Here is a 113,190-nt window from a genome sequence, read left to right as displayed (position 1 = left end):
TGCAATTCAACATTTTTAAGACACAATTTTCAAAGACACACATGTTTTTCCACGATGACCTTTTGATTTTGTTTTTTCACAATGATTTTTTGATTTTGAATTCTGGATTTTGAATTCTGGATTTTGAATTCTGGATTTTGAATTTTGGATTTTTAATTTTGGATTTGTTTGCACTATTGAACATTTCTGGACATTAGTTTTCTGGATTTATATGGTTTAACACCCATTACCCATTCCCGTGCAATCTCAGTCTAGCACCTGTGATTATCTGTTGCTGATTATCTGTTGTCGATAATTTTGCACATTGTTTATATATCTTGATTTACTGTTTTACCTGTCATTTTTTCTCATGGATCCATGATATGTATTGTATGTTTTTAAACTGTTATTAAATTTTAATTTTAGTACACTTGTAGTGCTATCCCCTTTTGCCTCCGGTTTGGTAGGCGCTTGGGGGGTCCCCTTTCTTACCCCCCTTTCTTTCTTACTTGAAATGGCAGAAGAGACAGACATCACTACCCAGCAGGGGATGTCTAACCCAAGTAGGCAGCACCTTTCACTAAACCCCACATGCGATCCTAAGCCTAGCTTGGTAACAGAGGAGCAAGTAACCCTGTGGGTGGCCCTCTCTACACGAGAACACACAGAACATCAGGACGGAGCCAGTCCTTTCCTTCTTACCCCAGCTAACAGCGATCCGCAGAGTAATAGTGTTTGGGAGAGACCGGAGAGCACCCGACCTGCAAGCAACACCGTGACCATCTATAATACCAGAGCCGCCCCCTGCACCCATGTCTCTCAGACGGAACATGCCACTGAACCCCCCTTAACCATCTCCCAGAAAGGTGCGGCCGACCTATGGAGTAGTGATAGAGCCTCAGGGAAGAAGCTGGTTCCTGTGAATAAGCAGCAGAGTAGTAGACGACGATCCAAACAGAGAGGGTTTATCGAATCCCTGGTCATCAAGTGCAGTAGCTGACCCTTTCATATGTCACTGGCTCGACACGGTCAGGCCACCTAGGAGAGGCATGGGTTAATCAATCATATGGACTTACTTCCTTAAAGGTGTGGACATCCCGGTTTTATTATAAGGTCCACTTTTTCTTTTTTCTTCTTCTCTGTTTTGTTCCTATATGTTTTTGGGCCCTTCCTGCCTTTGTGGATTCACATATCTATATGGCTTAGCACTACTGAGCCTGATGTATTCAGTTTGTTACCCACGTGGACGCTCTCCATCTCTGTTTTCCCATAATTATTCACACAGTCACAGTTCTGATCTTACATGGACTCTCCTGTTTAGTTTATTTTGGGGGCATATGCTGTTTTACAGTAGGGATGTGATGTCATGTTATACTTAAAGGCTGACCATTAGTCTATAAGGTTGGATAAATCATATTAGATATTGCTGCTAGATGCCTATGTATATGTTTTCCTCTCCTTTTTAATGATTTTATTTGTTAGATACTGTTGATGCTCCACGAGAGATATAGGAGGCAGCTTCAATATAGAGCAGGTTTCTTGAAATACTAATAGGCATATCATTCAACCTGACCTTTTTATTTGCTTGGTGTGAATGTACATTAGGACCAGGACCCTTACTTTACCTGTTCCTGGTTCACAGTTATTTTAAGTCTTAAGCTCTTATACTTGTTATTTAGGTCCTTATCCAATACCAGTTCTATTTTAGCATTCTGTCTTATGTCTACATTTGAACCTGTATTATATCTACAACCTGTTCTGCTCAAAGCTAAATGTATATGTATTTTAGTCCACATACCTACCGGATGTATCTATACCTACCCCATCCTCTCTTGTGAATGCTCACTACCGACATTCCTTTTTCTACCACCCATCCCTCCACAATTCCATGTCAATATTCTAATAGCCCTATACTACTCCCCCTAGACAAATATGCTTAGTACCCTCTCCATATCATAGTATATTCACTAGCCAAACTAGAAACCATATCACTTTACCTACCCCCCCTCTCTTCTATACGAGTGGCTTTGGCCCACTGACCCCCTTCCCCAATACCCCCTAAAAGAAAAAGAGGTTCCATTTACAAACACGAGGTTAACCACTAATTGTTTAAGTTTCTATTCTGACACATATTTGTGCATAGGTATGTAGAATATGGTGATCGTCTTAGTATAATATTATAACTGAGGTCCTCAGTTATCCAACCTCTAAATCAATGTGCTTTATGTGGATCCAAATGACAGATATTACTGACTATACTGTTTATATGTTGACAACTGTTTGTGTCCATAACTAAATTGTAATCTTGTTGTTTTTCTTTTTTTTCTTATCACTTTTGAAACCTCAATAAAAACACAATTTAAAAAAAAAAAAAAAAAAAAAGTTCTGTGAACTAAATAAAAAACAAATATCAAACTATATTCACACCTGCAACCATTAATTTAAGAAGCAGTTGCTGTTGATTAGGGGGAGTGAACTTAGGTGAAAGCTACGGAACATGAATGCCTTTATTTTTAAACAAAAAATATCTTCCACAGGAATCTCATAAGGATCTCTATAGAGCTGACACAGCTTTGGACTTTGGTGTTCCTTGATAACACATCCCCTGCCCCTTACACAAAGCTCAGAGCCAAGCAAGACAACTTCATTCTGACATGGGAGAAGACTGAGTAGGAGACAAGTAAAAAACACAAGTGAGTGCTTGACCCTCTGACTAGAAAACTTGCCTTATCTAGCTTTTATAGTTCCCTTTAATCATGCCGAGCTAACAGTTCCCCTAAGCCATTGGATCAGGTACCTTTTCTTGCTGAAGAAGGTTTATTATAGAGAAGATTGCTCGAGCCTGGTTTTCAATCTCTGTTTTCTCTTGTGAATGTTGCCTGGCATAGAAAGTCTTTATCAGTATATGAGGTATGTGGTGACAAATAAGACTTGTGCATTACTTGATTTGAAAATTAGATCAAATGTTCCCTATCTTTTAATTAATGATTATGAGTTGTTGTTTTTTAATTAATGTAGTTTATCTGAGACCTACAGGATGGCAGTCCAGGAAGTTAACAACATTTGGTGATTGTAATAACTAAATATCAGAAGACGTTTTGAACTTAGCTTTAAACCTTTGTATGAATAACAGCATGTTAATTTATAATACGACTTCTTATAGTTATATTGTACCTTTAAAGGGACATAATACTCATATGCTAAATCACTTGAAACTGATGCAATATAACTGTAAAAAGCTGACAGGAAAATATCACCTGAGCATCTCTATGTAAAAAATTAAGATATTTTACCTCACTATTTCCTCAGCTCAGCAGAGTAAAGGCTGTGACACACTGCGGAGCGGCGTGCAGCGTGTAGATACGGCTGTGCGCGCTCAGTGTGTCCTGCCTTTTCATCTCTGAGCACTCTGCTGCGTCAGGTCGTGTAGCTGAGCGCTCAGAAATGAAATATTTAAACTTCAGAAGCGATGCGGAGTGAAGCAGCTGCTTCTCATCGTGCCGCATCGCTTGCAGTGTGTCACAGCCTTAAAGGGACACTAAACCCAAAAAATGTATTTCATGATTCAGAAAGAGAATGCAAATTTAAACAGCAATCCAATTTACTTCAATTATTTATTTTGCTTCATTTTTTAGATATCCTTAGTTGAAGAAAAAGCAATGCACATGGGTGAGCCAATCACACAAGGCTTCTAAGTGCAGCAACCAATCAGCAGCTACTGAGCCTATCTAGATATGCTTTTCAGCAAAGAATATCAAGAGAATAAAACAAATTAGATAATAGGAGTAAATTAGAAAGTTGTTTAAAATTGCATGCTCTTTCTAAATCATGAAAGAAAAATAAAGGGTTTCATGTCCCTTTAAAGGGACATAATACTCATATGCTAAATCACTTGAAACTGATGCTGTATAACTGTAAAAAACTGACAGGAAAATATCACCTGAGCATCTCTATGTAAAAAAGGAAGATATTTTACCTCACAATTTCCTCAGCTCAGCAGAGTAAGTTCTGTGTAAAAAGTTATACTCAGCTGCTCCCAGCTGCAGGTAAAAATTAAAAAAAAAAAATGAAGAAATGAACAGCAGCCAATCAGCATCAGCAGTGCTGAGGTCATGAACTGTTACTGTGATCTCATGAGATTTGACTTAACTCTCATGAGATTTCATAGTAAGCTTCCTTTACCTGATTGGTGAAATAATATGAGAGTGCATGATGCTCATCCTTTCAGCTGTCCCAGGACAGACATACTAAAATGCTGCTTAGAAATCCTTTACAATGGGAGGTGGCTATTGAGAAACTTTTGAGGTAAAATATCTTTCTTTTTTACATAGAGATGTTCAGGAGATATTTTCTAGTCAGCTTTTTACAGCTATGCTGCATCACTTTCAAGTGTTTAAACATTTGGGTATTATGGCCCTTTAAGTTTTGTGTAAAAAGTTATACTTCAGCTGCTCCCAGCTGCAGGTAAAAAAAAATAAAAAATGAAGAAATGAACTGCAACCAATCAGCATCAGCAGTGCTGAGGTCATGAACTCTTTTACTGTGATCTCATGAGATTTAACTTAACTCTCATGAGTTTTCATAGTAAACTTCCTTAAACTGAATAGGGAAATAAGATGAGTGTGCACGTAAGCGCACTCCCTTAGCTGTCCCGGGACAGGCATACTGATTTGGGATGTGGCTACTGAGGAACTTTTGAGGTAAAATATCTTTCTTTTTTACATAGGGATGTTCAGGTGATATTTTCTAGTCAGCTTTTTACAGCTATGCTGCATCACTTTCAAGTGTTTCAACATTTGGGTATCATCTTTAAAAAATCTGATATTTTGTGTAAATAAGAATGGTTTCAATGTGTTTACTTATCAGCCTGTAAGAACAGTCCATAGGAATTGCTTGCAATCAGTTGTGTGAATTTCAGTTTTTATGGATGATGTGAGACAGTCGATCAGTGTTAGACATGACCTGGAACAAATGAAATGTGCAGTCATGTGCATTGTGTAAAAATGCTTTAGTATTTTAAAGTTTAGAAACTGTTATCTAAAATTGCTTGTGCAGCCCATGACAGGCTCTTAGATATCACATAATGTTTAGATAAATTATTCATTGAGTAGGACATGTATGCATTTTTTTCTTGCCTGCCACACAGTGAGCACAGTTCACTATGGATTTGCCACAGTTTCTGCAGTTTCACAATCCTGATAATTCTCTTCACCTTTATTCGTTCCAGTGCTATCCTATGTAGCTGATTATTTAAAGAACCCCCATTTCTACATTTAGGGCTAGATGGTGGAGTGCAATTGTTTACGCCCGAGCGATAAGGGGTATATCATGAGGGTTTGTGTTTATCAGGCTTACTGCTCGTATTACAAGTTGAGCGCAATCGCAATAGAATCCCTACAGCGACTTCAGAGCTGTGGTTAACTGCTTTGCAAAAATAAAAAGTTGCACAAAAACACGCTACAGAAAAAAAAATGTTGACAAAAGCTGTGATGACCAGTGCTGGGAGGGTTAGGAGGGAGGCGGGTGGGTGGCACCTTGCTGGAGGGGAGCGGGAGGGGGCGGGACCGCTACGCTAAAGAAAAAAAATGTTGACAACGGCAGGGACACGGGATGAGGGAGAGGGGATCCGAGTCGATGGGGGGATCAGAGGGTAGGCAGGGGGGAGGCAGTTGGGCAGCTACAAACATACTTGGCCTTACACATTTTGACCCGTGTACACGTGCTTTAAGACTAGTATTTAAAAAAGTTTTTAACTATGTATTTAAAGTAAATATTTCACATTCCAATGTTCTGCACATAACTTAATATGTTCTAAGTATTTCTAAATAGATATTCTGTATATATCTATACCTATATATAACAATCTATATATATTGGTATAAATATATATTTGTGCATAAAACATCAGATATATGTAAAAAAAAATTTTTATTAATAAATATAACATATTCTGTTATGTAAAGAATATTTTAATATGAGATTTTCATATTTAGCACAACTGAGAATATGCGATTGTGTTTGCACGAGAGTGGGGCGTTTTTTCCACTTTTTTTTCTCCATTGACTTCTATGGGGTAATGCGTGAATGTGCACATGATATTCTAATTTGGAATTTTTGCGCTAGAGCAAACAAACGCAGTTTACTTTCAACTTGTAATATGAGCACAACCTGACTAGCACAAAATTGTAATTCTTGCAGAGTTAGCGCTCTATCGGAAGCCCAAAATACTGCTCCACTTCTAATCTGGTCCTTAATCAGCAACACAGAAGAATCTGATAAGGGTGGTGAAGTGGGAGAGACCTGTTAGTAAATATTTCCAAGAGGTCGATTTATCAACACTTATGCGCCCCTTTCCGCCGCAGCTCGCCTCTGGCGGGCTGAATTCCCCTGACGGAATTCAGCATTGCACATGAGTACTATTTTGCGCTAGCGTGCAATCCCGCCCCCTACCCTCGCACAGCCAATTACGCGTGGGCAGGAGCTAGACCGCAGAGATTGAATTTTGCCACTTTAGAGGTGGCAAAAGATTAGGGAAGCAGCGCTGCTTGTTAAATAGGACGTGCAGGTTCTCTTGTGAGAACCTGCAGCAGTGGTGGGTCGAAAGGCTTGCGAAGCCATTGATAAATTGACCCTCAAGTGTTTAATTTAAATTAGGATCTCAGTAGATATGCATACACTATTCACAGATTATTTTTTTACTTTGGTTTCTGGCTATGCCCTTGTGGTAGAAGTACCTAAACCAGTTAAGATTAGTAAAAATTGAGAAAAACTCCCTCCTCTGTATGCTTATATAATATTTTAATACTCGTGCTTCTCTTTTCTCAACTCAAACATTTATTTTATGCTGATGCACATCTATACTATAATTGCGTTTGTAATGTCCGTCGCCGTCGGCAGTTGCGCACGCATCCTCAATGGAATGTTGGCAGCGCGAGGCAGCCAACAGAATGTTGGCTGTGCGCGCAGCCAAAATAATTCACCTGGATTTATTTCACCACCCTGGCATTTTTTGGAATCCACCGGGATGCAGCGAAGGCAAACTGAGCATTACAAAGTATAACAAAAAAAAAACGAATCTCCCACACGAAGTATTAACACATACACCGCAAACCCACACATCACAAAATAATAAAGTAATTAACCCCTTAATCCCTTAACCATCAACCACCCACCCACATCGCAATAAACCTAATTACCCTATTAACCCCTAAACTGCAAAACCCCCACATCGCAATAAACATAATTAACTTATTAACCCCTAAACTGCAAAATCCCCACATCGCAACAAACCTATTTACCCTATTAACCCCTAAACCGCAAAACCCCCACATCGCAATAAACCTAATTAAAATATTAACCCCTTAAACCGCCAACACCCACAATGCAAATAACTAATTCAATTACAGGTGACCCTCGTTTTACAACGGTTCAATTTACACCGTTTCAGAATAACAACCTTTTTTTCCAGTCATGTGACTGCTATTGAAAAGCATTGAGAAGCAGTGCATTTATTAAAATAGCCAGTAGGTAGAGCTGTCCGCTTGTGTTGCTGCAAAGCCAAGCAAGCTGAAATTAATCATTTTAACCAGACCTGAGCTATCGAGCAGATTTCAAAGGAACAAGATCTTCCTGTCTATAAATCAGTCCAGATTGGGATGCATAGAAATAACTGCAGAAAAATGCAAGTGAAGTCTGTGTTGTGTGATTATTTTATTAGGTTTATAATGCTGTTTAGCAAATGTTTTTGTTCATTTAACTTAGTTTAATTATATATTCTGTGTTGTGTGATTATTTTATTAGGTTTATAATGCTGTTTAGAATTTAAAGTCTTCATTTCAAAGCTTTAAAAATAATGTATTAGGTGTTACTTATGACAATTTTGAGAGGGGCCTGGAACCTATCTCCCTCACTTCCCATTGACTTACATTATAAACTGGGTTTCAATTTACAACGGCTTCGATTTACAACCATTCCATCTGGAACCTAACCCCGGCGTAAACTGAGGGCTACCTGTACTAAGCCCCCTAACCTAACACCCCCTAAATTAACACAAATTACCTAAACTAAAAAATACTAAAGTTACAAAAAATAAAAAAAGCTAAGATTACAAAAAATAAAAAAGGCTAACATTACAGAAAATAAAAAAAACAAATTACCAAAGTTTACAAAATTAAACCTAATCCCTATGAAAATAAAAAGCCCCCCCAAAATTAAAACACCCCCTAATCTAAGAATAAACTGCCAGTAGCCCTTAAAAGGGCTTTTTGCAGGGCATTGTCCCAAGATAAACAGCTCTTTTACATTAAAAATAAACAAAGTCCCCCCTAACAGTAAAACCCCCCACCCACCAAACCCCCCAAAATAAAAAACCTAACACTAAAAAAACTAAACTACCCATTGCCCTGAAAAGGGCATTTGTTGGGCATTGCCCTTAAAAGGACATTTAGCTCTTTCACAAAATACCCACCCTAATTTAAATAAAAAAAAAAAAAAAAATTAAAAAAAAAACTAAGTCTAACCCCAGGTTGGTACTCACCGTTCCTGAAGTCCGGCGGAGAAGGTCCTGTCCCATGCGGTGAAGTCTTCTTCCAAGCGGCGACCTCTTCTTTCTTCTTACAGGAACAATCTGGCGCGGAGCGGAGCTGAAGACCGATGACCTTGGAGCCGAAGACCGGCGACCCTGGAACTAAAGACCGGCGACCCTGGAACTGAAGACCGGCGACTGCGGAGCCATGAAGAGTGGAGGATCCTCTTTGTACGATCACTGCCGTACACTGGATAGTGAATTCAAGGTACGCAATTAAAGATGGCGTCCCTTTAATTCCCGCTGCTTCTTAACTTCCGCTTCAGTCGGAACTGTAGCGGAGAGGGTCGGAAGCAGCATCCGCTGCTTTATAAATAGACAATTTGTGAATTATGTTATATATTAATAAGAATAAACAAACATTTACAATAATGAAAAATGAATGCATAGTAATATAACATAACATAAAAAGAATGAAATATGACTGTCCTCTTTTTCTTCTCCGGCAATTTCTACAACTTCACCATATATGCAAGTGAGTGCACTCTATGAAATATTTTTCAAACTTGCGAAACCTATACTATTTATTTATTTGTGATAGTATGTTTTCAGCCAAGTGATGTGGACTACTCATTTCCCCAAATAATTAACCAGTATAGTAAAGCTTTAAGTGATAAATTCCATTTGCATTTCTAAGGGAAATTCCTTTGAAAATTATTTGTGTTCATGAAAACACACAATATTGTTCGTCCATTTATTGTTGTTGTCCTAAGTACAAAGAGATATGGTTAAACACCATTTCAAATGATTGTAAACATTTTACCACAAGGCTAAATGAATGTTTTAATTGTAACAGTAAAAGATTAACAATCTGCATGCATTACACTATATTTGGGTGTACATCTATCTATCTATCTATCTATCTATCTATCTATCATCTCTCTTTCTATCATCTATCTATCTATATCTACAGTATCTCACAAAAGTGAGTACACCCCTCACATTTTTGTAAATATTTTATTATATCTTTTCATGTGACAACACTGAAGAAATGACACTTTGCTACAATGTAAAGTAGTGAGTGTACAGCCTGTATAACAGTGTAAATTTGCTGTGCCCTCAAAATCACTCAACACACAGCCATTAATGTCTAAACCATTGGCAAAAAAAGTGAGTAAACCCCTAAGTGGAAATGTCCAAATTGTGCCCAAAGTGTCAATATTTTGTGTGGCCACCATTATTTTCCAGCACTGTCTTAACCCTCTTGGGCATGGAGTTCACCAGAGCTTCACAGGTTGCCAATGGAGTCCTCTTCTACTCCTCCATGACGATATCACGGAGCTGGTGGATGTTAGAAACCTTGTGCTCCCTCACCTTCCATTTGAGGATGCCCCACAGATGCTCAATAGGGTTTAGATCTGGAGACATGCTTGGCCAGTCCATCACCTTTACCCTCAGCTTCTTTAGCAAGGCAGTGGTCATCTTGGAGGTGTGTTTGGGGTCGTTATCATGTTGGAATACTGCCCTGCGGCCCAGTCTCCGAAGGGAGGGGATCATGCTCTGCTTCAGTATGTCACAGTACATGTTGGCATTCATGGTTCCCTCAATGAACTGTAGCTCCCCAGTGCCGGCAGCACTCATGCAGGCCCAGACTATAACACTCCCACCACCATGCTTGACTGTAGGCAAGACACACTTGTCTTTGTACTCCTCACCTGGTTGCCACCACACATGCTTGACACCATCTGAACCAAATAAGTTTATCTTGGTCTCATCGGACCACAGGACATGGTTCCAGTAATCCATGTCCTTAATCTGCTTGTCTTCAGCAAACTGTTTGCAGGCTTTCTTGTGCATCATCTTTACAAAAAGCTTTCTTCTGGGATGACAGCCATGCAGACCAATTTGATGCAGTGTGCGGCGTATGGTCTGAGCATTGACATGCTAACCACCACCGCTTCAACCTCTGCAGCAATGCTGGCAGCAATCATACGTATATTTCCCAAAGACAACCTCTGGATATGATGCTGAGCACATGCACTCAACCCGAGGCCTGTTCTGAGTGGAACATTTAATTTCTCCCCACCGAAAGGGACATGCTGGGCACTACTACAATCAATAGTGTGTGTATCTGCATGTGTAAGTATAAGCTATGTAGTGTGTGTATCTGCATGTATAAGTGTATGCTGTGTAGTGTGTGCATGTGTATCTGCATGTGTAAGTGTATGCCATGTAGTGTGTATCTGCATGTGTAAGTGTAGGCTATGTAATGTGTGTGTGTATCTGCATGTGTAAGTGTATGCTATGTAGTGTGTTACTGTGCATTTTTGCTTACTTTAAAAATATTTAGCGCTGTCTCTGCAAAGGTTAATTAACCCCTTAACGACCAAGGACGTACGCCACACGTCCTCAAAAAAAATACAGTTAATGACCGAGGACGTGTGGCGTACGTCCTTGGTCTGGAAAGCAGATGGAAGCGATCCTGCTCGCTTCCAGCTGCTTTCCGGTTATTGCAGTGATGCTTCGATATCGAGGCATCCTGAAATAACCCCCCTTGGCCATCCAATGCAGAGAGAGCCACTCTGTGGCCCTCTCTGTACCGGACATCGGTGGCCGGTATCGTTGGTGGGTGGGAGCAAGTCTGGGAGGCGGGTGGGCGGCCATCGATGTGCCGAGTGGAGTGGAGGGGGGCGGGATCGGGGGCGGGACAGACGGGGGGGCGGCGGGCGGGCGTGTGCACGGGGTGGGAGCGGGAGGGAACCGCTACACTGCAGAAAAAAAAGTTAAGAAAAGTTTTGAAATAAACAAATATAAAAAAAAATAATGCTCATCTAAGGGTTCCTGAAGGGGTGGGGGTTGGTCTTGGGGGGGGGGGAGCTACACTACAGAAAAGGGCAAAAAAACCCCAAAAAACATACTTTTTGTTACTAAACTGGGTACTGGCAGACAGCTGCCAGTACCCAAGATGGCACCCATTAAGGCAGAGGGGGAGGGTTAGAAAGCTGTTTGGTGGGGGATCAGTGAGGTTGGGGGCTAAGGGGGGATCCTACACAGCAGCATATGTAAATATTCCACAAAAAAAAAAGCACAAATATAGCTTTTATTTAGAGTTTCTGCCAGTACTTAAGATGTCGGGGATAATTGTGGGGTGGGGGAGGGAAGAGAGCTGTTTGGGAGGGATCAGGGGGTCTGATGTTTTAGGTGGGAGGCTGAGCTCTACACTAAAGCTAAAATTTACCTGCAAGCTCCCTACAAGCTGCATAATTAACCCCATCACTGCTAGCCATAATACACGTGTGATGTGCAGCAGCATTTGGCGGCCTTCTTATTACCACAAAGCAACGCCAAAGCCATATATGTCTGCTATTTCTGAATAAAGGGGATCCCAGAGAAGCATTTACAACCATTTGTGCCATAATTGCACAAGCTGTTTGTAAATGATTTCAGTGAGAAACCTAAAATTGTGAAAAATTTAACGTTTTTTTTAATTTGATCGCATTTGGCGGTGAAATGGTAGCATGAAATATACCAAAATTGGCCTAGATCAATACTTTGGGTTGTCTACTACACTACACTAAAGCTAAAATTACCACTAAAAGCTCCCTACATGCTCCCTAATTAACCCCTTCACTGCTGGGCATAATACACGTGTAGTGCGCAGTGGCATTTAGCAGCCTTCTAATTACCAAAAAGCAACGCCAAAGCCATATATGTCTGCTATTTCTGAACAAAAGGGATCCCAGAGAATAATTTACAATAATTTAAGCCATAATTGCACAAGCTGTTTGTAAATAATTTCAGTGAGAAACCAAAAGATTGTGAAAAAATTAGTGAAAAAGTGAAAAAAAATTTGTATTTAATCGCATTTGGCGGTGAAATAGTGGCATGAAATATACCAAAATGGGCCTAGATCAATACTTTGGGATGTCTACTAAAAAAAAATATATACATGTCAATGGATATTCAGAGATTCCTGAAAGATATTAGTGTTCTAATGTAACTAGCGCTAATTTTGAAAAATAATGGTTTGGAAATAGCAAAGTGCTATTTGTATTTATGGCCCTATAACTTACAAAAAAAGCAAAGAAGATGTAAACATTGGGTATTTCTAAACTCAGGACAAAATTTAGAAACTATTTATGGGTTTTTTTTGGTGGTTGTAGATGTGTAACAGATTTTGGGGGTCAAAGTTAGAAAAAGTGTGTTTTTTCCATTTTTTCCTCATATTTTATAATTTTTTTTATAGTAAATTATAAGATATGATGAAAATAATGGTATTTTTAGAAAGTCCATTTAATGGCGAGAAAAACTGTATATAATATGTGTGGGTACAGTAAATGAGTAAGAGGAAAATTACAGCTAAACACAAACACCGCAGAAATGTAAAAATAGCCTTGGTCCCAAACGGACAGAAAATGGAAAAGTGCTGTGGTCATTAAGGGGTAAAATACAGAGCTCACACAGCTATACCAGTGATTGAGCTTGTGTTTGATTTGCTGCCTAAGAGTATTAAAAGATATGACTTTATTTAGAATTTTATTTATATTACTTTGGTCTTATGATTTTTTAACCCCGTCCCTGCTCCTGCCCACCCCATTTCAATTTTTTTGCCCGGGGGGGGGGGGGGCTGTCCCTCTTTTGAATTTTGAAATGTTTGGAGGTATGTACAATTAATACACATTGCAATCAGCATGTAACTCATGCTGCTGCTGGAAGCTTGCATGTGAAGTTATCTCGCGGCAGTACAGTAACTGTCAAAAATTACAGTTACAGTGTTTACAATCACTGTCAGTCAGTCACAGTGATTGTATACTTAAACAGTTTACCCAAAAATCTTCTCCCATTTAATGATCCATTTTTCCTGCTGGATTGTATTAACTTGTTTACAAGTAGCTTTTTTACCCTTACTAAAATGGAGCTTAGATACTAGCATGCTGCAATGCATGCTGGTATCAGGATCAAGGGCCAATCACTGGATGCCACAGGAGTGAGGTTGTCCAGTAACGCACAAAAAAGCCAGTGACAGTAATCACATGAAAAAATTGTAAGCCATTGTTTGTTAACAATGGCTTCTCTTGGCCCCTCCCCTTCTGTCTCAGTCAAAACAGTGAATAAAGTGTAAAAAAATAATTTTTTTACACATTTTATTTTAATAAGTTTTTTTTTATAATTTATTTTTTTACCCCTAAATTGTATTTATATGTCAAAATACCTCTAGATCAATACCATGGGTTGTGTACATTCTACAGATATATCGTTTTGTGTAGCAGTTATGAATTGGGTGAGCTTACAGTCCAAAAATAGCAAATGTTAGCGTTACAACAATAATTCCATCTTTGTAGTATTTGTTCTATATTTGCTGTAAATTATTTGGAAACATAGACATATAGGGGCCGATTTATGAAAATGTGGGCAGACATGATCCACTGTAGCGGATCATGTCCGCCCGACATCAATAAATGCCGACAGCATAAGCTGTCTGCATTTATCATTGCACAAGTATTTTGTGTGAAATGCTTGTGCAATGCTGATCGGGCATTGATCGTGATGATTGCTGTCCACCACCTCAGAGGTGGCGGACGAGTTAAGGAGCAGCAGTCTTAAGACCACTGCTTCTTAACTTATGTTTCTGGCGAGCCTGAAGGCTTACGCATAAACAGCTGCATTCGCAGCTACATAAATTGGCCCCATGGGGTATTTATAAAATCAGGACAACATACTGGGGTAGATTTGTCTAATAGCGAGCGGACATGTCCACTGCACATTGATAAATGCCGACAGCATAAGCTGTTGGCATTTATCATTGTAGCAGCAGTTCTTGTGAACCGCTGGTGCAATGCCGCCCCATGGAGATATTCCGTAAAAATAGGCCACTAGCAGGGGGTGTCAATCAACCAGATCGGATTCGATCGGGTTGATTTCTGTTCGCGGCCTCAGAGCAGGCGGACAAGTTATGGAGCAGCGGTCTTTAGATCGCCGCTTCATGCCTTCTGTTTCCGGCGAGTCTGAAGGCTCGAGCGGAAACAGGGGCATCAAGCTCCATACAGAGCTTGATAAATCGGCCCCAATGAATCTATTTGGTGGTGTTTTTCTCTAGCTACACTCGTTTTGTAGAGATGATTATAAAGAAAACTGCAAAAAAAGCTTCCCCCCTGCATTTTTAGTATTACATTTCTATTTATTGTTATTTTATATACTAATATATAGTACCACTAAAGAGGCCTGTTTCTGTGTTAAAAAATGGTGCATAATATGTATGGGTGCGCTTAACAAAAGAGGGGACAATTAAGGTGAAACCAATAGAGAGCAAAAATGCCAAAACTGCTTGTGTAATTTAAAGGGCCATAATACCCAAATGTTTAAACACTTGAAAGTGATGCAGCATAGCTGTAAAAAGCTGATTAGAAAATATCACCTGAACATCTCTATGTAAAAAAGAAAGATATTTTACCTCAAAAGTTCCTCAGTAGCCACCTCCCATTGTAAAGGATTTCTAAGCAGCATTTTAGTGTGTTTGTCCTGGGACATCTGAAGGGACTAGCATCGTGCACTCTCATATTATTTCACCAATCAGGTAAAGGAAGCTTACTATGAAATCTCATGAGAGTTAAGTCAAATCTCATGAGATCACAGTAAGAGTTCATGACCTCAGCACTGCTGATGCTGATTGGCTGCTGTTCATTTCTTCATTTTTTTATTTTTTTTACCTGCAGCTAGGAGCAGCTGAGTATAACTTTTTACACAGAACTTACTCTGCTGAGCTGAGGAAATTGTGAGGTAAAATATCTTCCTTTTTTACATAGAGATGCTCAGGTGATATTTTCCTGTCAGTTTTTTACAGTTATACTGCATCAGTTTCAAGTGATTTAGCATATGAGTATTATGTCCCTTTAAGCTATGAAACCTCAGAGGTTAATATTAGTATTAAAATTTGACGAGGCCCGCCCCACATCTATCTATCTATGTATCTATCTATATATCTATCTATCCAGACATCATTGTTATTATACTTTTTTACACATACAGGAGGAGTTGAGGGCCCTATTCCAGTGGGAACTTACAATCTAGAAGTGTAGGAGGGTGAGGAACAGGAGGTGAGGACTGCTAGGGTGAGAATGATGTTAGTACAGAGTTAGATGAGGGCAATTATTAGGTAAGTGGAATTCATTTTTTACTTAGTTTGGTGGACCGCTTCCCTGAACAAAAATGTCTTAAGGGAGTGTTTAAAAGTGAGAAGTCCTGCAGTCAAGCATTGGAAGAGGTGATAATCGAAGATGCAAGGAGCAGGTCATTGTTGTATTTTAGTGGGTTGGCTGGAGTATACTTGTTGATTAGTGAGGAGCGGCATTGGTAAGGGCTTTGTAGGTTAGGGTGAGAATTTTGAATTCATCTATCTAAAAAAAAAACACCCAGATTACGAGTTTTGCGTTAGAGGCTGTGCGGTGCTAATGAGCAGTTTTCCCTCACCGCTCACTTACCTACAGCGCTGGTATTACGAGTTTTCAGAAACCCGTCGTTAAAAGACAAGAAGTGAGCGTTGAGCAAAATTTTGCTCATTACCGCACTCCAATACCAGCGCTGCTTAAGTCAGCGGTGAGCTGGTGTAACGTGCTCGTGCACGATTTCCCCATAAGGATCAACTGGGAGAGCTGAAAAAGAGTCTAACATCTGCAAAAAAGCAGCGTAAAACTCCTTAACACAGCCCCATTGATTCCTATGGGGAAATAAAAGTTTTGTCTACACCTAACACCTTAACACCCTAGCATGAACCCTGAGTCTAAACACCCCTAATCTTACACTTATTAACCCCTAATCTGCCGCTGACACCTGCATTATATTATTAACCCCTAATCTGCCGCTCCAGACACCGTCGCCACCTACATTATATGTATTAACCCCTAATCTGCTGCCCCCAACATCGCCAACGCCTACATACTATTTATTAGCCCCTAATCTGCCTTCCCCAATGTCACGACACCTACATTATATTATTAACCCCTAATCTGCCGCCACCAACGTCACCGCTACTATATTAAAGTTATTAACCCCTAAAACTAAGTCTAACCCTAAACCTAACACCCCTAACTTAAATATAATTTAAATAAATCTAAATAAATATTCCTATCATTAACTAAATAATTCCTATTTAAAACTAAATACTTACCTATAAAATAAACCCTAAGATAGCTACAATATAACTAATAGTTACATTATAGCTAGTTTAGGGTTTATTTTTATTTTACAGGCAAGTTTGTATTAATTTTAACTAGGTAAAATAGTTATTAAATAGTTATTAACTATTTAATAACTACCTAGCTAAAATAAATTCAAAAGTACCTGTAAAATAAAACCTAACCTAAGTTACACGAACACCTAACACTACACTATAATTAAATAAATTACATACAACTAGCTAAATTAAATTAAATTAGCTAAAGTACAAAAAAACCACAAAATTACAGAAAATAATAAACAAATTACAGATATTTAAACTAATTACACCTAATCTAATAGCCCTATTAAAATAAAAAAGCCCCCTCAAAATAAAAAAAAAAACCCTAGCCTAAACTAAACTACCAATAGCCCTTGAAAGGGCCTTTTGCGGGGCATTGCCCCAAAATAATCATCTCTTTTACCTGTAAAAAAAAATACAAACAACCCTCCCAACAGTAAAACCCACCACCCACACAACCAACCCCCCAAATAAAATACTATCTAAAAAAAACCTAAGCTCCCCATTGCCCTGAAAAGGACATTTGGATGGGCATTGCCCTTAAAAGGGCAGTTAGCTCTTTTGCCGCCCAAAGTCCCTAACCTAAAAATAAAACCCACCCAATACACCCTTAAAAAACCTAACACTAACCCCCTGAAGATCAACTTACCGGGAGACGTCTTCATCCAAGCCGGGCCGAAGTCCTCAACGAAGCCGGGAGAAGTCTTCATCCAAGCTGGGTGAAGTGGTCCTCCAGACGGGCAGAAGTCTTCATCCAGACGGCATCTTCTATCTTCATCCATCCGGCGCGGCGCGGGCCCATCTTCAAGACATCCGACGCGGAGCATCCTCTTCTGCCGATGGACTAACGACGAATGAAGGTACCTTTAAGTAACGTCATCCAAGATTACGTCCCTTAGATTCCGATTGGCTGATAGAATTCTATCAGCCAATCGGAATTAAGGTAGAAAAAATCCTATTGGCTGATGCAATCAGCCAATAAGATTGAAGTTCAATCCTATTGGCTGATGCAATCAGCCAATAGGATTGAGCTCACATTCTATTGGCTGATTGGAACAGCCAATAGAATGCCAGCTCAATCCTATTGGCTGATAGGTAAGTCGATCTTCAGGGGGTTAGTGTTAAGTTTTTTTAAGGGTGTATTATGTGGGTTTTATTTTTAGGTTAGGGACTTTGGGCGGCAAAAGAGCTAACTGCCCTTTTAAGGGCAATACCCATCCAAATGCCCTTTTCAGGGCAATGGGGAGCTTAGTTTTTTATTTAGATAGTATTTTATTTGGGGGGGTTGGTTGTGTGGGTGGTGGGTTTTACTGTTGGGGTGTTGTTTGTATTTTTTTTTTACAGGTAAAAGAGCTGATTACTTTGGGGCAATGCCCCGCAAAAGGCCCTTTTAAGGGCTATTGGTAGTTTAGTTTAGGCTAGGTTTTTTTTTTATTTTGGGGGGGGGGGGGGGGTTTAATAGGGCTATTAGATTAGGTGTAATTAGTTTAAATATCTGTAATTTGTTTATTATTTTCTGTAATTGAGTGTCTTTTTTTTGTACTTTAGCTAATTTAATTTAGCTAATTGTATGTAATTTATTTAATTGTATTTAATTTAGGTAATTTATTTAATTATAGTGTAGTGTTATGTGTTAGTGTAACTTAGGTTAGGTTTTATTTTACAGGTACTTTTGTATTTATTTTAGCTAGGTAGTTATTAAATAGTTAATAACTATTTAATAACTATTGTTCCTAGTTAAAATAAATACAAACTTGCCTGTAAAATAAAAATAAACCCTAAGCTAGCTACAATGTAACTATTAGTTTTATTGTAGCTAGCTTAGGGTTTATTTTATAGGTAAGTATTTAGCTTTAAATAGGAATAATTTAGTTAATGATACGAATATTTATTTAGATTTATTTAAATCATATTTACGTTAGTGGGTGTTAGGTTTAGGGTTAGACTTAGGTTTAGGGGTTAATAACTTTAATATAGTGGCAGCGACATTGGGGACGGCAAATTAGGGGTTAATAAATATAATGTAGGTGTTGGCGACATTGGGGAAGGCAGATTAGGGGTTAATAAATAGTATGTAGGTGTCGGCGATGTTGGGGGCAGCAGATTAGCGGTTCATAAATATAATGTAGGTGGCGGCGGTGTCCGGAGTGGCAGATTAGGGGTTAATTTTTTTTTATAGTGTTTGCGATGCGGGAGGGCCTCGGTTTAGGGGTTAATAGGTAGTTTATGGGTGTTAGTGTACTTTTTAGCACTTTAGTTATGGGTTTTATGCTACAGTGCTGTACCATAAAACTCATAACTACTGACTTTTAAATGCGTTAGGACTCTTGACGGGGTAGGGTGTACCGCTCATTTTTTGGCCTCCAAGGACAGACTCGTAATTCCGGCGCTATGGAAGTCCAATAGAAAAAAGGGTTTACAAAGTTTACGTAAGTCTTTTTGCGGTAAGGCCAAACAAGTGTGTGGTGACCCTAAACCTGCAAGACTCGTAATACCAGCGGGCATAAAAAAGCAGCGTTAGGACCTCTTAACGCTGCTTTTTTACCCTAACACACAACTCTTAATCTAGCCGAGTATGTCTATTGATCTATCGTCTATCTATCTACAGTATCTATCTATCTCTCTATCTATCTTTCTATCTATCATCTATCTATCTATCTATCTATCTATCCATCTATCTATCTATCTATCTATCTATCTATCTATCTGTGATTGAATAATTGTGAAGGTGTTCCTCTCTGCTATGTATGCTTTAATTATTTTATTTGTTATCATTTTTTTCCTAAATGTTTAAATTAAATAATATGTTTCTGTCCTCTTACAGCTAAAATGAACATGGAATTGAACGAACTTGGGTCAACTAATGGGGGAATACCAAATAAAGCATTTTCATCACTGGTAAATATGCTTATATATTTTACATAACTGTTTCATTTACAATGTTCTTTAAAATTGCTGCTCTTGTTAAAGTGCTCAATTTGTAAAAAGAAAAAGAAATATTAAAGAACACAAAATATAGGTCACAATTTTTTTTAACCCTTTGGGCTCTATTTATCAAGGTCTGTCGGACCTGATCCGACAGTGCGGATCAGATCCGACAGACCTCGCTGAATACGGCGAGCAATATGCTTGCCGTATTTAGCATTGCACCAGCAGCTCACAAGAGCTGCTGGTGCAACGCCGCCCCCTGCAGACTCGCGGCCAATAGGGGGGTGTCAATCAACCCGATCACCAGCAGGGGGGTGTCAATAAACCCGATCGTACTCGATCGGGTTGATTTCCAGCGATGTCAGTCCGCCTGCTCAGAGCAGGCGGACAGGTTATGGAGCAGCGGTCTTTGTGACCGCTGCTTCATAACTGCTGTTAGGCTCGCCAGAAACACGGGGCATCAAGCTCCTTTCGGAGCTTGATAAATATGCCCCATTGAGTGCTAAGCACTTTCCCATCTGGGTGCTAAGCTGGATTTGAGGGTTTTTTATTTTTTTAAATATATATTTTTTTAACTTTTTAAAAAAAATAAAATTCAGATCCCCAATACTTATACCGTTGGAAAGCTTAGGCGATTACGTTTCCAACCAGTGGATCTTGAGGACTCTAGCTGCTTAGATGCCTGAGATACAGGTTTCTAAGCAGCATGCCCCATTTCCCTATACTGTCTATTGTATTTTTTAAATAAAGTTGCGCAGTGACGTCATCACGTCATTGCGCGTGATGTCACCAGGTGAAACGTGAAGCCACAGCGATGCCTGTCACTATGCAGGCCAGATCGCCGGGGTATGAGCGGGATATCCCTCAAGGTGCGAGAGTGCTAGCACCTGGCTGAGACAATTTGCGACGGCTCAAAACTGTCGTTAGCACTCAAGGGAAGGAGTTCGGGGCCTGAGCTTTTCTGGGTTGCACAAGTGGGCCTGAAACGCTAGTTAAGTGGCTGTGTTCTTAAGACCACAGCTACTTAGCCTCTCCGCCACCTTGAGGCTGTGGAGTTAAATCATCCGAATCACATCGGTATGATTGGCAAGCCCTGCTCTTGCAATTGGTTGCGCTAGAGCAGGGGTTTGGACTGCAAAAGCAATTGATGCTGACTTCTCACCACAATGTCAGGGCAATGCCCATCCAAATTCCCTTTTCAGGGCAATGGGGAGCTTAGGATTTTTTAGTTAGTATTTTATTTGGGGGGTTTGGTTGTGTGGGTGGTTGGTTTTACTGTTGGGGGCATTGTTTGTATTTTTTTTTATAGGAAAAAGAGCTGATTTCTTTGGGGCAATGCCCTTTTAAGGGCTATTGGTAGTTTAGTTTATAGGTAAGTATTTAGTTTTAAATAGGAATAATGTAGTTAATGATTGTAATTTTATTTAAATTATATTTAAATTAGGGGGTGTTAGTACATTTAATATAGTGGCGGCGACGTTGGGGGGCGGCAGATTAGGGGTAAATAAGTGTAGGTAGGTGGCGGCGACGTTGGGGGGCGGCAGATTAGCGGTTAATAAATATAATGTAGGTGTCAGCGATGTTGGGGGCAGCAGATTAGGGGTTAATAAAGAGATTTTAGACTTGAAAGGCTTGTGTGAACAAGTTAGTCTTGATGAATGTCCAGGGCAGGGACTTCTTTCATGGTACTGGGAGAGTATTCCATAGAGATGGAGCATCATGGCTAAACGCTCAAACAACATTTTTTTGGTGAAATCCTGGCACATTTCAAAACTGAAATCCATCCATGTGGATTTCATTTTGTCTGGAATGTCCCATAAAATGTTCTTAATTCAGATAGAGCAATTTAAAAAAAATAATGATTCTATTATCAATTTTTGCTTAGTTTCCTTGGTTTAATTTGTTAAAAGTAATCCTAAATGAGCTCAGGAGCATGCACCATGCATCTGTGTTTGCAGCAACGTTTATAGCAATGTTATGCATAGTTGCAATATCTGCTGCAGTAGAGTGTTTCTAACATTATATGGCAGCAGTTTGTAACAATGTATAACAGTTCTATAAACATTATTGCAGATACTGCTGCATTCACCTAGGATTACTGTTTAACAAAGGATACCAAGAGAACAAAGAAAACATGAATGTAGAAGTAAATTGGAAAGTTGTTTAAAATGTTACACTCTATCCAATCCATTTAAGTTTAATTTTGACTTTACTGCACATTTACTTGTCTCATGTATAAACAATAATTTATAATATTAAATTGGAGAAAAAGTGGGCAAAATAAACAAAGAAAGTCTTTATATTTGCACACTAAAATATATAAATGTTTTAAAGGGACAGTCTACTCCAGAAGTGTTACTGTTTAATAAGATAGATAATACCTTTATAACCCATTCCCCAGTTTTGCATAACCAACATGGTTATATTAATACACATTTTACCTCTTTGATTAACTTGAATCTAAGCCCCCTTATTTTAGTTCTTTTTACATACTTGCTTTGTAGCCAATCAGTGCTGACTCCTAGGTAAATCCACAGGAGTGAGCACAATGTTATATATATGGGACACATGAACAAGCGCTGTCTAGCTGTGAAAAACTGTCCAAATGCACTGAAAAAAAGAGGTGGGCCTTTAACTTCTTAGAAACTAGCATATGAGCCTACCTCGATTTTGCTTTTAACAAAGATTACCAAAAGAACAAAGCAAATTTGATGATAAAGGTAAATTGGAGAGTTGTTTAAAATTACATGCCCTATCTGAATCATAAAAGTTTAATTTTGAGTAGACTGTCCCTTTAACATTTTACATGGCTAGGGTGAAAATAACATTAAAAAAAAAAAGATCACCCTTGTAAGGTAATGTGATTTACTCAGTTTAAAAGACTTCCATCAATGATTTATTGGAACTATAGAAAATAACAGAAATAGATTAGCCTAATCTACAATCGTCAGTTTTTATTTTGTTCACAATGTTTTTGTTGCTGGCATGATGATGTATTATAACATCATAGTTAGTGATGTCGCAAACGCGAACTTCCGCAAATGTTCGCGAACCGGCGAACCGAGCGAACCGCCATTGACTTCAATGGACAGGCGAATTTTAAAACCCACAGGGACTCTTTCTGGCCACAATAGTGATCGGAAAAGTTGTTTCAAGGGGACTAACACCTGGACTGTGCATGGCCGGAGGGGGATCCATGGCAAAACTCCCATGGAAAATTACATAGTTGATGCAGAGTCTGGTTTTAAGCCATAAAGGGCATAAATCACCTAACATTCCTAAATTGTTTGGAATAACGTGCTTTAAAACATCAGGTATGATGTTGTATCGATCAGGTAGTGTAAGGGTTATGCCCGCTTCACAGTGACAGACCAAACTCCCCGTTTAACGCACCGCAAACAACCGCAAACAGTCCATTTGCACAACCACGAGATCGATAGATTTGATAGATAGATACATAGATTACATAGATCAATAGATGCAATATACATTTGATAGATACCAATTACATAGATCAAAAGATGCAATATACATTTGATAGATACGAATTACATAGATCAAAAGTTGCAATTTACATTGATAGATACGAATTACATAGATCAAAAGATACAATATACATTTGATAGATACGAATTACATGGATCAAAAGATGCAATATACATTTGATAGATACGAATTACATCAATAGATGCAATATACATTTGATAGATACGAATTACATACATCAAAAGATGCAATATACATTTGATAGATATGAATTATATAGATCAATAGATGCAATATACATTTGATAGATACGAATTCCAAAGATCAATAGATGCAATATACATTTGATAGATACGAATTGCATAGATCAATAGATGCAATATACATTTGATAGATACGAATTCCATAGATCAATAGATGCAATATACATTTGATAGATACGAATTGCATAGATCAATAGATGCAATATACATTTGATAGATATGATTGATAGTTAGATAGATAGGCAGCAACTTCAATTAGATTACACTAGCAGACTGATGTTTCACAGTCCAAAAAGTTTTTTTTAAATATTTACACTACTGTTATAACAAATATGATTGGTGGCACTAGTTGGCAAGTGGGCTTGGCACACAAGCTGGCAGCAGGCAACTGCAATTCGATTGCACTAGCAGACTGATGTTTCACAGTCAAAAAAGTTTTTTTTTTAATATTTATACTACTGTTACAACAAATATGAGTGGTGCCACTACTTGGCAAGTGGGCCTGGCACACACGCCTGGCAGGCAGGCAACTTCAATTAGATTACACTAGCAGACTGATGTATCACAGTCCAAACATTTTTTTTTAAAAAATATTTACACTACTGTTATAACAAATATGATTGGTGGCACTAGTTTGCAAGTGGGCCTGGCACACACGCTGGCAGGCAGGCAACTTCAATTAGATTACACTAGCAGACTGATGTATCACAGTCGAAAATTTTTTTTTCAAATATTTACACTACTGTTATAACAAATATGATTGGTGGCACTAGTTGTCAAGTGGGCCTGGCACACACGCTGGCAGGCAGGCAACTTCAATTAGATTACACTAGCAGACTGATGTATCACAGTCAAAAAATGTTTTTTAAAATATTTACACTACTGTTATAACAAATATGATTGGTGGCACTAGTTGGCAAGTGGGCCTGGCACACACGCTGGCAGGCAGGCAGGCAGGCAACTGCAATTAGATTACACTAGCTGACTGATGTTTCACAGTCAAAAAAGTTTTATTTTTAAATATTGACAATACTGTTATAACAAATATGATTGGTGGCACTAGTTGGCAAGTGGGCCTGGCACACACACTGGCTGGCAGGCAGGCAACTGCAATTAAATAACACTAGCAGACTGAAGTAAAAAACATTTTTTAAAAAAATTACACTAATGTTACAACAGATAGAAGTGGTGGCACTGAGGATGGAAGTAGGCACAGTATATGCTGGGAGCCTGACACACAGGCTGGCACTAGTGGCAGGCTGGCCTGGCAACTGCAATTAAATAACACTAGCAGACTGATGTAAAAGTTTTTTTTTACAAAATTTACACTAATGTTACAACAGATAGGAGTGGTGGCACTGAGGATGGAAGTAGGCACTGTATATGCTGGGAGCCTGACACACAGGCTGGCACTAGTGGCAGGCTGGCCTGGCAAATAAAATTAAATAACACTAGCAGACTGATGTAAAAATTCTTTTTTTTACAACATTTACACTAATGTTACAACAGATAGGAGTGGTGGCACTGAGGATGGAAGTAGGCACAGTATATGCTGGAGCCTGACACACAGGCTGGCACTAGTGGCAGGCTGGCCTGGCAAATAAAATTAAATAACACTAGCAGACTGATGTAAAAGTTTTGTTTTTTTTAAAAATTACACTAATGTTACAACAGATAGGAGTGGTGGCACTGAGGATGGAAGTAGGCACAGTATATGCTGGAGCCTGACACACAGGCTGGCACTAGTGGCAGGCTGGCCTGGCAAATAAAATTAAATAACACTAGCAGACTGATGTAAAAGTTTTTTTTTTTACAAAAGTTACACTAATGTTACAACAGATAGGAGTGGTGGCACTGAGGGTGGAAGTAGGCACAGTATATGCTGGGAGCCTGACACACAGGCTGGCACTAGTGGCAGGCTGGCCTGGCAACTACAATTAAATAACACTAGCAGACTGATGTAAAAAAAAAAAATTCAAAAAATTTACACTAATGTTACACCAGATATGAGTGGTGGCACTGAGGCTGGCAGTGGCAGGCTGGCCTGGCAACTGCAATTAGATTACACTAGCAGACTGATGTAAAAGTTTTTTTATAAAAAAAATTACACTAATGTTACACCAGATATGAGTGGTGGAAAACAGAGCAATTAGGCACAGTATATGCTGTGGGCCTGATACACAGGCCTGATGGAAAATGAAATTAGATTACACTAGCAAACTGATGTAAAAAATTTTTTTTTTTAAATTTACACTAATGTTACACCAGATATGAGTGGTGGCACAGAGCAATTAATCACAGTATATGCTGTGGCCTGGCACACAGGACTGATGGAAAATGAAATTAGATTACACTAGCAAACTGATGTAAAAGTTTTTTTTTTTTAATTTACACTAATGTTACACCAGATATCAGTGGTGGCACAGAGCAATTAATCACAGTATATGCTGTGGGCCTGACACACAGGCCTAATGGAAAATGAAATTAGATTACAATAGCAAACTGATGTAAAAGTTTTTTTTTTTTAATTTACACTAATGTTACAACCAGATATCAGTGGTGGCACAGAGCAATTAATCACAGTATATGCTGTGGGCCTGACACACAGGCCTGATGGAAAATGAAATTAGATTACACTAGCAAACTGATGTAAAAGTTTTTTTTTTTTAAATTTACACTAATGTTACACCAGAAATGAGTGGTGGCACAGAGCAATTAATCAAGTATATGCTGTGGGCCTGGCACACAGGACTGATGGAAAATGAAATTAGATTACACTAGCAAACTGATGTAAAAGATTTTTTTTTAAATTTACACTAATGTTACACCAGATATCAGTGGTGGCACAGAGCAATTAATCACAGTATATGCTGTGGGCCTGACACACAGGCCTAATGGAAAATGAAATTAGATTACAATAGCAAACTGATGTAAAAGTTTTTTTTTTTTTAAATTTACACTAATGTTACACCAGATATCAGTGGTGGCACAGAGCAATTAATCACAGTATATGCTGTGGGCCTGACACACAGGCTGATGGAAAATGAAATTAGATTACACTAGCAAACTGATGTAAAAGTTTTTTTTTTTAAATTTACACTAATGTTACACCAGATATCAGTGGTGGCACAGAGCAATTAATCACAGTATATGCTGTGGGCCTGACACACAGGCCTGATAGAAAATGAAATTAGATTACACTAGCAAACTGATGTAAAAGTTTTTTTTTTTTTAATTTACACTAATGTTACACCAGATATCAGTGGTGGCACAGAGCAATTAATCACAGTATATGCTGTGGGCCTGACACACAGGCCTGATGGAAAATGAAATTAGATTACACTAGCAAACTGATGTAAAAGGTTTTTTTTTTAAATTTACACTAATGTTACACCAAATATGAGTGGTGGCACAGAGCAATTAATCAGGGTATATGCTGTGAGCCTCACACACAAGCTGACAGGCAGGCAAATGCAATTAGATTACAAAAAAAAAAAAAGACTGAAGTTTTAGCCCTAAAAAGGGCTTTTTGGGCTGAAGTTCTAGCCCTAAAAAGGGCTTTTTGGGGTGCTGTCCTTACAGCAGAGATTAGATGAGTCCTTCAGGACTGTAGTGGACACTGAATACACTAGCCTAGCTATCAATTTCCCTATATAATCACCAGCAGCAGCACTAACCCTCCTCTCACTAAGAATGCAGGATCGTAATGAATCTAAAATGGCTGCTGCCCAGGAGCTGGGAGGGTCTGGGTGGGAGTGTCTGCTGCTGATTGGCTCAAATGTGTCTGCAGACTGTGAGATACAGGGTCAAAGTTTCCTCAATGATGATGAATAGGGGGCGGATCGAACATCGCATATGTTCGCCCGCCGCAGCAAACGCGAACAAGCTAAGATCGCCTGGAACTGTTCTCCGGCGAACTGTTCGCGACATCACTAATCATAGTTAGTCTGATATATGCAAAAAAAGCATGTATTAATTAATTCCAATTGTTAATATGATGTTCCATTCCAGAATATAATTGTGATTTATCAGTCCAGCCAAGTTCGTAAAAATTAAACTAATAGTTATGTAATTTCAGCCACAATGCAGAAGAATACTCAGTTGCTTACTGTTACCTAGAGACATTTAGTAACTGAGGCAATACATCGTTATCAATTTACTCTTTAATTGCATTACAGTTATATTCAGTTTTTTTAGTAAAATGGTTATTTTAGAAATGCTACAAATTTGTTCATTTCAAGCACAGGTCCCATATTAAAACAAATTAAATGAGGGACTTTTTTTTTTCTTGGCTACAGTTCTTCCAAGCTCCATGTCTATGTGAAGCAAAACTTATGGTGGCTTCCAATTAAAATGCACATATTGCTCACAAGAAAGCAAGCGATCATGTACTGTCCTGAGCATTGGACTGTGTTTTTACAAATTCTTACCTTTCTCTTGTGCTAAGCTGGATCGCCGATCCCCCACCCGCAGTTCCTCTGTACATTCGTCACCAATGACGAAACCTGGCTTCCTCCAGTCACGGCGTGGCCTCACAAGAATAGACGCTCTGGGGGGGGAAGCCATGATTGGAGGAAGCCTGTTTTGTTATTGGTGACGTATGTACAGAGGAACTGTGGGCGGGGGATCGGTGATCCGGCTTTGCACAAGAGAAAGGTAAGAATTTGTAAAAATACGGTGCAATGTAAACTTTCATGAATGAAAGTGCCCCTGTCTTTAATAGTATTTTAAAAAACTGGGCACTAATTCATGAAAGTTTAAATTCACTTTAAACCAACCATGTAAATAATACTATTGAACATTTCCTGTTATGCCTTTACGTATAAAGAGGGACACGTATCTGAATGAAATATTTTCTGCTAATTCATTTAGTGTAGTTGATTTGTTGCAAGTATGCTAGGCAGATTTGGCTCTGTAACAACGTCATTGCTGGTAATTTACTCAGTGACAACAAAGTATCAAAAGATAACCTGAAATCCAAGCTTACCTGAGAACAAAGTATTTTATTTATTTCCTCTTGTAATTTAACAGGAAGAAAACATCCATGAAAAAGACTTGGACTATGAACCAGTGCTCAACCTTGAAAATGAAAATATGTCACCATTTTGGAGGTAAGTTACTGTTGTAACTACTAAAATGTATTTCTCTTGTTAAGTGTATCCAGTCCATGGATCATCCATTACTTGTGGGATATTCTCCTTCCCAACAGGAAGTTGCAAGAGGATCACCCACAGCAGAGCTGCTATATAGCTCCTCCCCTAACTGTCATATCCAGTCATTCTCTTGCAAGCCTCAACCAAGATTGAGGTCGTAAGAGGAGTGTGGTGTTTTATACTTAGTTTATTCTTCAATCAAAAGTTGTTATTTTTAAATGGTGCCGGAGTGTACTGTTTATCTCAGGCAGTATTTAGAAGAAGAATCTGCCTGCGTTTTCTATGATCTTAGCAGAAGTAACTAAGATCCATGGCTGTTCTCACATATTCTGAGGAGTGAGGTAACTTCAGAGAGGGAATGGCGTGCAGGTTTTCTTGCAATAAGGTATGTGCAGTTAATATTTTTCTAGGAAATGGAAATTGCTAGAAAATGCTGCTGATACCGAACTAATGTAAGTAAAAGCCTTAAATGCAGTTATAGCGACTGTATCAGGCTTATTAATAGAGATACATACTCTTATAAAAGTGTATTTTAAAACGTTTGCTGGCATGTTTAATCGTTTTTTATATAATGTTTGGTGATAAAACTTATTGGGGCCTAGTTTTTTTCCACATGGCTGGTTTGATTTTTGCCTAGTAACAGTTTCCTTAGGCTTTCCACTGTTGCAATATGAGTGGGAAGGGCCTATTTTAGGTGTTTTTTCTGTGCAGCTAAAATACTGACAGAGATATTCAGCTTCTTCCTGCATGATCCAGGACATCTCTGGAGGGCTCAAAAGGCTTCAAAGTCGTTTTGAGGGAGGTAAAAAAGCCACAGTAGAGCTGTGGCAGTTGTTTTTGACTGTTTGAAAAAAAAAAAAAAGTTTTTGTCTTTTATTATTCAGTTTTGGTTATTAAGGGGGTTAATCATCCATTTGCAAGTGGGTGAAATGCTCTGCTAACTTGTTACATACACTGTAAAAATTTTGTTAGTGTAACTGCCTTTTTTCACTGTTATTTCAAATTTTGACAAAATTTGTGTTTCTTAAAGTGGCAGTAACGTTTTTTATATTGCTTGTAAACTTGTTTAAAGTGTTTCCAAGCTTGCTAGTCTCATTGCTTAGTCTGTTTAAACTTGTCTGGACACAGAGGAAACTACTTGTTCATTATGTTTGAAAGCCATGGTGGAGCCCCATAGGAGAATGTGTACTAAATGTATTGATTTCACCTTAAACAGTAAAGATCAGTCTTTAACTATAAAAGAAATATCACCAGAAATTCTGACGATGGGGAAGTTATGCCGACTAACTCTCCCCCACGTGTCAGACCCTTCGCCTCCCGCTCAGGGGATGCACGCTAATAGGCGCCAATTACATCAGGGACGCCCATAGCGATTACCTTGCAGGACATGGCTGCAATCATGAATAATACCCTGTCAGAGGTATTATCCAGGTTGCCTGAATTAAGAGGCAAGCACGATTGCTCTGGGGTTAGGAGAAATACAGAGCGCGCAGATGCTGTAAGGGCCATGTCTGATACTGCGTCACAATATGCAGATCATGAGGACGGAGAGCTTCAGTCTGTGGTGACATCTCTGATTCGAGGAAACCTGATTCAGAGATTTCTAATTTTAAATTTAAGCTTGAGAACCTCCGTGTGTTTGCCTTGGGGAGGTATTAGCTGCTCTGAATGACTGTAACACAGTTTCAGTACCAGAGAAATTGTGCAGGCTGGATAAATACTATGCGGTACCGGTGTGTACTGATGTTTTTCCTATACCTAAAAGGCTTACAGAAATTATTAGCAAGGAGTGGGATTGACCGGGGGTGCCTTTTTCCCCACCTCCTATATTTAGAAAAATGATTCCAATAGACGCCACTACACGGGACTATATGGCAGACGGTCCCTAAGGTGGAGGGAGCAGTTTCTACTTTAGCAAAGCGTACTACTATCCCGGGTTGAGGACAGTTGTGCTTTTTCAATTCCAATGGATAAAAAATTTGAGGGTTACCTTAAGAAAATGTTTATTCAACAAGGTTTTATTTTACAGCCCCTTGCATGCATTGCACCTGTCACGGCCCGCGGCGGCATTCTGTTTGAGGCCCTGGAAGAGGCCATCCATACAGCTCCATTGACTGAAATTATTGACAAGCTTAGAACACTTAAGCTAGCTAACTCATTTGTTTCTGATGCCATTGTTCATTTGACTAAACTAACGGCTAAGAATTCCGGATTCGCCATCCAAGCGCTTAGGGTGCTATGGCTTAAATCCTGTCAGCTGACCGTGACTTCGAAGTCTAAATTACTCAACATTCCTTTCAAGGGGCAGACCTTATTCGGGCCTGGTTTTGAAGGAAATTATTGCTGACATTACTGAGGTAAGGGGTCACACCCTTCCTCAGGACAGGGCCAAAGCAAAGGCCAAACAGTCTAATTTTCCGTGCCTTTCGAAATTTCAAGGCAGGTGGCAGCATCAACTTGTCCGCTTCAAAACAAGAGGGAACTTTTGCTCAATCTAAGCAGGCCTGGAAACCTAACCAGTCCCTGGAACAAAGGCAAGCAGGCCAGAAAGCTTGCTGCTGCCTCTAAGACAGCATGAAGGAACGGCCCCCTATCCGTGGACAGATCTAGTAGGGGGCAGACTTTCTCTCTTCGCCCAGGCGTGGGCAAGAGATGTTCAGGATCCCTGGACTTCAAAGCTTCCCCTCCACAAGGGAGATTTCATCTTCAAGGCTATCTGCAAATCAGGATAAAGAAAGAGGCATTCCTACGCTGTGTGCAAGACCTCCTAGTTATGGGGAGTGATCCATCCAGTTCCGCGGACGGAACAAGGACAGGGGTTTTTATTCAAATCTGTTTTGGGTTCCCAAAAAAGATGGAACCTTCAGACCAATTTTGGATCTAAAGATCTTAAACAAATTCCTCAGAGTTCCATCTTCAAATGGAAACTATTCGGGACCATCCTACCCATGATCCAAGAAGGTCAGTACATGACCACAGTGGACTTAAAGGATGCCTACCTTCACATACCGATTCACAAAGATCATCATCGGTTTCTGAGGTTTTCCTTTCTAGACAGGCATTACCAATTTGTAGCTCTTCCCTTCAGGTTGGCTACAGCCCCGAGAATCTTTACAAAGGTTCTGGGGCTCACTTCTGGCGGTTCTAAGACCGCGAGCATAGCGGTGGCTCCGTATCTAGACGACAATCCTGATACAGGCGTCAAGCTTTCAAGTTGCCAAGTCTCATACAGAGATAGTTTCTGGCATTTCTGAGGTCGCAACGGGTGGAAAGTGAACGAGGAAAAGAGTTCTCTATCCCCACTCACAAGAGTCTCCTTCTTAGGGACTCTTATAGATTCTGTAGAAATTAAAATTTACCTGACGGAGTCCAGGTTATCAAAACTTCTAAATGCTTGCCTTCATCTCAGACCGCTGCAATTATGCATGCTGAGTCAGTGGAATGGGGATTACACAGATTTGTCCCCTCTGCTAAATCTGGATCAAGAGACCAGAGATTCTCTTCTCTGGTGGTTGTTTCGGGGTACACCTGTCAAGGGTATGACCTTCGCAGGCCAGATTGGAACAATTGTAACAACAGATGCCAGCCTTCTAGGTTGGGGTGCAGTCTGGAATTCCCTGAAGGCACAGGGATAGTGGACTCAGGAGGAGAAACTCCTTCCAATAAATATTCTGGAGTTAAGAGCGATATTCAATGCTCTTCTGGCTTGGCCTCAGTTAGCAACACTGAGGTTCATCAGATTTCAGTCGGACAACATCACGACTGTGGGCTTACATCAACCATCAAGGGGAACCAGGAGTTCCTAGCGATGTTTAGAAGTCTCAAAAATAATTCGCTGGGCAGAGTACCACTCTTGCCACCTGTCAGCAATCCATATCCCAGGCGTGGAGAACTGGGAGGCGGATTTTCTAAGTCATCAGACTTTCCATCCAGGGGAGTGGGAACTCCATCCGGAGGTGTTTGCTCAGTTGATTCATCGTTGGGGCAAACCAGAGTTGGATCTCATGGCATCTCGCCAGAACGCCAAGCTTCCTTGTTACGGATCCAGGTCCAGGGACCCAGAAGCGACGCTGATAGATGCGCTAGCAGCGCCTTGGTTCTTCAACCTGGCTTATGTGTTTCCAACCGTTTCCTCTGCTCCCTCGACTGATTGCCAAAATCAAACAGGAGAGAGCATCGTGATTCTGATAGCACCTGCGTGGCCACGCAGGACTTGGTATGCAGACCTAGTGGACATGTCATCCTTTCCACCATGGACTCTGCCTCTAAGACAGGACCTTCTGATACAAGGTCCTTTCAATCATCCAAATCTAATTTCTCTGAGACTGACTGCATGGAGATTGAACGCTTGATTCTATCAAAGCGTGGCTTCTCCGAGTCAGTCATTGATACTTTAATACAGGCAGTGAAAGCCTGTTACCAGGAAAATCTACCACAAGATATGAGTAAATATCTTTATTGGTGTGAATCCAAGACTTACTCATGGAGTAAAGTTAGGATTCCTAGAATATTGTCTTTTCTCCAAGAGGGCTTGGACAAAGGATTATCAGCTAGTTCCTTAAAGGGACAGATTTCTGCTCTGTCTATTCTTTTGCACAAGCGTCTGGCAGAGGTTCCAGACGTCAGGGCATTTTGCCAGGCTTTGGTTAGATTTAAGCCTGTGTTTAAACCTGTTGCTCCCCCGTGGAGCTTAAAACTTGGTTCTTAAGGTTCTTCAAGGAGTTCCGTTTGAACCCCTTCATTCCATTGATATTAAACTTTTATCTTGGAAAGTTCTGTTTTTGATGGCTATTTCCTCGGCTCGGAGAGTCTCTAAATATCTGCCTTACAATGTGATTCTCTCTATCTGATTTTTCATGCAGATAAGGTAGTTCTGCGTACCAAACCTGGGTTTTTACCTAAGGTTTCTAACAAGAATATCAATCAAGAGATTGTTGTTCCATCGTTGTGCCCTAATCCTTCTTCAAAGAAGGAACGTCTTTTACATATCTGGACGTAGTCCGTGCCTTGAAGTTTTACTTACAAGCTACTAAGGATTTTCGTCAAACATCTTTCCTGTTTGTCGTTTACTCTGGACAGAGGAGAGGTCAAAAAGCTTCGGCAACCTCTCTTTTCCTTTTGGCTTCGGAGCGTATAAGCCTAGCCTATGAGACTGCTGGACAGCAGCCCCCTGAAAGGATTACAGCTCATTCTACTAGAGCTGTGGCTTCCACCTGGGCCTTCAAAAATGAGGCCTCTGTTGAATAGAATTGCAAGGCTGCGACTTGGTCTTTTGCTTCACACTTTTAAAAATTTTACAAATTTGATACTTTTGCTTCTTCGGAGGCTGTGTTTGGGAGAGAAGGTTCTTCAGGCTGTGGTTTCCTTCCGCTTAATCCTGCCTTGTCCCTCCCATCATCCGGTACTTTAAGCTTTGGTATTGGGTATCCACAAGTAATGGATGATCCTGGGACTGGATACACTTAACAAGAGAAAACATAATTTATGCTTACCTGATAAATTTATTTCTCTTGTAGTGTATCCAGTCCACGGCCCGCTCCCTGTCCTTTTAAGGCAGGTCTAAAATTTTTAATTAAAACTACAGTCACCACTGCATCCCTATGGTTTTCCTCCTTTCTCTGTTTGTTTCGTCGAAATGACTGGAATATGAAAGTTAGGGGAGGAGCTATATAGCAGCTCTGCTGTGGGTGATCCTCTTGCAACTTCCAGGTTGGGAAGGAGAATATCCCACAAGTAATGGATGATCCGTGGACCTGGATACACTACAAGAGAAATAAATTTATCAGGTAAGCATAAATTATGTTTTCACAATGTGTGCCACTTACAAGCTTTAAACCTTTGAGAACTTACACACAGAGGAACATACAATTAAAAAATTGGTATATTTTCTCCCTTAGACCTACTACAGTGTGACATCCTCAGGTGATAACCATAGGATAATCTGTATACTCTGGTTCAGAATCTCTTTAGTAAAAAGAAGCATACACACATTAAAAAGTAAAATGTTTTTTAGAGTATTTTTTCTTTTTGAATATCTCTTTTTCATTGTATTTTTAGCTTGTGCTTTTCCTAAGCAGGATACAGATGTTGATTGGTGAATACATACCTATATCCTGTCCTGGGAGCAACACTTTAACTCTGTATTTAACCCATTTTTAGGGGCTAAACACATTTAAAAAAATTTTTTGTTTAACAATAAAATTATCTAACAAAAAGAGCATTTTATTTCACACCTTTCTGTCCCTTTAAAAATAATGAAAGACTGTATCTTGCAAAGATAGTGTACCATGGAAATACATTTAAAAGGGTCACTGAACCCATATTTTTTAATTTGTGATTCAGATAGAGCATTCAATTTTAAGCAACTTTCTAATTTACTCCTATTATCAAATTTTCTTCATTCTCTTTGTATCTTTACTTGAAATGCAAGACTGTAAGTTTAGATGCCGGCCCATTTTTGGTGAACAACCTGCGTTGCTCTTGCTGATTGGTGGATAAATTCATCCACCAATAAAAAAGTGCTGTCAACAGTTCTGAATAAAAAAAAAGCTTAGATGCCTTCTTTTTCAAATAAACATAGCAAGAGAATGAAGAAAAATTGATAATAGGAGTAAATTAGAAAGTTGCTTAAAATTGCATGCTCTACCTGAATCACAAAAGAAAAAAATTGGGTTCAGTGTCCCTTTAAATGAAGAAGAGAAGTAGATCCTAATGTACTAAGATCTGACAGCCGTAGTCAAATCAAAGTAAATATTTAACAGAAATGGAAAACATTAACCACAGAACACAGTGGAAATAGGATTTAACTTTTTGTATACTGGAGCATGGGTATTTGGTGTGTACACTTTGTTCACTTGCTTGCTAGTGCATGATGGGTACACAGCAATCAAAAGCTGCCTATACTATGAGATCTGCATTGGTAAAGTGCACAAGGTACAGATCTCATGAAACAAAAAAATCCTAAAGCTTTCTACATTTGCATATAAATGTTTATTGAAACACATTCCACACTGATGTTATTCACTTTTTTTTTTATTCTGAATAAAAAGTTTCCTCTACGTATATCCCAGTCTATTAGATGAATATTACAAAATATTTTGCACTCGTTTTGTAGGGGTTCAAAAGTAAAGCAAAACCAATTTAACTTATGACTTTTTTTAACGTTCATCATGAAAAATCATCAGACACTTTGGGCAAGATTACAAGTGGTGTTGCTATTGTTTAGCGCGGAACACAATAAGCAATATTGCGACAATGCTAATTTACACGCATATTACAAGTTTAATGTAATTAGCCGCGCCTTGAAGGACCTAGCATCAAAATGTAAGTAACATAAGTAAATCAAATAAACTATTGCACTCATATATATCCACATATATCCATATGTGTGTATATATATACTGTATACATATATATATATTATATAATATATATACATACGCTTCACTTTATAGCCTTTACCAATCAAATATATTATTAACATGAAAAATCATTTTTTACAATTTTAATATTTTTAAATATGTTTTACTGTGTTTTTAATTAATATATTTTACATTCGAATGTTCTTTTCTTCCCGTTGACGAAAACGTTCTCTGTATTTCTAAAGTATATATTTCTATATATATCTGTACATATAGCTATACCACATAGTAACATAGCAACAGTAGTAGAAGGTAGATATATATTTTACAAAAATAATCATATATAAAGAGAGAAATAAATATTTTAAAGATATAAATAATTGTTTTCTTCAATGGGGAAGACATTGGAATGTAAAATATTTATAACTAATCTTTGGATCTTAGCGCTGTAGTTCTAATGCATGTCGGGGTTATGCACAAGCGATAATTATTTTTTTTAGTTATTCAGCGCACTGCATTGAAATCTATAGGGAGAAGAAGTAAAAGGATAGTCTAGTTCAAAATTAAACTTTCATGATTCAGACAGAGCATGCAATTTACTCCTATTTAACCTCTTAAGGGACATATGACGGAATTTTTCCGTCATAAAACAATTGATCAAACTGAAAGCTGTGTCCTTAAAGGGTTAATTTACTTTAATTTACTTCTATTAGCAATGTTCCTTTGTTCTCTTGGTATCTTTATTTGAAAAAGCAAGAATGTAAGCTTAGGAGCCAGCTCATTTTTGGTTCAACGCCTGGGTAGCGATGGCTCATTGGTGGCTACATTTAGACACCAATCAGCAAGCATTACCCAGGTGCTGAACCAAAAATGGGCTGGCTTCTAAGCTTACATTCTTGCTTTTTAAAATAAAGATACTAAGAGAATGAAGAAAAATTGATAAATAGTAAATTAGAAAGTTGCTTAAAATTGCATGCTATATCTGAACCATGAAAGTTTAATTTTGACTAGATTAGCCCTTTAACACGGTCACGATATCCGAACTCCTAACGTTAGTGCGCATTGGGTTTCACTTGAGCGCAAACTTTCTACTTTCAATTTGTATTACATGCGTTAACCTGCCTGTGTTAAAAGTTTGCATGCAAATTAAAAAAAATTGCGTTTCACTTGTAATCTATCCCAATGAGGCCTATCTATCAAGCTCCGAACGGAGCTTGAAGGGCCGTGTTTCTGGTGAGTCTTCAGACTTACCAGAAACAGCAGTTATGAAGCAGCGGGCAAAAGACCGCTGCTCCATAACCCTGTCAGCCTGCTCTGATGAGGCGGACAGGAATCGCCGGAATTCAACCCGATCGAATACGATCGGGTTGATTGACACCCCCTGCTGGCGGCCGATTGGCCGCGAGTCTGCAGGGGGGGGGGGCGTTTGCACCAGCAGCTCACAAGAGCTGCTGGTGCAATGCTCAATACGGAGAGCGTATTGCTCTCCGCATTCAGCGACGTCTTGCAGACCTGATCCGCACTGTCGGATCAGGTCCGCAAGACCTTTAATAAATTGGCCTCTTTGTGTTTAGAAACTTCATCAACAATACCAGGTGAAAATAATTAATATTAATCACTTTTACACTAATAAAATATAGCCACATCAACAACTGAATGACCACACATGCCCACTATACTGATAATGTTCCTGTTCAAATTTCCTAAAAAGACATACACACATATCAATATGGATTTAGAGCATAACAGGATAAGTGCACACATGTCACCTATTATCATCACTGGAAAAATCACTTTAACAAAATTGCCACACTTTTAAAAATCATTATCTACTGAAAAAAAATAAAAAAATAAAATATATTAAAAATTATTAAACATACTGTAAAATATTCTACATATAATATATTTATATATTCCATAGTATGTTTAAGCATTTTAAATAATTTGTATTGTTTTTTTATATTTTTTATGTAATATATCAATAACACACCTTATGATTACTCCATTTTTATGAGCGCTAACACGACCTCTTTAAAATCTAAATCGAGAAAACCCTATGTGCAGAAACGCAAATTTATATTCCTATGTACATAGAAAATAACGTATTTTTTATTATTAAATATATATTTCTCTATATATGTCTAATACTGATCATGTAAATACATATCTATACCTATATATCTATAGCAATAGATACAATGGGGTATTGAAAAGAAATCTATATATGTATATATGTGTGGACATATGTATTTAAGTATTTATGTGTTTCACTGTATATTTACTGTACATATTTAACATTCCAATGTTCTTTACTTACAAGATAATGTACTTTTATTGTAAATACATATTTCAATATATATCTGTATATACCTATACCTGTATACAGTGGGTATTGAAAATAATCACCCCTTGCAAATATTTACATTTTGTTGCTTTGCAGCCTGAGATAAAGACAGGACACAGTTTTTGTTTACCAGGTTGTAATTACTCATTGCAACTTATAACATCCAAGTGAAAGATATAACACCAACATGTCAGGCAAAAATAAAAGACAATTCAAAAACAGAAACACTGAGTTGCAAAAAGGAGTCCCCCCCCTTTGTGTCAGTATTTTTGTTGAACCACCTTTTGCTTTAATTACAGCCTTTATTCTGTTGGAAAATGTCTCTACTAACTTTGCACATCTAGACTGTGCAATATTTGCCCACTCTTCTTTGCAGAACTGCTCCCAGTTCCATTACATTTGATGGTGACTGTTGGTGGAGTGCAGTCTTCAAGTCATGCCACAGGTATTCAACGGGGTTTAAGTCTGGGCTCTGACTAGGGCCATGCAAGGATATTCACCTTTTTCTCCGTCAACCACTGTGTGGATCATTTTGTGTGTTTTGAGTCATTGTCATGTTGGGAAGGTAAACCTTCCCTTTGTCAACTCCTGGCAGAGGGCAGCAGATTTTTCCTCAATAATTTGATGATATTTGCCCCATCCATTATTCCTTCTACTCCCGACACAGTGCTCCAGTGCCTGCTGCAGAGAAACAACCCCCATAACAGGATATTACCACCTCCATGCTTTAGTATAGGTATTATGTTATTTGGATGGTGAGCTGTATTGGATTATCCTGTAGACATATCTTTTGGTGTTGAGGCCAAATAATTCAATTTTAGTCTCACCTGACCATAAACATCTTTTTCCATGTGGCCTCAGAATCTTCTAGGTGTGTTATGGCAAAGCTCAGCTTGACTGCATGTGACCTTTATTGAGGAGTGGCTTTTTACTTGCAATCCTCCCATACAAGCCACATTTGTGAAAAATTTGTGATATTGTTGTCACATGCACACAATGACCACTCTTTGTCATAAATTCCTGCAACTGCTTCAAAGTTGCTGTGGGCCTCTTGGTAGTCTGTCTGACCAGTTTACTCCTGGCTCTTTCATCCAGTTTGGAGCAATGTCCTGATCCAGAGAGGGTCTGTGTTTGTACCAAATACCTTCCACTTCATAATAGTAGTAAATGAGTACAGCACCAGTTGGTTCCTTAAAGCAGGTTTTAGTTTCTGTATGATGCCCGTGGGAGAAAGGGTTACTGCCACCCTTACAGGCAACATAGACAAATGGAATCCACAGCAACCAATTAGGTAAAAGAAAATACCTTTATTTTCACATTACATGCGACGTTTCGGCCTTCACAGCCTTAATCATGCATACCAAGGCTGTGATTAAGGCTGTGAAGGCCGAAACGTCGCATGTAATGTGAAAATAAAGGTATTTTCTTTTACCTAATTGGTGCTGTGGATTCCATTTGTCTATGTTCCACTTCATAATAATAGACTTTACTGCAGTGGCGGCTCGTGGGTTATTCAAATGGGGGTTCTACACACACACACACACATGCAATATATATATATATATATATATATATATATATATATATATATATATATCACAAAATGGTATCACAACCAAAATGTATTAAGTACCTATGTGGTAAAAAATACTTCTTTATCATATTTATATATCTATTAAAGGGGCAGTCAATACAAACTGTAAATTACAAATTACATGAAACTGTAGGTTCAGATCCGTGAAGCATTTTGCAAAGCATAATGTAGCTGTATTTTGTCCAGTTAGTATATTTTGTATGTTATTTTATTAAGATGTCCCTGTTATACATGGTATAGATAAATGATGAACTGCAAAGCTCTCCTTTTTTCTTATGGTGGTACTGATTCTCCTACCTTAATTGTAATTTATTACATAGGTTTACATTTATACACACAGTTTTTTTTTTTGTTTTTTTTTTTTAAACAGTCTGGGTTTGCCTTTTTTGGGGTTTAGTAATTAAATATAATTTTTACAATAGGGGGGCTATTGGAAAAATTATATTTTATTCAGCAAACATTTTTTTTCTTCTTCTTTTGGCTGGGGGGTTCATGTGCGGCTGTGCGCATATGGAGGAGCCTCCACTGCTTCACTGTACTTCTAGGCATTTATAAAGCCTTTGATATTTTCTTGTATCCATCTCCTGACTTGCACCTGTCCACAACATTATCCCAAAAATCTTTTGACAGTGCCTTGCCACCCATAGTTGACTGTTTGATCTTCAGTTGCACTACCCAGGGATTAAGATGGTCCAGGAAAGCTCTTTTCATGCTGAGCTAATCAATATGCCACAGCTGATCATAGTTGAAAGGTCAAATGACTTTGTTGTGTGCCATTGAAAAAGGTGATTAGCCTACACCTGATTGAGTTGCAATGAATTTTAGTAGGGGGTGATCCTTTTTGCAACTCAGTGATTCTGTTTTTGAATTGTGTTTATTTTTGCCTGACATGTTGGTGTTATATCTTTCACTTGGATGTTATAAGTTGCACTGAGTAATTACAACTGGATAAACAAAAACTGTGTCTGTCTTTATTTCAGGCTGCAAAGCAACAAAATGTAAATATTTGCAAGGGGGTGATTATTTTCAATACCCACTGTATACAGGTATAGGTATATACAGATATATATTGAAATATGTATTTACAATAAAAGTACATTATCTTGTAAGTAAAGAACATTGGAATGTTAAATATGTACATTAAATATACAGTGAAACACATAAATACTTAAATACATATGTCCACACATATATACATATATATATATATATATATATATATACACACACACACAAATTTAGACATGCATATGTATGTATCTCTATGTTAAAGCCCTTTGCCTGCCTTTTTTTTTCTTACCGCTGAGACCTCATATTTTTGAGCCCTTATAATTTTTTAATGCAATTTTTTTTTTACCAGATAGTGTTATTATGAGTGCAACTGCACTTTTTTTTTTATATATATATATTTTTATTGAGGATAAAAAGTTTACAACATTTTTATACAGTGTACAAGATAATATCTTCCAAGTATAACAAGAGTAAATATTTGTTTTAAAATCCTCATTTTCCTTCCCCGTATTTAATATATTAGGTCACTCTTGGACCTTTCAAGCGATTTTGTTAAAGTCCAGGGGATGTTATAACACAAAAAACAAGAACAGAAAAGAAACCATTTGAAAGCACATATAAGGAAAAGTGGACTCCATCTCCAATATTATGTACTGAGTTTATATTAACCGTATTAATTCTATGTAAGACTACTTGTATGTTCCGCATGCAGATTATGTGTATAAAGATTATTTCTGCCGCCTGAAAGTTCCCTTTTTCCATTGAATTAGAAGATTATCTCTATATCCTCATTCTCAAACAGAGTAAGTTTCTTTCATCATATTAAACAAGAGCGGTGGGTATGAGACCCCTTTACGGCATCTCATATGTGTTTATGATTATAAAGTAAATGAGAATGGGAATATTTTGTAAAGGATCCTATACTCCATACTATATGCTTTTAAAGACTGATAGAATCCATCTATACAGTGCAGGTGTCATAATTGCAGTATAGCTGTAGACACCAGAGGAACATACACTCAATAACCTGAGAGGTATAACTGCCAAAGTAAACTGCCTGAAGGTATATCTTAGATGCGGCTTATCTTAACAGGTATCATGCAGATTTGTACTAGATGTTAGCGAACCATTATCATCAGAGATTCCCCACAATACACACACAAGAAAAAAGAAAAAAAAACTTTTGGTACTTTAAAGTGTCTATTGTCAAAATTATGTTAGAAACACTCTTATGCTTTATGAGAAATAACTGTGAGAGTCCATGGGAACCCGCAGAGCGACTTAGCCACAAGGGTGTCAAAATAACTATAAACATGTTGAACATTCTAGAACTGATCAGTGTAGCTATAGGTATTGAACTGAAACATATATTGCTAACAAGTTAAAGCCCAAACAAATGTTTCTTCATCTCTAATAGCTTTCTTCTATAGCTCCACTCCATAAACGCTTATTTGTGAATGGTATAATAGGCAGTACTTTAAAGTGGAAAGTTTCGTAGTGATATCAGCTAGTAGAGCTTCCTTATGTTTTGTCCCAAGTATGAGCATAGTGTTCAGCAAAATCAGGGCCTTCTTTTAGATGCCATATGGGAATTGGGGCATGTATGTAGATAGGCTTTATATCATAGGACCTTTGAAGGAAAGTACCGCTGAAGGAAAGTCGAGGCATGTCCTCTAGCACACGGTTTTTCTTACTGGCTTTTGTGGGTGTCAATATATTTATCACAGTCTCACAAGGTGCTGATTGTAATTGGGCAATGTGGGCACTCAGTTCTAGGACTGCTATGATGTTCTCTGGGTCAGATCCTTTCCCCTCGCCAAGCATAACCCTAGCTGGCTAACCAGTAACGGAAGAAATAAAAGCGCTCCTGTCCGGCAGCCAGGAAGTGTGTGATTTTCTGTCAGCCATGCCGGGGCCCTTCGGCGCAGCCTGCGGATTAGCCCAAGGCAGACCCAACTCTCTGTAGGGATAACAGTTGTCGTCTAGAGGAGCCTTGGTTGACGCTCGTTCTCCCGGCTGAGTCGGGGGGATTTGTGCAAGTGAAAGCTTTTCCTCTGTTACTGTCCTCTTCTGATCGCCATCTTTATTTTCAAGTTTTGTAAGGTACTGTTCTGATGTGTCTACATTTGCGTACTCAGTGGTTCAGGGTTCTTTATGAGGTCGTGTGGTAGAGATCTTTGATATATTTTGAGGAGCAAGATATCCAGTCTAGCGAAACGCTTATCCAGGTCCTGCGCTAGTTCTGTCTCCCATGCGGTCGCCATTTTAGGTCGGCCTTCTGGCTGGTAGGTCAGAGATTGGAGATTAGTTATGTTGTGAGATTGATATCAATATGCTATCCTGTCGCAGTGGTGTTAGGAAGAGCAGTAAGGCAGGAAACTTGCTGCCCAGCACTGTTAACCCGGGAGTCCGCGGGCGGGGGGGTCGCTACCTATGAATGGGCCGCCGCCCTAGGTTCAATCTTTCCGAACTGTGGCCCAGAATTCATCAAAACAGCAGTCAAAAACTGGATTATAGCCACCTTTGTTAGGGTAACTGTCATATGTTGAGTGGTGCAGTTTGCGTTGCTGTTAAAGGCTCTAAAATTGGCAGATTAAAGAGGGATCTTTCAGAGCTTACAGTGAGTGCGACTTATCAGGTAAGTGGTACGGACACGCCCCTCGTGCAACTGCACTTTTAAATGTATTTTTGATGAGTGTTGTGCAACTTTTTTGTCTTGCGAAATAGTTAACCAGAGCTCTGAAGTCCATGCTAACCCAACGCCTTTAAATTAGATTGCGCTCATGATAAAAAGAGCAGTGAAACACCACTTACCACTCGCGAGCTACACTTAGTGCTCCACTCGTAATCTAGCCCTTTGTTAGTAGTTTCATTAATTATATTAGGTTTGTAGGTATCAAATGGTAATAGGGGTAATAGATAACAGTGGTATTGCACGTTTAAGTGGGGTTAATTTATGATCTGTGCAGTGTGGCAGGCCGTCTTTAACATGGTGCAAAAGGGGCAGCTGCCCCAGGCCCAGGCCCAGTCTTTGTTGTGGGGGCCCAAAGCAGCTGCCCATTGAGCCCTGTGCTGCCCCCAAATAGTTTTCCAGGTGTTCTAAAATTTTCCTGGACCCATAGGATTGCAGGACCCCACGTCACTTCCGGTGACACAGCATCAGCTGTTGGATGTGTGCACTGCCACTGTCACAGGGTGCACAGTTTCCCTCCTCTGGTGAAGTTCAGTAGTCCAGGCCAGGAGCTGGAGCCACAGTCATAACTTGCACTGGCCGGCTCAGGCCAAGGGGCAGCTTTTATTTCCCAGAGGCGCTGCTGTTTGTCCTACTCACAGCTCCTTGGGCCCTCTCTGTGGGTGACCGGTGTATTCTACCAAACTAGGCCTGATATGGGTGAGACATTTTCCGTGTGCTGCACTAAGCTCCGTGCCTCGCTCAGTAATTTCTCACTTCAGTGTTCATGTTCAGTGCTGATGATTATTACTGACAATGCCATTTCAGTTGTAATAGTTTACTTTATAACAATATGTTTTGCCATTATAAGTACCCAAAAAGAAACGCCAATGAGTACAAGAAATATTTAAGTATCACAATGCACTGATTAGGAGCACTTGTTAAAACACCAAACAAGCTGTCAGAACACCCACGGAAAACATCTAGCATTATAAGCCATGTTTTCCTATATAAATTATTTAGGTAAATATCCAGTATTATAATTATGCATACAAACAAATAAAAAACAAACAAAACAAAAAAAATGCTTTGTTTGAAGGAGCATAAACCTTTCTGTGTTCTGTATTATTTTGTTATGGAATGCACACTACTACAGAATAGGATTTTTTAAGTAAGGACAATTTGCATTGAATTTACATATTATAAATTCATTATTTAATATTATATATATGTAAGGCTACATTTTAAAATTGTAGTTACTTTTATGAGGGGGGGGGGCAAAAAATATGTTTGCCCAGGGTCCAATTAGTATTAAAGACGTCCCTGGATTGGTGTAAGTAGGAGTTTGCCAGGAATTCTAACTTTCACTAAGTAGATTGATTTGGCATTACAGATTTTCCCCTCCACTCCAATTCTTTTAATTGTTTATTAAATTAATTACACATCTAAATAATGCTGATAAAACTTTCATTTAAGTGGTGGTTGATGGGGATAGAAGACTTCACATCAACTTATCTCTCTGCAAAAATGTTTTGTATTGTGGTACAATAAATGATTAGGCCAAAAAAAATGTATATTTGTAAGTTTTTTTTATTTTAATTCCACAAATAAAAATTATGGTTCTCCTACAATTAATAAATATATATTTGTTTTTGTTTTGTCTTTATTTTAACACTAAAGTGACTATGCTTTATATTTCAGAAAAGTGTCAAAACCATATGATAAATTTGCAAAATTTTGCAAAGCCCATTCAACAATCCTTAAATACATTATTATTGGGAGTCCTCTGTGCAGGTAAGAGGGGTATTTGACCAATACAATTTTATAGAAAATATTCAGAGACACAATACAATTTGTACAGTCTACAAAACACTAAAGCTTTGCATGGTATAAAACTCTATCATATTCTTTAAATCTGTATTTCATGTTTCAGATAGAGCATCGCGATTTTATACAAGTTTCTAATTTACTTCTACTATTAATATTTCTTCGTTCTCTTGGTATCTGATGAAAAGCAAGGACGTATGCTTAGGAGCCGGCACATTTCTGGGGAACTATATTGCAGCAGTTTTGCAAGAATGTAATTATTTACAAGACCACTAGATGGCAGCACTATATCCTGCTAATAGTGACTCCAGATCCCTACCTAGGTATCTCTTCAACACAGAATATTATGGGAACAAAGCAAATTTGATAAAAGTAAATTGGAGACTTTTAAAAAAAAAAAATGGTATGCTCTGTCTAAATCACAAAAGGAAAAGTTTTAGGTTAAATATCCCTTTAATAAATGTAGCCACGCAAGGATGCACCATTGTGGGACAAGGAAATTATTATAGTAAAAACCAAACTAGTTATTAGTGTATTTAAATCAAGATACATTTTTTTTTCAATATGCATATAATAACAAAAAAATATTCTAGTAAAAAGCAACAACTTTTAGCTTTTAGTGCATATATTAATTTCCACTACAGTGTAACGGCTAGATTTAGAGTTTTGTCGGTAACGACCCCACGTAGCTAATGCTGGCTTTTTTCTGGCCGCACCTTTAATATAACTCTGGTATTGAGAGTCCACAGAAGGCTGCGTTAGGCTCCAAAAAAGGAGCGTATAGCATATTTAACGCAACTTCAACTCTCGATACCAGAGTTGCTTACGGACGCGGCCCAGCCTCAAAAACGTTGCTCGTGCACGATTCCCCCATAGGAAACAATGGGGCTGTTTGAGCTGAAAAAAACCTAACACCTGCAAAAAAGCCGCGTTCAGCTCCCTAACGCAGCCCCATTGTTTGCTATGGGGAAACACTTCCTACGTCTGCACCTAACACTCTAACATGTACCCCGAGTCTAAACACCCCTAACCTTACACTTATTAACCCCTATTCTGCCACCCCCGCTATCGCTGACCCTGCATATTATTATTAACCCCTAATCTGCCGCTCCGTACACCGCCGCTACTTACATTATCCCTATGTACCCCTAATCTGCTGTCCCTAACACCGCCGACCCTATATTATATTTATTAACCCCTAATCTGCCGCCCACAACGTCGCCTCCACATGCTACACTTATTAACCCGTAATCTGCCGACCGGACACGCACACCGCTATTATAATAAAGTTATTAAACCCCTAATCCGCCTCACTAACCCTATAATAAATAGTATTAACCCCTAATCTGCCCTCCCTAACATCGCCTACACCTAACTTCAAACATAACCCCTAATCTGCCGACTGGAGCTCACCGCTATTCTAATAAATGTATTAACCCCTAAAACTAAGTCTAACCCTAACACTAACACCCCTAAGTTAAATATAATTTAAATCTAACGAAATTAATTAACTCTTATTAAATAAATTATTCCTATTTTAAGCTAAATACTTAACCTGTAAAATAAATCCTAATATAGCTACAATATAAATTATAATTATATTATAGCTATTTTAGGATTAATATTTATTTTTACAGTAACTTTGTATTTATTTTAACCAGGTGCAATAGCTATTAAATAGTTAAGAACTATTTTAATAGCTAAAATAGTAAAATAATTACAAAATTACCTGTAAAAATAAATCCTAACCTAAGTTACAATTAAACCTAACACTACACTATCAATAAATTAATTAAATACAATACCTACAATTACCTACAATTAAAACCTAACACTACACTATCAATAATTAATTAAATACAATACCTACAAATAACTACAATGAAATAAACTAACTAAAGTACAAAAAAATAAAAAAGAACTAAGTTACAAAAAATAAAAAAATATTTACAAACATAAGAAAAATATTACAACAATTTTAAACTAATTACACCTACTCTAAGCCCCCTAATAAAATAACAAAGCCCCCCAAAATTAAAAATGCCCTACCCTATTCTAAATTACTAAAGTTCAAAGCTCTTTTACCTTACCAGCCCTGAACAGGGCCCTTTGCGGGGCATGCCCCAAAGAATTCAGCTCTTTTGGCCTGTAAAAAAAAACATACACTACCCCCCCCAACATTACAACCCACCACCCACATACCCCTAATCTAACCCAACCCCCCTTAAATAAACCTAACACTAAGCCCCTGAAGATCTTCCTACCTTATCTTCACCTCACCGGGTATCACCGATCGGTCCTGGCTCCAAAATTTTCATCTAAGCCCAAGCGGGGGCTAGACATCCATCATCCGACGGCTGAAGGAAGTCCAGAAGAGGCTCCAAAGTCTTCATCCTATCCGGGAAGAAGAGTAGATCCGACCGGCAACCATCATCTTCCAAGCGGCATCTTCTATCTTCATCCGATGAGGACTGCTCCATCTTGAAGACCTCCACCGCGGACCCATCTTCTTCCGACGACGACTTCCCCCCGACGAATGACGGTTCCTTTAAGGGACGTCATCCAAGATGGCGTCCCTCGAATTCCGATTGGCTGATAGGATTCTATCAGCCAATCAGAATTAAGGTAGGAAAATTCTGATTGGCTGATGGAATCAGCCAATCAGAATCAAGTTCAATCCGATTGGCTGATTCAATCAGCCAATCAGATTGAGCTTGCATTCTATTGGCTGTTCGATCAGCCAATAGAATGCGAGCTCAATCTGATTGGCTGATTCCATCAGCCAATCAGAATTTTCCTACCCTTAATTCGATTGGCTGATAGAATCCTATCAGCCAATCGGAATTCGGAGGGACGCCATCTTGGATGACGTCCCTTAAAGGAACCGTCATTCGTCGGGAAGTCGTCGTCGGAAGAAGATGGGTCCGTGGTGGAGGTCTTCAAGATGGAGCTGGTCCTCATCGGATGAAGATAGAAGATGCCGCTTGGAAGATGATGGTTGCCGGTCCGGATCTACTCTTCTTCCCGGATAGGATGAAGACTTTGGAGCCTCTTCTGGACTTCTTCAGCCGGGTCGGATGATGGATGTCTAGCCCCCGCTTGGGCTTAGATGAAGATTTTGGGAGCCAGGAGCCGATCGGTGATACCCGGTGAGGTGAAGATAAGGTTAGGAAGATCTTCAGGGGCTTAGTGTTAGGTTTATTTAAGGGGGGTTTGGGTTAGATTAGGGGTATGTGGGTGGTGGGTTGTAATGTTGGGGGGGGTAGTGTATGTTTTTTTTTATAGGCAAAAGAAGCTGAATTCTTTGGGCATGCCCCGCAAAGGGCCCTGTTCAGGGGCTGATAAGGTAAAAGAGCTTTGAACTTTTGTAATTAGAATAGGGTAGGGCATTTTTTATTTTGGGGGGCTTTGTTATTTTATTAGGGGTCTTAGAGTAGGTGTAATTAGTTTAAAATTGTTGTAATATTTTTCTTATGTTTGTAAATATGTTTTTATTTTTTGTAACTTAGTTCTTTTTTATTTTTTGTACTTTAGTTAGTTTATTTCATTGTAGTTATTTGTAGGTATTGTATTTAATTATTTATTGATAGTGTAGTGTTAGGTTTAATTGTAGGTAATTGTAGGTAATTGTATTTAATTAATTATTGATAGTGTAGTGTTAGGTTTAATTGTAACTTAGGTTAGGATTTATTTTACAGGTAATTTTGTAATTATTTAACTATTTTAGCTATTAAATAGTTCTTAACTATTTTAATAGCTATTGTACCTGGTTAAAATAAATACAAAGTTACCCTGTAAAATAAATATTAATCCTAAAATAGCTACAATATAATTATAATTTATATTGTAGCTATATTAGGATTTATTTTACAGGTAAGTATTTAGCTTTAAATAGGAATCATTTATTTAATAAGAGTTAATTAATTTCGTTAGATTTAAATTATATTTAACTTAGGGGGGTGTTAGTGTTAGGGTTAGACTTAGCTTTAGGGGTTAATACATTTATTAGAATAGCGGCGAGATTCGGTCGGCAGATTAGGGGTTAATAATTGAAGTTAGGTTGTCGGCGATGTTAGGGAGGGCAGATTAGGGGTAATAAATATAATATAGGGTCGGCGATGTTAGGGCAGCAGATTAGGGGTACATAGCTATAATGTAGCTGGCGGCGGCGTGCGGACGGCAGATTAGGGGTTAATAAGTGTAGGTAGCTGGCGGCGACATTGTGTGGGGGCAGATTAGGGGTTAATAAATATAATATAGGGGTCGGCGGTGTTAGGGGCAGCAGATTAGGGGTACATAAGGATAAACGTAGGTGGCGGTCGGCAGATTAGGGGTTAAAAAAATTTAATCGAGTGTCGGCGATGTGGGGGGGGCCTCGGTTTAGGGGTACATAGGTAGTTTATGGGTGTTAGTGTACTTTAGGGCACAGTAGTTAAGAGCCTTATGAACCGGCGTTAGCCCAGAAAGTCTCTTAACTACTGACTTCTAACGCTCACTTCAGCAACGACTCTAAATACCGGGAGTTAGAAAGATCCCATTGAAAAGATAGGATACGCAAATGACGTAAGGGGATCTGCGGTATGGAAAAGTCGCGGCTGAAAAGTGAGCGTTAGACCCTTTTTTGACTGACTCCAAATACCGGCGGTAGCCTAAAACCAGCGTTAGGAGCCTCTAACGCTGGTTTTCACGGCTACCGCCAAACTCCAAATCTAGGCCTAAATTTGGAATTATTTCTTACATTGACATCTCCTTTATCTGTACTACCCATTCTTCTGAGGAAATAAAGAATTTTCTTGGAGAGAATGTTAGGACCAGGTTATTTGTATGTACATGGGATACTAACTGTGCATTTGATTTAATTGATTTTGACACTTCAGTTCAATCCTCCATAGTGTAATGCCCTTAGTGAAGCACTTACTGTAATAAGGCAATGCAACACCTTGGTAGAACGTATTGTTAGGAATAGAACGTCACTGCTTTGTAGCCCTTTCTGGTAGCCAATCACTTAAGATGGAAAAAAAGAACCTTCCTACAGGTAATAAATGTCATGCAACCCCAATCCATCGCAACTCCTTTTCTCTTATTTTTGGTGTCAGCTTTTTATTTTAAACACCATCTTTTATCCCCTTATTCCAGTGCTATTGGACTGTGTGCATCAAGCTAAAGTGTTTATTGTATTGGACATCCATGGGGGCCTATGACTTAGGGCCCTGATGATCAAAAAATGATGGGATATTTTAGACCTTATATTGTATTTTTAGGAGTCTCTCCTTCATGCCCAGAGTCCTGCATAGCGAGAGAAACATCTCTCAATCCAACATTTTGATTTTTATTTTTTTTTAAGGAACTCGCTGTACTGTTGAGATTTATAGATCCTCAGTGGAGAACTTTAGATCATCAGTCTCTTATGGCCGATAATCAAAAGCTCTCTGCAGTGATGTGCGGTGACTTCAGAGGCTGGTGAGGCAGTGTCTAGGAATCGGATACGCCTTCATTCTTTAGATATCCTTTGTTGAAGAAATAGCAATTGCACATGGGCGAGCCAATATCTATATGCAGCCACCATTCAGTATCTAATGAGCATATTTAGATATGATTTTCAACAAAGGATATCTGATTTCCTTCATTCTTTTGATATCCTTTGTTGAAAAGCATATCTAAATATGCTTAGAAGCTACTGAGCATATTTAGATATGAATTTCAACAAAGGATATCTGATTTCCTTCATTCTTTTGATATCTTTTGTTGAAAAGCATATCTAAATATGCTTAGAAGCTACTGAGCATATTTAGATATGAATTTCAACAAAGGATATCTGGTTTCCTTCATTCTTTTGATATCCTTTGTTGAAAAGCATATCTAAATATGCTCAGTAGCTAATGAGCATATTTAGATATGATTTTCAACAAAGGATATCTGGTTTTTCTTCATTCTTTTGATAGTCCTTTGTTGAAAAGCATATATAAATATGCTTAGTAGCTACTGTTACAGAATTGCTACCTGCAATTGTTTTTAGCCTGGCCCAATGGTGTTTTTGGCACAGAAATTGATGCCAACACTGCCATAGGTGACATATTTTCTCGTTTTGAATAAGTAACAGATATTTTCAAAGGGTTAATAACCATTGGGCCACTGATTTCACTATGAATATATACAGGTTAGATCTCCCTCCATGACATGCAATTGTTTTTAGCCTGGCCCAATGGTGTTTTGGGCACAGAAATTGATGCCAACACTGGCATAGATAACATAATTCTCATTTTTGAATAAGTAACAGATATTTTTCAAAGGGTTAATAACCATTGGGACACTGATTTCACTATGAATATATACAGGGTAGATCCATCTCCATGACATGCAATTGTTTTTAGCCTTGCCCAATAGTGTTTTTGGCACAGAAATTGATGGCAACCATGCCATAGATAACAGAATTCTCATTTTTTAATAAGTAACAGATACTTTCAAAGGGTTAATAACCATTGGGCCACTGATTTCAATATAAATATATACAGGTTAGATCTCCCTCCATGACATGCAATTGTTTTTAAGCCTGGCCCAATGGTGTTTTGGGCACAGGAAATTGATGCCAACCCTGGCATAGGTGACATAATTCTCAATTTTGAATAAGTAACAGATATTTTCAAAGGGGTTAATAACCATTGGGGCCACTGATTTCACTTTGAATATATACAGGGAAGATCCTCTTCCATGCCATGCAATTGTTTTTAGCCTGGCACAATGGTGTTTTGGCACAGAAATTGATGCCAACCCTGGCATAGGTGTCATAATTCTCATTTTTGAATAAGTAACAGATATTTTCAAAGGGTTAATAACCATTGGGCCAGGCTAAAAACAATAGCATGGCATGGAGGGGGATCTACCCTGTAGATATTCATAGTGAAATAAGTGGCCCAATGGTTATTAACCCTTTGAAAATATCTGTTACTTATTCAAAATTGAGAATTATGTCACCTATGCCAGGGTTGGCATCAATTCTGTGCCCAAAACACCATTGGGCCAGGCTAAAAACAATTGCATGGCATGGAGGGGGATCTACCCTGTATATATTCATAGTGAAATCAGTGGCCCAATGGTTATTAACCCTTTGAAAATATATGTTACTTATTCAAAAATGAGACTTAGAGCACCTTATGCCAGGGTTGGCATCAATTTCTGTGTCAAAACACCATTGGGCCAGGCTAAAAACAATTGCATGGCATGGAGGGGGATCTACCCTGTATATATTCATAGTGGAAATCCAGTGGCCCAATGGTTATTAACCCTTTGAAAATATATGTTATTTATCAAAATAGTAATATTTGTAGTGGTGCCAACGTATGCCCTTTTTTCAAGTTTGTATATCTAATTGTTATATAAATAAGATTCCACCTCTGTGTAACTACATTATATGAATCATATTATTATTTTAATAAAACCTATGTTTTTATTTTAAAGTAAATTTAAAGCAGTCTGACAAAAAAATTGAATAAGAAACCAACTTCCATGCATAATAAACAGAATTTCACAATAAGAAACAGCTTGAATAAGAAACCAACTTCCTTGTCGTGTGACTGAGCCTGCTGGGGCCCTGGGCCAATTTTTTTCTTTTATTTTAGGCGGCACTAAGTTGAAGTTAGATAACTTGAGTTGAACTTGATATACATTTATTACAACGAACTTGCAGCCTCGCTGCCTCTATAGTCAAGGGAAGTGACTTGGACTATTTTGGCAGCGAGGCTGCAAGTTCGTTGTAATAAATGTATATCAAGTTCAACTTCAACTCAAGTTATCTAACTTCAACTTAGTGCCGCCTAAATAAAAGATTGGCCCAGGGCCCCAGCAGGCTCAGTCACTATAAAAGCTGTGTTAACATCAATCACAATTATCACTATCGATCGAAACACAACGGACTGCCGCCAGGCTGAGGCCCGCCACCCGCCACTGACAACTACCTAAAAAGATGCGCCGCCACCAAATATAGATAACATATTGAACAAGTAGTCTTCTACGCTCCGGTTGCTGACTGACTGTTAACGGTCGTTCAGTAGTACTGTAGTTAGTAATACTAGTAAGAGAGAGCAGAGTGCAGCACTTCGATGCGATCGACTGACACCCACCACGTCTGACTCTAGTCTGCGCCGTTGAGCTGCTCTGACACGTGACCGCACGCGGAAGGATCTATTTCCATTCCCCGCCCGGCACTCAGAGACAGCCAGCCCCAGTCAGATTCAGACGAGTTCTGAATTCTGAATCTGATTGGCTGAGAGTCTGAGACTAGTAGTGAGACTGAGAGGCGGCCAGGACGGAGGCTAGCCTCCTGTGGAAGCGTATGGGGCGCATTGGAGAGCACTGCATTAGCACCTTTTCTCCTCTTGGTGGCAGTCTCTCAGCGTTCCCATACACTTCCACAGTAGTCAATACATTCATATTGCGCAATGCAAGGACAGCCGGCTGTCCTTGTTTTGCGCAATATGAATGTATTGATGTATAAGTACTATATGTACGGTCGGTTTTAATAAAATTTACAGTGAGTGTTGACAAAAACCAGAATCCTGATTTTGGTGGAGGGGTGGGGGGGTCACCTTATTTTATAAAAAAAAAAAAAATATGAAAAAAAAAAAAAAATCTAATTTTTTTTATTTTAAATAAATGCTGTAATTACATAGATTGGCCAGGGGAGGCACTGCCTCACCTGCCTCCTGTGACTGCACGTCACTGGCCTCTCTGGTCCAAAGAGATGATCTAAGGAGTCTCTACAGCACCGCAAAGGTCCATTTAATTACTTACAAGTGTAAATTTGATCTTATGAACTGTTTATCTCACTATGCAGGGCTCTGGGTGTGAATGATAAACCCCTACACTACAATATAAAGTTAAAAAATCTCAAAGATTTTATGTAATTTCTCCCCCTGCTAGCGAGTTTTTGATCATCGGGCCCTTAGTGAGGATTCCATAAAGGCGATGAATGGAAGATGGAGTTCAATACTCAGTCAGGCCACAACAGTAGTTATATTCCTGTATACTCCTAAAACCATGTTAAACAAGTCTTATGCCTACTGAGTAATTATAAAAATAAAATAACTTAAGTTCCTTGAATGTGTCATCTCCAAAGACTGCTTTGCCAGATGACCCTTAAAAAATAGTTTTCTTGGGTTTGTTAAATATTATGGGAAATGTATCCAGAACTTCCTGCTCCTCTCACGTCACTCATGAAAAAGTGCCACCACTTGTAAAATGTTGCCTACTTCAGCAGTAGTTGCTTTCTAAACCTTAAAAACAGCCTTCTGTTCATCTCCAATACTGAAGCATCAAGATCCAAAATCTTTGCTCAAAACAATAACGCACAAGGAAAGAATAAGGGTGCTAAGTAATATTGATGCAGAAATCCAGCAAAGCATAAACAGGTTGACGTCAGAGGTACATGAAGCACTAAAGCTGAAATGAAGATAAACCTGTTGCACAAGTCCCAACACCCAAAGCGCAGAGAAAAACACATCACGCTGAATATAATTTTACTATAGATATTATTAAAGGGGCATAAGTAAATCAGAATTGAAAAGCTTTAGTGCATTTCTGAGTTGAATAGAAGCATTTTTGGATAATACTTTTATTAGCAAAAATGCATCTAGTAAATATTATTACTCTTTCAAGGGCATATGTGCATATGCCTGAAACAATAATAACTTTTACTAGAAACACCAGTGCTAATACAAGTATAGTGCAAAAATGCTTCTATTCAGAGCTAAAATGCATCAGTACAAATTTGAAGTTTGAATAGTATGTCCCTTTATTAAACAGCATTAGAGCTGCAACACTAACTTCCCAGATAGAAAATCTAGTTTTATTCCTTAGTCATATTGTAATACCGAAGGTAAACTGAAATGTACCTTACACTAGTGGGATAAACATGTCAGTTTTTTTCTTAGTATGAACAATCAGTTTTTTCAGTAGAAGGAAACAAATATAAAAAATGACACTACACTTACAGGAACGTGCTTGCATATAATATACAAATTAGAATAACAGTAATTTTCTGTACATTTTATGTGACCTGAAGTATTTGAAATTGGTTGATTATCATATGTTTGCTGTTGCTTTGATTGCACTCACTTGAGAGACTATGGCCCTATCATTTACTAACAAACCACTTGCCATCTTTATTTTTTAGGCTATGCGGCCTATTTTATTGCAGCTTGCGTGCTGAATTTTCAGAGGGCTGTGGCACTGGTAGTTATAACTTGTGTGGTGCTTTTCTTCCTGAGCTATGACCTAGTGAAAAAGTACTTTGGAAAGAAGATTATAAGATTTTTCAAACCAGTCAGCAAATTCTTTAAGAAGAACAAGAGATGGATGAAGTGGTAAGTTTTAGAATATCATTTGCTATTCTCTTCTGCTTATCTTAATCTGAGGAAAGGGAAATTAGCATTGGCACACAAGTGGTTTATAAGAGTCTGTTCAATCTTGGGCCCAAATTCTAAATATAATTAAATATATTAGAATATTAGAAAATATGTTTTAGCAGTGACAAACCTGCTCATTTAGTACAGGATTGATTAGGAGTGTTAAATCTGTCTTACTTAGTTCTGAAGTGAAGCTTTGCTGTGTTTGTGGAGGAGAGGATTTAGTAAGAGATCCTTAGATGCTTTCAAAACCTCGCCGGCATGGAGAAAAATCACACAAAATCTTTGAGATTTTTTTAGACCTTGTATTGCAAAGTAGGTGTCTGTTTCACATAAAGAATACTACGTAGCAACATTAATATTTCTCAAGATAATTTTTTTTTAAGGGCCTCGCCATACCGACGAGACTTCTAAGAGTATCTCGCCTTTAGATCATTGGACTCTTAGAGAGAGAGAGAGGTTTTTTTTATGAGCAGACACATAGTTTTCTGATTATTTGGAATTTAAGGGACAGTTTACCCAAAAATGTTCTCCTCTTTAAATTCCTCCCAATGATCCATTTTACCTGCTGGAGTGTATTAAATTGTTTACAAGTAGCTCCTTTACCCCTTTCTCTGCATATGAAATAGCTGATTCAGCCTGTGGTATCCCAACCTATACTGAAACTTTCTATACTGGAGTCTAAGCTATTGACAAACCTATTTAAACACAGCTAGTGCAATAAATCACACTCCCAGTGGGGTGCAGGATAGTTAGGTAACAAAATGTTAATTTTCCATTAATCTCTCTATATATTGAGCGTTGGTTTTCAGAAAAATATAAGATAAGGTAGCAAGTGTGTGTACTCAAAGTAATAACATAATGAGATCTAATATTACCTGCAAGCTCAACCCATTTTAATAGGCTGTGGTTTAAAAGCACAAAACCAGCGAATTCATATAATACACAAATAAAGCTGAAAATGCAATTTCTCATGCATTTTATACTATGCAGCTAATGGGGCCCATTTATCAAGCTCCGGATGGAGCGCGAGGGCCTGTGTTTCTGGCAAGCCTGCAGGCTCACCAGAAACAGCAGTTATGAAGCAGCGGTCTAAAGACCGCTGCTCCATAACCTATCCACCTGCTCTGAGCAGGCGGACAGACATCGCTGCAATTCAACCCGATCAAGTACGATCGGGTTGATTGACACCCCCTGCTCTCCGCATTCAGCGAGGTCTGGCGGACCTGATCCGCACCTATAATAAATTTATTAACCCCTATCCTGCCCCCCCTACACCGCCGCCACTGTAATAAAATTATTAATTACATTGTAGCTATTGTAGGATTTATATTTATTTTACAGGTAGCTTTGTATTTATTTTAGCTAGTTAGAATAGTTATTAAATAGTTATTAACTATTTAATAACTACCTAGCTAAAAGAAATACAAAATTACCAGTAAAATAAATCCTAACCTAAGTTACAATTAAACCCTAACACTACACTATCATTAAATTAATTAAATAAATTAGCTACAAATAACTACAATTAAATTAAATAAACTAACTAAAGTACAAAAAATAAAAAAAGCTAAGTTACAAAAAATAAAAAAAATAAGTTACAAACATTTAAAAAATATTACAACAATTTTAAGATACTTACACCTAATCTAAGCCCCCTAATAAAATAACAAAGCCCCCCCCAAAATAAAAAAATGCCCTACCCTATTCTACATTAAAAAGTTACCAGCTCTTTTACCTTACCAGCCCTTAAAAGGGCCTTTTGCGGGCATGCCCCAAAGAATTCAGCTCTTTTGCCTGTAAAAATAAAATACAACCCCCCCCAACATTAAAACCCACCACCCACATACCCCTAATCTAACCCAAACCCCCCTTAAATAAACCTAACACTACCCCCTGAAGATCATCCTACATTGAGTCGTCTTCAGCCAGCCGACCACCGATGGAACCGAAGAGGAGATCCGGAGCGGCAGAAGTCATCATCCAAGGGGCGCTGAAGAAGTCTTCCATCCGATTGAAGTCTTCATCCAGGCGGCGTCTTCAATCTTCATCCATCCGGAGCGGAGTAGAGCCATCTTCAGACGAGCCGACGCAGATCCATCCTCTTCTTCCCGACGACTAACGACGAATGAAGGTTCGTTTAAGGGACGTCATCCAAGATGGCGTCCCTTCAATTCCGATTGGCTGATAGGATTCTATCAGCCAATCGGAATTAAGGGTAGGAAAAATCTGATTGGCTGATTGAATCAGCCAATCAGATTGAAGTTCAATCCGATTGGCTGATCCAATTCAGCCAATCAGATTGAGCTCGCATTCTATTGGCTGTTCCGATCAGCCAATAGAATGCAAGCTCAATCTGATTGGCTGATTGGATCAGCCAATCGGATTGAACTTAAATCTGATTGGCTGATAGCATCAGCCAATCAGATTTTTCCTGCCTTAATTCCGATTGGCTGATAGAATCCTATCAGCCAATCGGAATTGAAGGGATGCCATCATCCACGTCGGCTCGTCTGAAGATGGCTCCGCTCCGCTCCGGATGGATGAAGATTGAAGACGCCGCCTGGATGAAGACTTCTATCGGATGGAAGACTTCTTCAGCGCCCCTTGGATGATGACTTCTGCCGCTCCGGATCTCCTCTTCGGTTCCATCGGTGGTCAGCTGGCTGAAGACGACTCAAGGTAGGATGATCTTCAGGGGGGGTAGTGTTAGGTTTATTTAAGGGGGATTTGGGTTAGATTAGGGGTATGTGGGTGGTGGGTTTTAATGTTGGGGGGGGTTGTATTTTTATTTTACAGGCAAAAGAGCTGAATTCTTTGGGGCATGCCCGCAAAAGGCCCCTTTTAAGGGCTGGTAAGGTAAAAGAGCTGGTAACTTTTTAATTGAGAATAGGGTAGGGCATTTTTTTATTTTGGGGGGCTTTGTTATTTTATTAGGGGGCTTAGATTAGGTGTAAGTAGCTTAAAAATGTTGTAATATTTTTTAAATGTTTGTAACTTATTTTTTTTTTTTTTGTAACAGCTTTTTTTATTTTTTGTACTTTAGTTAGTTTATTTAATTTAATTTAATTGTAGTTATTTGTAGCTAATTTATTTAATTAATTTAATGATAGTGTAGTGTTAGGTTTAATTGTAACTTAGGTTAGGATTTATTTTACTGGTAATTTTGTATTTCTTTTAGCTAGGTAGTTATTAAATAGTTAATAACTATTAATAACTATTCTAACTAGCTAAAATAAATACAAAGTTACCTGCAAAATAAATATAAATCCTACAATAGCTACAATGTAATTATTAATTGCATTGTAGCTATCTTAGGGTTTATTTTACAGGTAAGTATTTAGTTTTAAATAGGAATAATTTATTAAAGTATAGTGTAGTGTTAGGTGTAATTGTAACTTAGGTTAGTTTTTATTTTACAGGTAAATTTCTCTTTATTTTAACTAGGTAGCTATTAAATAGTTAATAACTATTTAATATCTATTGTACCTAGTTAAAATAAATTGAAAGCTGCCTGTAAAATAAAAATAAATCCTAAGATAGCTACAATATAATTATTATTTACATTGTAGCTATATTAGGGTTTATTTTAAAGGTAAGTATTTAGTTTTAAATAGGATTCATTTAGTTAATAAGAGTTAATTTATTTAGATGTATTTAATTAATATTTAAGTTAGGGGGGGTGTTAGGGTTAGGGTTAGACTTAGGTTTAGGGGTTAATAATTTATTACAGTGGCGGCGGTGGTAGGGGGGGCAGGATAGGGGTTAATACATTTATTATAGGTGGCGACGGTGTAGGGGGGGGCAGATTAGGGGTTAATAAGTTTAATATAGGTTGCGGCGGGGTCCGGGAGCGGCGGTTTTACGGTTAAACTATTTATTTTAGTTGCGGCGGGGTCCGGGATCGGCAGGATAGGGGTTAATAACTTTATTATAGGTGGCGGCGGTATAGGGGGGGGCAGGATAGGGGTTACTAGGTATAATGTAGGTGGCGGCGGGGTCCGGGAGCGGCGGTTTAGAGGTTAATACATTTATAAGAGTTGCGGCGGGGTCTAGGAGCGGCGGTTTAGGGGTTACTAACTTTATTTAGTTGCGGGGGGCTCCGGTGCGCCGGTATAGGGGGTAGAACAGTGTAGTTAGTGTGGGTGCTTAGTGACAGCTTGTCAATAAAGCTGTAAAAAAGCCGAAGAGCAGCGAGATCGGATGAGTGATAACTATCACAATCCGCTGCTCATCGCCCTGTACTTGGTGCACGGCTTTTTGACAGCTTTTTTGATAACTTAGGCGAATGTATTCAGGTCCGCCGGCGGCGATGGTAGGTGAGCTTAGGCGGGCGTATTGGACCGGGCGAAGGCAGGTAAAGTAGACGGCTTGATAACTACCCCTCTATCTATTTAATTATTTATTTAGTTCATTTATTTTTTCTTTAAACACAGCAGTTCTCACCTCCTTATACCTGGAATCCTGGAGATAATTTCCAATGAATTGCTCTAATTTACTACACTATTCCAAAAATATGTATTACCTATATTCATTTACCTACAAAATTAACTTTGGATATCATAATTTGTACCGTACTTATTTTCACTAATATGTCATGATTATATCTCCATAGTATGATATAATAAAAAACAGCTGGTTCAATTTTGTATCACTATTTAAATAACAATGATTAATAAATACTTCAGCTATATGAAAATACAAGTACCTACCCTATGATTCTTGCTCTTCCAGTTGAAAAGGTTCAGTTTTGCACACAATTCTAGCTGTTGCTTGAATATTTTCTTTTGACAGCTGTAATCTCTTTTGATTTTGTTTATAAAATATGAGAATATTTTATTTTGGTGCCTTGAAATATGGTTTTTGTAAAGGTCTGTCTGTCTGTCCTATACCTGTGTTTTTTGTATTGTTGAACCCTTTTTTGTCTCTCTCAGGGTGTTTGCTTTGTTGGTCCTTGGTGGCCTCATTGCCTGGCTTGTAGTTGACACGGCCAAGAGGCCGCAGCAGCTCATATCATTTGGAGGCGTCTGCATGTTCATCATCATCCTCTTTATCCTATCAAAGCATCATCGTTCGGTAAATGAACATATCTGAAGTTATCTTTAAACATAAGTATTCAGTGGTACAATACCCAGTAAATTGCCAGATCACATAAGGAATAAAATTACCCACTTGTTCTTTTTGTAAGGAGAACCCACAAAACTCACAAACACCAGATTGGAGGAAGACAGGTCACGGTTGTATTTGTTTATAGATAACTTATTTAGCACTTTTTAGCCAACATACGGCTAGATTAAGAGTTTTGCGTTATGAGCTGTCCGGTGCTAACATGCAGTTTATTCTCACTTGCTCACTTACATACAGCGCTGGTATTACAGGTTTTTACAAACCTGGCGTTAACAGGCAACAAGTGAGCGTAGAGCAAAATTGTGCTCCACACTGCACTCCAATACCAGCGCTGCTTAAGTCAGCGGTGAGCTTGTTGTACGTGCTTGTGGATGATTTCCCCACAGACATCAATGGGGAGAGCCGGCTAAGAAAAAGTCTAAAACCTGCAAAAAAGCCAGCGTTTAGCTCAGTAACAGCAGCCCCATTGATCCTATGGGGAAACTAAAGTTATGTTTACACCTAACACCCTAACATGAACCCCGAGTCTAAACACCCCTAATCTTACACTTATTAACCCCTAATCTGCCGCCCCCGACATCGCCGACACCTACATTATATTTATTAACCCCTAATCTGCTGCTCCAGACATCACCGCCACCTACATTATACTTATGAACCCCTAATCTGCTGCCCCCAACATCGCCGACACCTACATTATATTTATTAACCCCTAATCTCCCTCCCCCCAATGTAGCTGCAACCTACCTACATTTATTAACCCCTAAACCTAAATCTAACCCTAACCCTAACACCCCCCTAACTTAAATATAATTTAAATAAATCTAAATAAAATACCTAACAATAAACTAAATTATTCCTATTTAAAACTAAATACTTACCTGTAAAATAAACCCTAAGCTAGCTACAATGTAATTATTAGTTATATGGTAGCTAGCTTAGGGTTTATTTTTATTTTACAGGCAAGTTTGTATTTATTTTAACTAGGTAGAATAGTTACTAAATAGTTATTAACTATTTAATAACTACCTAGCTAAAATAAATACAAATTGACCTGTAAAATAAAACCTTACCTAAGTTACACTAACACCTAACACTACACTACAATTAAATAACTTACCTAAATTAAATACAATTAAATAAATTAAATAAAATTAGCTAAATTACCAAAAAAACAAACACCAAATTACAAGATATTTAAACTAATTACACCTAATCTAAGAGCCCTATCAAAATAAAAATAGCCCACCCAAAATAAAAAAACCCTAGCCTACAATAAACTACAAATAGCCCTTAAAAGGGCCTTTTGCTGGGCATTGCCCCAAAGAAATCTGCTCTTTTTACCTGTAAAAAAAAAAAATACAAACAACCCCCCCAACAGTAAAACCCACCACCCACACAACCAACCCCCCCAAATAAAAGCCTAACTAAAAAACCTAAGCTGCCCATTGCCCCTGAAAAGGGCATTCTGATGGGCATTGCCCTTAAAAGAGAATTTAACTCTATTGCAGCCCAAAGCCCTAACCTAAAAAATAAACGCACCCAATACACCCTTAAAAAATCCTAACACTAACCCCCGAAGATTCACTTACCGGGAGAAGTCTTCATCCAAGCGGCAAGATGTCCTCAACGAAGCCGGCAGAAGTGGTCCTCCAGGCGGGCAGATGTCTTCATCCAGATGGCATCTTCTATCTTCATCCTTCCGACGCGGAGCGGCTCCATCTTCAAGACATCCGGTGCGGAGGATCCTCTTCAATCGATGGCTTCTTCGGAATGAATGTTTCTTTAAGTGACGGCTTCTTCGGAATGAATGTTTCTTTAAGTGACATCAGCCAATAGAATTTTTTCTACCTTAATTCCGATTGGCTGATAAAATTCTATCAACCAATCAGAATCTAAGGGACGCCATCTTGGATGATGTCACTTAAAGGTACATTCATTCCGAAGAAGCCGTCGATTGAAGAGAATGCTCCCCGCCAGATGTCTTGAAGATGGAGCCGCTCCGCGTCGGAAGGATGAAGATAGAAGATGCCGTCTGGATGAAGACTTCTGCCCATCTGGAGGATCACTTCTTCCCATCTGGAGGACCACTTCTGCCGGCTTTGTTGAGGACATCTTGCCGCTTGGATGAAGACTTCTCCCGGTAAGTGAATCTCCGGGGGTTAGTGTTAGGATTTTTTAAGGGTGTATTGGGTGGGTTTATTTTTTAGGTTAGGGCTTTTGGCTGCAATAGAGGCTAAATGCCCTTTTAAGGGCAATGCCCATCCAAATGCCCTTTTCAGGGCAATGGGGAGCTTAGGTTTTTTTTTTTAGTTAGGCTTTTATTTGGGGGGTTTGGTTGTGTGGGTAGTGGGTTTTACTGTTGGGGGGGTTGTTTGTATTTTTTTTTTACAGGTAAAAGAGCTGATTTCTTTGGGGCAGATTAGGGGTTAATAAATGTAGGTAGGTTGCGGCGACATTGGGGGAGGGAGATTAGGGGTTAATAAATATAATGTAGGTGTCGGTGATGTTAAGGGCAGCAGATTAGGGGTTAATAAATATAATGTAGGTGGCGGCGATGTCCGGAGCGAAAGATTATGGGTTAATAAGTATAATGTAGGTGGCGGCGATGTTGGGGGCAGCAGATTAGGGGTTAATAATATTTAACTAGTGTTTGCGAGGCGGGAGTGTGGCGGTTTAAGGGTTAATATGTTTATTATAGTGGCGGCGATGTCCGGAGCGGCAGATTAGGGGTTAAAAATTTTATTATAGTGTTTGCAATGCGGGAGGGCCTCGGTTTAGGGGTTAATAGGTAGTTTATGGGTGTTAGTGTATTTTTTAGCACTTTAGTTATGAGTTTTATGCTACAGCGTTGTAACATAAAACTCATAACTACTGACTTTAAAATGCGGTACGAATCTTGACGGGGTAGGGTGTACCGCTCACTTTTTGGCCTCCCAGGACAAACTCGTAATACCGGTGCTATGGAAGTCCCATAGAAAAAAGGCTTTACGAAATTTACGTAAGTTGGTTTGCGTTATGGCCAAAAAAGTGTGCGGTGCCCCTAAACCTGCAAGTATCGGAATACCAGCGGTAGTGAAAAAGCAGCGCTAGGACCTGTTAACGCTGCTTTTTCAGCTTACCGCAAAACTCATAATCTAGCTATTATTTACCAGATGGCAGCAACTGAATTTCCAAATTAACCCTTACTACAACTGGTCATGGCCCCAGATCAGGTACCTGTAATTTAGCATACCACTCCCTTTACCACAGAGTAAGGGACTTGGTTGAGCTTTCTGGGCTACCTACCCGCTATACTCACACCTAGTGGGCTTCACCCCCCCCAATTCAACCTGTCTGTCACACAGTACCTCCTCCAAACACACAGCTATTTCAACTAAACCTATTCTTGCTTAAAATGCTAGCAACTATAAGGGAGCCGAGTGTTCAGTGCCATCATCACCACCGATGCTCAAGCAACTCAAAGAAAGGGGAGGGAGAGTGGGAAACAGTTATTGGCTGCAGCACAGCTGAAAGAGGGCTGCTTACTTCCTGCATGGCCTTAAATCAGGATGTTGAACCCCCCTCTCGTCACTTACAACAATGGTCCTGCACAGCACAAACTTGCACACTCACATGAAGCTTTTTTTAACCCTTAAGTGTGATTCCGACCCACAAGTGATCCATCACTGTAATTGTTATTGCATTTCTACAAGTGCAAGCAATATTTCCCTTTTTATGTTATCTCTTTCAATACACCAAAGGCAGATCATGACTGTTCCTTGTTTTCTTTGAAAGGTCTCAAAAGTAAAAGTGGAAAGCTAAACTAAACCTCATATAACCCTGTGTTTTAGTCTACTTTTAGTTATTCAGGGCTGTCTCCTCTAGTAATTCTTGTATCTCAGAATTCAAACTGGGGCCCAAAAGAAAGGCAAAATAGAAATGCAAAGTAACACAATCCATGCAAAATATCATATTTTTAAAACATAAAACTTAAAGAGCTATAAAAACCCAAAATCTTATTTTGTTATTCAGACAGAGTATAAATTTTTTTTAAAGTTTCCTATTTACTTCTATTATGAAATTTGCTTCATTACCATGATATCCTGTGTTGAAGAGATACCTAGGTAGGCATCTGGATCACTACATGGCAGGAAATAATGCTGCCATCTAGTGCTCTTGCAAATGGATAACATTCTTGCAAAACTGCTGCCATATAGTGCTACAGAAATGAACCGACTCCTGAGGTAACACCCTGCTTTTCAAGAAAAGATACAGAAAAAAACAAAGATAAATTGATATTAGATAGTAAATTAGAAAGGTGTTTAAAATCAAATGTTCTATCTGAATCATGAAAGAAAACAATTGGGTTTCATATACCTTTAACTTTTAATCAAAATGCCAATAAAACAACCTGAACCAGCAGATACAAAATGGGGAACTCTTTTGATAAGAATTAAAAACACTACACTACGCTTCTCTGGTATTAATGCAAAATACTATAATTGTATCACTATTTGTTGAAAAGATTAAAAAAAAGTCAAAATAAGGGAGGACAAAAGAACAATTATTGGTAGTGTACTCACCTAAATAGGGGCTCCCCAGAAATAAAAAAAAGTAGTCCTAAGCCGACACCCACCTCCCACTTATCCCATTCCCTGATTGACCAGGTTTCCCACAAAAGAACTATGAAAACAAATATAGTCAAGTATATTTTCCTCCAAATCAATAATGAGCAAGTTAAAAATGTATTTTCATATATAACTAAATGTATAACAAAGCCTTTTATTGTTGCTCTACTGAGAGGGGACCCTATAAGTGGTTATTATGACCTGTGTGGAAGCATAAACCTTAGTACATACTAAAACCCCACAAACATGGTACATTTAGGATATTTTAGGTAAAGTGACTAGGTATTAATGGATAGTTTGTAGATTTTTTATAGCAACTTTCTTCTGTAAAAGGATTGTTATGATTTTTTGTCTCCTTCTTGTTTACCAGGTTTCTTGGCGTGCAGTATTTTGGGGCCTTGGAATTGAGTTTGTTCTTGGAATTTTCATCATTCGCACTGAACCTGGATTTCAAGCATTCAAGTTTATTGGGGAACAAATACAGGTTGTAAAGTTAAATATAACAATTGTAAAATGAAGCACCCAATATTTGAGGGGTTTACAGTCATACATATTGCACAAAAAAGCTATAAGGGCTCAAAATTATGAGATCTCAGGTGTTAGAGGAAAAAAAACTTTAACATGGTGATACATACAGATACATTGCAAAATATGTATTTGTATATGTATATATATATATATATATATATATATAGTATATGTCTATATATGTGTACATATACATTAATGTATTTATATGTTTATATATGTATTTACAGAAATATATACACATATAAAAATATTAATATATATGTACACACATATATACAAATATATTACTGAATTAGAGCCCTTTGCCATTAAGTAGATGAAAACCATATACAGGCAGTCCCCGGGTTACAGACATCCGACTTAAGTACAACTCGTACTTACAAACAGAGAAAATAGAGCTTTATCGACAATCCTTCTTTCCAGGATAATCCAAATTACTGAAAATCGAATTGTCACAAGGACAGAAAGTGATGTGAAATTTTCTGAACAGGGGCACAGATAGCAAACAAACTTTATCCTATGCTATCCAAAACTAAAAAAATGTTTGGCTAGAGTTTCACCTAAAAAAAGTGCCTGTTCCAACTTACATACAAATTCAACTTAAGAACAAACCTACAGAACCTATCTTGTTCGTAACCTGGGGACTGCCTGTATATGCAATATTCATATTTAATAAAGATTTTAACTATGTATTTACTGTAAATATTTCACATTTGCTAATGCGAATATGGTATGTCGTTTGCTCGATAGGTGTTAGATTTTTTTCAGCTTTTTATTCTCCATTGATTTCTATGGGGGAATACATGCACGAAAAATGTGTTAGGATTTTTGCGCTGTTCGGGTTACCGCTTGTGCAAAATACGTTTTTTTGGAACTTGTAATACAAACACAACACGGCTAGCCTAAAAAACTTAACTCTAGCGGAGTTTTCGGAATTGCGAGAAAAAAAATATTGTGCCACTTGTAATCTAGCCCATAATGTATTAAAAATGTTGCCGCTAAAGTTGTTAGAACTGAGTGTGAACTTGTCAGTGTTGTCATCTCCTGTTATGAACTGTATGATACTTTAGTATTGTTTCTTCCTCACACAACTCAATTTTTTTTCATACGCTCCCTAACCATCTGTATTACACCTACTCAGCTACCAGGCACTGCTGGCTGTAATAGTACTAGCTCTGCAGAGTATATTGTACATATCAACTAAGGAAACAGTATTCTGATTACATAAGCAGAAATAAAGTGTAGAGTTACAAAAAATAAGAGTCATCGAATTGTGGAACTCATTACCTAAGGAGGTAGTAAATGCCAATGCCTTAGATACATTTAAAAATGGTTTAGATACATTTCTGGCTAGAAACAAATTTCAGGGATTTGATTGCTTGTGTATGTAATGGATTTGTCCTTTTCAGTCTATGATCAATATATCCTTGGGGATCAGTTGTATACAAACATGTATGTTGTTTGTTTTAAATTCATAACAGTTTGCCCCATATTTTAAACACTGCATGTTATATATTTTTTTAGTTAAATATCCCGTTATCTAAATGATGGAATTGCTACTTCTTACATTCAATCTTTGTCTTTTGTCAGATTTTCCTAAATTACACAATAGCTGGTTCAAAATTTGTGTTTGGAGAAAACCTTATCAAGGACGTTTTTGCCTTCCAGGTTAGTAATTACACTTTTAGATGCACACATTTTTGTTTGTTTATTTATTTAAACATATTGCATTTATTAAACTGCACATTGTGTTGCAGTGCCACTTTTTTGACTGTGATGTGTTCACAATAAGTTAGTACAGAGTATATTATAGGATCAGTACACAATACCACGTTCAGACCTTTGTGGATTCCCCATTTATAATTTTTAGTATAAACATGCAAGAACATGTGAAAATAACTTAAGTGAATATGAAAAATAATTCAACAGAGTTTATATTTTTAACAAATCAATGTAATACATAATTCATCAAAAGGAATGATACTTTTAACTAATAAATATGTAGACTAAGCTACTAATTAGTTAGGGGAAAATCAGAATATAAAAATTAAATATATCCATGTATTGAGCTGGTTAAGGGAGATGGTTGAGTTTTAGGGGCATATTTATCCAGCTCCGTATGGAGCTTAATGCCCCGTGTTTCCGGCTCAGCGGAAAGAGAAGTTATGAAGCAGCAGTCTAAAGACCGCTGCTCCATAACCTGTTCACCTGCTCTGAGGGTTGATTGACACCCCCTGCCGCGAATCTGCCGGGGGCGGCATTGCACCGGCAGTTCACAAGAACTGCTGGTGCAATGAAAAAAGCCGACAGAGTATGCGGTCGGCATTTATAGATGTGCAGCGGACATGATCCGCAATATCTGATCATATCCGCTCCCACATTAATAAATAGGCCCCTTATAGTGACAATATACCTATCACCCATCACCCCACCAGACACAAAAGCGATTTAGAATAATGGGGATTTGGAATGAACTACAAAGTATTTCTATAAATTATGTTTTGTCCTGTCAGAACTGAAGAATATTTTATACGAATCAATCCATCTGCCTAACTCCCATGAAACAACCATTTATTTATTTATATTGCAATATGGGGAAAAAAGCTTTAAGTGTGCCTTGTAGTGTTATATTTTCATTTGACATTTTCAGAAAATGCTGGCATTATATTGATCTCAAAACTGCATTGATTGTTACATTTCATAAAAATAACAATGTTTGGAGAAAGTATGGAGTTCTTCAAAATTCTTGGGACACAGAAAATGAAAATGTAGAAAACAATGATAGAATATAACATTTTAATTTCTTTTGTAGGCTCTTCCCATTGTTGTCTTCTTCAGTTGTGTGATGTCTGTACTGTACTATGTAGGCCTCATGCAGTATGTCATTGTTAAGGTATGTTTTCAACTTCTGAAACAGTGAAGCTTCATACACAATAATCGATTCCAGTATCAAATGAAAGAATCTTTAGCGACATATTTGTCTATTTAAAACAATGGGCTAGATTCATAGATGCTTGTTAGGCTGTTCAGATGAGATCGTGTTTAAAGTTTATACCTCTCACTTATGCCCAATACATGGGCCCCAATTTATCAAAGGGCTTGCGGACCTGATCCGACACTGCGGATCAGGTCCGCAAGACCTCGCTAAATGCGGAGAGCAATACGCTCTCCGCATTTAACATTGCACCAGCAGCTCACAAGAGCTGCTGGTGCAACGCCGCCCCCTGCTGGCTCGCGGCCAATCAGCCTCCAGCAGGGAGGTGTCAATCAACCTGATTGTATTCGATCGGGTTGATTTCCAGCGATTCCTATCCGCCTGCTCAGAGCAGGCGGACAGGGTTATGGCGCAGCGGTCTTTAGACCGCTGCTTCATAAGTTGTGTTTCTGGCGAGTCTGAAGACTCGCCAGAAACATGGCCCGTCAAGCTCCGTACGGAGCTTGATAAATGGGCCTGATGGTGTCTTGCGCATCATGCCAGAACTGGTAGTGGCACAGAAAATAGTATTTACAAATACAACATTTCAAAAATACGTTTGCAAAACTGGTTCTGTAAATGGATGTAGTTTTTAAATATAATGCATTTTGTTGTGGAAAAGCTTGCAACTTTTAAGGATGTTTGATTATATATCTATTTAGATCTATTATTATTATCAGGTATTTGTAGAGGGCCAACAGATTCCGCAGCGCTGTAAACAGAGTCGGTCTACAGGATAGCTTTTGTAGGGGTCAAATGGGTAGAGGGCCCTGCCGAGAGTTTCACTGTTGTAGTCGGCTCTTATGAAGCGATCTGTAAACAGCTGGGCCCATAGGCTTACAGTTATTTGAGTTATTTTAAGTAATTTTTTTAAAGATAAAATAATCCATTTTGTAAGCCAACTTTTCATTTTTTTCTGCTTGAGCTGTAAGCGCAGAGAGTGTGGCATTTTTTCTGTTTTGACTCTATTTTTTAATACTGTTCTGAGGCCAGTATTTTTACACTCTTGCGGCTAGATTTGGAGTTTGGCGGTAGCCGTGAAAACCAGCGTTAGAGGCTCCTAACGCTGGTTTTAGGCTACCGCCGGTATTTGGAGTCACTCAAAAAAGGGTCTAACGCTTACTTTTCAGCCGCTACTTTTCCATACCGCAGATCCCCCTACGCCATTTGCGTATCCTATCTTTTCAATGGGATCTTTCTAACTCCGGTATTTAGAGTCGTGTCTGAAGTGAGCGTTAGAAATCTAACGACAAAACTCCAGCCGCAGAAAAAAGTCAGTAGTTAAGAGCTTTCTGGGCTAACGCCGGTTCATAAAGCTCTTAACTACTGTGCCCTAAAGTACACTAACACCCATAAACTTCCTATGTACCCCTAAACCGAGGCCCCCCCACATCGCCGACACTCGAATAATTTTTTTTAACCCCTAATCTGCCGACCGCCACCTATGTTATACTTATGTACCCCTAATCTGCTGCCCCTAGCACCGCCGACCCTGTATTATATTTATTAACCCCTAACCTGCCCCCCACAAACGTCGCCGCCAGCTACCTACAATAATTAACCCCTAATCTGCCGACCGCAAAGAGCCGCCACCTACATTATAGCTATGTACCCCTAATCTGCTGCCCCTAACACCGCCGACCCCTATATTATATTTATTAACCCCTAATCTGCCGCCCTCAACGTCGCCTCCACCTGCCTACACTTATTAACCCCTAATCTGCCGACCGCACCGCACCGCTATTATAATAAAGTTATTAACCCCTAATCCGCCTCACTAACCCTATAATAAATAGTATTAACCCCTAATCTGCCCTCCCTAACATCGCCGACACCTAACTTCAAACATTAACCCCTAATCTGCAGACCGGAGCTCACCGCTATTCTAATAAATGTATTAACCCCTAAAGCTAAGTCTAACCCTAACACTAACACCCCCCTAAATTAAATATAATTTTAATCTAACGAAATTAATTAACTCTTATTAAATAAATTATTCCTATTTAAAGCTAAATACTTACCTGTAAAATAAATCCTAATATAGCTACAATATAAATTATAATTACATTGTAGCTATTTTAGGATTAATATTTATTTTTACAGGCAACTTTGTAATTATTTTTAACCATGTACAATAGCTATTAAATAGTTAAGAACTATTTAATAGTTACCTAGTTAAAATAATTACAAAATTACCTGTAAAATAAATCCTAACCTAAGTTACAATTAAACCTACAACTATACTATCATTAAATTAATTAAATAAAATACCTACAATTACCTACAATTAAACCTAACACTACACTATCAATAAATTAATTAAATACAATATGTACAAATAACTACAATGAAATAAACTAACTAAAGTACAAAAAATAAAAAAGAACTAAGTTACAAAAAATAAAAAAATATTTACAAACATAAGAAAAATATTACAACAATTTTAAACTAATTACACCTACTCTAAGCCCCCTAATAAAATAACAAAGACCCCCAAAATAAAAAATGCCCTACCCTATTCTAAATTACTAAAGTTCAAAGCTCTTTTACCTTACCAGCCCTGAACAGGGCCCTTTGCGGGGCATGCCCCAAGAAGTTCAGCTCTTTTGCCTGTAAAAAAAAACATACAATACCCCCCCCCCAACATTACAACCCACCACCCACATACCCCTAATCTAACCCAAACCCCCCTTAAATAAACCTAACACTAAGCCCCTGAAGATCATCCTACCTTGTCTTCACCTCACCAGGTATCACCGATCCGTCCTGGCTCCAAAATCTTCATCCAACCCAAGCGGGGGCTGGCGATCCATCATCCGGTGGCTGAAGAGGTCCAGAAGAGGCTCCAAAGTCTTCATCCTATCCGGGAAGAAGAGTAGATCCGGACCGGCAACCATCATCTTCCAAGCGGCATCTTCTATCTTCATCCGATGAGGACCGGCTCCATCCTGAAGACCTCTACCGCGGACCCATCTTCATCCGGCGACGTCCAACTGAAGAATGACGGTTCCTTTAAGGGACGTCATCCAAGATGGCGTCCCTCAAATTCCGATTTGCTGATAGGATTCTATCAGCCAATCGGAATTAAGGTAGGAATATTCTGATTGGCTGATGGAATCAGCCAATCAGAATCAAGTTCAATCTGATTGGCTGATCCAATCAGCCAATCAGATTGAGCTCGCATTCTATTGGCTGTTCCGATCAGCCAATAGAATGCAAGCTCAATCTGATTGGCTGATTGGATCAGCCAATCGGATTGATCTTGATTCTGATTGGCTGATTCCATCAGCCAATCAGAATATTCCTACCTTAATTCCGATTGGCTGATAGAATCCTATCAGCCAATCGGAATTCGAGCGACGCCATCTTGGATGACGTCCCTTAAAGAAACCGTCATTCTTCAGTTGGACGTCGCCGGATGAAGATGGGTCCGCGGTGGAGGTCTTCAGGATGGAGCCGGTCCTCATCGGATGAAGATAGAAGATGCCGCTTGGAAGATGATGGTTGCTGGTCCGGATCTACTCTTCTTCCCGGATAGGATGAAGACTTTGAAGCCTCTTCTGGACCTCTTCAGCCACCGGATGATGGATCGCCAGCCCCCGCTTGGGTTGGATGAAGATTTTGGAGCCAGGACGGATCGGTGATACCTGGTGAGGTGAAGACAAGGTAGGATGATCTTCAGGGGCTTAGTGTTAGGTTTATTTAAGGGGGGTTTGGGTTAGATTAGGGGTATGTGGGTGGTGGGTTGTAATGTTGGGGTGGGGTATTGTATGTTTTTTTTTTTACAGGCAAAAGAGCTGAACTTCTTGGGGCATGCCTCGCAAAGGGCCCTGTTCAGGGCTGGTAAGGTAAAAGAGCTTTGAACTTTAGTAATTTAGAATAGGGTAGGGCATTTTTTATTTTGGGGGTCTTTGTTATTTTATTAGGGGGCTTAGAGTAGGTGTAATTAGTTTAAAATTGTTGTAATATTTTTCTTATGTTTGTAAATATTTTTTTATTTTTTGTAACTTAGTTCTTTTTTATTTTTTGTACTTTAGTTAGTTTATTTCATTGTAGTTATTTGTACATATTGTATTTAATTAATTTATTGATAGTGTAGTGTTAGGTTTAATTGTAGGTAATTGTAGGTATTTTATTTAATTAATTTAATGATAGTATAGTGTTAGGTTTAATTGTAACTTAGGTTAGGATTTATTTTACAGGTAATTTTGTAATTATTTTAACTAGGTAACTATTAAATAGTTCTTAACTATTTAATAGCTATTGCACATGGTTAAAATAATTACAAAGTTGCCTGTAAAATAAATATTAATCCTAAAATAGCTACAATGTAATTATAATTTATATTGTAGCTATATTAGGATTTATTTACAGGTAAGTATTTAGCTTTAAATAGGAATAATTTATTTAATAAGAGTTAATTAATTTCGTTAGATTAAAATTATATTTAACTTAGGGTGGTGTTAGTGTTAGGGTTAGACTTAGCTTAGGGGTTAATACAGTTATTAGAATAGCGGTGAGCTCCGGTCGGCAGATTAGGGGTTAATAATTGAAGTTAGGGTGTCGACGATGTTAGGGAGGCAGATTAGGGGTTAATACTACAGGGGAGTGCAGAATTATTAGGCAAATTAGTATTTTGACCACATCATCCTCTTTATGCATGTTGTCTTACTCCAAGCTGTATAGGCTCGAAAGCCTACTACCAATTAAGCATATTAGGTGATGTGCATCTCTGTAATGAGAAGGGGTGTGGTCTAATGACATCAACACCCTATATCAGGTGTGCATAATTATTAGGCAACTTCCTTTCCTTTGGCAAAATGGGTCAAAAGAAGGACTTGACAGGCTCAGAAAAGTCAAAAATAGTGAGATATCTTGCAGAGGGATGCAGCACTCTTAAAATTGCAAAGCTTCTGAAGCGTGATCATCGAACAATCAAGCGTTTCATTCAAAATAGTCAACAGGGTCGCTAGAAGCGTGTGGAAAAACCAAGGCGCAAAATAACTGCCCATGAACTGAGAAAAGTCAAGCGTGCAGCTGCCAAGATGCCACTTGCCACCAGTTTGGCCATATTTCAGAGCTGCAACATCACTGGAGTGTCCAAAAGCACAAGGTGTGCAATACTCAGAGACATGGCCAAGGTAAGAAAGGCTGAAAGACGACCACCACTGAACAAGACACACAAGCTGAAACGTCAAGACTGGGCCAAGAAATATCTCAAGACTGATTTTTCTAAGGTTTTTTTTTGGACTGATGAAATGAGAGTGAGTCTTGATGGGCCAGATGGATGGGCCCGTGGCTGGATTGGTAAAGGGCAGAGAGCTCCAGTCCGACTCAGACGCCAGCAAGGTGGAGGTGGAGTACTGGTTTGGGCTGGTATCATCAAAGATGAGCTTGTGGGGCCTTTTCGGGTTGAGGATGGAGTCAAGCTCAACTCCCAGTCCTACTGCCAGTTTCTGGAAGACACCTTCTTCAAGCAGTGGTACAGGAAGAAGTCTGCATCCTTCAAGAAAAACATGATTTTCATGCAGGACAATGCTCCATCACACGCGTCCAAGTACTCCACAGCGTGGCTGGCAAGAAAGGGTATAAAAGAAGAAAATCTAATGACATGGCCTCCTTGTTCACCTGATCTGAACCCCATTGAGAACCTGTGGTCCATCATCAAATGTGAGATTTACAAGGAGGGAAAACAGTACACCTCTCTGAACAGTGTCTGGGAGGCTGTGGTTGCTGCTGCACGCAATGTTGATGGTGAACAGATCAAAACACTGACAGAATCCATGGATGGCAGGCTTTTGAGTGTCCTTGCAAAGAAAGGTGGCTATATTGGTCACTGGTTTGTTTTTGTTTTGTTTTTGAATGTCAGAAATGTATATTTGTGAATGTTGAGATGTTATATTGGTTTCACTGGTAAAAATAAATAATTGAAATGGGTATATATTTGTTTTTTGTTAAGTTGCCTAATAATTATGCACAGTAATAGTCACCTGCACACACAGATATCCCCCTAAAATAGCTAAAACTAAAAACAAACTAAAAACTACTTCCAAAAATATTCAGCTTTGATATTAATGAGTTTTTTGGGTTCATTGAGAACATGGTTGTTGTTCAATAATAAAATTAATCCTCAAAAATACAACTTGCCTAATAATTCTGCACTCCCTGTATTTATTATAGGGTTAGTGAGGCGGATTAGGGGTTAATAACTTTATTATAGTATCGGTGCGGTCCGCTTGGCAGATTAGGGGTTAATAAGTGTAGGCAGGTGGAGGCGACGTTGTGGGGGGCAGATTAGGGGTTAATAAATATAATATACGGGGTCGGCGGTGTTAGGGTCAGCAGATTAGGGGTACATAAGGATAATGTAAGTAGCGGCGGGTTTACGGAGCGGCAGATTAGGGGTTAAAAATAATATGCAGGGGTCAGCGATAGCGGGGGGCGGAAGAATAGGGGTTAATAAGTGTAAGGTTAGGGGTGTTTAGACTCGGGGTACATGTTAGGGTGTTAGGTGCAGACGTAGGAAGTGTTTCCCCATAGCAAACAATGGGGCTGCGTTAGGAGCTGAACGCGGCTTTTTTGCAGGTGTTAGGTTTTTTTTCAGCTCAAACAGCCCCATTGTTTCCTATGGGGGAATCGTGCACAAGCACGTTTTTGAGGCTGGCCGCGTCCGTAAGCAACTCTGGTATCGAGAGTTGAAGTTGCGTTAAATATGCTCTACGCTCCTTTTTTGGAGCCTAACGCAGCCATTCTGTGGACTCTCAATACCAGAGTTATTTTAAAGGTGCGGCCAGAAAAAAGCCAGCGTTAGCTTTTCGGGTCGTTACCGACAAAACTCCAAATCTAGCCGTTGGCAAGTAAGGGGTGTTTTAGCGCAACACACTTTTGTTTGTTTTATTGAATCTAGGCCAATGAACAACTTCTGTATGATGCATACTTACATAGTTTTGGTTATTTTTATGACACAAAACTGATGTCTTCCCTTTGTATTTGTAGATTTCTTGGCTCATGCAAGTGACAATGGGCACCACAGCTACAGAAACGTTGAGCGTGGCTGGGAACATTTTTGTGGGCCAGGTACATACCTTGACTTGTGTAATGATAGTCAGAGGTTTAATTATAGTTGAATGATAATGATCTATATGCTTTGTTTTCAGACAGAAGCTCCACTCCTAGTCCGTCCATACTTACCAGAAATGACAAAATCTGAAATCCATGCTGTAATGACAGGAGGGTTTGGTACAATAGCTGGCAGTGTGCTTGGTGCTTACATCTCTTTTGGGGTAAGAAACAATCTTTTAATGAATATGTTGTTGCAATAAGAATAAATTTGCTTCCCATCTCAGATTTTTTTTTATTTCCTGTCCAAACTATTCTGTATCAGTCATATACCAAATTTACTGTAGTCTTATGTAAATTTTTTAAATATTCTGTGGATTCATTTCAATCTTATGTTTTTATGAAATTCAGAAACAACCACAAATCAGGCATTCCTCCCAGTCCCAGGTCACTGTTAGACCTTACACAAAAAGCAAGTCTCAAACAGCAGACATCCCAACTCTCCCGGAAGGTCCGGGAGTCTCCCGCATTAAAAAAGCTGCTCCCTGACACCTGCAAATGAAACACAATCTCCTGGAAATAACGGTGCCAGAGAAAATCAAATTTGTGCCTGCACTTTTCATTTCTACCTCTAGGTGTCACTGTTCCATTATAGCTCAATGTAAATAGTTACTGCGTTCCTCTCTAGACTTTCCCCCCCCCCCCCCTTCGTGATCTCTACTCTACTCTAGTGCGGTGCGAGACATAGCAGCAGACCTGATATATATAGGTGAGATGTACAGACTCCCATACCTCTATATTGTGCAGACTCCCATACTCTATAATGTGATAACATTTTCAACTATTTCATAATCAAAGCACTGAGGAATTCTGAATTGGGGTTGGGGGGCTGGGGGGTACAATAGTTAGGTGGTACAGTGAGGTACTACACAGTGGTGGTACAGTGAGGTACTATAGTGAGGTGGTACAGTGAGGTACTATAAAGAGGTGGTACAGTGAGGTACTATAGTGAGGTGGTACAGTGAGGTACTATACAGAGGTGGTACAGTGAGGTACTATAGTGAGGTTGGCATGCAGTGAAGTAGTATAGTGAGGGGCGCGGGGGGGGGCACCTCCCTGAAATTAGTTTTTACAGGTTGAGATGTCTGAAAGAGTATGTATAAAACATTTCGGGCTAGATTACAAGTTACGAGAGGAGCGCTATTTTGCGCTCCCGATTGCATGTTACCTTGCTAGACAGAGGCTTTTTGTGCACACCGGGTTGCGCTCGTGTTACAAGTTGAAAATAAAAAGTTATTACACAGGCAAAAACCTGACGTGCGCAAAAAGTTGAGCTATACAAATAAATATGAATATTGCATAAATATGCTTTTTCATGTTTTCAGCTACTTGACTGCAAAGGGCTCCAATGCACTTCTATATACAGTATACAACAGAAGTGAGTACACCCCTGGGCAATATCACTTAAATATCAAATTTTTCAAAATTGTATCACCTCTCAATAATTGTTTTATTTCTAAGTTGACAAGTAGAGTATTTCCTATGATAAACAATCAAAAACAAATAATTTAGAAAGATTATATTGAAAATACAGGCCATAAAGTAGAAACTTAATGCAACAAAAGTGAATACACCTGTGGTCACTGACACACAGGTTAGATCACTGAAACAAAATTGAGTACACCTATGATTTCCTATTAGCCTAATTGCATGAGCATAGTTACCAGAACAGTCTAATTTTTTGACCAATGGGCTGTGTCTATCTGCAAGTCTGCATCATGTCTCCACATGGAAAAGAATTGCCAGAGGAATTGAAAAATCTGATTGTGAGACTTCACAAAGATGGAAAAGGATACAGGAAGATTGGTGACCAACTAAAAATCAGTCAAAACGCAGTTGCAGCAGTAATCAAAAGGTATAGATCGATACACAGTGCCAAAAATCAGAGCCGCAGTGGCTGTCCTCCTAAAATGACGCCATGGACAATGTGCTACTTGCACAATCTAGCTCTGAAAAACAAGCAACAGGCAAGTGCTTCAGATTTGCATCAAGGCAAGTGCTTCAGATTTGGCTCAGGGATTATCGATAGAAATTGGAGTTTCTGTGACAGCTCAGACAGTGCTAAGGACATTGCATAATGTCAACTTCTATGGACAGCATCCAAGGAAAAAACCCTTGCTTGCTCATCGGCACAAAACTGCAAGATTAAAGTTTGCTAAACAACATGAGAAGCCTGATGAATATTGGGAGCACATTATTTGGTAAGATGGCCAAGACCAAGATACAATTTTTCAGCTCAGATGGGGTGCAGCATGTTTCGTGTGAACCTGGTCAGGTTTATTACAGTGAATGCATAGGGGCCGAATTATCAAGTTCCGAGCGGAGCTTGATGCCCCTGTTTCCGCGCGAGCCTTAAGGCTTGCCGGAAACAGCAGTTATGAAGCAGCGGTCTAAAGACAGTTGCTCCATAACTTGTCCGCCTCCTCTGAGGCTACGGACATCAATCCATCCAATCCTATACGATCGGGCTGATTGACACCCCCTGCTAGCGGCCGATTGGCCACAAATCTGCAAGAGGCGGTATTGCACAAGCAGTTCACAAGTCCATATGCTGTCGGCATTTATAGATGTACGGCAGACATGTAACGCTACATTGTATCATGTCCGCTCGCACTTTCATAAATCGGCCCCATAGTCCTAATAGTGAATCATGGAGGTGGGAGTGTGAGGATATGGGGCTGCATGACTGCAAAAGGTGTTAGGGAGATGACATTTATAGAAGGCACCATGAATGCCTGGGATATACCAAAATACTGGCTGACAAGATGACTCCCAGTCTCCAGAAGTTTGGCAGAGGACGAATATTCCAGCATGATAACGATCCAAAATACACTGCCAAAATCACAAAGGAGTTTCTAAAGGAGAAACAAGTGAAAACTATGACCTGGCCAAGTATGTCACCTGCCTTGAATCCAGTATATACACCTGTGGTCACTGACACACAAGTTAGATTACTGAAACAAAATTGAGTACACCTATGATTTCCAATTAGCCTAATTGCATGAGCATAGTTACCAGAACAGTCTAATTTTTTGACCAATGGGCTGTGTCTATCTGCAAGTCTGCATCATGTCTCCACATGGAAAAGAATTGCAAGAGGAATTGAAAAATCTGATTGTGAGACTTCACAAAGATGGAAAAGGAAACAGGAAGATTGGTGATCAACTAAAAATCAGTCAAAACGCAGTTGCAGCAGTAATCAAGAGGTATAGATCGATACACAGTGCCAAACATCAGAGCCGCAGTGGCTGTCGGCATTTATCATTGCACAAGCATTTCTAGTGAAATGCTTGTGCAATGCCGCCCCCTGCTCACCGGCGGCCAATTGGTCGCTAGCAGGGGGTGTCAATCATCATAATCATATCGGAATGATTTCAGTTCGCCAACTAAAAGGTGGCGGAGAAGTTAAGGAGCAGCGGTCTTATGACCGCTGCTTCTTAACTTAAGTTTCAGACGAGCCTGAAACGATGGGCGTAAAATGCAGCTTTCACTGCTTGTTAAATATACCCCCATGACGCAACTTTATAGTATGGGAGTAAAAACTCTCATGGTATTGTAATCAATCCACCCGGCCTCAGAATGTAAACATGCAAAAAAGGAAGTGTGCATTTAAGATATCAAGGGAAAAAATTAAATATCTATTGATCTATCGTCTATCTGTCTAAATATCTATCCATTTTTCTGTTTATCTATCTATCGATCTATCATCTGTCTGTCTATCTATCGATCTATAATCTGTCTGTCTATTTAGATGGTAAATCAATATGATCACCATCACACACTGTGGAACATAGCCACCTCACAATTTTCATGAGTAGGGTATAAAGAAGTAGTGGAAAGTCACAACATAGCATATGAGCAATAGTATAAATTATTATGCATAGGTCCATCCATACCTACATTTGTATTTATAGGTTTCCAACAAAAATAAATAAAAACTTTTATTTTATCTTACTTTAAATTTTCTTTACAAATTATCTTGCATATATCTATAGAAGAAAAAATTAAAAGTGATTGAAGAATTTAAAACCTGAAATTACATTTTTTCCATTTAAAATTTAAAAAGAATACAAACTTGCCTCCATCTTACATCACTCAAACTCAAGCAATTAACTATATACTATACCAGTTTGTTATAACAAACAGCAGAGATTGTGTCTTTTATTAATTTGTGTTACTTAGAAACAGGGCTGGCTCAAGGTATTCTGCTGCCTGGGTCTGAGAATGAAATGGCGCCCCCCCAGTAGTACCATTACTGATTAGCATATCAACCTACTAGCCTAGCCTCTGACCTTACTAAGCCTGCCTACCTGCATGAAACAAATGCTTATACACAACTTGTCAAGTGCTGCCTGGGTCCGTTGGACCCACTTTGCCCCATGGTTGAGCAGGCCCTGCTTTGAAATGATTAAAGATGTTTTACTGTTTCAGATTGATCCATCTTCTCTGATTGCTGCATCTGTGATGGCTGCTCCATGTGCTCTTGCCCTCTCCAAATTGGTCTATCCAGAGGTTGAAGAATCCAAGTTTAAAAATGAAGCGGGTGTCATAATAGAGAAAAGGTAACCATAAGAATTTCATTAGTTTTAGCTTTGTTCCAAAATAGGTGAATAGCATTAGACATCTGCGTTAATTTTTTATGATTTTTTTCTCCATAACTAAAAGTCTTCTTTGAATGTCTCCGGTATTTGATATGTTATCATACTAGTGTGTAAGATTAACTAGCAAGATATATATTAGTACAGCAAATGTATTCCTGTCATCTACTAAATATATGATTCTGTTAATAAGTTTAATACATAACCGGCCATATTACGAGTGGAGTGCAAACGTTTGCACCCGATCGGTAAGGGGTATATCGCAAGGGTTTGTGCTCGTATTACGAGTTGAAAGTAAATGCGATCGCATGAGCACAATCGCGATTTACGCTACAATCTTTACAAAGTACACTTACACTCACAATAACACTATCTAATAAAAATGATTAAAAATAAATATTACATACAAAAGTTATAAAGGCTCAAAGATAGAAGATCTCAGGTGTAAGAAAAAAAAGGTAGGCAAAGGGCTTTAACATTGAGATATATGCATATACATTTCTAAAGATGTATATATGTGCATATATATATATATATATATATATATATATATATATAAGATGGCTGGGTAGGGTCAAGCACTTACGACTTCAATACTAAATCCTGTGCCCTGGGTGCAATCCTGTTAGCATGTATACAATTCCAAAGAAAAGAGGTACACTCCCAGGGACTTGAATAGATAGGATTTTTTTTTTTTTTTTAAACGATTTTTATTGAAGTCATAAACAGATACAACATATAGGGTATGCCCCAAAACATTTACAGATATGAGTTTATGCACACTATAATTAGAAAAGTATGGCATAAAAACAACCATGTAGATAAAGCATTACGTTTCCATATATTTCAAGCAATATTATAAAATTTGGGCTATCTATAGGGAGACTTCAGTTTTATAATAGAATATCATAAATGCAGTATAAACAAAAATGGTCCTCTCTGTGCCATATAAAAAGTAGGTTAAGGTATCTATTCAGATAAGATTAGGGCCAGGGAGGAGTTAGCTCTATAGTTTTATGAGGAGAGGGAAAGCAGCGGGCGAGAGCTGCTCAAAATAGAGTAGGGGGGGGGGGGGAATGGAGGGCGGAGCCAGTTAGCATGTCGAGTTTGTAAATGCGCTGGGATCACAAAGCTTTTAAGTACACTACTAATGGAGTTATCCTCTCTTTACGCCATGAGTAAGTTTAAGCTAGGGTATGTAAAAGTAAGGGTAGCTTCCAATAAAGGGTACGAACTGGGGGAGATATTTATATATATGAAGAGCAGAGGACTGCAACATGAGCCCCTCTCCTGAGGAGATGCCAGTCATAGGCGATGTGGGTAAAAGGAGTAGGGATATGACCCGCAGGTAACATATGCCGGCGGGAAAGGGAGGAGAGGGGTCAGATAGAGAAGATAGATGAGTAGGTATAGTTGTAAAATAATACCACTAGAGGGGGATTTCCCTGCATGTACTGGGAAGGCAATGTCCTGAAAAAGCTATGTATCCCTCATATGCAAGCTTATAAGAAGCTAGTGTAAATATAAAATATATAACAGTACTTAGAGTAAATTGTCTTAGGGTCAGGGCCAGAAGGCCTAAAGGTGTGGAGATAATTAATGAGTTAGGTTTTTCTCTCAACTACCTAGAAGAGAAATGAGGGGTTACATTTTTGATCTTCCCTTGGAGCATGCGCGTATGAGAGCCTAGTAGAAGGATTTGAGTCTATATTACACTTACCATGACTAAAATCTATGCCTCTATAAAGTAAGAGAGGAGCCACCAGTTAGGCATTATCTAGGGGCCATAGCTAATTGCACTCAACATATATATGAATAGTATATATCTTTTCACATTAGGACTTTAAACAATACACCACCATAGAGAATGCAATGTCAACAGTAAACTTTGCAATGCTAGATAACTGTTTAGCAATAACTAAATATAGCATTTGTCACAATAGAATAATCATATAAAAGAGCACTGTTAATGAAGTAAGAAGGGTCCTTGCAAGACCTCATTGAACTATATTGCATCAATAACCATACACAAATATAGGAGAGGTAAATAAGATATTAAACTATAAAATAGTAGAAACTTAGGGTTATCTTATAGGGAGTAATCTGGGGTGGTCAACCATTTTATCAGAGTAAGGTATGGTGTAGTGCAGATTTAATATTAGCCTTTCTCTAACTATGATAGCCTGAATAAAAGTAACCATCACAGCTTAACTATAAATGGCTATACTATATACATATCCCATAGGCATTCAGAGTGTCAAAATCATACACAAAAATATAACAGACCCCCATAGAAACACTAGATCATATATGGAGAGACAAAGGACATCCAGCATCAGCATGCCAATATGTGCTAGCTCTATGTAATAAGCCCCTGATGGATCTAAGTAGGTGACTGACGCAGATACAGAACATGACCTGTGACATATTTTGTTAGGATATTAGACATTTCTCGTACAATATCAATAGAAGTGTGGCTTAGGGCAGTATAGTTAAAATATAAATAATGCAAGTGCTGTCAGATATCATACAAAAGGCAGTAAGGGCTAATAAGGTAGAATACTGGTAAGAGAACGGTTTATGCATTAAATACACCAGTTTTCAGCATTCAATGAGTGGTATGCGCATGAGATCTACCTGCACAGCATATAGCAGTGAATAACTAGTCATAATAGCATTGTTACATTAGTGAATCCCCTGTGCATCGATGACCAGGAGCTGTCTTGTCAATATGTCAGAGCCTCAAAATGCCATGAGGGACATATAAAGCTACTTAGATTGCACATTCTGGTTCATCTGTAATGCCACAACTGTCCGGCTGCATCACAGTCTCCTAGCCGCATCCTGCAGATCTGACCGCAAATAAAGTAAGCAGCCTCCCGGATCAAAAGGACCTCTCACTAAATCAATGCAATGACTGTCTCGTGTGATCCGGCTGACCCCATGTTCAGAGCTTGCGATGTAGGCATAGACATGCGTTCTCTCTTCTTTTCCCTGAGGGGGACACTCATAGCAGAGCAAATCAGTTTGCTGATCATCAAAATGTCAAGGCTCTTTATTGCCTGATCGTACCTGCAATTGACTGTACTGGTCACTGGCAGTAATGAGAGATCATTAAGGAGGCTGTTATAATGTGGTTTACCCGACATCCATACTGACAGCTCGTGGGTGTAGAAGGACTCGTTTTCAGTTAAAATCTTGATTTCGGCTTGGAGCAAAAGCGGGTGGGTATTATAGCTCACATCCGCTAAAGTTAACTTGCTTGCACGTACAACTTCGTGAGGGAAGTGAGGCCGGTATCAAGAAACTCAGGGCTGTTCGTCTGGAAGGGTGAGTTCTCCTCTTGAGGCTTCTGGGTCTTCGGTGGATATTCAGCCACCTCAGAGGTGTTGGATTTAGAGGCAAAGAAAGCTGACACTTCCATAGCTAGGATCTTAAAATGTGCTTTAATGTCCACAAGTATAACGGCAGATACAGAATCCCCACAGGACGTCATGCTGGTTTTGTGGATATCTTCACGCCAATGAGGCTCGCTTGTCACCTTATAAGATCGGCTGCTGAGCTTAGGTGTCTCAAGTGAAGGACTAGTGCTGTAGAATCAGTCGCGGCTCTAGCTATTCACGGTCCATCAGCTTTCAGTCAAAGCTGTGTGAAAACCTTCACTCGTGTGTGCGTTCCCTCATGGAGTTGAAAGATGGCTGCCTTCAGGGGCCCTAGCAGATAGCGCCACAAGATCTCGCCGGTAGTCTCACATAACCATGTCTCACAGTTTTCAATCTTCTCAGTTAGGGACCATAAGTTATGAGGTGCCTTGTGAAGATCAAATTAGCTGAGCTAAACGGTCTAATAAGTAATTATAAGTAATAGGTATCAGGAGCTGTGGGATCATGCGACCGTTCAGACTCAGAGCTGGCTCCGCCCCCCCCCGAATAGATAGGATTTTAATCCCACAAAAAGTAACGCTTCAGAATTTTTGTGGTCTGAAAGATGGGGGCGACCCCAAAATGTTACTTTTTGTGGATTAAAATCCTATCTATTCATGTCCCTGTGAGTGTACCTCTTTTCTTTGGAACTATATATATATATATATATATATATATATATATATATATATATATATATATATATATATATATATATAAAGAAAAAACACAGCACCAAATGTTAGTACCTCAGGAATCAACCTCAATCTGCTTTTTATAAGTATATAGCAGACTAGAGGTGCCAGGCAATAGTAAATATTACATTAAAGAAGAACAGAGAAAATAGGTTCAACTGAACTGCAAAGACTATATTAGCCAGCACTGGTTCTCACGCTAGAGTCAAATACCCCAGTAAAGAGTTGACAGACACCAGAGGGGACACAAAGAAATGATAAATCACCACACCATTGAATATTTATCTAGTGCATGTATTTATTAATTACTATAATAACCACAGTAAAAAAGTAGACAATTGTTTGACCAGTCATGTAACAAAAAGGCCCCCTTATGTATAATTAACCCCTTGAGTGCTAACGACGGCTCTGAGCCATCACAGAGTTTCACACTCTGGTGTCGCTAGCACTCTCCCCACCTTGAGGGAGATCTGGGGGCTCCCACCCGCTCCTACATTGGCTATCAGGCTTGCATAGTGACAGGCATCGCCAGGGCTTCACGTTATGCGTGATGACATCACCGCGCAACTTTATTTATACTTAACAATGTTAAGTATAGGAGCAGGGGGCATGCTGCTTAGAAGCCTGTATCTCAGGCATCTAAGCAGCTACAGACCCCCAAGACCCACAGTTGGAAAGGTAATCACCTAACCTTTCCAACAGTGTAAGTCTTGAGGATCTGAACAAAAAAAAAAAGTTACATTTTTTTTTCCAAAAAAAAAAAAAAAAAAGCTTAAAGCACTCAAAGGGTTAAAGTAACACCCTCCCGGGAGGTATATGTGTTTCCACAAACGTCCAGAAAGAGCACACATACACAGATAAGTAAGATTCACTGTGTTGACGAAATATATGTTTCTGGCTGATATGGAACAGAGTCCAGAGTCCACCTTTGAAACAATTGAGAAATGGATATTGTGCATTTGGGTAGGAGGGGATATTCAATTGTATAGAGGGAGCTATTATCTTCCTGAGACCCCTGTATAATTGACTCAGTCCCTTAACCTTTAGGGGGATTTGTGTATATAAGACCCCAGGTTGTATTTGTAGTAGCAAGTAATATCAAGCCATAAGGGTGGTGGTGTTGAGAAAAAAATGTCCCAGAAATACAGCCTCTATACTTGCATCAGGCAAGCTCACATACCTGACCCATCCTTGGACGGTTCGTGCTGTTCCTTTTAGCTGGAGGCTAACTTCCCCTGAACATGTCAAACAGCAAACAAACACGCACTCACCCTTGCGGTCCACAGATTCCGTTACTAGTACGTACGAATTACAGGGGTCAAATAGTCTCAAACTCTAGCTGGTTTCCAACAAACAATCCTCAGGCAAAGAAACGGGGGTGCATCTGCTACCCCCTGTTGACAGTAAAGCTTCTCCTATGCGCATTGCACCCGCACTTAGTGGATTAGATTCGGGCTTCGTCTGGCCGCGTGACAGCCGATTGTTTGTTGGAAAAACCGGCTAGAGGTTGAGACTATTTGACCCCTGTAATTCAAACATACTAGTAACGGAATCTGTGGACTGCAAGGGTGAGTGAGTGTTTGTTTGTTTGCTGCTCAACATGTTCAGCGGAAGTTAGCCTCCAGCTAAAAAAATAGCACAGACTGTCCAAGGATGGGTCAGGTATGTGAGCTTGCCTGATACGAGTATCCGTGAACCAATATAGGCTGTATTTCTGGGACATTTTTTTTCTCTAAACCACCACCCTTACGGCTTGATATTACTTGCTACTATAAAAACAACCTGGGCTCTTATATACACAAATCCCCCTAAAGGTTAAGGAACTGTGTCAATTATACAGGGGTCTCAGGAAGATAATAGCTCCCTCTATACATTCAAATATCCCCTCCTATCCTAGTGCACGATATCCATTTCTCAATTGTTTCAAAGGTGGACTCTGGACTCTGTTCCATATCAGCCAGAAACATATATTTCGTCAACACAGTCACTCTTACTTATCTGTGTATGTGTGCTCTTTGTGGACGTTTGTGGAAACACATATACCTCCCGGGAGGGTGTTACTTTAATTATACATAAGGGGGCCTTTTTTGTTACATGACCGGTCAAACAATTGTCTACTTTTTTACTGTGGTTATTATAGTAATTAATAAATACATGCACTAGATAAATAGTCAATGGTGCAGTGATTTATAATTTCTTTGTGTCCCCCCTGGTGTCTGTCAACTCTTTACTGGGGTATTTGACCCTAGCGTGAGAACCAGTGCTGGCTAATATAGTCTTTGCAGTTCAGTTGAACCTATTTTCTCTGTTTTTGTTAATATATATATATATATATATATATATATATATATACAACACACAGAAAACCTGGCACTTGCCAGCAGATTCACAGTAATGTTTAAAAGCAAAACTGGGGGAAATCAGTTACATTCGGCACCAAAGGATCAAGCCCAGGACCACGACAAGGTCTCCCCCTTCCTGGGATCCTAAACTAGCACCCACACAATGCATACTTCCAAATAAACAACTAGGAACCTCCCAGGGTGACACAGGCTTTTGTAACCTCCCCTATGTAAATACAAAACACAGGAATGGACCGCACTCACAGACTGGACTGAGTACACATCCTAAGCCACAGCAAACTCCACAGCCTTGAACACTGACAGACAGCTGCAAATTTCCCAGCAACCCAGGCAGTTAACCCCAGAGTAGCCTGGGAGACAGGCCCGCAGGGAAGCATTACAAACATTATCAACACAACACACAGAAAACCTGGCACTCGCCAGCAGATTCACAGTAATGTTTAAAAGCAAAACTGGGGGAAGTCAGTTACATTTGGCACCAAAGGATGAAGCCCAGGACAATGACAAGGTCTCCCCCTTTCTGGGATCCTAAACCAGCACCCACACAATGGATACTCCAAACAAACCTACTGGAAACCTCCTAGAGTGACACAGGCTTTTGTAACCTCCCCTATGTAAATACAAAACACAGGAATGGACGACACTCACAGACTGGACTGGGTACACATCCTAAGCCACAGCAAACTCCACAACCCTGGACACTGACAGACAGCTTCAAAGTTCCCAGCAACCAGCGCAGTTAACCCCAGAGTAGCCTGGGTGACAGGCCCGCAAGGAAGAATTACAAACATTATCAACACAACCCACAGAAAACCTGGCACTCACCAGCAGATTCACAGTAATGTTTAAAAGCAAAACTGGGGGAAGTCAGTTACATTTGGCTCCAAAGGATCAAGCCCAGGACACAACAAGGTGTCCCCCCTTCCTGGGACCCTAAACCAGCACCCCACACAATGCATACTTCCAAACAAACCAACTGGGAACCTCCCAGGGTGACGCAGGCTTTTGTAACCTCCCCCATGTAAATACAAAACACAGGATGGACCACACTCACAGACTGGACTCAGTACACATCCTAAGCCACAGCAAACTCCACAACCCTGTACACTGACAGACAGTTGCAAAGTTCCCAGCAACCCAGGCAGCCAAATGTAATTGACTTCCCCCAGTTTTGCTTTTAAACATTACTGTGAATCTGCTGGCGAGTGCCAGGTTTTCTGTGTGTTGTGTGATAATGTTTGTAATGATTCCCTGCAGGCCTGTCACCCTGGCTACTCTGGGGTTAACTGCCTGGGTTGCTGGGAACTTTGCCGCTGTCTGTCAGTGTACAGGGCTGTGTAGTTTGCTGTGGCTTAGGATGTGTACTCAGTCCAGTCTGTGAGTGTGGTCCATTCCTGTGTTTTGTACTTACATAGGGGAGGTTACAAAGCCTGCGTCACCCTGGGAGGTTCCCAGTTGGTTTGTTTGGAAGTATGCATTGTGTGGGTGCTGGTTTAGGGTCCCAGGAAGGGGGAGACCTTGTCGTGTTCCTGGGCTTGATTCTTTGGCACCAAATGTAACTGACTTCCCCCAGTTTTGCTTTTTTTTTTTTTTTTTTTTTTTTAAATAATTTTTTTATTGAGGTTAAGATACTGACTGCTATAGGCATATACCTGAAAACACATATAGGAGACCACATATATGGAAGGAATATAAGTATTGCGTAGTCCCCTGCTTTCCAGTAGAGTAATTTGAAAGATATTCTACCCATATTCTATATACATCAAGGAGCCACTAGCTGACCACCATGCTTCATATAAAACTATATTATACAGATAAGATGGGGTAACATGAAGGGCTAACTGTAGTGGAAGCACATTGACACAACTATCTCCTTAGGAGGTCAGGAAAGAATAGGCACATATACTTCTTATATCCCTAATATTATATATCCAAATCAGTTCGGGCTCTCTTATGATATTGAACTGCAACAATGAAGGAGAGAAAAATATAGTAAACGGCAGGAGAGGGATGTTAAACTGCACAACATGTGACTTTAGGAGCAAACCTTCCCGAGTCCCTATTGTAATGTTCCTGGTACCATTGGCTTAAGGTGCACTAAAGACCTTGTTGAGAGTGGCAATGTCTTAATAAAACAGGTTTAACATTAGGGAAGGAACATTAGTAATTCTCAACTGAATAAGTATAGCGATACCGGTCAACTATCATGCATGCAGCTATAATGTAATCCCCAAAGCCTCATATTAAAGTAAAAATGATTATAAATGGCCTCATACTCTAATAGACCCTACCTATGTAGTATATTGCTAACAAATATTTGTCTAACAAGAAATATAAAACCTAATACTTACAATATAAGAACAGTAAAATATCATCCTTCAATTAAAGCAAAATAAACAGTGCATGAAACAATCATAATTGTATAATGAAATATGCGGTTCTCTAACTCCTGACTGAAGGATTTCTAATGAAACAGAATGGACAAACAGGTATCAAATGCACTATATAAAAACAGCAAAAGGCATGTAGTATTGAAGCTGACTTTTCATATTATAGGTCCACCTGTTTAATATCTCAGAGGAGAGAAATAGAATTACCCCCATATGAAGAGTTGCCAAAAGTGACATATACACAGTTCGTCGTCAAAGTCCCCCTTGTTCAAGCTTGTATGCCATCATCAGGGCCTGAATATCTAACTGTGAAGGGCTTCGGGTGAATATGCAGCGGCACAAAAGGATCTTGGTTGCGAAAGCATAGTAATCCACTACATATACATAAGTGAATCAGCCAACCCCTACTTTAAAAACTGTGAGGCCCCCGGAGGTGGAAGCGTTGCACCTGGTGATCACATCTGTAATGTGCAGAGCGTCCTGATCTGCATTCAGCTCTCACTCTAGTAGGGGGATGAAGACAGTGCCTGAAATAGCAATTTCGGATCATTCTGTCACGTGGGAGTAATAATGGTAGCGCCACTGTTACTGCGGTGATCTAGGGCTTCCGGGAGTGATTCAATGACCCGCTCTGTGTTTGGTTGGCTAGTTGTGGAGGGCTCACAGCTCCTCGATCAATCCTCCCGGAAATAAAGCTAAGAACGCTCTCTGGAGCTTGTAATACATCACGTTGCATGTCAACGTGTTTGGTTCCATTCCAGGCCTCCATCACGCTCGCCCCCGACCATGAGAAGTGGTTGCATAGTAGGGCGATCAATAGTGCAATTAAAGTGTGGTTCAAAATATCCATATTATAGCTGCTTAACTTCTCCATCATCCCCATCGACCCACCAGCTCCTTGTATGAGGAAGTTATTAGTAATTATTGGAGTAACTGCGGTTAGGCCATTACATAAGCTGGGAAAAGCCTGCTCCTCAGAGGCGCCATCATAGGGCACCATAAAGTATATCAAAGGTCTTTGCCAAAGAGTCCCTGACTTCACAAGCAAATATCACTGATCTTCAGTCATACATATTTTGCAATTTGAGCTGGGCTGAACGGTCTAAAATATATTTAGAGAAATTATATAGCCGGAGCTATGCTGGCATGCGACCATTCAGCTCCAGAGCTTGCTCCGCCCCCCAGTTTTGCTTTAAACATTACTGTGAATCTGCTGGCGCGTGCCAGGTTTTCTGTGTGTTGTGTTGATAATGTTTGTAATGCTTCCCTGTGGGCCTGTCACCCAGGCTACTCTGGGGTTAACTGCCTGGGTTGCTGGGAACTTTGCATCTGTCTATCAGTGTTCAGGGTTGTGGAGTTTGCTGTGGCTTAGGATGTGTACCCAGTCCAGTCTGTGAGTGCGGTCCATTCCTGTGTTTTGTATTTACATAGGGAGGTTACAAAACCCCTGCGTCACCCTGGGAGGTTCCCAGTTGGGTGTGTTTGAAAGTGTGCATTGTGTGGGTGCTGGTTTTAGGGTCCCCAGGAATGAGGAGACCTTGTTGTGGTCCTGGGCTTGATCCTTTGGTGCCAAATGTAACTGACTTCCCCCAGTTTTGCTTTTAAACATTACTGTGAATCTGCTGGTGAGTGCCAGGTTTTATGTGGTGTTGTGTTGATGTTTGTAATGCTTCCTGTGGGCCTGTCTCCCAGGCTACTCTGGGGTTAACTGCTGGGTTGCTGGGAACTTTGCAGCTGTCTGTCAGTGTTCAGGGCTGTGAGTTTGCTGTGGCTTAGGATGTGTACCCAGTCCAGTCTGTGAGTGCAGCCCATTCCTGTGTTTTGTATTTACATAGGGGAGGTTACAAAAGCATGTGTCACCCTGGGAGGTTCCCAGTTGGTTTGTTTGGAAGTATGCATTGTGTGGGTGCTGGTTTAGGGTCCCAGGAAGGGGGAGACCTTGTCGTGGTCCTGGGGCTTGGTCCTTTGGTGCCAAATGTAACTGACTTCCCCCAGTTTTGCTTTTAAACATTACTGTGAATCTGCTGGTGAGTGCCAGGTTTTCTGTGTGTTGTGTTGATAATGTTTGTAATGCTTCCCTGCGGGCCTGTCACCCAGGCTACTCTGGGGTTAACTGCTTGGGTTGCTGGGAACTTTGCAGCTTGTCTGTCAGTGTTCAGGGCTGTTGAGTTTGCTGTGGCTTAGGATGTGTACCCAGTCCAGTCGGTGAGTGCGGTCCATTCCTGTGTTTTGTATTTACATAGGGGAGGTTACAAAAGCCTGTGTCACCCTGGGAGGTTCCCAGTTGGTTTGTTTGGAAGTATGCATTGTGTGGGTGCTGGTTTAGGGTCCCAAGAAGGGAGAGACCTTGTTGTGGTCCAGGGCTTGATTCTTTGGCGCCAAATGTAACTGATTTCCCCCAGTTTTTTTTTTTTAAACATTACTGTGAATCTGCTGGCGAGTGCCAGGTTTTCTGTTTGTTGTGTTGATAATGTTTGTAATGCTTCCCTGCTACTCTAGGGTTAACTGTCTGGGAACTTTGCAGCTGTCTGTCATTGTTCAGGGCTGTGGGAGTTTGCTGTGGCTTAGGATGTGTACCCAGTCCAGTCTGTGAGTGCGGTCCATTCCTGTGTTTTGTATTTACATAGGAGAGGTTACAAAAGCCTGTCACCCTGGGAGGTTCCAGTGGGTTTGTTTGGAAGTATGCATTGTGTGGGTGCTGGTTTAGGGTCCCAGAAAGGGGGAGACCTTGTCGGGGTCCTGGGCTTGATTCTTTGGCACCAAATTTAACTGACTTCCCCCAGTTTTGCTTTTAAACATTACTGTGAATCTGCTAGTGAGTGCCAGGTTTTCTGTGTGTTGTGTTGATAATGTTTGTAATGCTTCCCTGCGGGGCTGTCACCCAGGCTACTCTGTGGTTAACTGCCTGGGTTGCTGGGAACTTTGCAGCTGTCTGTCAGTGTTCAGGGTTGTGGAGTTTGCTGTGGCTTAGGATGTGTAACCAGTCCAGTCTGTGAGTGCGGTCCCATTCCTGTGTTTTGTATTTACATAGGGGAGGTTACAAAACCCTGCGTCACCCTGGGAGGTTCCCAGTTGATTTGTTTGGAAGTATGCATTGTGTGGGGTGCTGGTTTAGGGTCCCAGGAACGAGGAGGACCTTGTCGTGGTCCTGGGCTTGATCCTTTGGTGCCAAATGTAACTGACTTCCCCCAGTTTTGCTTTTAAACATTACTGTGAATCTGCTGGTGAGTGCCAGGTTTATGTGTGTTGTGTTGATGTTTGTAATACTTCCCTGTGGGCTTGTCTCCCAGGCTACTCTGGGGTTAACTGCTGGGTTGCTGGGAACTTTGCAGCTGTCTGTCAGTGTTCAGGGCTGTGGAGTTTGCTGTGGCTTAGGATGTGTACCCAGTCCAGTCTGTGAGTGTCGTCCATTCCTGTGTTTTGTATTTACATAGGGAAGTTACAAAAGCCTGTGTTACCCTGGGAGGTTCCCAGTTGGTTTGTTTGGAAGTATGCATTGTGTGGGTGCTGGTTTAGGGTCCCAAGAAGGGGGAAACCTTGTTGTGGTCCTGGGCTTGATACTTTTGTGCCAAATATAACTGATTTCCCCCAGTTTTTTTTTTAAACATTACTGTGAATCTGCTGGCGAGTGCCAGGTTTTCTATGTGTTGTGTTGATAATGTTTGTAATGCTTCCCTGTGGGCCTGTCACCCAGGCTACTTTGGGGTTAACTATATATATACAGTATCTCACAAAAGTGAGTCCAACCCTCACATTTTTGTAAATATTTTATTATGTCTTTTTTCATGTGACAACACTGAAGAAATTATACTTTGCTACAATGTAAAGTAGTGAGTGTACAGCCTGTATAACAGTGTAAATTTGCTGTCCCCTCAAAATAACTCAACACACAGCCATTAATGTCTAAACCGTTGGCAACAAAAGTGAGTACACCCTTAAGTGGAAATGTCCAAATTGGGCCCAATTAGACATTTTCCCTCCCCGGTGTCATGTGATTCGTTAGTGTTACAAGGTCTCAGGTGTGAATGGGGAGCAGGTGTGTTAGATTTGATGTTATCACTCTCACACTCTCTCATACTGGTTACTGGAAGTTCAACATGGCACCTCATGTCAAAGAACTCTCTGAGGATCTGAAAAAAAGAAATGTTGCTTTACATAAAGATGGCCTAGGCTATAAGAAGATTGCCAAGACCCTGAAACTGAGCTGCAACACAGTGGGCAAGACCATACAGCTGTTTCACAGCACAGGTTCCACTCAGAACAGGCCCTCGCCATGGTCAACCAAAGAAGATGAGTGCACATGCTCAGCTTCATATCCAGAGGTTGTCTTTGGAAAATAGACATATGAGTGCTGCCTGCATTGCTGCAGAGGTTGAAGGGGTGGGGGTCAGCCTGTCAGTTTTCAGACCATATGCCGCACACTGCATCAAATTGGTCTGCATTGGTCTTCTAAAGATGATGCACAAGAAAGCCTGCAAACAGTTTGCTGAAGACAAGCAGACTAAGGATATGGATTACTGGAACCATGTTCTGTGGTCCAATAAGACCAAGATAAACTTATTTGGTTCAGATGGTGTCAAGCGTGTGTGGCGGCAACCAGGTGAAGAGTACAAAGACAAGTGTGTCTTGCCTACAGTCAAGCATGGTGGTGGGAGTATCATGGTCTGGGCCTGCATGAGTGCTGCTGGCACTGGGGAGCTACAGTTTATTGAGGGAACCATGAATGCCAACACGTACTGTGACATACTGAAGCAGAGCATGATCCCATCCCTTCGGAGACTGGGCCGCAGGGAAGTATTCCAACATGATAACGACCCCAAACACACCTCCAAGACGACCACAGCCTTGCAAAAGAAGCTGAGGGTAAAGGTGATGGACTGGCCAAGTATGTCTCCAGACCTAAACCCTATTGAGCATTTGTGGGGCATCCTCAAACGCAAGGTCTCTAACATCCACCAGTTCCATGATGTCGTCATGGAGGAGTGGAAGAGGACTCCAGTGGCAAACTGTGAAGCTCTGGTGAACTCCATGCCCAAGGAGGGTTAAGGCAGTGCTGGAAAATAATGGTGGCCACACAAAATATTGACACTTTGGGCCCAATTTGGATATTTCTACTTAGGGATGTACTCACTTTTGTTGCCAACGGTTTAGACATTAATGGCTGTGTGTTATTTTGAGGGGACAGCAAGTTTACACTTTTATACAAGCTGTACACTCACTACTTTGCATTGTAGCAAAGTGTCATTTCTTCAGTGTTGTCACATGAAAAGATATAATTAAATATTTGCAAAAATGTGAGGGGTGTACTCACTTTTGTGAGATACTGTATATATATATATATATATATGTGTGTGTGTGTGTGTGTGTGTGTGTACATATGTTTTTATATGTGTATATATGTATGTATGTATTTTCAAACATACAGTATATACACATATAAACACATAAATACATATGTATACATATATAGACATATATAAGTGCATTGGAGCCCTTTGCAGTTAAGTAGATAAAATCATATTTATGCAATACTCATACTTAATAAAGGTTTTAACTATTTATTTACTGTACATATTTCACATTCAAAAGTTCTGCTCATAGCAGAATATGTTCTATGTATTTCTAAATAGATATTCACACACACATATATATATATATATATATATATGTATATATCTATACCTATATATCATCATGTATATTATATATATATATATATATATGTGTGTGTGTATTGTACAAAAATACCATTAGATATATGTAGAAATATTTATTGATGAATAAATAGAACAAAATTCTGTTATGTGAAGAACATTGGAATATTAAATTTTCCTATTTTCATGTTGGTTTAGCACAAATGAGAATATGCGTGTTTGCGTGAGATTAAGGTTTTTATTTCCCACTTTTTTTCTCTCCATTGACTTCAATAGGGGAATATGTGAATGCGCACACAATATTCTAACTTTGGATCGGGTTACCGCTAGAGTGAAAACAGTTTACTTTCAGCTTGTAATACGAGCACAACCGGACAAACTCAAAAATCTTAATTCTAGCGCAATAGCGTTACTTTGTGCTCCACTCGTAATCTAGCCTTTTGTCTCTAACATCCACCAGTTCCATGATGTCGTCATGGAGGAGTGGAAGAGGACTCCAGTGGCAAACTGTGAAGCTCTGGTGAACTCCATGCCCAAGAGGGTTAAGGCAGTGCTGGAAAATAATGGTGGCCACACAAAATATTGACACTTTGGGCCAATTTGGATATTTCTACTTAGGGATGTACTCACTTTTGTTGCCAACGGTTTAGACATTAATGGCTGTGTGTTATTTTGAGGGGACAGCAAGTTTACACTGTTATACAAGCTGTACACTCACTACTTTACATTGTAGCAAAGTGTCATTTCTTCAGTGTTGTCACATGAAAATATATAATTAAATATTTGCAAAAATATGAGGGGTGTACTCACTTTTGTGAGATACTGTATATATATATATATATATATATATATATATATATATATATATATATGTGTGTGTGTGTACATATGTTTTTATATGTGTATATATGTATGTATGTATTTTCAAACATGCAGTATATACACATATAAACACATAAATACATATGTATACATATATAGACATATATAAGTGCATTGGAGCCCTTTGCAGTTAAGTAGATAAAATCATATTTATGCAATACTCATACTTAATAAAGGTTTTAACTATTTATTTACTGTACATATTTCACATTCAAAAGTTCTGCTCATAGCAGAATATGTTCTATGTATTTCTAAATAGATATTCACACACACACACACACACACACATATATATATATATGTATATATCTATACCTATATATCATCCATATATATATATATATATATATATATATATGTGTGTGTGTATTGTACAAAAATACCATTAGATATATGTAGAAATATTTATTGATGAATAAATAGAACAAATTCTGTTATGTGAAGAACATTGGAATATTAAATTTTCCTATTTTCATGTTGGTTTAGCACAAATGAGAATATGCGTGTTTGCGTGAGATTAAGGTTTTTTTTCCCCACTTTTTTTCTCTCCATTGACTTCAATAGGGGAATATGTGAATGCGCACACAATATTCTAACTTTTGATCGGGTTACCGCTAGAGTGAAAACAGTTTACTTTCAGCTCGTAATACGAGCACAACCGAACAAACTCAAAAATCTTAATTCTAGCGCAATAGCGTTACTTTGTGCTCCACTCGTAATCTAGCCTTTTGTCATGATGTTGGAATAAATAATTAAGAATATTCTTGAGATTGGGTGCTGTGGACTTTGTTCCAAAACATTTAAGAACACAAACTAATGTGTAATATATTTAATTTATTTTAGTGTCATTTTGGTAACAAGCAACTGCATTTTTTTACTTTCAGTGAAGAGAGGAATTTGCTTGAAGCTGCCAGCAATGGAGCTTCTGCCTCTGTGGGACTGGTTGCTAATATTGCAGCTAATCTTATTGCATTCATGGCTTTGCTGGAGTTTATCAATGCTGCATTCTCCTGGATCGGAGGGATGGTAAACTACCCCAAGCTCACACTGCAGGTGAATATTTATTCTTAATCTGTTGTACTGGCAAAATAATTCAGCATAAAATATGCATTGCTATATGAATATCATATAGTCATATAGTTCATGTTCAATGGGGATTTTTATAAGCTTATATCTTTGGAATGACAACAATTTGTCAAGAAACTACAAATCTGCATCCACAATAAACCCTACATATCTGAAGTAGATGTCACGTTTAAGCATGGATAAGTGCTTAGCATGGGCATTTTGCAAGTAATTGCAGGTAGATTGTGATGCCAAATTCCCTTAACTTAAGAGAGATGATTTCTTAAGTATTTTCAATATAGGTTAATAACAAAAAATATATATTCTGTCTCTGGGGCTGCTGTGTCAACTAGTGCAATACCTTCTGTGTTGTGTCAATCTACTGTAATTCATAGAAACATTATATAAAATCCTTGGATTGCAAAATTGAAATTGTTTTCCTATACATAACCCCATGTATTTTGGAAATGTTTGTCACAGCTGATTCTGTCATATATCTTCATGCCTGTGGCCTTTATGATGGGTGTAGAGTGGAATGAAGCAGACTTGGTAGGAGAAATGCTGGGGACAAAGATAATTCTGAATGAGTTTGTGGCTTACCAGCTGCTAGCTGAGTACAAGAAAAGACGCTTGGAGGGAATAGACGAATGGATCGATGGTAACAAGCAATGGATAACGGTATGTAGGGAACCGCCTGGGCTTAATCAGAGGGGAAGCTCTTACATTAACTTACACCAGTAATATAATAAAAGCAAAGATGTGGAGCTATTGGGCTTCTGATTTTGCTTAATTAAAATGCTGTTATGAACCCACCATAACCTTTTGAAACATTATGTAATGAAGGATTCTCAATAAGAAGGTCGAGTCTTATTTCAGTGGCCTTTGTGTGCCACAACTTAGGAGCTCTTATATTTCCTGATATCATTAATTTCAGTTTTTCTTTTTGTATTGAGTTTTTAGGTTATACATTTACCTATATTAATCTTCTTTCGAATAGTCAGAAAATGAGACATTTTTAATATGCAAAAGTAACAGCCTTTTCTGCATTTATAATGATTTTGGCAGCTACGTTTAGGATACCCATTTGTTTAATGATCTGTTTTGTGATATTGACATTTCACTTTAAGAATGCACTTTCAGGGTATTATTTATCTAGAATAATACCACAGTATGACAAGTTTTATTATTTTGTTTTTTAATGTGACACACATTTTAACATCTTATTCTTCTATAATCTAAAAATGAAATATATTTCTTATCCCTTAATATATATTGTGTTCATTTTTAATTAAAAAAATATTCTATAATTGCAGGAACGAGCTGAGATTATTACTACCTATGCTCTTTGTGGATTTGCCAATTTCAGTTCCATTGGCATCATGCTAGGAGGGTTATGTAAGTTGCTTTATGCTTGGAACACTAAAATGCCCTTTGTTGTTAGTCGTATTCTGATTGCTATATGTGTGTGTGTGTATGTATATATATATATATATATTTATTTATTTATACAGTTTTCTTTAATAGTCTTGGCATTGCCAGCTCTGCTCTTCTTTATCAGTATTATCTGATTTCAGCATCCATGGCAGTTGAACGCAAAGGTGACCTCGCCAAGGTGGTCCTCCGAGCTCTGATGACTGGAGCATGTGTCTCTTTTGTCAATGCATGCGTTGCAGGTAAGTACTTGTGTTTTGAGTTGACTTTTTGTGAGAAATAAGCTTTTGGAAATTCTACACATAAGAAAATATTGCCTAGATTACGAGTCTTGCGTTAGCCTTAAAAAGCAGCGTTGAGGGGTCCCAACGCTGCTTTTTAACACCCACTGGTATTACGAGTCTGGCAGGTACAGGTGTACCGCTCACTTTTTTTCCGCGATTTTCGCATACCGCAAATCCCCTTACGTCAATTGCGTATCCTATCTTTTTAATGGGATTTTCCTAACGCCGGTATTACCATTGCTGGAAAAAGTAAGCGGTAGACCCTCTCCTGTCCAGACTCCTACCGCATTTAAAAGTCAGTAGTTAAGAGTTTTATGGGCTAACGCGTAACATAAAACTCTTAACTAAAGTGCTACAAAGTACACTAACACCCATAAACTACCTATTAACCCCTAAACCGAGCCCCCCCCCCCACATCGCAAACACAAATAAAATATTTAACCCCTAATCTGCCGACCGGACATCGCCGCCACTGTAATAAAAATATTAACCCCTAAACCGCCGCACTCCCGCCTCGCAAACACTAGTTACATTTTATTAACCCCTAATCTGCTGTCCCTAACATCGCCAACACCTACCTACATTTATTAACCCCTAATCTGCCGCCCCCAATGTCGCCGCTACTATATTAAATTTATTAACCCCTAAACCTAAGTCTAAACCTAAGTCTAACCCCCCCTAACTTAAATATAATTTAAATAAAACGAAATAAAATTACTACAATTAAATAAATTAATCCTATTTAAAACTAAATACTTACCTGTAAAATAAACCCTAAGCTAGCTACAATATAACTAATAGTTACATTGTAGCCATCTTAGGATTTATATTTATTTTACAGACAACTTTGTATTTATTTTAACTAGGTAGAATAGTTATTAAATAGTTATTAACTATTTAATAGCTACCTAGTTAAAATAAGTACAAATGTACCTGTGAAATAAATCCTAACCTAAATTACAATTACACCTAACACTACACTATCATTAAATTAATTACATAAACTAACTGCAATTAACTACAATTAAAATAAATAAACTAAAGTACAAAAGAAAAAAAACACTAAATTCCAGAAAATAAAAAAATAATTAATTTTTTTTAAAGCTAATTACACCTACTCTAATCCCCCTAATAAAATAAAAAAGCCCCCCAAAATAATAAAATTCCCTACCCTATACTAAATTACAAATAGCCCTTAAAAGGGCCTTTTGCGGGGCATTGCCCCAAAGTAATCAGCTCTTTTACCTTTAAAAAAAAATACAATACCCCCCCAACATTAAAACCCACCACCCACACACCCAACCCTACTCGAAAACCCACCCAATCCCCCCTTAATAAAACCTAACACTACCCCCTTGAAGATCACCCTACCTTGAGACGTCTTCACCCAGCCGGGCACAAGTGGACCTCCAGAGGGGCAGAAGTCTTCATCCGATCCGGCCAGAAGAGGACATCCAGACCGGCAGAAGTCTTCATCCAGGCGGCATCTTCTTCCAACCGGAGCGGAGCAGGTCCATCTTGAAGACATCCGACGCGGAGCATCCTCTTCCATCCGATGGCGACTGAAGAATGAAGGTTCCTTTAAGTGACATCATCCAAGATGGCGTCCCTTCAATTCCGATTGGCTGATAGAATCCAATCAGCCAATTGGAATTAAGGTAGGAAATATCCTATTGGCTGATGCAATCAGCCAATAGAATTGAGCTTGCATTCTATTGGCTGATTGGAACAGCCAATAGAATGCGAGCTCAATCCAATTGGCTGATTGGATCAGCCAATAGGATTTTTCCTACCTTAATTCCGATTGGTTGATAGGATTCTATCAGCCAATCGGAATTGAAGGGACACTATCTTGGATGACGTCACTTAAAGGAACCTTCATTCTTCAGTCGCCGTCGGATGGAAGAGGATGCTCCGCATTGGATGTCTTCAAGATGGACCCGCTCCGGATGGAAGAAGATAGAAGATGCCGCCTGGATGAAGACTTCTGCCGGTCTGGATGTCCTCTTCTGGCCGGATTGGATGAAGACTTCTGCCCCTCTGGAGGTCCACTTGTGCCCGGCTGGGTGAAGACGTCTCAAGGTGGGGTGATCTTCAAGGGGGTAGTGTTAGGTTTTATTAAGGGGGGATTGGGTGGGTTTTAGAGTAGGGTTGGGTGTGTGGGTGGTGGGTTTTAATGTTGGGGGGTATTGTATTATTTTAACAGGTAAAAGAGCTGATTACTTTGGGGCAATGCCCCGCAAAAGGCCCTTTTAAGGGCTATTTGTAATTTAGTATAGGGTAGGGCTTTTTATTATTTTGGAGGGCTTTTTTATTTTATTAGGGGGATTAGAGTAGGTGTAATTAGCTTTAAAAAATTGTAATTATTTTTTTATTTTCTGTAATTTAGTGTTTTTTTTTTTTGGTACTTTAATTTATTTATTTAATTGTAGTTAATTGTAGTTAGTTTATGTAATTAATTTAATGATAGTGTAGTGTTAGGTGTAATTGTAATTTAGGTTAGGATTTATTTTACAGGTAAATTTGTACTTATTTTAACTAGGTAGCTATTAAATAGTTAATAACTATTTAATAACTATTCTACCTAGTTAAAATAAATACAAAGTTGCCTGTAAAATAAATATAAATCCTAAGATGGCTACAATGTAACTATTAGTTATATTGTAGCTAGCTTAGGGTTTATTTTACAGGTAAGTATTTAGTTTTAAATAGGAATAATTTAGTTAATTATAGTAAATTTATTTTGATTTATTTAAATTATATTTAAGTTAGGGGGGTGTTAGGGTTAGGGTTAGACTTAGGTTTAGGGGTTAATAAATTTATTATAGTGGCGGCGACGTTGGCGGCGGAAGATTAGTGGTTAATAAATTTAATATAGTTGCGGCAACGTTGGGCGGGGCAGATTAGGGGTTGATAAATAAAATGTAGGGTTCGGCGATGTTGGGGGCATCAGATTAGGGGTTCCTAAGTATAATGTATGTGGCGGCGGTGTCCGGAGCGGCAGATTAGGGGTTAATAATATAATGTAGGTGGCGACGATGTCGGGGGTGGCAGATTAGGGGTTAATAAGTGTAAGATTGGGGGAGTGTAGACTCGGGGTTCATGTTAGGGTGTTAGGTGTAGACATAACTTTTATTTCCCCATAGGAAACAATGGGGCTGCGTTAGGAGCTGAACGCTGCTTTTTTGCAGGTGTTATTTTTTTTTTTCAGCCAGCTCAGCCCCATTGTTTCCTATGGGGAAATCGTGCACAAGCACGTTCAGCCAGCTCACCACTGACTTAAGCAACGCTGGTATTGAGGTGAGATGTGGAGCTATATTTTGCTCAACGCTCACTTTTCTGAGGCTAACGCCGGCTTGCAGAAGACTCGTAATACCAGCGTTGTCTTAAGTGAGCGGTGAGAAAAAAGGCTCGTTAGCACCACACACCATTACCGACAAAAACTCGTAATCTAGCCGTATGTAAGGTACAGTCATTATTGTTATAGCTTGTGAAGATGTTTCAACTCCCTGCTGAATGATGAGATGATGGTAAAATAAATATTGAGGGGAAAGAGCGCAACCAGGTTTCATATGTTTTTATTGTTTCCTGTTCAATTCGATACAAAGAAAATGATTTACTTTGCACAATGAGGTATTCCATTAAATAATATTTTTTTGTTGCCATTAAAAATACAAACAAGCAACGCAAAGACACATTCACAAAGCACCTATATTCATGGACAGGTGATTCCTACTATTAAAATCAATAGTGCATGTTATACTTACTAGTGTTTTGAGTGACTTAGTTAATGGTTATGTTTTCTTTATTCAGTCTTTAATCATTCAGAGGGGGTTGATGAATTTATCCACCAATCAGCAAGGACAACCCAGGTTGTTCACCAAAAATGGGCCAGCATCTAAACTTACATTCTTGCATTTCAAATAAAGATACCAAGAGAATGAAGAAAATTTGATGATAGGAGTAATTTAGAAAGTTGATTAAAATGTCATGCTCTATCTGAATCACGAAAGAAAAAAATTGTGTTCAGTTTCCATTTAAGTGAACCCTTATGTATTAGTTAATGTTCTATGGTGATAATGGCCTAATTTAATGCACCTAATGATTAATAAGCTTTGTTTTTTGTCACTCTTCAGCATACTTCGTACCACTTAAATAAAACTATAAAACTTAGACATTGGTACATTGCCGTAGACTGGACACAGACATGATTTTTTTGGTTATCCCTATATGTAAAATCCAAGAACCAGAGCAGTAATTAACACCATTGCTCACTATAGATTATTTAACAGACAAACCATTTAATCAAAAACACTCATGAAATTCTATGAGATCTCTTTTTATGTCATAACCTGACAGACACATGTAGATCACAGCACACTATGGGGCATATTTATTCTATGAGATCTCTTTTTATGTCATAACCTGACAGACACATGTAGATCACAGCACACTATGGGGCATATTTATTCTATGAGATCTCTTTTTATGTCATAACCTGACAGACACATGTAGATCACAGCACACTATGGGGCATATTTATTCTATGGGATCTCTTTTTATGTCATAACCTGACAGACACAAGTAGATCACAGCACACTATGGGGCATATTTATTCTATGAGATCTCTTTTTATGTCATAACCTGACAGACACATGTAGATCACAGCACACTATGGGGCATATTTATTCTATGAGATCTCTTTTTATGCCATAACCTGACAGACACATGTAGATCACAGCACACTATGGGGCATATTTATTCTATGAGATCTCTTTTTATGCCATAACCTGACAGACACATGTAGATCACAACACACTATGGGGCATATTTATTCTATGAGATCTCTTTTTATGTCATAACCTGACAGACACATGTAGATCACAGCACACTATGGGGCATATTTATTCTATGAGATCTCTTTTTATGTCATAACCTGACAGACACATGTAGATCACAGCACACTATGGGGCATATTTATTCTATGAGATCTCTTTTTATGTCATAACCTGACAGACACATGTAGATCACAGCACACTATGGGGCATATTTATTCTATGAGATCTCTTTTTATGTCATAACCTGACAGACACATGTAGATCACAGCACACTATGGGGCATATTTATTCTATGAGATCTCTTTTTATGTCATAACCTGACAGACACATGTAGATCACAGCACACTATGGGGCATATTTATCAAGCTCTGTATGGAGCTTGAGGCCCCTTTTCTAAAGACCACTGCTCCATAACTTGTCCGCCTTGTCTGAGGCCGTGGACAGAAATGAACCCGATCGAATATGATCGGGTTGATTGACACCCCCTGCTAACGGCCGATTGACTGCGAATCTGCAGGTAGTGGTATTGCACCAGCAGTTCATAAGAACTGCTGGTGCAATGATGAATGCGATGTGTAGCGATGTGCAGCGGACACGATACGCTACTTCATATCATGTCTGCTCGCACTTTGATACATATGCCCCAATATCAAAAGGTTATAGTTATTTCCAATAGAACATAAATCCTATGTGATTGTTTACAAACTGCATATTCCCTTGTCACGCTCCTTAGCCTTCTCCATAGGACAACTAGTGTCTGCGGCTTTTCCTGCCTTCATCATCTCACGTAATCTCAATAATATGCTGGAAGCAAATTGTGATACCAACAAATTCAGTAGCAATATAATTAACAAATTGCAGTGGTTCATATACAGTATGTGGGAGCTTTATGCTTTCTAGTGTTTGCTTAGCCAGGCTATGTCTGATATCTCTGATTTATGCCCAAAACATTTGTGTCTTCATGGGTGCTGGATGAAATAGCTACCTTTTTTTACAGGAATAGGCTTCTTAATGAAATGATTACTTTGAAAGCAGGTGTAGCATGCACAAGCTCATATATGAAGAAAAAATAGCTTCAATCAATTGCTTACGGATGATGACCAGGTGTCACCAAAGGAACAAGTATTATAAATGTTGATTCCACACATACAGTAGTTCTAGCAATATTTTTTGCAGCACATAAAATAGGTCTTGAATAGCTCTTTGTCACTGCTCTATTCGCGAGGCAAATAATAAAGTCTATGATCAGTGCATTAAAAATGCCATATACAGCCTTGAGCATAAAGATAAACACTTTCTTTCCCCTCAAAGGGGTGTTATGTGTTGCACTCAAGTGCAGCACATAATAGTGCTAAAAAAGTTATTGCTACTGGAGAGCTGAAGTAAAGTGTTTGGTTTCAAAATACCCATATCACTGCAAAACTTACAGCCCTGGGTACTCACCAGCGCTTATAGACAGCTCACAGCAACTCAGACAGTTAGCCCCAGACCAGTCTAAATGCAAAGCCCATAGAGAGAATTACAAAACCAAAGTATTAACACAACAAATAGAAAGTCTGGCACTCTCTTGCAAGCACACAGCTAGATTAAAAGCAAAATGGAAGATTTAGTTACAGCATTTGGCCAAATGGTTTAAGCTCTGGACCATGTCATGGTCCCTTCCTCTCTGGGTCCCTAACCTACAGCCTTACCATGTATGTTTCACTCAAACAAAGTGAGATACAAACAAGGGTGACACAGCCTTTTGTAAGTTCCCTAGGCACATGCAAAACATAGAAATGGACTGCACTCTCATAATGGATCAGGTACACATCGCATGTCACTGCAAAACTCGCAGCCCTGGGTACTTGCTATCCGACCTCCAGGTGTCAGTGTGCCCAAGGCTTTCTCTTGAGTGTTAACTTTTTTTTTTATAAATATTTTTATTTAGTTTTCTATACAAACTTTAGATATAACAGTTTACAGATAAAGTTTTCAGTATCAAGCAATAATACAAAATTTAAATATATCAGTTTACAGGTATACATGACCGTGTTTGTTGATACATACAATAGTTATTAATCTGAACAGATAGATAATGCTCATTCATATATGCATATATAACCGTGTTGTTGATGAATACAATAGTTATTAGGCTGAACAGGTATATAGTGCTTATTCATATGTGCATAGTCAAAAGGGTGGTGATAGTTTGATTGCCATATTTGGTAGTACAAGCATCTACCTTCGGGGATGGTATCTTTGATATTCGGGGGGGGAGAAGAAAAAATAAATAAAAAGGTTGAGAGCGGTAAGAGGGAGGGAGGTGGGAGGTGGGTTGAAATGGGGTAGAAGAGCTAGGGTAGAGCATTGTGTGTGGTGTCATCTAGCAGAACTAGGGTTTTTATTTGAGCCTTAAGGTTGAATTTTCTTATGGATCCAGGTATCCCAAATGGACCAATACGTTTCCATACAGTCTATTAAATTGCAGAAATAATTTTCCTTTGTGGCCATGTAGTCTACTGTTTTGCTTATTTCTGCCAACTGAGGGGGATCTGGTCTTTTCCAAGCTTGGGCAATGCATGATTTAGCTGCTGTTAGAATAAAAATAATCAGTCTCTTTGACATGACTGGGATGTCATCCTCCAGAATATGTAGAAGAGCATTCGAAGGTCGTCAGGTGAAGGGAGTCTAGCAATGATTTGATTTTGTTCCATAGCAGGACCAGTTTCGGGCAAGCCTACCATATATGTAAATCTGTTCCTAGAGATCCACTAGCCCGCCAACAAGCAGGTGAAGTTGTTGGGTTGAGTGTTAACATTTTACTTTCCACTTGTTATATGGAAGTAAAAATAGGAGAATCATGGATTGCACTCTATACTATATTTATGCTCCACCTGTCATGTAGGCCTATGAATATTAAGCACTTTATTAAAGAATGAGGAAGCAATTTTAGTACAATTTAGAGTTTTGTGAATCATTCATATTTTTATGGTAATTTTTTTTTTTTTTTTTAATATGAAAATATAGTGCTGCAAAACAAAAATGTATAACAAAGTCATTTGTTTTTACTTAGGAATCTTATATAATCCTCTTGAATTAGTGGATTGCGTAAATTTTTTAAACACAACAGAAGCTTTTAACACCACAAGTTATTATCTTTATTCCTGCTGCAACGATCTTTCTGCAAAGTAAGTGATTGTCATAGTTTAATGTAGGTAATGCCTGTAATATTATACACATACACCTTTAATGCCATTAAAATGAATGACTGATATCCATGTATTATAAATAGCATATATAGAAAGTGCAGTGATTTCACCCACTTATTTATAGTAACACACAAAATTCAGGTATTCATCTACCTTACCAGTAAAACAGTGGTTAGCTTTAACTGCCATATTGCTAGAAACACACACAATGGGTCCGATTTATAATTTGTCTGGTGGACATGATCTGCTGTAGGGATCATGTCCGCCAGACATCGATAAATACAGACAGCTTACGCTGTCAGCATTTACCATTGCCCAAGCAGTTCTGGTGAACTGCTTGGGCAATGCCGCCCCCTGCAGATTCGCGGCCAATCAGCCACTAGCAGGGGGTGTCAATCAACCCGATCGTATGCGATCGGGCAGATTGATGTCCGCCGCCTCTTAAGACCACTGCTTCTTAACTCCTGTTTCCAGCGAGCCTGAAGGCTCGCGCGGAAACAGGGGTATTTGGCCCCATTCGGGCCATGATAAATCGGCCAAAATGCATGAATTTGACGTTATTATTATTAGTAACATGCAGAGCAAAAATGTAACCCTTCTATTGCCAATAACACACAGAGCAGTTGTTAACCCCTATTGCCAGTAACACAAATAACAGGTATACCCCAAATTAAGTGCAGTTAGATAGTTTTCTTATTGCTAATAACAATAACTGTTAATGTTTACCCAGTTACACATCTAGCACAAGAGTTTATTTACCTCTATCTAGTCAACACATGTCTGAAAAGCATGCATCAGGGCTGCATGATAACACTAGGGAGAAGCTTTGTTGGATTAGCACACACTGCCAAAGTCTGGCACCTTCAAAATCTTCTGCATTGTGTGTATAGGTATAAATGCAAATATAATAGTGTCTGGTAAAGGATATTGGCTTGAAATTATAAGAAAATATTGATATATTTCTTGATTATATAAACTTTATCTATTTGCATGTCTGGTCTAACCAAAAAAAATACTCTTAACCTTGTACCTAAAAGTATTAATATTACATATACTTTAAAATCCACAAGAACGGCTGTATCCTTAACAGAAAATTAAATAAAAAACTTTAATACATAAAAATAGCTTTTTAGCAGTACTGTTGTTATAGATAATAATCCCACATTTGACATTTTATTATAATTAATGTTTTTTTGTTGTTTTTGCTTTTTTAATACAGCTCTTTAAACGTGAATGGAAATCTGTCTTTTGTTGGTATATGGGAAAACGAGCCATATTCTGCTGCATTTCTAACAGGCTGCTGTGGTTATTATAATAGAACAGTGTGCGACCCATTTTAACCAATGATCACCTATGTGTATCAAATCTATAATATCTTCATACACTGGACTGGCAGACATATTCAGAAAATTTAGGGCAAGTATGAACATATGTCTACTGTGGTTGGCAAGAAGTCAGCTTTACTAAAAATGTATTCAAGAAACCCATCTTACAACAACTTGCCATGGATTCCACAATGGTCTTCTTTATATTTTGACATAAAATCTACAATTCCTTCAGAACGCTTCGTTTTTTGGAGACAATCAACGAATTTCAGTGAATGAGTTGACCTATTTTTTATCATTCAGGTTAAAATATCATAAATTTCTTCATCACATCTTGATGTCTTTGCTGATGTTTGAAGAATACTTTCTGAAAACATTTCTTTTTTTTATGTGAATATAGTCATTGATAGGAGATGTGTCAAAATTGTCTTGAATTGTTTCCTGTACATTTCAATAAGACCTGGTCTTTTTACTATGTATATGCAGCTACCTTTATAAATAGATATACATGTATTGCACTTTATGGACTCCCTGTGTGGAAGAATCATCTAAAGACTGCTCTAAATTCCAACATTATACCATGAAACCCAAGGACCACTGGAACAATGAGTGCTTCTTAGAGTTGAGTAAAAGCCTCTGATCATGGATTTGAAGTTTTCTCCATCTAACTCTGTTTACTAAAAAGTCAATGATGTAAATATACAGTACATCTTGTACAAAAATCTATCACAGTGTAACAGATTGAGAAGATGTTTATATTCATTGCATTTAATGAACAGTCCAGTGCCCAAAAACTCTCTAATGTCCACATTTTCTTAATGAGCTGATTTGGAGAGCTACCTCACATTTGACTGATTTTGCTCCATAGGACAATGTAGGAATTTGGGATTTTTTTTTCTCCAACAGAAGAGTTTCTAGTGAATTAATTATGGTAAAGCATTATTAACCCCCCCCCCCCAGAATTTTCCTAACACAAAATAAAATATAAATTATTGCCATAAATGTCTTGTTATATAAATGATATCACATACACACACACATACAGTATGGATGGAGCTTTATGACAGACAGTACTAGGAAATAAAAATTAAACACAAAAAAAGTTAAGAGAAACAGACATGATGCAGGAAGTTAACAACAATTAGATATACACATTATTGACATAAATTAGTGTTAAAGAGTGAAAAATTTAAATTTGGAAATGAGTAACTAGTGCCTGGGAAAGTGTACCTGCTGCATTATAAATAGACCCCCTAATTGGGTCCTAAAGAGAAAAACAATACAAGGAATTATATAGGAGCGCCAAAGGCTAAAGGTATACTACAGGTTAATATTGACAACACTACTAGTTTAGGGTGTGTTATAGTATCTAGATAAATTCAAGTGATTGGCAGAGGTTCAAGGGTAGTTGTATTTTATTCACTTCTACAAAGCATAAAAAACATCAAGCGATATTAAAACCAGTTAAACCAAAAATATATTTGCCCTATCTGAAAAGTCTAGGGATCAAAATAAAATAAAATAAAATCTGATCAGATTTTAAAAAATCAAACACATATGCAGATATTTATACCATCATTGTGATGATATTAACAACAACAATGTTAATCATACAATCTTGAAAATAAAGAATAAGTATATTATATATGAGAGATAACCTAATAGTGGATTAATAGTGAAGCTTTCAATTCCAATTCAAAAACACAAATGAATATGAATATAAAAAATGCAAATATATGTGAATGTATAAAAAAAAGGAAGTGGAAAAATCTCAAGTGACTCCAAAATAATACTGGAAAAAATGTGAGTGAAAAAATGTGAATATTGATGAATAAAAAATTAAAAAGTACAAATGTAGGCTAAGGTTGCACTTAACTCAGTAGTAGATCTAATACCGGTATGATCATAAAAATGTGTGTCAAAAAAATATATATAAAAGTCAAGTTAGTGTGTCACAATACTAGTGATACGGTTCAATCGTTAGTGACAGTATATTGTCTAACCCAAACAAATATCAACAAATTTGTTTCCTTATATATAAATAAGGTGCAATAAATGGTGACAGAGAATTGTCTAACCTAAACAAATAAGGTTTAATAGAATTCCTTGTACGCAGGAATAATTATGATCATAGACACTAGATTATAAAAACTTGACAAAGATATCTATAAAATTGATCATAATATCCATATATAGAATCGATCTCACAATCAATAATAAAACAATCAATAATAAAACAATAAATTCCCTTCTAGAGGGTGTGAACGTTATAAATTCAAGCAATCAATTAGTTATAATAAAGTCCCCCAAAGAACTTGGTAGAATGTAAGTTCTATATAATCCGATGTAGATCCGATGAATCTCTAGGATCCTTAGGAATGAATAAAATGAATCCTGAATTCCCATCTTGATAAACAATCCTGTAGGGAAAAAACAAAAAGTGCACTAAACACAAAGGCCTATTGGATATGGTCTATTGGTATATAGACTTACCCCAAAGTGCCGCTGTCCAAAGAGTATATGAGCCTCACAAATCTTTTTTTGAATCGTCTACGCGTTTCAGCCCTGAATAGGGCCTTTTTCAAGACATACCCTTTTTCAAGGTATGATTTTTCCAATTCCTTTTTTTTATATATTCACATATATTTGCATTTTTTATATTCATATTCATTTGTGTTTTTGAATTGGAATGGAAAGCTTCACTATTAATCCACTATTAGGTTATCTCTCATATATAATATACTTATTCTTTATTTTCAAGATTGTATGATTAACATTGTTGTTGTTAATATCATCACGATGATGGTATAAATATTTGCATATTTGTTTGATTTTTTAAAATCTGATCAGATTTTATTTTATTTTATTTTGATCCCTAGACTTTTCAGATAGGGCAAATATATTTTTGGTTTAACTGGTTTTAATATCGCTTGATGTTTTTTATGCTTTGTATAAGTGAATAAAATACAACTACCCTTGAACCTCTACCAATCACTTGAATTTATCTAGATACTATAACACACCCTAAACTAGTAGTGTTGTCAATATTAAACTATAGTATACCTTTAGCCTTTGGCGCTCCTATATAATTTCTTGTACTTAAAGGGACATTATACACTCATTTTTACTTTGCATAAATGTTTTGTAGATGATCTATTTATATAGCCCATAAAGTTGTTTGTTTTTTTAAATGGATAGTTTTGCTTATTTTTAAATATCATTGCTCTGATTTTCAGACTCCTAACCAAGCCCCAAAGTTTTATCAGAATACCGTCAGCTACCTTCTCAAGCTTGCTCCTGTTTGTGTAAAGGGTCTTTTCATATGCAAAAGAAGGGGCAGGGGGGAGTGTCTTATTTCCCACTTGCAGTGGGCTTTCCAGCTACCTTTTCAACAAAGCTAAACTGAGCGCTTCTAAGTAAGTTTTTAAACAGTTTTATACTGGATTTTTATATCAGTATCTGTGCATCTTATTCTTTATAGTAGTGTCTATTACATGCAGTTATATGAAAATGAGTGTATACTGTCCCTTTAAAGAGTGAAAAAGTATACAAATACAAAAAAAATATAATATATTTCAACATAATACACTCTTTAAAGGGTGTTGCCTCATATAGGACCAGATTACAATTGGATCGCTAAATTTCGCTTTCATGAAAGTGATATTAGTGCCCCACTGTGTAATACCAGCACATGATAATGTACGCTGGTATTACAAGTGGCCGGCAATGCGAACGCAAGCGTGCTGGGAAGCATTGCGCTCACGAGAGAACGCTTTCATAGGCTCCAATGGGAGCCTCGTTCTAATGCCGTCAGAGATGGCATCAGAACCTAAGCACAGTGAAGGGGGTAAGTAGCGCACCGATGGCAGCAAATTTAAATATATATGTAGATGATTATATACATATATATTTATGTGTTAATATGTGTATATGTAAATATTAACACAAATATATATATATATATATATATATATATATATATATATATATATGTATATAAGTATATACATATATATTTACTGGGAACACACAGTTTCCATAGACCGCAATGTTAGGACACTTTTCAGTGCCATTTTTTTTCTAACACCCCACTCTCGCCAACTTTGGTAACAAAATACTGCCTAGTGCAGCAATTTTATTAAAAAATAAAGATGCTGCTAATTTTATTTTTTTAATAAAATACACTACACTGTATTTGGGGCACATTTATAAAATGAACCAGAGATCTGATCTCTGGTTAATTTTATAAGCGCTAATTGCTACCCGAGGTCGCGGTAGTAATAACCAGCCACTTGTAATAGCTGATTAATTATTGCGTGCCCACAAAAGTGGCAAATTTGACCATTTGAGGATGTGCAATAATTTAGTTCTCCACTTGTAATCTAGCACATCATTTCTTCTGATCTTGTATAGTCCACGGAAAGGAAACAAAAATATATGATAGCAACACAAGATACTATAACAAAATCCTGTAGCTTGGAGTAGTTTGTCACATGGATTGTAGTTGCAGCAATGAGTCAGGCAGTTCAATAATTATTTGGTTAGGATGAAAAACAGAGGAGAGATGGTAAGCCTCTCTGAATAAAGTGTGTTTTCAAGGAGTGTCTGAAGCTATACAAGGTTGGAGATAGTCTTATGGAGCTGGTTAAGAGTTCCAAAGAACAGAAGCAGCACGTGAGAAGAATTGGAGGCGGGAGTGGGACATAGAGATAATAGGAGTGGAGAGACGTAGGTCAGAGGTTGATCTTAGTGGGCGGGTTGGGTAATATTTGGAGATGAGAGAGGAAATATAGCTGGGAGTGAGGCTGTTGAGAGGTTTGTAAGTTAGGGCTAATACTTTTTAATTATATTCTGGCGTGTATAGGGAGCCATTGTAGGGATTGGCAGAGCGGAACAGCTGATGTAGATCCGCAATTT

General features: G+C 38.7%; 1 protein-coding gene across 1 annotated transcript; it reads left to right on the top strand.

Moving 5' to 3' along the window:
- The first annotated feature begins 493 nt into the window (after positions 1-493).
- Positions 494-108,539, top strand: LOC128664475 (sodium/nucleoside cotransporter 1-like). The gene is made up of 18 exons (XM_053719300.1): positions 494-845; positions 19,561-19,634; positions 28,445-28,524; positions 54,205-54,212; positions 55,543-55,732; positions 60,709-60,850; positions 65,882-65,995; positions 67,633-67,710; positions 68,855-68,935; positions 76,013-76,093; positions 76,174-76,299; positions 80,567-80,697; positions 97,024-97,192; positions 97,685-97,882; positions 98,518-98,599; positions 98,779-98,877; positions 106,813-106,927; positions 108,168-108,539. The coding sequence occupies exons 1-18, from the start codon at positions 494-496 to the stop codon at positions 108,286-108,288; spliced, it is 2,241 nt and encodes a 746-aa protein (XP_053575275.1). The 3' UTR covers positions 108,289-108,539.
- The last annotated feature ends 4,651 nt before the right edge of the window (positions 108,540-113,190 follow it).

This window comes from Bombina bombina, chromosome 6, assembly GCF_027579735.1.
Source record: "Bombina bombina isolate aBomBom1 chromosome 6, aBomBom1.pri, whole genome shotgun sequence".
Classification (NCBI taxonomy): domain Eukaryota; kingdom Metazoa; phylum Chordata; class Amphibia; order Anura; family Bombinatoridae; genus Bombina; species Bombina bombina.
Note: the sequence above shows the minus strand (reverse complement) of the source record. Positions and strands in the feature narration are given on the sequence as shown.

Excerpts from the sequence above, each read along its gene's own strand:
- LOC128664475 (XM_053719300.1), top strand. The coding sequence starts at position 494 with ATGGCAGAAGAGACAGACATCACTACCCAGCAGGGGATGTCTAACCCA. Across the intron at positions 55,733-60,708 it reads AACAAGAGATGGATGAAGTG|GGTGTTTGCTTTGTTGGTCC; the intron begins GTAAGTTTTAGA and ends TGTCTCTCTCAG. Across the intron at positions 68,936-76,012 it reads TGCAGTATGTCATTGTTAAG|ATTTCTTGGCTCATGCAAGT; the intron begins GTATGTTTTCAA and ends TTGTATTTGTAG.